This window comes from Lethenteron reissneri, chromosome 54 (genome assembly GCF_015708825.2).
Source record: "Lethenteron reissneri isolate LAM-NWPU_2019-01 chromosome 54, ASM1570882v1, whole genome shotgun sequence".
In the NCBI taxonomy this organism is placed as follows: Eukaryota; Metazoa; Chordata; class Hyperoartia; order Petromyzontiformes; family Petromyzontidae; genus Lethenteron; species Lethenteron reissneri.
In genome coordinates, this window is record NC_083832.1 from 3,353,877 (window position 1) to 3,495,103 (window position 141,227).

Sequence of the window (141,227 nt, forward strand, 5' to 3'; positions counted from 1 at the left end):
TGCGTCGCGCGCGAGGCGGTGGAGGGGGTGGGGTGAAGGGGAGGGCGACGGGGGAGGGGAGGCCGACGAGGGGGGAGGGCGATGGGGGGGGGCGGTGCTAATAACACGGGCGACACGCCCCCCCTTTGAGGTGGAGGGGGTGGGGTGAAGGGGAGGGCTAAGGGGGGTGGGGCGACGCGGGGGGAGGCCGACGAGAGGGGGGGCGGTGCTAATAGCACGGGCGACACGCCCCCTTTGAGTTATTCCTCAGCAGCGATTGGCTGGAGAGCGTCTCGTGACAGGACCCGGCGGTGGCGGGGGAGGGTGAAGCGCGCGGGGTCCTCGCTGCTGATTGGGCTGCGCAGTGGTGGCGGGGAGGGGGGTAAGCGCGCGGGGTGGGGTCCTCGCTGCTGATTGGGCTGCGCGGTGTAGGCGGGAGGGAAGCGCGCGGGGTGGGGTCCTCGCTGCTGATTGGTCTGCGCGGTGGTGGCGGGGGGGGGGGTAAGCGCGCGGGGTGGGGTCCTCGCTGCTGATTGGTCTGCACGGAGGCGGCGGGGGGTGGGGGAAGCGCGCGGGGCGGGGTCCTCGCTGCTGATTGGGCTGCACGGAGGCGGCGGGGGGTGGGGGAAGCGCGCGGGGCGGGGTCCTCGCTGCTGATTGGGCTGCACGGAGGCGGCGGGGGGTGGGGGAAGCGCGCGGGGTCCTCGCTGCTGATTGGGCTGCGCGGTGGTGGCGGGGGGGGTAAGCGCGATGGGGGTGGGGTCCTCGCTGCTGATTGGGCTGCGCGGTGGTGGCGGGGAAGCGCGCGGGGCCTTCGCCCGCGACCTTTGCGCGGCCGCGTCGAGGCGAGCCGAGGGGGTGGGGGGAGGGGGAGGGGGTGGGGGGTCACGCGCACGCGCGCGCGCGCCACACACGCACGGAAGACAGAGAGACACCGCAAACTCGCTTCAGGTAAAACATTAAAATGAATTTCTCCGCACAAGTTCTTTCGATTTATTCCCGCCCCGCCATAAAAAAAAATGTTTGTTACCGCCACCTCCTATGCACGAATTTGATGGCCTCGAATGGTTTTTTTTGTTACGTTGTTTTAAACTGCCCGACGCGCACCGTTGTAAAACCGCGAATGTTAAGTGAAATGTACAATGACTACGAACGTTGTTAGTTTGCCTGTCTCTGTCGTAAGCCTCGGCCGTTTTTTGTCGAGTCCGTTGAGCTTAAAACTCGGTGTCAACTGCTCTCGATCTCTCGTTGTTTGTCTATTGCACGCGATAGGAGCGAGCGAGTCGATTGTGATGCTCGCTGCTGCTGCGCCCGCAGCTTATATAACCCGGCTCGCTCATTCATTCATTCATTATCGACAGCAGAGGGGGCCCGAAGCATCGTGGGAGAGATCACACAGCCCCCCCCCCCTCGGCTGTCTCCCACCTGCAGTGCGAACGACTCGCCAGGCAAAGACCGTGGTCTCTCCACTGCTGGGTGAAGGAAATTGCACCGTCAGTCGTCGTCAGCTTTGGTTTATCCTCTATTAGATGAAGGACTACCCTCCCATAATTGTCAGTCACGGTCTATCAAGTTTCTGGATTAAAATATGCTCATCATCATCATCAGCCATGGGCTGTCCACTGCTGGTTGAAGGTCTCCCCATCTTCATCATCATCAGCCATGGGCTGTCCATTGCTGGATGAAGATCTGCCCATCATCATCATCAGCCATGGGCTGTCCACTGCTGGTTGAATTGTCTCCCCATCATCATCATCAGCCATGGGCTGTCTATTGCTTGATTAAGGTCTGCTCATCATCATCATCAGCCGTGGGCTGTTCACTGCTGGATGAAGATCTGCCCATCATCATCATCAGCCATGGGATGTCCACTGCTGGTTCCATGGGATATCCACTGCTGGTTGAAGGACCGCCCATCATCAGCCATGAGCTGTCCACTGCTGGTTGAAGGACTGCCCATCATCACCAGCCATGGGATGTCCACTGCTGGATGAAGGTCTGCCCATCATCATCATCAGCCATGGGCTGTCCACTGCTGGATGAAGGACTGCCCATCATCATCATCAGCCATGGGATGTCCACTGCTGGATGAAGGTCTGCCCATCATCATCATCAGCCATGGGCTGTCCACTGCTGGATGAAGGACTGCCCATCATCATCAGCCATGGGATGTCCACTGCTGGATGAATGTCTGCCCATCATTGTCGGTGACAAGTGGCTGGATGGTTCTGAGCGCTGAGACATGAGTTTCGAACCCAGGCCGGCCCATTTGTGATTAGACTGAGCTCACAAATGTACCGATGGACTTCGACCCGGTCAATAATGACTGCATGAAAAAAAAAACATTAAATCTGGTTGTCGCTTAATGAGGCCGAATTCCAGCTCTTTGAGAATTTAAAAATATCTCGGTTTGACAGGCATGCGATGAACACCTGTGTGGCAGGGCAGGTGCGAAAGTACTGTGTAGTGCCTCCTGCTGTGGAGAGATCACAGCTGATGAGTAAATGAGCTTCCCTGTGTGGAGATGATGTATGAGAAGCATGCGATGTTTGCGCTGCAGAAAACACTGACGGTGTTGAGGAATTCCCCCAGTGAATATTGCTCTCCGATTATTTAAATCATCGACGACTCTACCAATTACCAGTTCGATTTCTCGACCCCAACCCTAATTGGATAATGCAAAAAGAATTGGGGGGGGGGCGGGCGGGCGGAATCTAACCTCTGTCCCCTCGTGTGCCGCTGGATGGGAGGTGATAAGCGGAGCTTGATGATGTCATCAGGATCATGTGTGTGGCCTGTAGGGAGTTGCCCGCCTTTGGGAGGCAGAGTGTCGGAGCGGCCGATAATATTTAGAGGGTCCCACGTAATCAACCACGAGTATTAATTACCGTTTTTAGCTGATTAATCGACTCCGGTGACCAATGTTGACTCGTAACGTTTCTGTTTGTCTCAGTATGTCCACAAACACGATCGCGCTGGTGCTGGTGGTAGGCGGCACAATATCGGTGCCGGTGATCACCCTGGCGCTCGCCTGGTTCCTGTGCCCCACCGTCTACATCCATGCCTTCAACTGGTGCGTGCCGAACCCTCCTGGCGGCACAAGCGCCACGGGGACACCCCCACACATTCACGGTTACTGTCACCCTCTTTCTCTCAGGGGAGACCCCTCCAAACAAACACAAACTGCTCCAGTCTTACACCCAACTCAACGTCAGTCTCACATGTACACGCATCTGCATTGAACATCACTCAACCCCAACTTAGCCCTGGCACCTAGCCTGGCACAAGTGCTGTGGTCACATCAACGGCACTTATTGGGGAAATGCAGCTGTTTTTATTTTGTGTGGGGAGTGGTAGTATAGTGGTTAGCGTGCTGCGCTATGAACCCAGCGACCTCAGTTTGATTCCCACTCACAGTCAACATGGGTGATAAATATCTGAACCGGTCCTGTCCCTCCCTCGGGTCTACTTAGCCTCAAACGTGTACATGGTGCAGTGTGTAAACATCAGAATTGGAGAAATAGAGGCGGACGGGCGTGGTAGATGTGACCACACCACCCCTTTGTGTCCCGTGCCAGCCTTTATAGGTGCTCACTAACTGTGCTTGCCTCAACTTTTGTTAAAGGCTACATGGGGGGACCTTTGTTTTTGTGTTTGTTTGCACCAAGGTTCTGGAGGCAGAGGCTGGGCCTGCGTGTGAAGCACGTCACTGTCGCTGGCTACACCTTCTGCTACATGGAGCGCGGCGGTGCCAAGAGCAACGCGGGCCCGGCCATCCTGCTGCTGCATGGCTTCTCTGCGCACAAGGACATGTGGCTGCCGATGCTGCGGGTGCGCACGTTTGTTCTCAAGTAATGGCTAATACACCTGCTGTATTAATCATCGCTGGCTGCGGGATTTCAACCGCGAACCTCTGCAACAAGCGGTGAACGCGCTGCCGCTGGGCCGTGTCATGTTCACCACTCCGTGCCGCATGAAGAGACACGTCTCGTCGCGACAATCTGGAATCCTGTATCAACTCTAGTGGGGAACCGGTAGTGTAGCAGTTAGTGCGCTGCGCTACGAATCCAATTCCTGCTCACGGTCAACACCAGTGACGATTATCTAAACCGGTCCTGGGACTCCCCTAAGTCTACTCAGCCTCAAATGAGTACCTGGTGCAGTGTGTGAACATAGCCACTAGGGAGACAAAGGTGGCCAGGCGTTGTCCTGGCCACTCACCACCTCGTGTATCGTGCCGGTCTTTATAGGCCCACACCTCCGATTAGCACGGTTGGCTATGTACAGTGCGAAATAAGTTTAAGATACACACACCCATCAACGAGACCACATCTCCCCAATACCCGGATCCCTCCGCTGGTTCCAACTCCAATCATAACCACAAGATCGCAATCTCCGTCATCAAGGTCCTCCATGGAGTTGCCCTGGGCCTACGTCCCCCCTTTCAATTTTTACTTGAAGGGGGGATTCTGAGGCGTTGACATCGCGTCGGGGTGGTGACACAGCCCAGGGGTCGAGCATTCACCGCTTGATGCAGAGGTTCACGGTTTGAATGCAGCGGCTGCCCTGGTTATTGCTGTGGGTGTCATAACCCTAATAATATCACGACGCACCGGCTACTTCTCAGTCGACGTTAAAGGTTACCTGGCATCATTCGCGAGAGCAGGCCAATGTGTTCCGGCATCAGGGTTCAAATTTGCCAAATTCAAAATGATACTACAAATTCGTCAATTGGGATTCTACATCACAATGGTAGACCATTACTGGCAGACTTATGCCCCAGGTCACTCTTGCAAATGAGACCATCCTGGTGCGAGAGTTCTCACCTGGTTAAACAATATAACCTTGAACGCTCTGTCTTTGTTGCTGCCGCTGTAGCCTGGACCTTCTTACCACTAACCATTCGTGCTGCCAGCTGCCTGCCCTGGTTCAAGTCCGAATTCAAGACATCCTTCCTTCTCTTCTCCCTGTGTTTCCCCTCTTGTCAGTTCCTGGACCTAGAGTGCCGCGTGGTGAGCGTGGACATGCCGGGGCATGAGGGGACCAGCCGTATCGCCGGGGAAGACTACAGTATCCAGGGGCAGGTGGCACGCATCCACCAGGTAACCTTGGATACAGTTGCAAGGGACGGAGGGCAAAGGAGATACCACATCGGGCCAAGAAGCACGTCCATTTGTTGTGTGGTGTGTGTAAAATGCTTGTGTGTGTACTGTGTGTAAGGTGTGTGTGCATGCTTGTGGGGAGCAGTAGTGTAGTGGTTACCGTGCTAAGAACCTGATTCCCGCTCACGGCCAACACGTGTTATGATTATCTGAACCAGTCCTGGGCCTCCCTTAGGTTGACTTAGCCTCAAATAAAAATGTGTAAACACATGCCACTAGGGAAAGGTGGCCGGGACGTGATGCTGGCCACCCATCCCCTCCTGTGCCATACTGACCTTCATAGGTGCTCACTAACTGTACTTGCTCCAACTGTCTGTTAAGGCTCTATGGGGGATCTTTATCTTTGTTTGTCTTTGTGCTTGTTTGGCTCTACCATAGTTTGTGGGTGCCGTGGGACTCGACTCAAGCCCGTATCACCTGGTGGGCACCTCCATGGGGGGCTGCATCGCAGGGGTCTATGCTGCCCATCACCCGAAGGAGCTGTGCGCCATCACCCTCATCTGCCCCGCAGGTGATTGTGTCACACACCAACACACCAACACACAACGCAGAGATCCCCTTGCAACTTTTAACTGCTTGCTGGAGCAAGTGTTGTTAGTGAGCACCCATAAGGCCGACACGGCAAATGAGTGGGTGGCTGGGCATCAAGCCCGGGTTGGCAGTTGTGTAGCGTAGTGCGCTGACCATCGCACTTACGCTGCTCCGAATCATAACAACACAACTCATATAAATTAGAATATTTTCGTTAGTTTGTTTGTAAAACCCGAAATGTATCCTCTTTACGCTTAGTCCCGTGGTACCCTTACATCGCCGCTCCCCCCCCCACCCACCTGCTCATTCTACTTCGTCAGTCCTCCCCCCCCCACACCCCCCTGCCACCCTCCTCTTGTGGTCGCGGTGCAGGCCTACAGTACCCGTGCGATACGCCCTTCATCCGCGAGCTGCGCGCCCTGGAGGGCACGGACATGCGCAACGCCCGCATCAGCCTCATCCCGGAGACGCCAAGCGAGATGCGCGGCATGCTCGACCTGTGCGCCTACACGCCCATCCACCTGCACAAGCAGGTTGGTGCGACTGCTCACGCGCACTCACAGCCCCGTTGTCGAGCCACTGCTGGGTGAACGCCTCCCCGTACCGTCGCCGTTCCAGCTCCTGCACGTGAGCCAAATTCGTCACTCCCTCTCCGTGGCTGGACGAGCTCTCGCGGGTGTCCTGTCGTTGGGATGCCGCTCCGTCGTTTGTCGAGACTGCCGGCTATCTACACTCCTTACCGTGTGTGACGCGTCCTCCCTGAGCCCACTTTTCCGAATGCGCAGAATGATGATGTCTCAAGCTTGCGCGTGTTTCCTAATCCACGTGTTCCTCCTTCCGTCCCTCAGTGTAATGTCAAGTGTTCACCTCTCCATGCTTCATTATGCACTTTTTAGCTTTTGTTAGATTTTCTGTGTCAATGTCAATGTTCTGATCTATATTTCAGAGCAGGTAACATATACACAAGTATTATGTTATTACCATAATGTGTTGTTATTTATAATCTTGTGTACGTGTGACGTATTAAATTTTTGACATTTGCTTCTGTAGATCCTGAAAGCCCTGGTGAATTTGCGGTGCCAGAACAACGACTTTTACAGAGAGCGTGAGAGACGCAGCACTGCACTGCTCATGTTACAAGCACCGCACATCATTCTTATTTAGCCATTCTCACCAGTATGAACCCTGCAAAACGATGACGGCCACAACACTACCACAAGCTCCCCCATACGTGACCACGCCACCTGCCAACACAGCTCACCACACCGCTGGTGACTGCCTCACCAGGCTCATCGTGGGTAGGCGAGAAATTGGGTGAATGGGCGAGGGTTTGGGTGGGTGGATGTAGGTGGAGGTTTGGGCGGCTGGGCAGTTTGGTGAGTGGGTGGGTGGTTGTATCTGCAGTTCACCAACTCTTAGACAAAGCAATGAAATGGCTAAATCACTTGGAAGAGGTGAACCTCTAATCGTTGCTCTCTTAGGCCGTACAAAAAAAAAGGAAGTTTGAGTGGTCCGGTTGAACTGACGTGGTTTGGCACTGGCTGTGCGTGTTTCTCTGTGTAGTGTTTGTGGCGATCACCAGTGAGTCATCTCGTCATGCCCTGCAGGAGGCCCTGCCACTCATCACAACCCCCACGCAGGTCATATGGGGCCAGGAGGACAAGGTACGCATGTGCGCGTATGAGCCGAAAGATATTGCTCACTTAGACGTGTGTGTACGCATGCGTGTCTCTCTGTGCGCTGATTGTCAGCCATGCAGTGATTCACCATCCACACGTGCCAGCCGTTAGATGGTGCACAGGATGCTGGGTCATGATTAGATTCAAGTGTTCAGGTTCGTTTTGTATAACCCAGTGAGAATTCAAGAGACAAGGATAGAGTCTCTTCAGAGTGATATGGGTCATCAAACTGAGAAAAGCAAAAACATAAAAACCTGGCACAAAAATGAGGCATAAACATAAAGCGCACCTGCAGGTGGTGGACGTGTCTGGCGCCACCGTGATGGAGGCCGTGCTGCCGTCGTGCCGCGTGGACCTACTCGAACTCTGCGGCCACTCGGTGGTGATGGAGCGGCCCCGCAAGGCTTCGAGCCTCCTCGCCGCGTTCCGCCACAGCCTTGACTTCGACGGCCCGAACGGCGGCGGTGGCGGCGGCGGCGGCGGTGCATACTTGGAGCCCCGTGCCGGCAAGCGCGACTGAGCGCCCACTCGCACCGCCACCTTTCACACCTGACCAACCCATGGCATTTACGAGGCCACGAAGTTTACGAGGCGGCGTGTATCGATCCATCAGTCAGTAGTCGATTCTTACAGAGGGTGGCCCGGTGGCTCAGAGACACTCAGCCGCCACCGGTGAAATCCTGAGTTCGAATTGAGGATTTTGCTGCCCAACCACTGTGAATAAACCAGGTTCTCAAGCGTAAAGAGCTAATGGTCTCAGCACAACACTTACTCAGATACCAGGAATTGCACGCACACACGCATGCAAAAAAAATAATGGGAAAAAAGTTGGTTCCCCACTTGATTTGAATAAATGTCACCTTGTGAGAATTACAAGTATCAGTTTAACTGTCATGTGGGAAGCATTACTTTCTGTGGCAGTGGCAGGGTAAGTGCTGCAGAGGTAACTCTTTGTCATCCTCTTCTGCGGCCCGTTCTCTGGATTCTTTGTCACACTCCCTGACATTGATACCTTTTGGGATTAATCGGGGATAGGAGATTTTTTAAATTCAATCTTACAAAGTTGACGCGTGCATTAAAGCGTTTATCTGACTCAATTGTTTAATGTATACGCGTCGCGTGTAATTGGTTCACGTGACCTCTGTAACCACTAGAGGTGCTGCTCGCAGCACAGAAACAACCGGGAGTCCTTGAATCGAATCGCGGTATTCAATCGTCGCGATTGTGTGGAATCTGGATTGGCTGGAACCGTTAAACGTCCGTTGTTTACCATAAATCTGTGGCTCAAACTTACCCACGTGGGCCTGGTCAGCTGACCCATTACACGTCAGCTACAGCGACATCGAGGGATGATTTTTTTTTATATTGGAGGGTCACTTTCAAGGCAGTTGGGAACATAGCCAGTTTAGAGGCAGTTGGCGGTGCCAGGATTGCACTTTGAGAAGTGGGATTGTGTCCTGGGTCGCATAATTTTCTTAAACACTGGAAGCAATAAGCACTAATGTAGGTTATTGCACTTACTCATTGCAATATATTGGTTGAGTGGACGAAATGTAATGTACTGCGATAAAGCATACGCAGCTTAGGAGAAACCTAGCGAAACAACGCATAGGGTAATATATTAATTTTCAAGATTGCGATATTATTTAAATTTGTGAATCGCGTGTGTGAGGATAGATGTTGTTTAATTCTGTTGTATGTGTTCCTCATTCTGTCTCCGTATAATTCCAAGCATGCACCTCTCCATGCTTCTTTTTGCACCTTTCAACTGGATTTCAGGAACAAACGCAAGTTAGAGACATCGTAATGACCGTTAAGAAACAAAATAGTCGGTGGGCTGGGGTCAGAACACGTTTCTAGAAAGGACGATGGCCAAGCCTGATGACAGTGGCAGCTTAGGGACGGAGCACGTATGAGAATACGTCTACCGCAGAGAAGGAGTGGTGAAAGCTCGTGCGTGGGTCGACTCCGTGGATTGTTGCATCGCATGTCTTTGAGAGATGTACGATGATGTGTGTAATCGGTTACCATGAAACCTGCAGCCACTAGAGGCGCTACAATTCGCCGAAATATTAAAGAGATTTCTCGAAACGAATTTCGTCCAGGGACGTGTGGTCAGGGGAGGCAGAGCCTCACCTATCATACTCCAATGAAAATAGCTGTTATGAAAAGTAAAAAAAAAGAATAAAATAAATATGAAGATTTTCCCACTGATCTGTGTTATAAATATAATTTCTCTATGATTCCAACCATTTTTATAGTCAAAATCGCCAAATTTGCAGAGCTCCGCTGCAAATACAGGAAGAGACGAGAGATGAGGCAGCGACGAGCTCAGCCTCCCCTCTGATTGTGCAACTGGATGGAGCGTGGGAAATAAGCGTGTGCCTGTTACTATCTCAGTATGTCACCAATGTAATGTTTGTAGACCCCTTCATTTAATGTCCTCGCCATCCATACTCCCGGTAACTTATTTCACGTATGTGTATAAAGATATTTAAGCTCGCTGGTCTCGTCATGAAACTGCAATGAAAAAGCACCAGGGGAGGCAGCTATCACATCTGCCTCCCCTGTTAGGCCACGCCCCCTTCAGTGTGTGAATCTGGATCTGACACGAGCCATTCCCTCACCAGACATTAACCTCACTGCACGTCACTGATTTCGTGCAGTGATTGGAGCGCATTGGCTGAGAAAATACTTGCTGACGCCAACACGGTGGCATGTGGCGTACAGTGTTGAGTCAGCATTTCTATTTTCGTTCCAAGTCTGGTCAACGGCAATCTACAGATGATTTCAGAGTCATTCAGTCGGGGCTACGAAAGCAGTCTAAACAGTTGCTCCCAAAGTATGAGGGGCGCTCAATTATTTCCTCCCAGTATCAGCTCAGCCAATCGGTGAACACGGTCAATGTTTTTAAATTCTACACGTTTCTAGCCAATTTCCATTTTCACCTCCTTCAGTGCACTGAATAATAATGAACATGTATAAAGCGCCCGTAAGCAATCGTTCTCTGGGCGCTGCAGTCTCTAACTGTATTGGTGTCTTTGTAACACGGAAGTACACTGAGCTAGATAAAAAAAAAATCTTAATAACGTTACAAAATTAGCTTTTGTGTTTTCACTCAAACTCGTTAATTTTGTATCGTCTCAGTCGTAGGCTAAACAAAAAAAGACCCCCTTGAATATCTCTGTCACTAATTTTGTTGAAAGAGATTAACACTGGCGGTGTTACTCGGCAACCACCCACGGGGACCCACGCTTTGCTCTGTGTAATTTATACTGCAAATACTGTTGACGTGTATCAAGGTTACTGCAATAATAAAGTCACATAATCTCAAGCTTTGTCTCTTTGAGTTGATGCAATAGTTTTACCACTTCACATTGGATATTCAAATTGTTTTTACCGTGCAACATTCTCAATTGATTTACGAGTGAGATTGCCTCGCCGCGCGTAAGCAAAGTGCCAATGTGTGTCGTGCACCCTCCTCCACCCGACACAGCCAAACAAACGCGCCCATTTACGCGTGAACACAGCAGTGTCCCCGCGACTAAACATGCACTGGAATTGATTACCACTTACTGACTTTTTTCAACCGGTTAGCCGGTTATTAGTTTGCCGGTTATCGTTCAAACCTTAAATGAACAGTTTGAAAAAAAATGAACACATTCGTCAATAACACTGACCTTAAACGAAAACAATACATATAACAGGCGACGTTTCGGGCAATGGCCCTTCATCGCGCCGAGTTAATAAGACATACCTGTCAAACCCTTATCAGTGCCTACCTTATTACAGACCAATTCAGACCTTATTGGTCACCCCGTGCTCTAAATCTCAACGTTCATCCGACAAAGTCCCATTACAAGGGAGAAACAATGTTTTTTGCCCGTATTGAAGCGTCTGTACGCCGTATGGACTTGAAAACTAATTTCCCTGTGCAGAAATAAGGGTAAACCGTATGGGCTGACAGCTATGATAAGGTATTCTTTTGCGGCTCTCCGATTTTGCATTAACAGGTTAAATTTCTCACACCAACACAGCCACCTCCGCGCGCTGACCTCGACGTGGCGGCAGGTCTGGAATCTCCCATTAACATGCTAATCTCTCACATTAACATGCTAATCTCTCACATTAACATGCTAATCTCTCACATTAACATGCTAATCTCTCACATTAACATGCTAATCTCTCACATTAACATGCTAATCTCTCACATTAACATGCTAATCTCTCACATTAACATGCTAATCTCTCACATTAACATGCTAATTTCTGACATTAACATTACTAGCCCCGCCCACTTCGTTTATGACCCTTGGGCTACACCCATTTTAAACCTTTAAAAACAGTCTGCCTCAGCAGCTATCCTACTCTTTTTTCCTCCTGATGACGGTCGCTTGTATTGTGATCGAAACGTCGTAGTGTATTTCTTTCTTAATTTTAACCTATGAATTCCTGCAGTCACGAAAGCTTTAGGTCAAGATTTAGCAATGTTAAGGGTTGGAGATCCCACTTAACAACATTCATATCAAGTTCAAGTTCATTTATTAGGTATAGCCCTGTGAGCCATTCGGCTCGTGAATCAGGTGCAACCGCAACAAACAAAAAACAAAAACATGAACAAAAAACATCTTAAAGTGAATATGTGACTAAGTGCAAACAGAAAATCCAAGAAAAGACAGCAAAATATTGCAGAAAAAAACACCGTACACTAACGCTGTGTGCAAAAATCCCAGTGGGATTCAAGTCAAACAACAACAACAACCATAAGACAACTTAGATTAAGGCCATCAGTCTAACTCTGTACTACAACAAACAAAAATGGCTAAACCAATACACTTTTCGAAATCACCAAAATAAAGCCATGAAAGCAATGAAAAATCAATCATAGGAACTGTGACGGAATTTTCACAATAAATGGCATAAACATGTACTACCAAAACCTTGCAGACATAGCTGGCTGCATGAGCCACTCCACAACAGCAGGAGCATCAATAGGAGTACTGTATTATGATTTTTCAATGCACCTTTAAGATCAGCACACTAAATCAAAACACAGGTCATACTTTGTATTGATCATCCGGAGCGAAACATTTGATTTTAGGCCACTGAATAGCAGTGGCAGCTAGGGGTGTACAACTCCTCTCGAGCAGTTTTGAGTGAAGATCTCATAGGTAGTGACTTAAGTTGCAATTTATCGTGACTATCTTTAACATAATTTATTCAAAAGTGTAGTTTGGACCCCGCCTTTATATTGCACGAGCCCATCCAACATTCTGATTAACATAAATACGTTTTTAAGGCGCTCCAACCCGGCAAAGCCGCATATAAAAATTAACATAATTTATTCAGATATGTAAACGTATCAAGCCACGAGTTCAACATATGTAATTAACATAATATATTCAATGTTTTCCCTTGGCCTCGCCTGCATAAATTAGCATATATTAGCATATATTAGCATAGCTAATGAACAATAACAACTCGTGGCGTGACCATGGCAACGCGGCCTGCGCGGCGCTCTAGGGAAAGCGGCCTCCTTTGAGGTTCTTTTTTAAAGGGAACGAGGGAGGGAGCGAGTGGGATTACATTTATTAGAGCCATCGTAACAAAGACAACAACAACTTAACAAAGTTAAACACAAACTACGATTCGTCATAAAGACGAAGGGGGGAGAGGCGCTGCTGATCTGCAATGGCGAGCGACACGACCGGCTCGTGGGTGAGAGACGCACGCCGCGTATTGCACTGTAACTAACAATGACAATACTAACAGTAGTAGCAGTGATGTTAGTGTGTGCGTGTACATGTTTATTAATTCTCCTTTGCCGGGTTAGGGCCTTGGCACGCCGTGCTGGTGGTGGTAGGGGGGGTATTCGACCATACTTCCCCACGCTGGTCACTGTGAAGGCGTGGAGGCATCAAGGCAGAGAGGACAGCGATGGAAAAATTTCGATTTAAAGCTTCTTTCGTGACTGCAGCAGGGATTCATCTTCTTGGTTCTTTCGGTAAAGTCACGTAGAAGGGAAGTAATAAAATAATAAAAATAAGACATAATAAAATAATATGCAGGGATTCATCTTCTTGGTTCTTTCGGTAAAGTCACGTAGAAGGGAAGTAATAAAATAATAAAAATAAGACATAATAAAATAATATGCAGGGATTCATCTTCTTGGTTCTTTCGGTAAAGTCACGTAGAAGGGAAGTAATAAAATAATAAAAATAAAACATAATAAAATAATACGCAGGGATTCATCTTCTTGGTTCTTTCGGTAAAGTCACGTAGAAGGGAAGTAATAAAATAATAAAAATAAAACATAATAAAATAATATGCAGGGATTCATCTTCTTGGTTCTTTCGGTAAAGTCACGTAGAAGGGAAGTAATAAAATAATAAAAATAAAACATAATAAAATAATATGCAGGGATTCATATTCTTGGTTCTTTCGGTAAAGTCACGTAGAAGGGAAGTAATAAAATAATAAAAATAAAACATAATAAAATAATATGCAGGGATTCATCTTCTTGGTTCTTTCGGTAAAGTCACGTAGAAGGGAAGTAATAAAATAATAAAAATAAAACATAATAAAATAATATGCAGGGATTCATCTTCTTGGTTCTTTCGGTAAAGTCACGTAGAAGGGAAGTAATAAAATAATAAAAATAAAACATAATAAAATAATATGCAGGGATTCATCTTTTTGGTTCTTTCGGTAAAGTCACGTAGAAGGGAAGTAATAAAATAATACGAATAAAACATAATAAAATAATATGCAGGGATTCATCTTCTTGGTTCTTTCGGTAAAGTCACGTAGAAGGGAAATAATACAATAATAAAAATAAAACATAATAAAACAGTCAACACCCTAATTTTATTATGTTTTATTTTTATTATTTTATTACTTCCCTTCTACGTGACTTTACCGAAAGAACCAAGAAGAAAAAAGCGATGGAAAACTTAATTTGGAGCTTTCGTGACTGCAGGAATTACTCTTTGGTTTTTTCGGTAAAGTCACGTGTAAAGAGACGTTTCGATTGCAACACAAGCAATCGTCATCGGATATAAATGAAATAGAAACACAAATCTAGTATACTGTACTTATAAATGGAATGTAATACCACAGAGAGTCGGATAACATAGCAGTCAACACCCTACCCGGTTGATTACGTTCTTCCTGAGAATGCAAAATTTGAGAGAGAGAGAGATAAAACACAGAACCAGAGACATATAGACAGACATATAAGCAGACAGATATCAATGGACAGCAATGGACTTGTTCTACTGCCTACACCTTAGCCATGGAGCAGCCTACGACACTTGCTTATGCACCGTGGCCCATTCGAGCAATATACAGGCTCACTTCTGCTTAGCTTGACACAACGCGGGGTGCATTCCAGACCATGAAGTCATTAACCGCGGTCGTGGTTAATTATAATAATGACTTGGCAATGATAACGTCAATTATTTACCCGGCGAAGCCTCACTGGATCTCAACTATTCCGCCACGGTGCTGCAACAATCGTGTTGGGCCTGTCCACTGCTGGATGAGGGCCTCCCCACGCAAGTTGCGGGTCGTGGGGCGGGTTAGTTGACCATACTTCACCACGCTGGCCATTGCTGGTAGATGACAGGACGGCGAGTGGATGGAATCCATCTGTGCGGAACTGTGGGCACGCTCTCAATACACGAGGGGTCTCTATTGGTGGGGTGGAGTGGTGGCGCAGTGGTTAGCGCGCTGCGTAATGAATTAACGATGGCGAGTGATGTATTAATAGGTCCTGGGCCTGCCACTTTTCCAACCCGCGCATGACCACCGTGGTGAAGTATGTTCAAACAACCCCCAAGACCCACATGGACACGACTCGTCGACCCTCATCCAGCAGTGGCTTGCATCCGTGCACACGAATATGCTGGGCTCTTTACAGCCAATATTGAGATTCATAATTGATATTCGGGTTGGGCCACGTCATCTTAATACCGTATTCCAAATGTACCACTTTAGCCATGTGCGTTAAGGTCACGCTGCAGGATGACCTCTTCCCCGAGCTACGTTATTGTCTGAGGCTGTATATATGGTTTACAGTATTTACACACGCCAGTGACAGGATTATTATTTTTACGGCACTTGTTTTATCCTGTTTGCTGTAAGTTCTGCCGTGAGTTTTACGTGTAGATAATTGTCTTCGCTCCTTGTTACTATCTCAGTATGTCACCAATGTAATGTTTGTAGACCCCTTCATTTCATGTCCTCGCCTTCCATACTCCATGTAACTTATTTCACGTATGTGTATAAAGATATTTAGGCTCGCTGGTCTCATCATGAAACTGCAATGAAAAAGCACCAGGAGAGGCAGCTATCACATCTGCCTCACCTTGCGGCCATTGCCGACGGTCTCGGACTGCGGTCGCCGTCGTAAAAGAGCTGTTCGTCTCGATGGCCCTTACAAGCTAAAATAACAAAAGTGTCCCAGTGGAGAGCAAATGACCTGGCCGCACTGTTTTGTCAAGCACACCCCCCCCCCCCCTCCGTGCCCGCGTCTTTCGTCCAGTTCCCAACCGGATTCCATGGACACTTCAGGAGCCGCTCCCGCAACGACATGGATCAGACGTTCCGGCTTGCTGCCCGGCCCACGCCGCCTTTGGCGTTCGCGCGCCGCCTGCAACATCCACGGGTGAGCCCCGCGCCGCGGGCGACCTGGCCGCGCCTGTTGCCGCCAGCTTCTTTGAAACCGAGAGCCACCGAAATGAAACTGAAGGTCAACTCGATCAGGGGTCAGCAACCTTCGGCTCCGAAGCCGCATGCGAATCTATTTTGGCTTTCCTCCTTGCATGTAGTCGATAAATAAAACGTTAATCTTAAAACATAATTTTACATAAAGATAATGTATTAAATATGGTAGAGAATGGGTCGCTATTAAACGTCTGTAAACTGCATTGTTGAAGAATAAAGGGGGGGGGGGACTGATAGACGCAGTTTATTCCATCACATATTTTATTATAATTATTAAAGGCATAATGTGTTTGTCACCTGCTGTATACCTGCTGCTGTGTTTATTAAGCACAAGTAGCTCTCTCTGCGTGTGATGCGGCTCTCGAACTATTTTGGTAAAAGACAAAAAAAATGGTTTTTCATTGCCAATCCCTGCACTCGATTTCGCTTGCTGGACAGTCAGTCACCTCCTTGTCACTCTGCTAGCGCTACCACCATTGTTAATGTTCCTGTGAACTACACTCGTTCATGTCTCCACCATATGTCGATGACTCGGTTTACCAGACTGTCTTGTCTTATGCAGTGTTCAACCAACACAGAATCCTAAACGCAGCACCCGAAAAACCACCATGGAATCGCTCCTACATCTGCATCATCCTCATCTCAGAAAGTTGCTAGATTTGCCACTCGTTACTTTGACAACATTTTGTTGCTCGGGGAACCTAAAAGGTCACTTGGTCGAACGACAAAAACTCCAAACTGGCAACACGACTGTGGCTTGGAAAGCGTTGTGCCTGGGACTGTGTTTTTGATGAGATTGCGTTGTGAATTCTATTATATTTTGTATTTATGAAGCACCTTTTACCAACGCGTTAATGCTTGCCGACTACATAATTAGATTGCGTTGTGGCTGGGAATTGCGTTTCTCCTCCCTTACAGAATGGGGCACACACACACCCCTTCTCCTGCCACGACAACCGCCACGCCGGCCTCGGCAGCGTGGGATACTTTCAGACGGTAAGCGGGCACAGCTGGCATGAGTGCGCATGGCATGGTGCGGCACGGTGTAGTGGGGTGGCAGAGATGCACGGCCAATGTAACCATCTTGCGCCTGTCCTTCGAACACAACACTGCTGATACAACTGGCATTCATGACTAAGCGATGGCGACATCACCATGGAATCATGTGCCAGGCTAGGTGCTCGTTGATGGTACGTTGATGACAATCCCAGGTGTCATCGGTTAATGGACCGAGTTGACTGGCAGACGCACGACCTGTGCTCGCACATTCCAATCTGGAGCCTCTTCCATGTGTGATGGCCAATTTTAACACGATGCACATACTGTATGCCTGCCCCCTCACCCCACCACTCTCCACGTGAGCTCAGGGTCTGGGCCGCAAGCGCGTGAGGACTCCGCTGGCTCTGAGCGCCGGCGTGTACAACGGCGAGTTGGTGGCATGGACGGGCAGCGCGGGGCGCGAGGAGCGACCCCTTGCCTCGACCTACCGCCTGGATTTCCCGGGGGCACGGCCCCCACGCCCGGCCTCACTGCCCCCTGCCTTCACCTCGTCGTCATCGCCGTTTCTGCTGCTGCCCCAGCTTATCGCGCCCAGGGCGGCCCTCACCAGTGCGCGGGGCAGCTCATGGCCTGACGATGGCGGCGGCGGTGCCAGCTCCGGCTCCACCACTTACAGGCGAGTGGAGAGAAATCCTCGGAAGCTCCGCGTCCACCCACACTGGGGGTTCTGGTTTCAGTGCATCAAGAAACTCAATATTGACCTCAGGGATATACACACACAAGCAAAGAGCCATCTGGTGACCTGAGTTTGTTTCCCAGCAACAGCTAACATCAGTGGCGAGTAATATCTAAACCCATCTGGGCCTCTGCTAGGTTAAATGAGTGCCTCGTGTGGTGTGTAAACATTAGCACTGGGAGACAAAGATGGTTGCGAATGGTGCTGGTCAAACCATCCCCTTGTAACAAGTCTGAAGACTACACAGGGTCCGCAGTGCTCCGTGTATCAGCCTGAATAGGCACTCGCTAACTGCACAACAGTGTAATGCTGAACAGGAGGTGTTTTTTCTTATTGGTTCTTTCGGTAAAGTCACGTAGAATTGAAATAATAAAATAATAAAAATAAAATAAAACATAATAAAATAATTCTCACGACGTTTCGGCCACAACGCAAGTATCCGTCCTCAGGTGGAGAACAGGTCTGTCGAGGAGACAGAGTCTGAAAGAACCAAGAAGATGAATTCCTGCAGTCACGAAAGCTTTAAATCGAAATTTAAGGAGGTGTTTTGTTTGCGCAGGGCTGCCCACGGCCGGCCAATCGACCGCACGCAGCTCGCGCTACACAACGCTATGCCTCCCGGAGAACCGTGGGGCCCGCTACACCACCACGGCCGGCCTGGCACACGTGGCGCATCCGCCGCACCATCCCCACGCCCGCTTGGCGTGGCCGACTGCCTGGTGTGGTCGGATGAGACACGGCACCACCAGGTCCAGCACAGGCTGCCAGCAACAACGACAACAGTGGCGGTGGCGGCTACGCCCCGGCCCTCTCAGGGATCAGAGGCTGCGGGGCCTGTAACGAAGTATCGGCCCACCGATTAAAATTGATTCCCAACCTCGCGAGAGGAAGTGTGGCACGCCCAGGGTGGCAACAGAGAAGGCAGTATTAATTGTCGGGGAGTCACTGGAGTTTGCGATGAGTCGGAAGTGAATTTAATCAAACGTGTAGCACCTCAAATTTGCACAAATGTAAAATCTACAGCACTCGCACTGTGATCGCCTTTATTATATTTTTATTAATGTAAAATAAAGATTAGAATTAGTGTACGAGTGCAGCTATTTCGTGCCAAAGTTTTCCCAAGAAATTACAGGCTGCTGGATGATAAAAAAACTTGATTTGTTACAGCTTACAGCAGATTGCATATTTTATTGATTAGTTCACAAAACGTTACAAAAGCTTTAAGACATTTACTATGATTGTATTCATTTTTTGGTTTCAACAATCAATAAAAATTGAAATGATAATCAAGTGGAACTGCAAGCTGAGTGCATTAAGATGAGCAGCAGAGGGTGTGTGCAACTCCCACCCACCTCTCACCACACCTCGTGCACCCAACCCGCTACCCCGCAAAGTAGGCACGTAACGATTCGTCAGTTCAAGTCGATTTATATATACGACGCGATACATGGTTCGCGCTGTGCGTGAGAATCGATTGCTTGCAATGCACAAATGTTTCCCTTTATAGTCAACGTTCATAATGAAGGAGATGTAAAAAACGACACAGTATGGACAGTACGATTGAGACAAATTTCAGGCAGCACAAATCAGCACAGATGAGACGGCAGATGGGACAAGCGATAGTGGTAAACTATAAACAATGAGCCACAAGAAAATACAACGGAGATGGACATGTTGTCACTGTACAAACGAGACATTACAAACAATACAGCATAAGTTTAATACGTAGCTTTTCGCGACCAGTATTATTCAGACAGTAGTGGCAGTACTAATGAGAGGCAGTTCAAATAAGACCAGTACTGACAAACAGCACACACCGTGAAAATGAGACCAAAAGGAATAGATTCTGCAATTCAATCAAAACACCCCTCCATGTCAGTTCATTAAATCACTGCACAACAATTAGCACAAAAGCATTTTGATTGGGCTCACATTCACCCACTGCGCCTCTGCTGGTAAGTGCAATCACCGTCCCTTTTTCCAGTGGTTGAATTTTTTTCGTGGGGTCTGGGCTTGGTTGGCAGCCGTGAGGCCCGAGGGTTGGACGCCCTGGCCTACCCCGAGGCCTACCCCGAGGCCTACCCCGAGGCCTACCCCGAGGCCTACCCCGAGGCCTACCCCGAGGCCTACCCCGAGGCCTTGGAGGCGTCCGTCAGGTCGGCCAGCATCTTCTCACACATGTAGAGGGCGCGGGGTACGTGGAAGCAACCTGGGGCACATGTGCACAGCGAAGATAGACCAAGAACAGAGGTCAAGGTCAAAACGTCATCGCAGACAATGCTGTCCATGCCACTACACGTCACAGTTTCCTTCTCTCTTGATACATCTGAAGGGTATTGTCAGGTCGCCAGCCAAACTTCAAGGACAGCCCTAAAAAAAAACTCCCATGGGACACCATTCACAGAGCGCAGCTCAGAGGTCGCAATCAGGTACCCGATACCCGTACCCTACCCGATATCCGGCTACCCGTACCCGGCCGGGTATCGGGTAGGGTACGGGTACCCGTTTGCGACCCTGGTGCGGCCGGGTACGGGTACGGGTAAGGAATCAAAACCCGTTTGCGACCTCTGGCGCAGCTGCCATTTGCCAGAATGCAGTGGCAAAGTCACCGCAGAACTTGCGTGAAGCTAAGTGCTCTCTGAGAATGTACTGAAATGCCTCCTATTATCCACTCTTCCTAATACCCACACTCAAAATCATTGCGCTGATTTACCTATTATCTGCACAACGGTACTTCCCATCTTGCGTGCTCATCTGGCAGGGTGTGAAACAACGCTTCACGATGTAACAAGAATAAGCACAACTGGTCTACACAGGAGAGCCACACCACCGAGTCATAGGACTCTTTTTCGCGAGGCTTCTGCATTGTTTTTATTTCAAGTTGTTTTCAGCCAATTATTGACTGATGTGTTCACGGTGGTAGTGGCGACTAATAATTTGGAGATTATGGACACAACAGGGCTTCATTTCTCACTCTATATGTGTCCAGCTGCTGCTAGGCTTGGCTTGGAATAGAGATGATCGGCGGAAAGCACTGGACGTCTTTGAAAAAGAGCTTCATAGCTCATCGGATTCCTCCAGTCTAAATAAAGATGCTGATTCTGAGTCCAAGGTACACCTATCCATAATGATGGCGGTGGTGTTCACACAGTAGCTCATCAAAAGATAAAGAGACCTGTATAGCCGTAACAGACTGTTGGGGAAAGTGCTGTTAGCGATCACCTTTGAAGGCCGGCACGGCACACGAGGGGGTGGGTGGCCAGCACCACGGCCAACACCAGTGATAATCGTCACTGGTGTTGGCCGTGAGCGGGAATCTAACTCGGGTCGCTGGGTTCGTAGCACGGCGCGCTAACTACTACACTGCCGCTCCCCACTAGCCCATTACACACACGCGCGCGTGTACACGTCTGACGGCTGACCACGTGACCGCGCTACCTTTGAAGGGGCCGCCCTTGAACGTGTGCGTGACGCTGCCTTGGCGGTCCAGGTACCCGTACCATTCTCCGTGATCGGCATCCGAGAACTATGGACGAAGACGAGAGAAACACGGCCAACATCACCGTCATCATCAGCCATGGTCTATCCACCGCGGGATGAAGGCCGTCGCCATCGCTCACAGTCCTGCCGTGGAACAATCCATCTCGCTCCCGCACATCAGCACAAGTGTCATCGCTCCCAGGATGGTGGTGTTGGTCGTGTTGGTAGTAGAGGTGGTGATGGTGGTGGTGAAAGTGATGGTGTTGTTCTTGGTAGTGGAGGTGGTGGTGGCGTTATTGTTTGTGTTAATCGTGGAGGTGGCGATGACGACGAAGTTGGTGGTGTTGGTCATCTTGATGGTGGAAGTGATGATGTTGTTGTTGGTCATGTTGGTGGTGGACGTGTCGGTGGAGTTGGTGGTGAAGCTGGTGGGAGCTCCATGGCGGTACGCACATTAGAGACGGAGTAGTCCAAGACGCGGGTAAAGGAGTCGAGGTGGCGGGCCTCGCGGGTCTCGCGGAATGCCATGAGGAAGGCGATGAGCGCCTCACAGTGTGGCCACCACAGCTTCATGGACCATTCCAACTGCACACGCCCCGCAGGAGGGACACACACAATCGCAAGTATACACACAATCAGATACACGTCCACAATATCACACACACGACCAAGTCCACGCGCACGTGGACACATGCACAAGTGTACATCTGCACCCGCAGGGTGCATAGATGTGCCAGTGGTCGAGATGAGCGACGGAGCGGCAGTGCCCAAGAGCACATCCACTGCGGAGACGGAGCAACGCGTGCTGTTACGTCGCGGCACCACGAGGGATGGACACGGCTCGGGAAGGCTTCACCGCAGCAGTGGATAGATCATGGCTGATCAGGGGTGGATCTAGAAACTTCCCAAAGGGGGGCAGTCCCAAGATGTAATACTTTTAAATAGGGCCGAACATTAAAAAACAGGCCGCGTATTTTCTCGAGTAAATGTCAATAAAAAACGTGGGTTCTCAAGGTCTTGGGGGGGGGGGGCATCGCACAAATCGCTCCCTCCCCCAGGATCTGCCAATGTGGCTGACGATGATGATGACGACAATCATGACGACGATCAAAACGATGACGACGACGATGACGACGATGACAACGATAACGACGATGATGACGAGAATGCAGTGTGTGTGTGTGGCCATGGCTGCCCGTGCCTGTGTGGGGGGCAGCCCGTCGGCATCCAGGAAGTAGAGGAGCCCCCCGTGCTGGGGGTCCCAGCCGGCACTGAAGGGGGCATCCACGAAGCTGGCGAGCGCCGTGCGTGCCAGTGCCGCGTCTCCAAGGCGCGACGCGCGCTGCAGCAAGAACCAGCCGGCCTCGATGGCGTGGCCTGGGACCCCCCGAGAGCAGCCACCACCACCACAACAGTGTCAGCAGTGGCCACACGAATTGCACACAAAAGTGCTTGCTACTAATGAACCACAATAAATTTCGATTTAAAGCTTTCGTGACTGCAGGGATTCATCTTCTTGGTTCTTTTGGTAAAGTCACGTAGAAAGGAAATAATACATAATAAAAATTCCAAGAACACAGGATGAGATGTTACTATCCTTTGTGCAAGCACTTCCAAGAGTTCATGAACAGTGAGCCTGGTGAAATTTGGAGAGCGCATCGTCAGTAGTGTACCTTTGGTTCCTAGGGTGTTTCGGCCTTTCACACTATACACCCTCCCCAAAGGCGGCCAGCGACAGGGTGATCAATCCTACGCTTGCGTCCCATTCCCAATTAGTCATAGGAGTTGCCTTGTTGTTGATAGCCAACATATAATAATTATTTTATTATGCGTACATTTTATTATTTCCCTTCTAATAATAAAATAAAACATAATAAAATAATATAAAAAATATTTTATTATGTTTTATTTGTATTATTTTATTATTTCCCTTCTACGTGACTTTACCGAAAGAACCAAGAAGATGAACCACAGCACCTTGCTGATCTCGTCAAGGAGCATAAACCATCACGCGAACTGCGGCCATCCTCGCAGCAGTGGCTTTGGCTGACCACTGAACAAAGACGGTCACCGCATCGCATGCTTTCAGATGCGCTTCTGTAGCGGTCTGGAACACTCTTCCTTCTGATATTAGGAAGTCACTGGAGCTATGCAATTTTAAATCTCGATTGAAAACTAATTTATTTGGAACTGCTTTTTGTGCTTAGTTTGTTGTCCTTCCCCTGCACCTCCGATTAGTCTGGTTGGCTACGTACAGTGCGAAAAAAGTTCAACATACATACAACACAACCAACACGACTATTAGCACAAGCACAGACAGCAACAACTCCACCACCACAACCATAACCTCTATCAGCACCATTACCAGGACCACGGACAATCTCACCACAACGAGGACCAGTATTAATTCTAGATTTGAAGCTTTCGTGACTGCAAGGATTCATACTCTTAGGTTTTTTCGGTAAAGTCACGTAGGTAAAAATAAAAAATAATAGAAATAATAATATTATTTCTATTCTTTTTATTATTGATTTATTTATTATTATTATATAAAGATTAATATTACATCAAAGCTTATTATTTATTTATTATTTTTCCCTACGTGACTTTACCGAAAAAACCTAAGAGTAGGACCAGTATTGGCACAAACAGCAGCACCACCAGCAACTCTGTCGCCACCACAGCACAACTAGAACCAGCAGCCGTAGAACAGCCAGCACCACTATCAGCATGACGATAGCATCATCAACAATAGCACAGACAGCATCACCACCGCCAGCAGCACTATCAGTAGGACTAGCATCACCAATACAACCAGCATCACCAATACAACCAGCATCACCAATACAACCAGCATCACCAATACAACCAGCATCACCAATACAACCAGCATCACCAATACAACCAGCATCACCACAGACAGCAGCAGCAGTGCTATCGGTATGGGCAGCACCGCTCTGTTGGTTACCCGGGTTCTGTAGGCGCCCGGCGCTGCCCGGGAGCTCCTCACCATCGGGAGTGACCGTCTCCAGCACGACGGAGCCGCCCCTCTGTCACACACGCACACACGGGTACAGACACACAGGGATACACACGCACACACACGGATACATACACGCACACATGCACACATATCCTCACACGGCGATCCACGGACTCACACAGCGACCCGCAGAGTCACGGCGTGTTCCACTCTTTGTTGCTGTGTTTGGCTGATTCTCTATGTTCCCGCTTGTGGAGGAGGTGAGGGCACCGTGGCTACTATGCTTGTAGCGGGGATGGAGGGGGATGGGTGGCAGCGAGCCCCGAGATGGCCGAGTGGCGATGGTGGCGATGGTGGCGATGGTGGCGGTGATGGTGGCGGTGATGGTGGCGGTGATGGTGGCGATGGTGGTAACCGCGAAAAGAGGGGTTTAACCGGGCCAATGTTTGCGGTCTCCCACACTGCCCGGCGTGAGATCGGCTCTCCCGTCCATCGCTCGTGTGAGGAGCGCAAGCAGACGCTCGCACCTGCAGGTGTTTGAGGATCCGGTCGACGCACCAGCGGCCCAGCTCCGCATTGCCATCGCCCCCGCCCGCCGCCCCCTCCCCCTCCTCGCTGGCCTCCTCCATCTGCTCCAGCAGGCACAGCAACATCATGGGCACGGCGAGCGAGCTGTCGGGTGTCGCGCCGGAGAGCTGCGGACGCCCGAGGCCGGAGGGGTCCTCGCGCACCCAGCGCACGATCTGTGACATCATCTCCTTGGCGGCCACCTGAGATGGAAATGCATGCACGGGCACGCACATGACACACGCACACACGTACACACGTACGTGCAAGGAGAGGCACGGGCACATGCGTAGACATGCACACGTGTGCACGCAAACAAACTCCCGCACAACGACGTCCCATGCAGCTTTTAACCGGCTATCAATAATAATGCAATTTGTAATGGGCACATTATTTCACCAATGACTGCGACTCTAAAGCAAGCAGAGTTAGCGAGCACCTTATTAAGGCTGGCATGGCATATGATGGAGTGGGTGGCCAGCAGTATCATTTAAGGCTGAGTCGACCTCGTGGTTCAAACATTCGTCACTGATGTTGGCCGTGAGCGCGAATCGAATTCGGCTCGACGGTTTCATAGCGCGGCTTGCGAACCGCTAAACCCCGCGCCGTCCCCCCTAATTCCGTGACCCCCCCTGGTGCGCCCCCCATCACCCGTGGACCCCTCTTCCCCGCCGCCCACCGTGCCCCCCCCCCACCCCCCCATAGCCCACGCACCGTGTACTTGGCGTCGCCGGTAGCACGGCCCAGCTCGCTCATGGCCAGCACATAGAAGCACTCGCTGAAGATGGTCCTCTGAACCTTGACGGGACGGCCGTCACGTGTCAGCACAAAGGCGCACTTGGGCGAGTCTGCGGAGACCCGCGCATGGCACAGCAGGAACTCCCCCCCTGGCGGAGCACAGTAGCACGGTCCGACAGGCACCGCCGCATAGGGGGGGCAGGTGGGGGGGGGGGGGACACAGGGATGGGGTGCACAGTGGTACAGTCCAAGCTCTACAGGTGATCTGGTTAGGACGAGGCTGGTGGTTGGAGGCGTGGTAAGCAGCAGAGCATGCTTGGTGTGGTGTGAGGAACACAAGTAAGCAGTGTATGGGGCACCGTGCGGCGAACACGATAGGCACTGTGTGAGCATTGTTGTTGGAGATGTGGTGAGTTGCGAATGGTGACCGGCGAGTGTTGAGCGACGAGCGGTAAGCAGCGAGTGGTGAGTGGTAAGCCGCGAGCGGCGAGTGGTGAGCGGTGAGTAGCGAGCGCCAAGTGATGAGCTGGGTGCGGACCTTTTTTGGCCGCCTCAAGGATCTGTGGCGTGCGGAACCTGGGCAGCTCGCGATACAGACGGCAGTACATCCACACCTATACACGCAGCACACACACACACGCAGCACACACGCACAAGGCACACACGGCGGTGCTTGCGAGTTGGTGAATCATCATCGTGAGCCTCCAACACTCAGTAGGTCGAGTCGTGGCGCCCACACTCGTCGGGTGCCTGGTGAGACGCCAGGCAACGTGTGCAACCTACGCCGACTTGCGACGGTCCCCCATCTCCAACGATGCTTCCCCACGGTGTGGTCAAGTACGGTGAGGAGATGCGGTACAGTGCCCCACGTGGATTACAAAACATGGCACGTATTGTCTCTGGTGTTGTTGTATTCACAACGTGCCTTATTTTTTGTCACAGACAATTAATTATTAAAGAAAATCTACTAGTGAAAATCAGATTTCAGGTTTTTGGGGGGGGGAGCGATCACCTCCATCGCCCACCTTTGGATCCACCGCTGTACAGGTGAGACACTGGGGGCTGAGGTGAGGGATTTAGAGATGAGGGCTGAGGGGAGACGGCTGAAGGTAGCGCCACTCACCTGCCGTCCCTGCAGCCACACATACTTGAGCTCATCGTAGACGGCACCGTCGCGGCCCAGGCACGTGAAGAAGCCTCTGATCGCAAGCCGCGAGGTGGGGAGTGGGTGGGGGGGTGGGGGACCACAGTGCGGGCCGTCTCATCAGCAGCAGCAACAACAACAATGGTGATGATAAACAATGGTCATGATGAGGAAGCTGCGGTGAGATTTGGGGTGGGGAGATTGGGAAGGTCCCGTCAGTAGCAATGACGATAATTTGATTACATAGCTAAAAACGATGGCAATGACGACTACGATGATTGTGATGATAATATGTAAAGACAATGATGATGAAAATTAAGATTATCGTGCAGCGTTGATATCAATGATGACGCTGATGATAGTAATGCTGAGAATGATGGTAATAATGACAATGATGATGCGTTTGTGGATTATGATCACAATGACTATGATGATACAATGATGCTGCTGCTGATTATTATGACAATACTGACAGGAAAGTTATCATAGGTGACAATGATAACGACGACTGCGGAGCCTTTTTCATCCCCGAGGTGTGTGGTCTGAGGTCAGGGGGTCAAGAGGTCAGGCTAGGAAGTATGGACGTGGGTGCCACCCCCCTCTGCGCCGTACCCATGCTCCTGGTCATGCGAGTGCCGCAGCCAGAACGCCATGACGTGGTCGAGCTCGGTCCGAACCCGGGTCAGCAACTCAGGCAGCCGCTTGGTCGCCATCACCCTGGGTAGCGTGACACGCGCTGGTGGGGGGGGGGGGATAACGATGATTCAGCTGCTTGTGAACCTCGTGGAATCGCTCCCTTTAGGTGTTGTCCTTCCATACTCTTTGGTTCTTTCGGAAAAAGTCACGTAGGTATAAAATAAATTTAATTTAATTACGACGTTTTGGGCGCAACACAAGCGTCCGTCATCAGGTGGGACAACCACAGCAAGAAACAATTGCTGAAGTGGGCAAAAGGGCTGCTGTAACAAGAGGCTATATAGGTAAGAGAGGGGGGAGGAGCAAGGGGGGAGAGATAGAGAGGGGGGGGGGGTCCTTCTCCCGCATCTCAGATGAGCACAGTTGGCTACGTACACTACGAAAGGAGTTCAACATACAGACTGTAAATACGACCGTTCGTAACGAACGAGGCAGTATAAACCAGACATGGCGTAAAAAAGGTAGACATAACACGAGCCTGACAATAAAAACGTGTAAAAAGCATGCGGTCTCTATGCATCGTGCCAAAACCATCAGCAGTTCCTGAAGTTGTGTGTTTCAGAGGCCGAGTGGCGTGCATGGTTTCTGGGCCCGCACTATAACTCTGTTGCGATGGTGGGTGCCCTCTCGCCGTTTACAGATTTCAATACCAGCGACACGTAGCGGGTGGCAGGGTTGGTGGTGTGGTGGTGACACTCGTGCCTCACAGCAAGGAGGGTCTGGGTTTCATTCCCGACTCGGTGCCTTTCTACGTGGAGTTTGTACGCCATCTCTCTCTCTCGCTCTCCGTTCTACATGGGTTTCCTCCGGGTTCTCCGGTTTCCTTCCACAGCTAAATACACGACACACACAGAGTGTAACCGGTATGATACATCCCAATGCGGAGCATATTTCCTGCAAATCACTGAATTCGGATCACACACAGCAGCCACATTGCCCCCCCCCCCTGGCTACTGCGAAAAAACTTGACAGGATCCTCCTGAAAAAGTTTTGAGATTAGGTGAGGCTTTCTTGGGATAACAAGTATAATAATATAAACGGTCCCAACAAGGTGATCAAAACAAACGGACCGCACACACGAAGCTACTACACGCATGACGAACAAAACGAGGACGTGCCAGCTGAGACGGGCAAAACACAAACGAGGCTGAGAGCAGGGAGTGGGCACCGGTCACCCCGAGCCCCTTCACACGGAGTCCAACTCATGTCGCACCGAGTCCGGGGAGCCGAATGCAGACCCGACGCTCGCTGCAAAGCGTGGGACGCGACGGCCTCCCCTGTGTGCACCCCCCCAACCCCCCCCCCCCCCAGGCCAAACAACCCCGACAAGTCCACAGGGAATACAGAAACACGTGTGTCATTATACAAGCAACCCAGCACACGTGCCAATAACACTGCGTGGCACCTGAGAGAAAAATATATGATGGGCGACGTTTCATGGTAAAACACAATAAAGTGCCATTTCCCAAAACTTCGCATATCATATATGATTTTAAGGGCACGCAGTGTTATTAACGAACGTGTTGAGTTTTATTGTCCCTTATGCACCACTAGCAACACAAGAGCGTCACCAAATAATGTACACTACGATAGAATAAAAGCACGGTGGTGGAGTGGTGGCGCAGTGGTTAGCGCACTGCGCTTCGAACCTAACGAATTTTAAAATTAGAATTCCCGACCCCGGCGAACATCAGCGGCGAGTGACATCTGAACAGCGCCCCGAGTTCTAAGCAAACGAACACACTTGAAACAAAACCAGCATGGACCAACGTGGTGAAGTATGGTCGATAAACCCCCCTCCCCCCCGCCCCCATGACCAATACGGCGTGCTTGGGGCTTTTCTCATCCATCCAGCAGTAGAGTGGAGTGGCACAGCGGCTGCGTACATTCATCCTGGCTGCAAAGTTTGGTCGTACATGTTATATATATTGTTTATTGTAAAATTTTAATCACAGTTCCTATTACTGTTGTTACATTGTTTTTATAGCGTTATTTTGATTTCGAAAACATATGGGTAATCTAAGTTGTATTCTGGTTGTTATTGTTTGACTTGCATCACACTGGGATTTTTGCACACAGCGTTTTTTTTGGAAGATTTGCTGGTTTATTCCAGGATGTTTCTGTTCTGCGTCGTCGCTTTAAGATGTTCTTCGTTCATATTTTGTTTGTTGCGGTTGCACCCGACTCAAGAGCCGCATGGCTCACAGGACTATACCTAATAAATTAAATTTAAAATCCTCTAAGTGCAGGCTGAATTAACAGGTGGTTTGAGCTGAGCACAGATGTTCGCGTTAACCATTAACTGGAGAAGCGCTGAAGCTAAATGCAGCAGCTGCGTCAGGATTATTACCACGCGCTATTAACCTCGCCAGCCCAGTTCAAATCCCAGGCACGGCTAACATCAGTGGCGAACATCTCAACTGGCCCTGCGTCTCTCCACCACCAACCACAGCCCCCCCCCCCCATCCTATTTACCAACCCGCACTGACCAGCGTGGTGAAGTATGGTCAAACAACCCCCCCCCCACCCCCGGGAGACTCCTCCTCGCACTGCCCCACTGTGGCATCAATCCCTCCCACCGTCTCTCTCTCTCTCTTCTCTCCCAAGCGCTCTTACAAAAGTGATTACCTCGCTCAATTCAACGCACCTTGTCAACTCTTTGGGGCCGTCCATAAATGACGTCACGCGATTTTGGACGATTTTTGACCCCCCCCCCTCAAATATGACGTCACAAAGCTCTGCCCCCCCCCCCCAAAAACACATGCTTCAAATCGCTTTAAACTATTGTCATTGTAGTGCGTATTTAATGTGGCGCTGCACTCTGATGCTCTAGGAGAAAACATTAATTAAAAAGTCTATTTAATTAAGTGGAACGTGTCGTCTATATTTATTTAAAGTTGCGCATTTTGATGTGACGTCACATTTCTCAACCCCCCCCCCCCTCGTCACACATCGTCACAAATGTCTGACCCCCCGCCCCCCTAGGTGCGTGACGTCATTTATGGACGGCCCCTCATCCAGATACTCTAAACGCATTTTTATTATAAATGCGGTGAAAGAAAAGCCGGGTGACCTGGAGAAAAATCCACAACGTGGAGAATGAGAGAGAACACGCAAACTCAAAATAACACATTCCTCCTGCGGAGGGAGCTGGTAGGAACGTTGGGTTGCTCGGTCAATGGCCAGGGTCAACGACGGCGTGGTGTATTCCGCAAATATGCCCGACTGTGAGGGCGGGCACAAGCCGGCGTGAGTAGGTTAAACGTTGAGTTTTATAAGGGCACCACGGGGTGACCAGCCCCTCCCCACCCAGCCCCATCCCTCCCACCCCCCACCCAGCCCCACCCTCCCCACCCAGCCCCTCCCTCCCCTCCCCTCTCCACCCAGCCGCACCCCTCCAATTTTTGGATGCACGACGGACGGACACAATAATCCCCTGTGGGCTGGTGTAACCAGGAGATTCCTACCAGTATAAAGTACATATTACATACAGTACGCATGAATTATACACACACACATAAACTATATATACATAAAGACAAAGATCCCCCTATAGCCTTCAACTGTCGGAGCAAGTGTTTGTTAGCGAGAACCTATTAAGGCCGGAAAGGAACGGCACAGGACGAGGGGGCGGTGTGACCAGGACCACGACCCGGCCGCCTTCGTCTCCCCCGTGATGATGTTTACACTCGCAGAATCAACAACAACAACAACAGCCGCCGTTCACCACTAAGTGGCGGTGACGTCAGGATATGTATAAATGTTGAACTTCTTTCGCACCGTACGTCGCCAACCGTGATAATCGGAGGTGGGAGGAGGAAGACACGAAACGAAAACACAAAAAATCCGTTCGAAAGAAACGAGTTTTCAATCTAGGTGTACAAGTGGATGTGCACTTTGAGGCCACGTGAAAATTCGCATGGGCTCACCGACTTAGAATGGCTGGTAGATGCCACCAATTGTGCTCCGACAGTGTTAACTTTCTGCGTTTTATCCGCCCGGCGATCTGCTCGTTGTTGTGAGCATCGCTCCTCTTCCCTCTTTTATTGCTGGAGGTCGCGACATTCACGAGCCCCGTCCGCAGACTCTCTGAGATAGGGCCACCCACTAAAACAAACTATAAACAATTATTATTTTACACAATACAAGTTTTTTTCTTCTTTGAGATTTGTATTTTACCAGGTAAGGCCCACTGGGCCATATAGATATTTTTCAAAAGCGACCTGGCCACAGACGATATTTCAACAAAGTGGCTTATGGTGTGAAAATATATAGCAGCCAAATACTCTAAACGCACGATTCTAACTAAAAGTGGATGAAAAACCCGGAGGAACCGGAGAAAAATCTACGCGACCACGGGGAGAACACGCAAACTCCAAATACACAGCAACAGGCGTCAGGGTCGTGAACGAACCCACGACCTCCTGTGTACCAGGCGAGGTATTTAACGTCTCCTAGCCACCGTAGCCCCCCACTCACTCACTGTGTGTGCGTCTCCTGTCGGCACCACGACCACCACCAGCAGCAGCAGCAACGCCCCGACCGTTCCTCTGTTGCACGTGGGACCCGATCAGCTGATCTACCCCGGTCACGTGACACCCCCCCCCCCTCTGAGCCCCTCCCCTCCCCCGCGAGACCCACGTGACTCCTCATCGCACGTGACTCCTCGTCGCACGTGACTCGAGAGGGAAAAAAACAACAGTTTGTGACGTCACGGCGCGGAGAGTTCTCATTGGCTGACGGAAACGATTTTAATTCTCTAGCACGGTTACGCAGCCGTTTTGAATTGCGTAGTCCCGATAAACCGAGGGGCTGTGCTGTGTCAATAATCTTTATTTAGACCGGATGGAGGAATCCGATGAGCTATGAAGTTCTTTTTTTTACGGATGTCCGGTAGGGGCGTGTCAGCAACTTACAACAAACAATAGCAGAGCTGTCAACCTATACGGTTTATCCGTATTCTTGTACAGGGAAATTGATGTACTTACAAAAAAATAAGCAGACTACCTGCTGGATCTTCCTCTCTGTTTCAAAGAACAAATGTGACCTAACGGTCTACGCTCATTTACCAGCTTCACATTCCCTATTGCCGTACAAATACTGGAGGAAGAGCCTTTGCTATTGATGCCCCCAGGGTCTGGAATGCTATTGCCAATAAACTGCAACTTGAGTCACTACCTATGAGATCTTCACTCAAAACTGCTCTATAGGAGTTGTACACCCCTAGCTGCCACTGTAATTCAGTGGCCTGAAATAAAATGTTTCGCTCCGGATGACCGCTGCAAAGTATGATCTGTGTTTTGATTTCATGTGCTGATCTTAAAGGTGCATTGAAAAATTATGATACTCCTACTGATGCTCCTGCTGTTGTGGAGTGACTCATGCAGCCAGCTATGGCTGCAGGGTTTGGTAATACATGTTGTTTATGTCGTTTATTGTGAAAATTCCGTCAGTTCCTATGATCACTGTTACATTGCTTTTATGGCTTTATTTTGGTGATTTCGAAAAGTTTTTTGGTTTGGCCATGTTTGTTGCAGTACGGAGTTCGACTGATGGCCTTAATCTAAGTTGTCTTGTGGTTGTTGTTGTTTGACTTGCATCCCACTGGGATTTTTGTACACAGCGTTGGTGTACGGTGCTTTTTTCTGCAATTATTTTGCTGTCTTTTCTTGGTTTTTCTGCTTGCACTCAGTCACATAGTCACTTTAAGATGTTTTCTTGTTCATGATTTTGTTTTTGGTTTGTTGCGGTTGCACCCGATTAAAGAGCCGAATGGCTCACAGGGCTATACCTAATACATGAACTTGAACTTGAATTTTAAGGTCAATACGGAGTACAGCCGTTTCAATATAGGCACCATTGTTTCGTCTATTTGTGTTTCTCCCTTGTGATGGGACTTTGCAGGATGAACGTTGAGATTTATAAGGGCACGGGGTGAGCAATAAGGTCTCAATTGGTCTGTAATAAGGTAGGGCACTGATAAGAAGTTGACAGGTATGCAATAGGAGTGCAAAATAGAGAAAGGTATGCAAGTCATGGAAATAAATAAATAAAATGTTTTTTTTTTACTAATTGCTTAGGTACGCAAACTCCCGTTGATTTTTCAACAAACACATTCCTGCGGAGGGAGCTGGTAGGAACGTTGGGTTGCTCGGTCAATGGCCAGGGTGAACTACGGCGTGGTGTATTCCGCAAATATGCCCGACTGTGAGGGCGGGCACAAGCCGGCGTGAGTAGGTTAAACGTTGAGTTTTATAAGGGAATTACGGGGTGACTAGCCCTTCCCCACCCACCCACCCCCCACCCAGCACCACCCCACCCTCCCCTCTCCACCCAGCCCCACCCCTCCCATTTTTTGATGCACGACGGACGGACACAATAATCCCCTGTGGGCTGGTGTAACCTGGAGGTTCCTACCAGTATAAATGCAAGCTTTGGCAAGGCAGCAAAACAACAAGTCCCAGACCGAACCAAGACAACACACAGTTCCTCAATAAAATTGCACTACTGAACTGTTCTCTTTTTATTTTACCATGTAAGGCCCACTGAGCGATAAAAAGCTCTTTGTCAGAAGAGTACTGGCCACAAATGATAGCTCAACGAAGTGGCTTACGTGGAAATGTATAGCCGCCAAATACTGTACTCTAAACGCATGTTGTACCCTAAACCAACTTAAACATTTCTGCAAGACAGAAAACAACAATAAGGCGCTATGATCCGTAATTAGGTTATTTTGGGTAAGATCGTTTTGTGTGTTTTTAAACGCTTTTTATTAACTCACTGTCTGTTGTATCCTCAAATCTTCTAACTCAATTTTCACCCACTTCCCAATGTGGTATCGACTGCAAACTTGGTATACTTATGTCATACTGATGACAATACTATATTCTATCATAAAAAATTAAATATATTTTTAAACCATCTTTTTTTATATATTCTTGGTTCTTTCGGTAAAGTCACGTAGAAGGGTAATAATAAAATAATACAAACATAAAACAATAAAAATTCTCACGACGTTTCGACTACAACACAAGCAATCATCATCAGGTGTGAAATCCACAGCAAGAAAATGTATATGTTGTGTTTCGGCTTGGGTCTAATTGTCCACGGTCAACTGACGTTGGCTTAATTAGCCACGATCCCTTACGTTATGGGAAGCTTTGGGGCCACTTCCTGGAGTCGTGGAGTTCTTCCATTGCTAGTACGGTACATTTCAATAAAGTGTGCTTTTAAAAAGTTTTTTTTTAAATATTACTTATTTTACTATAGCCTTCCACCACATCACAGAGCCAATCCAAGCAAGTCACGGCATGAGCAAATATGCCCCAATTTACGACCCCTGCTGGACGAGGGCCATCCAGCGCCCCGTGGGTCGTGGGGGATGTCTCCCTCCACTTGGTTGCAGGTGGGGAGCAGGTTGGATATTGCTGCGCTGACCACTACCGGCCTCCACAATAGATTTGCCACGTTCCACTGTCGATCAAACCAACACGGGACTCAGTCAGCACGATCAAAAGTGCAGTTTGCGAAATAAGCGTCAGCACAATACCGGTTTTTTAAAAAGTAAATTATAATTTAATTGTATTTATATTATTTTTATTTAAAGCTTTCGTGGCTGCAGGGATTCATATTCTTGTTTCTTTCGGTAAAGTCACGTAGAAAATTTATATTATTTTATATTTTTATTATTTCCCTTCGACGTGACTTTACCGAAAGAACCAACAAGATGTATTTATATTACTTTTATGCTGAGTGCTGCTGCTGCTGTGTCCTGTACAGCGCTTTGAGATCCTGTATGACAAGCGCTATACACATGTAGTTATTATTAGTATTAAATAGGCACCACTAGAGTGGGGAATCAACAGTGAACAAGTGGCCGTCGTGAACCAACCCGGGCCCCGCCCTGGGAACGTGGAATCCGACACAAGCGATCACGGGGCGCGGACGTGACCGGCACTTGACACTCATTTGCATATCACGTGGCCGGGGGAGGGCGGGGCCTCAACGACCCGGACCGTGGGAAACCGCTAAATCCGACCAATGAGCGAGCAACGCGACTACGCACGTCACTTCCTGCTCTCGGGTGAGAGGGGTGGGGGCCGTGGGGGATGGACAGAGAGGGGGGGGCTAAAGCGACGGGGCTCTCTCATCGATTCGCCGAGAACAATGCCACGTGACGCAGCGGCACGTGACACGTGACTCCGCTTCCCCCCCCCTCCCCCGCTCACGAGGGACCGGAGCTGCGGTTGCCGGGGCAACGGAGCCCCCCCCCACCCCCCCCACCTCATCACAGCCACCATCACCAACCACCATCATCACCATCGGCAACCTCATTAAGGTGTCGCCTAGCAACGCGAGGCCTCTTTTAAGCAGGGGGAAATCGCGCAACGAGTCGAGGTCCTCCTCCCCTCCCTTCCCACTGCCTCGTCTCGTCTCGCCTGGGCCTCCAGCGCGCTCGGCACCCCCGCGGCACCGGGACTCGACTAGCGCCGTGGCCCGGGCGAGGTCCCCGGGGTCCCCGGGGTTGAGGTGTCTCCTCCTGGGAAGGGGTCTCAGCTGGTCGTGGTTCTCGGGGTAGGGGCTGTCAGGGCCAGGGGGTCTTAGGGGAGAGGTCATTTGAGCGCCTCGGCGGCGGTCCCCGGGGTCGGGATCCCGACGAGTCGGGGTGGGGTGGGGGGGTGTTCTGTGGAAGGGGTTCGAAGGTTCGGACTTTTAGGGGTAGGGTCTCAGGTTTGGGGGGGTCCCAGCGGGTAGAGATTTCTTGGACTAATTAATTCAGGGGATAGGGGGTCTCATTGGTGGTGGGGGGCCCCAGGCTCAGGTGCATCCTGCTCCGCTCCCCGGCGATGTCTCTGCTGGAGAAGCGCGCGCCCAGCAAGGTGCTGGTGGACGACACGGCCCCGCTCGCCTGCTTCATCGAGGCGGCGCACAACGTGCACACGCACACGGTGAGGAAGCACACTCACCCCACTCACTCACCCCCCACACTCACCCCCCACACTCACCCCACACACTCACCCCACACACTCACCCCACACACCCCACACACTCACCCCACACACTCACCCCACACACTCACCCCGCACTCACCCCGCATACTCACCCCGCACACTCACCCCGCACACTCACCCCACACTCCCCTGCACACTCACCCCGCACTCACCCCGCACACTCACCCCACACTCACCCCACCTTCACCTCACCCCACCCTCACCCCACACTCACCCCGCACACTCACCCCACACTCACCCCGTACACTCACCCCACCTTCACCTCACCCCACCCTCACCCCACACTCACCCCGCATACTCACCCCGCACACTCACCCCGCACACCCCACACTCCCCTGCACACTCACCCCGCACTCACCCCGCACTCACCCCGCACACTCACCCCACACTCACCCCGTACACTGACCCCACCTTCACCTCACCCCACCCCACCCTCACCCCGCACACTCACCCCACACTCACCCCGTACACTCACCCCACCTTCACCTCACCCCACCCCACCCTCACCCCGCACACTCACACCACACCCACCCCACACTTACCCCCCACACTCACCCTTCAGCCACCGTGGCCAGGTGGCCCAGCGGTAGCGCTCCAAATCGGAAGGTTGTGAGTTCAAAGCCTGGTTGTGGGGTAATTGATCCCATTCCTGCTTCTGGGTTCAATACAAATAAATACCACGTTGTGCGGAAGTCAACAGTGGGTTTAATGTGGATAGACTCGCCCCACCATAGGAATGTGGAGTTTCCATCACTGGCTCAGGGCTTTAAAGGTGATGAGCACCGCCTCGAGTCCTCGGCCTTCCCCAGTCACCTTCGATCCATCCTCCAGTTACCCCACAAGTTTTAACGCATTCGAGTCACCCCCCTCCCCCCTAGTCACCCTGAAGCCCCCGCCAGGTCACTCCCCCACTCGTCTTCGGTTTACCCTCCTCTCGTCACTTCACGACCCGAACTATGTGGGGAGGCCCTCATTCAGCAGTGCATTTGACAACAGTGGCTGTGCGTGTGATTGTTATGAAGGGGGGCGGGCAGAGTGAAGCTGGGCTCTCTCGGGGCTCGTGGTGAGGTTGCTTTGGGCCGTCTCCGTGTTCGCACCGTCACACGCCACCGTTTGCCCCCCCCCACCCTCCACCTCGTGTGTGCGTGTTGCAGGAATACGTCGTGCGAGTGCAACGGGGACCCAATCCCGAAAACAGCTGGCAGGTACAGAGAACCATCGTCATCATCATCGTCGTCACCATCACCACCATCGGCATCGCTGTGCGTGTTTGTGTAGAGGAAAAGGCAGCCGGGCGTGGTGTGGGCCACTCATCATGTGCCGCCGTGCCACGCTTTATAGGTGGTCGCTAACAGCACTGGGCCCAACAGTCTGTTATGGTGTAACACGTAGGCTTTCGCGACCGATATTCATCATAAAGGTTTTTGGGTGAGATCGCATAAGTATAAATGTGTTGCAAACCCTCCACCACCCGACACAGGCCAATTGGTAAACGAAACTTTTACGTGACAAATCGCCCGATGATGCTGGATGTCATTACTAGCGAAACGTCGTAATCAAATTGTAAATGTTGTGGATTTACTCTCCAACACAGCTGGTGGGCTGCAGTAGTAACTAATTGGCGGTTTGTTTACGGGACACATCCCTTACTAATTGTCTGTGTCAGGTGGTGGAGGGTTACGACGCATTTATACTTACGTGATCTAACCCAAAAATCTTTATTATGAGTCTATTATGGCTTTACGTTGGATCGCTTTCTTTGTCTGTGTATCCCTCACCAGGTCAAAAAGAGATATAGCGACTTTGACGCTCTCAACACGAGCCTTCAGGTGAGATGTAAACATGTGCCACAACAACCACAACCACTGCCATCACGATGACCACTACCAACACTCACTGCCACTACCATCACTACCACCACCACTACTACCAACCACATTTACCATAATACCAATCAACACCAATACCTGCCATTCGCCACTAAGTGATGGTGACATCATCACGGCGCCTGTGCCAGGCCAGGTGCACTTTGAGGCCACGTGAGGTGTCGAAGGCTCGCTGACAGGAGGTCTCGGGACAGACCCAGGTGCCATGGGGTTGGCTGACTGAGATGACTGGTAGATGCACCAGCTATACCCCCCACTGTGCCAACAGCTGCATTTTAGCTGCCCGGCGCTCCGCTCTGCCAAGCACCACGGCAGAAACGCCAAAATAAGCTTGTGTGAGAATAATCAACAATACAACCTCCGTCAGAGGAAATGCATTGTTTTTTTTATTAATATAAAACCTGTACAGGCTCCCTCCCACCCTGCAGACAAGTTTTTAGCTCCGTCTCTCCAACAGGTTATGTAGGCTGCATATGGAAACTTTGTGTGCTAGATTCTCGCTCACAGCATTTGCCCCAACAGTGCGTCAAAGGCTACATGGGGGGGATCTTTGTCTTGGTGTCTGTGTATCCCTCGCCAGGTCATAAAGAGCACATAATAATCAGATGCTGCGGTCTGTAGTGATACTATCGTGGCGGTGGCTCGTGCGCTCCAGGTGTCGGGCGTACCGCTGGCTCTGCCCCCTAAGAGGCTGCTGGGGAAGCTGGAGCGGGAGTTTGTGGCTGAGCGTCAGCGCGGGCTGCAGCTCTACCTGGACGCACTCACGGCGCACCCTGTGCTGGCCACATGCACCGCCGTCCGCCTCTTTCTCGACCCCGACTCCTATCCGGCAAACTACACCGGTGTGTGGCAGGCGAGAGAGAGCCCACCGGCGCGACCACACCGCAACTGTAGTGACAAATACGCTACTGCAATGGCAGCATCAACACACTACTGCAACTACTGCACTACAGCCGCAGTATCATGTCGAGGACTCCACCAGGCCGGCTGTTTCATCTCTTCCACACTGTGTGCAACCACCACTCTGCAGGTCACAACATCTCGCTCACTCACTCACCCACTCACCAAACTGCAGGTAACCTCACTTATCTTCTGCTTCTTCCCTCACACTTCTCCACTCTGGAATTCTTTCCCATCGTCTATTTTCCCAAGCTTTTATAATAAGTAACCTTGCTCAATTCGGAAATGTGTGAACCCTTATCTATCACAACTTTGATAGTGCTGCTGTTTCTGCCCGCTTGACGGTTTGTGCCTTTTTGAGCCTGTGCTCGGTAGCTGTGTAAACTAAAAACCACGCCACACCACATAGCAGCCACAACTACAGTAACACCCGGGGAAATACACATACCACACGAACAGTGACAAACATACCACAGCAACAACCACAACATAGCATTACCGGAACAACCACACAACAACCGGGGAGCGACAAACACTATCCCGCTGCAATTGCTACAGCCACACAACAACCGCGCATAATAGTAACAATCACTGCAACAACCGCTATTGTGTGTTGTTGCACGTGACACGTTCACTTTCGTACGTGTGTCTCCTCTCCCGCCCATTCCCGCCGGTGCCCAGAGCTCGCGCTGCAGCAAGTGTCCATGTTCTTCCGCTCAGAGCCGCGATGGGAGGTGGTGGAGCCACTACGTGACATGGGTAGGGGTGTGCATGTGTGAGGGTGAATGTATGGGGATGTGTTAGATTCCCGCTCATGGTCAACACCAGTGACAATTATTTGCACTGGTCCTGGGCCTCCTCTAGGTCGACTCGGCCTCAAATGAGTGTGGTACTGTGTGTAAACATTGCCACTAGGGAGACAGGCCGTACAAAGTGCTGGTTACCCACCTCGTGTGCTGTGCCAGTCTTCATAGGAACTCACGAACAGCACTTGCTCCTAAGTTCTGTTAAGGCTATATGGGGGGTCTTTGTAAGGGATCAGCACTATATCACCACTGCGAGAGTGTGCTGCACGTACGTACGCACATGTCCACACGCACCATGGTTAGCGTGCCCGCTCGTTGAGAAATAACGGTGCTGGATGTGACATCATGGTGCCCGCAGGGTGGAGGATAAGGAAACGCTACTTCCTCATCAAACCCAAGGAGGAGCCCAAGACCAGGCAGCTTCTGAGCTGGGTGAGCATCCACCCTTACCTGCTCGCCCATCTACCAACCCACCCGCTCACTCGTACAGGCACCAACCCACCCGTTCGCCCACTTCACTCGCCCACCCATGCCCAATGCCATCAACAAGCTCACTAACTCGATAAACCACCCGCTCACCCAACCACTTGCCCGCTCACCTACCCACTCCCTCGCCCAATCAATGACCTGCGAACCCATTCACCCGCTCAGTCCCTCATCCGCTCACCCAACCACCGACTCACCTTTTGTCATTATCTTTGTCCATCCCATTCTGGACCAGGCTGACTTCGGACCGGATCAGTTCCTGTCCACCAAGGACCTGCAGGCAGCCATGAAGCTCCTGCCCAACATTTCTGTAAGAGGCGTGAGACAACACACACACATACACATGTAACACACACAACACACATGTACCACATTACATACAAACACGTAACACACACATGTAACACACAACACACACACTACACATGTAACTCAAGCGTACATAAACACACACGACACACATGTAACACATACGTAAACATACATGGCACACGTACAGTAGGATATGAACCATCTCAAGCATACCACACTGTCTACAACACGTGTGTTACACGTTCTGTGCCGAACATACCATACATGTACCGCAGCACGCATAATTCGTCGTGGGTACCACTCTGTGCATACCATACCATACGTACCATACTATGCACGCCACATCGTGCGTACAACACGGTGTATATTGAGACTATCACATCGTCCGTACCGCACAGTGAATGTCACGGCATTCCTACTGAATTCGGTGTACTTCACAGTGCGTAACACTGCACATATCACACTGTCCGTACCACACCGTGCCTACCGCATCGTGTGTACTAGACCTTGCGTACCAAACCCTGTGTTACCACCCCGTTTCTCCCTTCCTCAGCACCCATACGTGGCGCCGACTGCCTTTGCGGAGGCGAGCGAGTCGTCGGGGTTAGTGGTGCGCACCATAAATGACAAGGGCACGCTCAAGGACCTCATCCACAAGGTGCGTAGGGGGCTGGGGGGCTGGGGAGAGAACTGGGGGGGTGTGGGGTTGCGACTGTGCGGGGTCGTTGTGCGTGCCGCTCGATTATGCCGTACCACATGTGCAGTTGAATTTATTTTGAAAGCTGTGGTAAGGGGGGTGGTTAAACCATCCACTGAATTGGAGGTGTTATGTTCACGGTGTTGTCTCTATGGTGTTAATGTTAGTGCCATTTTAATGGTGTGTCGAGTGTCCCCGTGTGTCTTCGTGTCCATGTCCTCGTGTCACCATGTCCCCTTGTCCGTGTCTCCCCGTGCCTCCCCGTGCCTCCCCGTGTATCCTCATGCATCTCCCTGTGTCCCCGTGTATCCTCATGCGTCTCTGTGTGTCTGTACATCTGCAGACGAAGCCACGTGACCACTTCCTGCACAAGTACTGTAGCCCGCGGAGGAGTGCGCCGCTTGATATCGCTCACGTGCGCCTCTACGGACGCCAAATCCTCGAGGTGATGGGGACCGGGTGGCTAGAGTTACACTATGTCCTTGTATGTGCACGTATAAGTCCGTGTGTGTATTCCTGTGTGTATATGTGTAGTGAGTCCTGAGTCGCAGACGTTATTCTTTAGAGGCAACACATTTATTATAACACGTATATACAAAGGGGTAACTGCCCCTTCACCAGATACAGCCTAGGGTGGTGACCACCCAGCTAACTACACCATACGGAGGAGTTACAGCTACGAAGGTTCGGACCCTCACTTGGGTCCCGGCCACGTGTTGATGCCTTGTAGGACGTGGAGCTTCCAGCTTGTAGGACGAAGCGACCCCGGTCCCTCTCAGGGACCCACCTTATATCCTCCCGGGTCGGGGCTGGCTCCGCCCAGGCCCCACCCGCCTTCTCGAGCGTTCTAGCTCCCTCTTGATCCCTCTCGAGAGCTCTCCCCGGACACGTGATCACCCCCTAGCCCCCCCCCCATTTGGGGCCCTCTCTGTGGACACTCCGGATCACATGTCTACAGGGTCAACTAGAGTGCCATGGCACGGGGCAACCCTGCCCCTGGGCTGACACTCTCCCGCTCCCCCTTGTGGGAGCCCGCACTACTCGCTATGCGCGGTGCCCGCGCTATCCCAGCGCTCACCAAGCCCCGCAAGGGCTGGAACTACACCGATCTACGGGGTGTACGCGATGACGATGCATCGCACGCCATGCTATAGTGAAGCCGGCATCACACAGCAACCCACCCAGTGCTGTCCGCAACGTAGGAACATCGCACGCCATGCTATAGTGAAGCCGGCATCACACAGCAACCCACCCGGTGCTGTCTGCAACGTAGGAACATCGCACGCTGCGACCCTCCCGGGCCGGCACCATACAGTAGATCGTGTAAATATAAATGTGTAGTTAAACCCGCCACCACCCGACACAGCCAATTCGTATGTTTTTGTCAATTGGTTACTAGTTCAGCACTCCGGCGTGTTGGAAAGTATACCCACAACATTTACAATTTGAGTATTACATTTCGCCGGTAATTACAACCAGGCTCATCAGGCGACAGCCGGAGTTCGATTCCCACTCACGGCCACCAACACCAGTGACGATTATTTGTTATCTTAACCGATCCTGGGTCTCCCCTAGGTCGACTCAGCTTCAAATGAGTACCTGGTGTGGTGTGTAAACATTGCCATTGGGGAGACAAAGGCGGCCGGGTGTGGTGCTGGCCACCCACCCCCTCGTATGCCGTGCCGGGCTTCATAGGAATTTGCTAACAGCACTTGCCCCAACAGTCTGTTAAGGTTATACAGGGGATCGTTGTGTTTATGGTGGGAAGTGGTGGCACATTGGTTGACTCGCTGTGCGACGAACCCAGCGAACTGAGTTTGATTCCTGTGCACGGTTACGAATATGTTATCCGGTCCTAGGCCTTAACCAGTGCTGTGTGTAAACATCAGCACTTGGAAGACAAGGTGGCTGCCAGACCTGACACTGATCAAACCATCTCCTCATGCGCGGTGCCAGCCTGCACACGGGCTCTCTTTAGAGCACTTGGCCTCGCAGCCTATAAAGGCTACATCGGGATGTTTGTCTCTGCATGTGCGCATACAGGCACTGCGGTTCCTGCAGGAGCGCGGGTTCCCGTACGGACACGTGCACGCGGGGAACGTGAGCGTGGAGGGGGAGGCGTGCCGTCTGCTCGACCTGGAGAACACGCTGCTCGGGCTGCCCAGTGCCATTCGCGGGATCACAGCACAGTACCGCAAGATCAACGTGACTATGCTCGCACACTCGCAGAGCACACGCATACAATGCAGAGTACACGCCGACAATGTACACACAGCACTCCAAGATCAACGTGACAATCCTTGCACACTCGCAAAGTACACACCTATAACGCCATTGCTGGAGGGCGACTGCCTCCAACTATCCACTAACGTCCTTCCTCCACACACATACATATACACATCCATAATAGAGGTTGTTTGGGTTAGATCGCGTAAATATATAAATGTGTCGTTAAAACCCGCCACCACCTGACACAGTTAACTAGTAAGGGTTGTCACGTAAACAGAAGGTGCCAATTCGTCACTAGTACAGCACACCAGTGTGTTGGAGAGCCAAGCCACAAAATTTACAATCCGACAACCCTTACTAGTTGGCTGTTTCGGGTGGTGGCTGTTTTTAACGACACATTTATATATTTATGCGATCTAACCCAAAAAAACCTCATGGATGATATTGGTCGCGAAAGCCGACATGTTAAACATATACACATGTACGTATGTTGAACTTCTTTCGTACCGTACGTACCCAACCACGCTGATCAGCGAGTACACACACGCAACGTGCGCCATGTGCTGCGTGTGCGATTGGGGTGCAGACGCTGGACGCGGTGGACGTTTTCTCGTTCGGACTGCTGCTGCACGAGATGGCGTACGGGGCGCCGCCCTCTGCCATCCCCATCGACGCCCCCTCACTCGGCCCCTCGTCATCGCCCTACATCGGTAACGACGCGCAAACTCGCACCGGCTTCCCACCTCGCTTACGTTCGGTCCCATCGCTGCATGGCACAGTGCCCCGGGGGATGGCATGTAATGTCTGCTCCGTACGTCCATCTTCTGTGTTTCCAGCGACGGTGCTGGAGTCAATCCTTTCGGCTGACGCGCTCCGCTCAGGGTTGCCCACGCTGCAGCAGCTGCTCGCTACACCGTAAGAACACACGCACACACAGATAATAATCCCCCCCCCCCCCCCGTAGCCTTTAACAGACTGTTGGGGCAAGTGCTGTTAGCGAGGACCAATGAAGGCCGGCATGGCACACGAGCCGGTGAGTGGCCAACACCGCAGCCAGCCACCCCAATGCCTACTGAATCAAGTATAATTTACGGTACTTTGGACAATCCACTACCTTATTGGTGATTGTTTCACCATACTTTACCACACTGGTCCGTGTTGGTTGATGAAGCAAGGCTCCGGACCGGTTCAGATGTCATTCGCCACTCAGCGGAGCGAAGATGCCGTCGTGTGTTGCCGCCTTGCGCACGGTGAATGCGAGACTCTCTTTGTGTGCCCCGCAGGCTCTTCCGGGATGTGACGCTGCCCAACGGCGGAGAGAAACCACAGTTTAAGGTGACCTAGCACGGGTTTTATACACACGTATCCACTCACACGAGCTCTCACTCACGCCTGGTGAATGGTCACGTGTGCGAGGGCACGCACGCGTTACTTGGTGTACGAGTGGGGCACCCCCTCAGACCCAGTTAATTACACTCGTACCCCTGTGTGTTTACACCTGTGCGCTCCTGTTTTACCTGGGCCCGCCAGATCCCCAGCCGACTGCGAGAGGCGTTGAAGGTGGCACGGGAGGCAGTGGAGAATCGGCTCCATGAAGACCAGCGCACGGTATGGACCTCCCCCCATCACCACTACCACCACGTGTGTGGCTCTAACTGTACACCTGTGTATGTGTGATGATCGTCATCAAAATCGCGTAGATTACCAAGGACCATGTTGCACCAGTGCCCACATTCTGCCGAGGCGTAGATGGTTTGTGCGTGCGTACACGTGTGTGCACGTGCGTACACGTGTGTGCACGTGCGTACACGTGTGTGCGCGTGCGTACACGTGTGTGCGTGCGTACATGTGTGTGCACGTGCATGCAGTTCTGCCTTGTCACGGTTAGCACACTCCACTACGAACCCAGTGACGCAAGTTAAATTCTCACTCACAGCCAACACCAGTGATGATTATCTGAATCGGTCCTGGGCCTCCCGTAGAAAATAATTACCTGGTGCAGTGCGTAAACATCTCCACTCAGGAGACGAAGGCGGCCGGGCGTGGTATTGGCCACACCACCCCCTCGTGTGACATTCCAGCCTTCATAGGTGACACTCGTAACAGCACTTGACCCAACAGTCCTGTAAATACTCAGCGGGAGATGTTTGTCTTTGCAGTTACATCAGTTCCGAAAGCTGTCGCGCGCGCAGTCTTACCACGGCTCCGAGGAGGAGAAGAAGAAACGGAAAATGCTTGCTCGCAAGGTGAAGGCCGGGGAGCCACACGCACCGTTGGGCTCAAGTGCTGTTAGTGAGCACCTATTAAGGCAGAAACTATAAAGACAAATCCTCATCACTATTAACCTCTGAACTCCAATCTCTGGCCCCATTCCCTGCCCCCTGCTTCAGAGAGCAAAGGTAATGTTTCGTGTGCCCCCCACCCCACCTCCCTTCTTTGTTTTGCTGTGAATTTTTGGGGGGCTGTTAATACTCGTTGCACTAACCCTCATCGGAGTCCTGGTCAGTGATAAACCAATGGCTAATCGAGACGCAACTTTGACCGTGTCCATCACCTGACCTCACCGACAGCGCCGTCCCTCACCTGCATCCGCTATCCTCCCCCACCATAGAAATCGCGGCAGCTCACGACGGACGAAACGGAGGAGCCCCCCACAAACGGCACCTCCACAGGTACGCCCCCCCACCTCCCCACCGCCATTGACACCCCCGTACCGGGGGGGGGGGGGGGCCCCCGAACGAGATGAAGGGGAACAAAGGTAACGAAACGAGTGCGGCCCTGGTCCTGGCTTTCATTTGGGAATGTGCCAAGCCCCGCCCGTAGTCCCCACCGTTACGGGGAGCCGAGTATCGTTGTTTACTCTGCACGACTTGTATTGTATCGCGATGAACGAAGCGATTAAGACCCAGTCGCAGGTTTGCTGTTTTACATTAATCCAGTCGCAACTTTGATCATGTATACCACCCCCCATCCAGGTTCCTGTACGAGTTCGCCCCCCACCACTCCGTCCACGCCAACTCCCACGGGTATGGTCACGCACGGGGTCACGCACGGGGTCACGCACGGGGTCACGCACGGGGTCATGCACGGGGTCGCGCACGGGGTCACGGTGTTATGCACGGTGACATCGAGTAACATAGAGACAAACGGGGCCACACAGAGACACGTGGAGAGACAAAAGGAGACTTTTATACACACGGGATACACTTGGCAACACGTGCTGTGTGCGGTACGAGTTGTGCAATCTGCGGCATGTGAAGTGTTGTGCGGTGTGAATGATGCGAGTGCGTGCGCAAGTACGGCGAGTATATACTGTGTGTGTGCGAGGTATGTTTGTGCCCTGGGTGAGTGTGAAGTTTGTCCCGAGTGTGCTGTGTGCGTGATGCCAGTATTCTGTGTGTGGCGTGAGAGCACGGTGTTCTAAGTATGGTGCGCGAAGTGCCGTTCTGGGCTGACTGTGGGCGGTAACTCTGTTTTCCCCCCCCTCTATCTCTGTCCACGCTGCAGACTCGCAGCCTTGACCGCGTGCCACGTAAGCAATCGATTACAAATAACCCCCCCATTAGCGCCGGGCCCTCGCACCACACAGCTGCAACACGAGCAGCAGAATCAACAGACGTGGCTCTAACACTTACTGCAGGCTCGTGGATGCTGCAGTTGCTATGACAGCGGTTCCCGTGGTAACCGTTGCCTGGATAACAGGGCGTCTGTGGTCGCTTCCAGGGGAAGCTTTCCTGGTGTCGCTACTGCTACCGCACTAACCCCGGCCGCTCGCTCGCTCCTCTCCCTCCTACGTCCACCTCCTCGCACGCTCGCTGCTCTCTTTGTCCTCGAGGCTGCGGAGCGTCGGCCCCGGTTTTGGAGGACTGTACGTGGAGGCTGCCTGTGACTCGCTACGTCTTTGCGTTTAGGGATCGGGGCGCCGCCAGCACCGCCACTGCCGCCGCCGCCGCCGCCAGGCCCCGCACCACCTGCCCCGCCCGCGCTGTCGGGCCTCCCCGCCCCCTCACTGAGCCCCCCTGGGGCTGGGAGGGACGTGGGACGAGGGGCCCTGCTGGGTTCCATCCGCAGTTTCAGCAAGGGTGGCCTCAAGTCGGTGTCGATCAGCGATCGCAACTCGGCCAAAGTGTGACGTCGAACACAAACCGAGCACCGCTCGCTCGTCTACACTGCACCAAGGCATACTCGCGACACTACCATCACCACGGCACTCACCACTTATACAATATACAGCACACACACTGCACACGATGCAGCCACCCCTTAAACTCGCTACACGAGATACGCACTCATTATATGCAACACACACCTCCCCCCACTCACTAACCTCACTGTACTGTTCACAGCACGTTGTGCCATAATCCTGCCGCACGCGCCTGCCTTTGCAATGCGACACCACGATCCCACAGTGCCCCACTAATTCACCCGCCTTGCAGCACCGTACCACCACCACCACCAGCTGCTGCCGCCGCAACCGCCGTCAACACTTTTCCTCGGCGGCAGCCGGTGCCCCGGTGGTCCCGGGCGGTAGCTGGCGCCGTGAGCAGATCGACTGCGCGGGTGGCCACGCCAGGCCCGATGCTGGTGGTCCAGCAGGCCTGCCCATGTAAATTACTGTGATGAAGACGACTGTGATGATGATGATGATTAATAAAGAAGTCTACGGTGCCCGTGGCTCAGCGAGCGTGGACGCGGCGACGCGGCGACGCTGGCGGTAACGGCAGCAAGAGGCACACAGCGATCGCGGGACATGGTCGTTTAATACAAGCGCGGGGGTCACACCGAGGTCGAACCCTACAGGAGAACACCGCCCCGACCCGAGGGTACACACGGGGTGAGGGGGAAGAGGGGGCAGTCACACCACACCCAGGTGCTCACGCCCAACCAGCAGCGGAACATGGAGCTCATCATGGGCGGGGGGCAGTGGGGCAGGGGGAGGAGGGGGCACAGGATCAAAGTGGGGGGTTAAAGTGGGAGGGGGGTGGGTGTTTGAGAGGGGGGCACAGTAGAAGCTGCCCGCCCCCGCCACCCCCACAGTGCGCTCCATGTTCTACATTCAAGTCAAAGTACAGGGGACAAGGGTTTGGAGCGAGCGGAAGGGGGGACCCAAGGGAACCCGGGGTTGAGTGGGGGCCTCGGGGAACACCAAGGTGGAGTGTGGGGGGGGAACCCGGCAAACTTAGAGATTGTGCGTTCCCGTGCGGCAAGAGTGCTGGCGTTAGCTCAAAGCCGGTGCCGCGTTGCGCTCGCTTTTGCTTCTGCTGCAGCTGCTGCCCACGGTCTGGGCCTACTGCTGCCCTGTGGCCTGTGTGCGCGCCTCCCCCAGGTTGAGCACGCGCCGCACCGTGGCCACGATGTCCTTGACCTGCGCGTTGGCCGCCTCCTCGAGGTTGCGCGCGTACGGCATGGGCACGTCCACTCCGGTGACGCGAGCCACCGGTGCATCCAGGTGATTGAACGCAGGGCCTGCGGAAGGTGGGGGGGTGGGAAGGTGATGGAGGACAATTGGAGATACGGATGGAGATAAAGAGGAGATGCAGATAGAGAAACGAGGGGTGATGGGGGACGCATAAGACAAGGGAGAAACGAGGTTGACATGGAAAAAGGAGACGTGCGGCAGATGTAGACATGGGGGAGACGTGGGGACAGGGTGGGACAATGGGAATGCGGGGACAGTGGGAAGGGGGGGGAAAGTCGAGGGTCACGTGACCAGCCGAATCGAAATTCGATGCCGCGGCCGAGCATGGGCGAAGGGTCAAAGGTTGGAGCGCAAGGCCACGGGTGGCCAAGAGGCAAGGTCAAGGGCAAGAGGTGGAGCGGGAGAGGTGGCTGACCCTCCATGATGCGAGCGCAGATCTCGGATCCGACTCCGCTCTGAGGCCAGCCGCCCTCCACTGTCACCAGGTGGTTGGTCTTCATGACGCTCTTCTCAATCGCCTCCTCATCCAGTGGCCGGACTGTGCGGAGGTTTATCACCTGTGGGGGGGCACGGTGGGGAGGGGGCAGGTGGGAAATTTGTCAGAATTCCCCAAGGAGTTACGCGTTGTGCGTGTGCTCAAGCTGGCGTGCTTGTAGAGGTCTGTGTGCGTGCATGCTGAGTGAGGCTGGTGTGCGTGTCTGTGTGGAGGCCGGTGTATGTTGTGCGCGTCTGGGTTGAGGCCAGGTTGTCTGTGTTGAGGCTGACTCCTCACCTCGCACTCGATGCCCTCCTTGGCGAGGGCGGTGGCCGCCTCCAGAGAGTGACCAACGGTGCGCGAAAACGACACGATGGTTATGTGCTTCCCTGTGCGGGACAACCACGCGGACAACAACGGCACACCACAACCAAATGCATCACACAACTGCACACGCCGTCATACAACCACACACATCCACGCAGCGTTACACAACCACACAGCATCGCACATCCACAGTGTCATAACAACACACGTCACCACAACCATACGGAGCACGCCGCAGACAGCAGTGTCACGCCACAACCACGCAACGTCATACCACAACTACACAGTTTTGTGCCACGGCCATGCACACCACCACACTCCAATCAAAAGTTACACTGTGACAAGGCACACGAACACAGTGACACCCACACCACCACACAACCGCCTGATATACCGGGACACCACACGATCACGGCGTCATGGCCAGACACGCCATCACGTCACACCTCCACAGACCTGATGGGGCCAAGGTCAAGGTAAGGGTCAATGTAGGGTCACGTCCTCACCGGGCCGCTCAATCTTGGCCTTGCCGATGGGGATGACGAAGTCCTTGGACTGCGCCTCCTGGGACATCTCAAAGGCGACTCCATAGAGCAGCTCGTTCTCCAGGAACACCACTGCACGCACGCACACGGACACGCGCACACAGGGAACAACGCACACACACGGACACGCGCAGCAAACACCACGCACGCATTCAGTACTCAATCGGCAACAGCAGCGTGGCACTCACACTGCAGTAGACTGGTAAGAGCAGGGAATTCGCATAGCCGGCACTGCCCGGGAGAATGCACCGAGGCCGGCAGGGCCTGGACGCAGGTCGCAATCGGGTACCCGTACCCTACCCGATACCCGGCTACCCGTACCCGGCTGGGTACGGGTATGGGTACCCGTTTGCGACCCTGGTGCGGCCGGGTAAGGAATGAAAACCCGTTTGCGACCTCTGACGCCGAGGTGGGGACTTTTAGTGCTGGTTTCTTTGAACGACAAATGTTGGCCAATAACGCTTTGATTAATGTGCCGAGTAGCAAAGCAACTTGATATTAGTCTGGATAATGCCTGCGAGAGCTATTGCGCTGATCCTTTACGGAGAGGCAGGCGGACAGAGTTAATGCAAAAGCTCGAGGTTGGGAAGCGGTAAAAATAGAGACCCCCCCCACCCCACCCCTCCGTGTAATCTTATAGACTGAGGGGGCAATTCCTGTAAGCGGACGCCCGGTCCTTATTCAGGGCTGAGTTGTACAACCCGTGCAAGCCATAACTTCTCCCTGTGCACCTGCTGTAATAACAATGTAAACCAAGTGGCCGGCATAGCACACGAGGGGGTGGTGTGGCCGGCATGGCACACGAGGGGGTGGTGTGGCCAGCACCACACCTGGCCACAATTGTTTCCCCATTTCTGATGTTTACACGCTGCACCAGGTACTCATTTAAAGCTGAGTCAATGTAGGGAAGGCCCAGGACCGGTTAAGATATTCTTCACCGTTGTTTACGGGGTTTGTAGCGGAGTGCAGTACTGACCACTGAACACTACCACACCAAACGTAGCCAACAGTGCTCATCGGATGTGCGGGGGAAGGTAAAAAAAACGAAAGACAAAGATCAGTTCTACTGAAAACTCATTTCTTTAGAAGTGCTTTTTGTGTTTAGTTCCTCCGCACCTCCGATTAGCACGGTTGGCTACGTACGGTGCAAAATAAATCAAACATACATACACGCAGACACAACGGACGACACAAGCGCACGCACACAGACGTGCGCGCTTGCCACACCGCAGGACCTGGGTTCTCATCGCGGATGGCCGCCTTGAGGAGGCCCTTGGCATCCTCAGAGCTCCAGGGGGAGACGACCTTGAGGCCGGGGCAGTGGCTGTACCAGGCGGCGAAGCACTGCGAGTGCTGCGCTGCCACGCCCATCGCCGCGCCGTTGGGCCCGCGGAACACAATGGGCACCGACACCGCACCCGCCGACATGTAACATGTCTTGGCCGCCGAGTTTATGACCTGCGGACATGCGGGAGGCGGCGCGTGGGGGGACACGTGGACAGACACGCGGAGGCACATGCAGAAAGATGGGGACACGCAAGGATGCGCGGGGACACGCGGGGACATGTTATTTTAATCTAACCTGGATAAACCATTTACCATTGATGAAAAGTTAAAACCTCCCTAAGCCAGGCTCAACGCAGTTGACAGCCAGAGAGCTTACCAGAAAATAAAACACAAAAGCACTTTGTTTATTATAGAAGAGAAACATTGACCGCGCGGTACTCTAGCTGCACGCAGTGGCATGCGGCGTTCGGCAGTCAACCCGCATGCATCAGCCTATCTCCTGGTCTGCTCGAGATGATACGGTACTCTATCGTTCTGAATAAATAAAACAATACTAGTTTGAACCCAAATATGAATCCATAGAGTCTAGAGCAGTGGTTCTTAACCTGGGTTCGATCGAACCCCAGGGGTTCGGTGAGTCAGTCTCAGGGGTTCGGCAGAGATTAAGACACACACCCGACTCATATGATTGTGCACCAGTAAAAAATATACCTATGTTTTTAATTTGAAAAAATAATTTTATTTTTACAATTAAGAAGGGTTCGGTGAATGCACATATGAACTGGTGGGGTTCGGTACCTCCAAAAAGGTTAAGAACCACTGGTCTAGAGGCTACTGAGAGCCTGTGTCTTGTAGCCCCGCATCCCCAGCCCAGAGAGGAGCTCGACTTCACAGCACAGGAGCCTCTGTGTGTGGCGCTCAGAGCCTCTAGGCCATAGAGCGGAGCCCCTCCACAAGGAGCCGAGTGCGTGGAGCTGCTCGCACGCACGCACACGCACCTGGTCGATGGCTTGCATGGAGAAGTTGAAGGTCATGAACTCGCAAATGGGGCGCAGACCAGCCTGTACAAAACATACACACAGTGGCACAACTGTACTCACATACTGGTACACACATACACATGTAAACACAAACACTAAGAAACACACGCGCATGTGGACACGCTCGTACACACACTTGCCCACACATGTACACACACTCGTACGGACACTACGAGCTCCTACAGACACACACGTACACACAAGCAACACGTACATACGCACCCCCACACGCAGGTCATGCACACACGGAGTCACCAACAGGGACACACGACGGGAAATTGGAGAGGAGAGAGGGAGGGAGCAAAGGAGCGGAGGGGGTAGAGGGTGGAGGAGGGAGGGAGGAGGGAGGGAGGAGGGAGGGAGGAGGGAGGAGGAGGGAGGGAGGAGGGAGGGAGGAGGGAGGGAGGAGGAGGCGTCTCTCTCACCATGGCGGCCCCCACGGCAATGCCGGCGAATCCCATCTCAGTGATGGGCGTGTCGATGATTCTCTTCTCCCCAAACTTCTTCAGCAGCCCTCGGCTCACCTACTCACAGCCGAGTGGCCACCGCAGCAACGACACGGAGACCACGGGCTCAGCAATGATGATGATGCCTGTCGTGACAGCGGTGTCAATGCAGAACGATGATGAAGACGATGATTACGATGCGATGAGAGTGATGTTGCCGATTCATCATTGATTTTTGGCTTAGGCCACGTAATGGTCTGACCAAATTTCTGCCATAAGACCCTCCACCACCTGGTACGCAGGGAAACAAATTAAACTGTCACATGGACAAGTGTTTCATATTCTGACTTCCAGGATCGTTCCACACTTCTTGAATCTTGATTCTAGATTTGAAGCTTTCGTGACTGCAAGGATTCATACTCTTAGTTCTTTCGGTAAAGTCACGTTCCATTCATTGGCTACCACATTCTGATAAGCCCCTCCCCCCTCCCCCCTTAACTGGTACTTAAGAGCTTACACCTTGAATCCCTCCCTCACTTGATGCAGCAAATCTGGCTGTGACGGTCCCACCTGATGACGGAGACTTGTGTTGCCTCCGAAACGTCGTGATTTTTATTTTTTATTTTTATTAATTTTTATTTCATTTTTTTACCTACGTGACTTTACCGAAAGAACTAAGAGTATGAATTATTGAATCTTGCCCTGATGATGATTGATGCAGTTCCAAATGAAACGTCACAGATCTAATGGCTGCGAAATCTGGTTGTGAGAATTGTTCTCCAACTTTCCAGTGAGTGAGCTGAATCAATAACTGGTGCAACTATTAAACGTCTGTACACTGCGTGACAATGTAACGATCGGCTGTTTCGGGTGGTGGAGGGTCTTTCGACACAAATTATGACCAAATCATCGCGTGGTAGAAGCTAAAAATGTATTATGAATCATATTTGCTGTGCAAACCTATTATGTGTTCAATAATTATACTCGTTCAAGTTGATTTGTTTAATCAGTTGAGAACCCAAGAGACCATGATAGAGTCTTATTTTCAAGAGTGACCTGGGAAACTGGCCATTAGTCCAGTGATGTTGATGATGTCAGTCAATAGAGTTCATGACGATGTTGATGATGTTGAGTGGTGACATTCACACTGGCTGTGAGATGATGATTTTAACGATGATGATTCTGACAGTGGTGACACTGAGACGGTCAGTGAGACGAGAGATGATGTGAGCTCCGCACCTTGTAGGCTCCGTCGTACTGCCCCACCTCCTCGCCCAGCAGCATCACTCGCTCATCCCGCTCCATCTCCTCCTCCATCGCCTGGTTCAGCGCATCCCGCACCGTCATCTAGAACACACGCAGCGGGGAGGGGGGGACAACTTCAACCTTGACCTCCAACCCTGACCTTCTCTCTGACCTCAAACCCTGACCTCAACCCTGACCTCAACCCTGACCTCCACCCTGACCCACGGAAGAGAAAGTCGTGTGACGATGCAATTCATATCGCTTCTCAGGTTCGCAGCGCATGCCAAAATCTTGCAATCGCAATTCGCTTGCGCGTGGCGTCAGAGTACATAAGGCGATTTACATGACACCCACAGTCTCTGTAACTAAACGATCACGGGACAGCACTATTGGAATTTCCACGTTACTATGACGAGACCACTTAACTCATCAATACGTCATCAAAGTGACGTCAAAGTAAATTGAAAATGTTTCCTCTCCGCGTGTCGCCCTGCTGTCCAGCGAGACTCTCAAGCCAAGAAAAATCCTTTGCAGTTAATCTGAAGCGCATCATTACTGCCCTCCCATTGCATCACACTTTGCAGGTCATCACGGGGATCATTTTACCATCCTCCACGCTGATCCGTGTAGTTTTCTGCAGGCGGGAGGCAGAGGCATTAGGAATGCAGTCCACTGTCTGCAGCTGCAAACAACGTAGCCCCGCAGTGATGTTATGTGCTATTAAGGACCATTTCCCGAAACGTCGAACCATTAATTTTATTTAAAGCCCACAGTGTTCGTGAATAATGTGTTGAGTTGCATGCTAAATAGGGCCCATGTCACAATTGAACGACTGACTGTGTGGCTGGCTGACTGGGTGACTGACTGGGTGACTGACTGGGTGACTGACTGGGTGGCTGACTGGGTGACTGACTGGGTGACTGACTGGCTGGTTGGCTGGGTGACTGACTGTGTGGTTGGCTGGGTGACTGGCTTGGTGGGTGACTGGCTGACTGGCTGGCTGACTGGGTGATTGGTGACTGACTGGCTGGCTGACTGGGTGACTGGCTTGGTGGGTGGCTGGCTGGTTGGCTGGGTTGATGGGTGACTGGCTGACTGGGTGACTTGGTGGGTGGCTAGCTTGGTGGGTGACTGGGTGGGTGGCTGGCTTGGTGGGTGGCTGACTGGGTGGGTGGCTGGGTGACTGACTGGGTGGCAGGCTGGGTGGCTGACTGGGTGGCTGGCTGGGTGACTGGCTTGGTGAGTGGCTGACTGACTGGCTGACTGTGTGGCTGGCTGACTGACTGGCTGACTGGGTGGCTGACTGGCTGGCTGACTGGCTGGCTGGCTGACTGACTGACTGACTGCGTGTGAAGCGGACTGCGGCACCTGCACGGCGGCTGCCCGGGTGGCGTGGAAACCTCGAGCGAGGGGCGAGGGGGCGCCCCTCCGCGCCGAGATGCCCAGAGCGCGAAGGCCCCGCGTCGCAGTCTTCACCGCTGCCGCCATCGCCTCTTGCTGCTGCTGCTGCTGGTGGTGGTGGTGACCTCCAACGCGGTGGGGGACGACGGGGGGGTGGGGAGGGTGCGGCCAGCATCGCTGTCTCCCATTGGCCGAGCCGCCAAGTGAGGGCGTCGCTGATTGGCTCGGGCCGGCGCGAGGGCGTGGAATCGGAGACGTCGATTCTGTTACCGAAGAGGTAATGTAGCCGGCCCCTTTCGATTCCTCCGATTCCGGTGCATTTCGATTTCAGAAATGTCGATTCTAACACCTTTGCATTCACGTGATTTCCGATATTTAAATTTCGATTCCTCGAGTTGTGTGGTGAGTTGTGTGTTAGTTGTGTGTTGAGTTGTGTGTGAGTTGTGTGTTGAGTTGTGTGTTGAGTTGTGTGTAAGTTGTGTGTTAATTGTGTGTTGAGTTGTGTGTTAGTTGTGTGTTGAGTTGTGTGTTAGTTGTGTGTTGAGTTGTGTGTTAGTTGTGTGTTGAGTTGTGTGTTAGTTGTGTGTTGAGTTGTGTGTAAGTTGTGTGTTAGTTGTGTGTTGAGTTGTGTGTAAGTTGTGTGTTGAGTTGTGTGTTAGTTGTGTGTTAGTTGTGTGTTGAGTTGTGTGTAAGTTGTGTGTTAGTTGTGTGTTGAGTTGTGTGTTAGTTGTGTGTTGAGTTGTGTGTTGAGTTGTGTGTAAGTTGTGTGTTAGTTGTGTGTTGAGTTGTGTGTTAGTTGTGTGTTGAGTTGTGTGTTAGTTGTGTGTTGAGTTGTGTGTTAGTTGTGTGTTGAGTTGTGTGTAAGTTGTGTGTTAGTTGTGTGTTGAGTTGTGTGTAAGTTGTGTGTTGAGTTGTGTGTTAGTTGTGTGTTGAGTTGTGTGTTAGTTGTGTGTAAGTTGTGTGTTAGTTGTGTGTTGAGTTGTGTGTTAGTTGTGTGTTAGTTGTGTGTTGAGTTGTGTGTAAGTTGTGTGTTGAGTTGTGTGTTAGTTGTGTGTTAGTTGTGTGTTGAGTTGTGTGTAAGTTGTGTGTAAGTTGTGTGTTGAGTTGTGCACCACAGCCACCAAACCCAGCAGCGGCTTGACTAAAAACATTCGTTTAAGGTTTCCAGATTTTATTTAAATTCCATCGATTATTTTAAAGATTCCTGCATATTTAGAATCCTAGATTTGAAGCTTTCGTGACTGCAAGGATTCATACTCTTAGGTTCTTTCGGTAAAGTCACGTAGGTAAAAAATAACAATAAAATAAAATAATTGAAAATAACTAAATTCATTTATTCTTATTTTTAAATAATAATAATAAATGAAAATAACTAAATTCATTTATTCTTATTTAATTTTATTGTTATTATTTTTTACCTACGTGACTTCACCGAAGGAACCTAAGAGTATATTCAGAATCCTCGGTCGTAAGATTGATTCACACTCGTCAATAACATGCCGTGTGTGTGTGTCGCCTTAAGAGGCAAAAAACATGTTATAGGCGACGTTTCGGGCAATAGACCTCCTTCATCCCCCGATTCCTGTATTGATATGATGGGGGTGGGACGCGTTAAAACATATACGGATAATCGGCGTTAAGAGTTTAAGAATACTTAGTTTTAGCTTCATAAAGTGTTTTATGTAAGAGTATATTAGGGGCCGTCCATAAATGACGTCACGCACCTAGGGGGGGGTCAGACATTTGTGACGATGTGTGACGAGGGGGGGGGGGGGTGAGAAACGTGACGTCACATAAAAATGCGCAACTTTAAATGCATATAGACTATACGTTCTACTTAATTAAATAGACTTTTTAATAAATGTTTTCTCCTACAACATCAGAGTGCAGCGCCACATTAAATACGCACTACAATGACAATAGTTTAAAGCGATTTGAAGCATGTTTTATTTTTTTTGGGGGGGGGGGGGGCAGAGCTTTGTGACGTCATATTTGAGGGGGGGGGGTCTGACTTTTTGTGACGCCGTGTGACCAGGGGGGGGGGGGGGGGTCAAAAATCGTCCGAAATCGCGTGACGTCATTTATGGACGGCCCCTTATGTCAGATGGACGGCTGACAGCTTGAAGGCGCTCAAGGTTGCGACAGATTGGCGTGATGACGTCACAGGGCCTTGGCCGTGCGTGATGACGCAGGCGGTCGACGCGCTTTGCGTTGTGACGTCACACGCATTTGCCGCAAAATTCAAACTCACTTGGATGCCAAAGTTCAAGTTCATCTTCTTGGTTCTTTCGGTAAAGTCACGTAGAAGGGAAATAATAAAATAATAAAAATGTAACATAATAAAATAATTCTCACGACGTTTCGGGCACAACGCAAGCAGCCGTCCTCAGGTGAAGACCAGGTCTGTCGGGGAGACAGCGTCTGAAATATCCAGAGGACGCTGTCTCCCCGACAGACCTGGTCTTCACCTGAAGACGGCTGCTTGCGTTGTGGCCGAAACGTCGTGAGAATTATTTTATTATTTCCCTTCTACGTGACTTTACCGAAAGAACCAAGAAGATGAATCCTTGCAGTCACGAAAGCTTTAAATCGAAAAAGTTCAAGTTACTTTGATGGAACCGGGTGAGAACCCAGGACAAAAGATTCGGTGCTTCTGGGAATTGGTGCGCTATGAAGAAAGACCATTGGCCCAACCGTCGCATATGAAATGTTTCCTGTTATTGCCGCAATGTGCTGGAGAAATGTGTTGAGTGTGGAGGGGTCGGGTGGTGGAGGGCTTCACGGGTTAAAGGCGCTGATCCAGCACCGGTGAGATTCTGGATTCCAATCCAGATTCCAGCCGTCCACTGATTAAACGGGCTCGATTCTAGCGTCAAGTCAAAGTGATTTTGCACTCAGTTGGCCATTCTGTTAATAACCCTGAGCCAGCGACGGCAATTCCACATTCCTTTGGCGGGGGCGAAAATATCCAGAGGACAACCACCATTGACTTCCCCGCAAAGTAGTATGGTACTCACTCTATGAACCCTGGAGGTGGGGATGATTGGCTGGGTCAACTCCCCCCACTCAGCTAGGATTTGAACTCGTGACCTTCAAAGGGGCCGTCGATAAATGACACCACGTGATTTTGGACGATGTTTGACCCCCCCCCCCCCCCCACTTCGTCACACGGCGTCACAAAAAGTCAGACCCCCCCCCTCAAATATGACGTCACAAAGCTCTGCTCCCCCCCCCCCAAAAAAAAAAACTAAAACATGCTGCAAATCGCTTTAAACTATTGTCATTCTAACGCGTATTTAATGCGGCGCTGCACTTTGATGTTGTTGGAGAAAACATTTATTACAAAGTCTATTTAATTAAGTAGAACGTGTTGTTTATATTTATTTAAAGTTGCGCATTTTTATGTGACGTCACATTTCTCAACCCCCCCCCCCCCCATCGTCACACATCGTCACAAATGTCTGACCCCCCCCCCAGGTGCGTGACGTCATTTATGGACGGCCCCAAAGTTCTGCGAGGCGATCGCTCTTCCACTGAGCCACGTGGCCGGGCGACTGCTCATAATGTAAATATTGGGACACACACACACACCCTCCAATATTCAAATATGCTCAAAATGTCCCAATATATTGCTATCAAATAGATTTATGTTTATATGATTGTGGTTATGGTTGTATTTTTTTTCGATTTAAAGCTTTCGTGACTGCAGGGGTTCATCTTCTTGGTTCTTTCGGTAAAGTCACGTAGAAGGGAGATAATAAAATAATAAAAATAAAACATAATAGAATTCTCACGACGTTTCAGCCACAACACAAGCAGCTGTCCTCAGGTGAAGACAGAGCTGTCTGAAAGACATTGGAGCGCTGTCTCCCTTGTCCTCAATTGTTTCTTGTTAATGTTTTTGTTTGTTGCGGTTGCACCCGATTCAAGAGCCGAATGGCTCACAGGGCTATACCGAATAAATGAAACTGAAAACTGAAACTGCAGTGCCACGATCTGTCTCACTCCTGCACTCGAAGCCAATTCCATCGCTCCGTCTCCTCGGTCAGCCACCCTCCCTCTCCTTTGCTATCCAGTCTCCAGTCTCATCCATAGGCCAGTAGACAAACGCCCATTCGCAGGCCAGGTGCAGTCACCGTGTGCCGCACATGGGAAAGGGGCCGTCCATAAATGACGTCACGCACCTAGGGGGGTCAGACATTTGTGACGATGTGTGACGAGGGGGGGGGGGGGGGTTTGAGAAATGTGACGTCACATCATAAATACAGTGTGAAAGAGGATGACTCCGTCAAACGCAACTCGCCACCGTGACCATGATTGTGAAGCGGAGTTGTGAGACCCGAGGTGGCAGGTTCCAGATTCGAGTCCAGGCACCGAGGGCTGGTGGTCCTCCCTCGCCCACACACACGCAACAAGCACTCTCGCCACAAGCGCAGTTTTATAACTTTTTATTATTTTTACAGATTTTTTTTTAACGTAACTCCTACCTACTTTTTTTCGTTTTTTTTTACCAAACCACAAGTTGCACGAGTTGAGAAGATCAAAGTCGGCAAGAAAATGAAAATCAAGAGGTGGGAGAAAGGTGGGAGATGGGGTGAGGTGAGGCAAGAATTGGGGGGGGGGGGGATTAGTGGGAGATAATGGGAGGTCGACATGGTGAGGTGGTGGGACGCAGGGTTAAGGAGACACGGTGGGGATGAGAGAGATGGGGTGAGGTGAGAGAGCGGTTGAGGAATGAATAGGGTGGTGAGGAGGTGGGAGACAGGGTGAGGTGGTGAGAGACAGGGTAAGGATGCAGGATACACGGCAAGGAGACGGGGTGAGGTAACAGGGCGAGGATGAGGGACACGGAGAGGGATGAGACGGCAAGAATGCGGTGAGGTTACAGAACCTAGCGGCAGAAGTCCTCCTTCTCGCCCGCACACTCGCACTCACTGCACTCGAACATAACTCGGCGAGGAGCTCTCTCCCCAATATCGATCCCGCATGCACCGCGAACATTGGCTCTGCCGCCCAACTCCTTTATGCTGCACGCTCGCCAACGCAAAAAAACTCGCAACTACGCTCCCCTCTCGGCAAACGCATTTTCCCATTCTTCGCATCGCAGGGGGCAGTGACATGTCTGGATCGCGCACTCGTGCCCTCGCTTCAATGACCCGGAGTACAGAGAGAAACGGAGAGCACTGGCAACAGACAAGAGAATGCTCGAGACACCAGGAGGTAGCTCGCAAGCACAGAGGGACAGAGAATCGGCGAGACTCGTAGGGACGGAAGCCACGGGGACACAGGACCAAGGTTTCCGTGCGTGCGCGCGCATGTCCGCTGGGCTGGGAAGAACCAGGGTAGAAACAGCAGACATGGAGAGGGAGGGGAGGGAGGGAAGGAGGGGAGGCAGGCAGGGAAGGTCAGGTGCCTCTAAAACTTTGGTTAAAAAAAGAAAACCACACGAAAAACAAGAAAAAGGAAAAAAAGTATGAGGAAAAAAAAACGGTGCAACACAGTAGAACCGAGGCAAGCGCAGCAAGTCTGCAACAGCCATTGCACGATCTCCAAAGCTTTTTGTTTTTAAACGCAAGACGAACCCAGCTGATGACTCACGGGTAAAGGGCTGCCTCGCCCGGCTGTACAACGACAGGCAGATGACAACTCTGTCTGTCCGTCTACCTGTCTGTGTATCTTACCTGTCTACCTGTCTGTCCGTCTCTACCTGCCCTACCCGCCTGTCTGCCGACCTGCCGACCCGTCTACACGTGCAGGCGGCAGGGAGAGAGAGTGCGCGAGAGGGCAGTTGGCAGGAGCCGACAAGAGCCTAACAGATTTGCGATCAATGATATAATGACGACGATGATAATGATGATGATAACGATAATAGTAGGAGTTTGTAAGAGTATAATATTAATAACACAGTAATGGTAATAATAATGTTGATGATGATAAACAACCAAAACGAAAAACTGGTGGTTTTATTTTTTCCTTTTTCTAAAAAAACAAAATAATGAAAGCGCGTCGGTAACAATAACGTTAACGTGTTAAATATATCTTGGGGTGTGGGGTGGGGGGGGCCTGGACAGGGTGGGGGGCAGCAGTGGGAGGGATCAGAGTGTGTACAGCAGGGTCAGGGAAAAGTGGGTGTGTGTACACGTGAGCACGTGTGTCTATGCGCCTGTACGAATGCCTGAATGTGTGTGCATGTGTGAGCATAAATATGCCCGTAAGCATCTGTGCCTGTATGCATGGCTGCGCACACGTCTGTGCGCGCGTTTGCACACTTGTGTCCGTGTGCATTTGCACACATGCGCGCACGTACTTGCCCGTGTGTGCCTACATACATTTACATGTGCCTGTGTGTCCATGTGTATGTGACCCTGTATGTGACTCTGTATGTGTTTGCTGTGTTAGTGTTGTTTGTCCATGTTGTGCATTTGCGTTGTGTTTGTCTATGTGCGTGCGTTTGTGTTCATGCGAGCCGTATAGTCCTATGTGAGCACGTAGCATTAAGCTGAAGCTAAATGGCGCAATTTTATTACACAAAACTTGGTTGCTGTTCAACTGTTGCACAACATCTCACATTCAACACTGAAACTTTTCGTTGCTTCTCTTGTGCAACAAGGTTGCGTGCTATCCAGCCATTAAACACAACCGGAGCCCACCCTTGTGTGTAGTGGAGGCCTAGGCATGACGCCCGTCCTCCCCTATCACCTGGGCGAATTGGCCCAGGAAGCCCAGTACAGGATTTCGGCAAGGAAAGGTGCCTGCGTGGCCTACGAATAAAATAACCTATCCAGGCATTTCGGAAATGTAAATAATATGAAAATTATAAAATATTAATAAAAATAGTACTGGTAAGTGTATTCATTATCTTACTAAATACAGATTAATGTAGTTTTCTTATCAAACTCTGCACATGCATTAAAAATGCATTAAAAATCCGCCATGTTGGAAATAGCCAGCAGGTCACAATGACGACCGCGTGACCCGCGTCTATCCAATCAAATCGCTTATTTCTCGTGCAGTGGCGGCAACTGTCACGGGCTGCTGCAACAAAGTTGCTCTGAGTTGCAGCGTAGATTGCGACTTTATTTACACAGCGTTAGAGCCTCTGTTAACACCGCGCAACAGCAGCTTGCTACAAACTGCGCCGTTTAGCTCCGGCTGCTAGTGACCGATGGGCGAGTGTGCGCGCACTATGAGTGCGGGCGCACCGAGTGCGTTATGCGCGTGCTGTATGAGAATGTTAAGAGCGCTGCGCCGGTGTTAGCAGCTCTGCGTGGGTGTGTTACCATCACTGGGCGCGTGTGTTACGCGATACCGTGCCAAGCGAGAGCCCTAAATGTATGTACTATACTGTATCAGATAAGTGTGCCACGTTCCGTGCCAGTGCTATACTGGTATGGTGTCACTACCGTGGCCATTGTGGTGTCAATGCAGTCTTCGTGTAGCATCAGCATAGTTGCAGTGTTGGCATCAGCATGCTGCCAGTGTGGTATCACTGCAGTGCCTGTGCAGTGCTAATTGAAGATCGGTGTACTTCAGGGTTGTGTCAGTGCGGTGCTAGTGCCGTGTCAATGCCTTGTTGGTGAAGTGTGGAGTCGGCACTAATATCGGTGCGAAATTAGTGCAAGTGCCAGTGTTTTGTCGATGTCGCGTTAGTGTCGTGCCAGTGCGGTGCCAGTGCGGTGCCAGTGCGGCTATAGCTCCATGTCTTGCGTCTCATCCTCGGAGAAGTCGGACATGGAGCTCTCGGACGACGAGTCGGCCGCCGCTCCCTCCTGCTCCCGAAGCGCTTCCTCTGTCGCGTACTTCTGGATGTACTCTGTGAAGGCAGCAACGGGGAAGCGTTGGGATTCGGCATCGGCCCCAACCACAACGACGTGCAGGGTGGCGCAAGGAAACAAGGGGCAGCGCAGAGAAGCACGTGAACGGACAGTGGCCTGGCAACATGTTGGGAAACAGCACAGGGAAGCATAGGGACAGCAGTGCACCTCGGATCTTCTGCTTGTACTCCTCGGGCTTGTGCAGGTACATGGCGGCAGCGTCGCCATTGAGCGGGTCGATCGGGTTGGGGTAGGCGAGCAGCTGTGGCAGGAACGACTCAAAGATATTCGACAGGTCTGCGGGGTCACGGGTCAATGGAATGAGAAGGGCAAAGAGGTCAGAAGGCGATTCGGGTCACAGAACGATGGCGGGGGCGGGTGGCAAAGAGAGCCGAGACGATAGGTCCATGAGATCAACTCATCGACAAACGACTATTATATTCTTAGGTTTTTTCGGTAAAGTCACGTAGGTAAAAAGTACAAATTAAAATTAATAAAAGTAAAATAAAAAATAAACAAAATAAAAATCACGACGTTTCGGAGGCAACACAAGCTTCCGTGACTTTACCGAAAAAAACCTAAGAATATGAATCCTTGCAGTCACGAAAGCTTCAAATCTAGAAAAAAACGACTATTACTCGGGGCCATCCTACAGCGACTGAGCGTGGCGATAAGACAAGACACGCAATGTTACCAGTGAAGACGCTTGTAGTGGTGGATACAGGTGGCTTGTGGGCCTTTTCAGAGTGGTAGGCCTCATGTGGCCGCAAGCCGTGTGAAAATGAAGCCTTGGGGCCATACCCCGCCCAAGGGGCGCAGGTTCCCCCAACCCCCTTCTAAGGTCATGTGTGAGGTCACGTGAGGTCATGGGTCACAAACACGGGGTGACTATAATGAGCTGGTGGGGGGGGGGGAGGGGGGTATGGGAAGACCCTTACCGTACAGCGCCGTCCACGTCTGGTTGATCACGTCCAGACACACGGTCCCTGAGCTGTGCGACACAAACGAGACACATGACATGGTGGAGACGCTGCAGCAGACACGAGATGGGGTGGGAGATGTAGAAAGTGGGGGGGGGGAAGATAGAGAGGAAGAGAGATGTAGAGAGAGGGGGGGGGGGGAGATGGGGAGGGAGAGAGATAGAGAGGTAGAGGGATGGGGGGGGCAAGTAGGGTGAGAGATAGATGGAGAGGGAGGGGAGCTGCGGTGCGCTGTGGGTGGTAACGCACGCTTCGTCGATGTTCGGGTGGAAAATCTTGTTCATAAATCCTGTGAGCGAGAGGGGAGGGAAAGAAACTGTTACGAGTGCAAGGAACACGTACACGATATACGTGTGTGTGAGGAGGCTTGTCAAGTGCGCTACTGGGCAGTTAGAGGGTGCAGGAGCAACCCTCACAATAACAAGTGGAGCGCCAGGCAGCTAAAACGCAGTTAAGTTAATCGGTAGCACCTGGGTCTGTCCTGTAACCTCCTGCACCTAGTCTGGCACATCAGTCAACCCACAACACCTGGATCTGTCCCGTGACCTGCCAGCAGCGAGCCTTCCACACTTCACGCGATAGCCTCAAAGTGCATGTAGCCTGGCACAGGCGCTGTGGTGATGTCACCACCACTTGTTGGCGAAGGACAGCTGTTGTTGTTGTAGTGTCTGTGCGTGTGTCTGTGCGTGTGTCTGTGCGTGTGTCTGTGCGTGTGTCTGTGCGTGTGTCTGTGCGTGTGTCTGTGCGTGTGTCTGTGCGTGTGTCTGTGCGTGTGTCTGTGCGTGTGTCTGTGCGTGTGTCTGTGCGTGTGTCTGTGCGTGTGTCTGTGCGTGTGTCTGTGCGTGTGTCTGTGCGTGTGTCTGTGCGTGTGTCTGTGCGTTGCCGTGCCTATGGAGGGAGACTTGAAGGGATATTTCTCCGGCAGGTCGACCCGCACCTTCCACACCCCATTCTCATACGGCGCTGGGCGAGACGGGAGGAGGAGGGGAGAGAGAGGAAAGGGTGAGCCACGATAACAATCGCACAATACTCACCACGACCCTCACCACCTGTGGCGATGCCTGTGGTGTTGTCTGGTGTGGTTGCTGTGGTGTCTCAAGTGTGGTGCTTTTGTGTTGTATGCAATGAACGTGTGATAATAGTGGTGTGATGTATGTGGGGTTGGGTGGCAATGGCTGTACCGTGTATGTGCCATGTTGTCTTTGGAGTTAAGCAGTGCATATTTATGTTTTGTGTGTCATGCCTATGTCCGTTTGTGGTGTGTGTGTGTGTGGTGCGCAGTGTGTGGTGTGCAATGTATCGGTTATCGCGCTGCGCTATTCAAGTTTCATTTATTAGGTATAGCCCTGTGAGCCATGCGGCTCTTAAGTCGGGTGCAACCGCAACAAACAAAATATGAACACAGAACATCTAAAAGCGACGACGCGTAACAGAAACATCCTGGAATAAACCAGAAAATATTAAAAAAACCGTATTAACACGCTGTGTGCAAAAATTCCAATGTGGTGCAAGTCAACAATAACAACCATAAGACAATTTAGATTAACCATTATGTTTTCGAATCACCATTATTAAACCCGGCGACCCGAGTTTGATTATTAAACCCGGCGACCCGAGTTTGATTCCCGTTCACGGCTAACACCAATCACGATTATCCGAATCGGTTCTGGGCCTCCCCGAGGTCGACTCAGCCTAAAATGAGTACCTGGTGTGATGTGCAAACATCACCACTGAGGAGACAAAGGCGGTCGGGTGTGGTGTTGGCCACCCACCCCCTCGTGTGCAGCGACGGCCTTCACAAGTGCTCACCAACAGCCCTTGCCCCAACAGTCTGTGCAGGTTATACGGGGGATCTGTGTCTTTGGTGTGCAGTGTGGCATGCGGTGATCACTTACTGCCGGCCGGTCCATAGAACTTCACCACGAACTCGTTGAGTCCTCCCAGGATGGTGACCTCGTGTTTGCTCTCAATGCTGTGATGGGTTTCATGGTCAAGGGTCATCAGGTCACACGAGAGCAATGGTTCAGAGTTCACTGGAGGCCCAATGTCATAAGGATGCAGGGTTTGCGAGTCACAGGTCAAAGGTTACACTTGTTGGGGTCACAGGATAAAAGCTCAAAGGGCAACACCACATAGCACGTGTACTGTACACACTGTGCCAGTGAAGCCAGGCACACTGTACACACTGTACCCGATAAGTCCCCCCCCCATTCAACCCCCCCCCCCCCACACTCCCTGCCCCCCAGGGCTCCACGCTCCGCGTTTTGCTGACAAAGCAAATTTGAGCGAGACAGAGGGAGGGCTGTGTCGCCTAACCTCACTCGGTCGCACCGTGTGTCTGTGCTGTGTGTGTGCGGTGTCTGTATGTGTGTGTGATGTTTGTGGTGTGGTGCCTGTGTGTTTGGTGACAGTTGTGGGTGGTGTGTGATATCGTGTCTCTATGTGGCAACCGATATATGCGGTATATGTTGCTGTGTAATGTGTGGTGAACGCTGCGGTGTGTGTGGTGCGGTGTGTCTAACTATGGCATTATCTGTGGTGCGGTTGTCTGTGTCGGTTGTAGTGTGGGGTGTGTGGTGTGGGGTCTGCGGTGCCCGCCACGTGTTGGTGTATATGATTTCTGTGGTGCGGTACAGTGTTTGGGGTGTGGTGTCTATGTGATGTGAATGGGGCAGTGTGAGTCGTGTGGGGGTGCTGCCGTGTGGTGTGGTATGTGTGTGGTCTCTGTATGTATAACTTCTTTCGCACCGTACGTAGCCAACCGTGTCGTCTTTCTGGGTCACCGTGGTTTCTCTTATAATGCAGTGTGTGGAGCGGTATATGTGTGTATTGTGGTATCTGCAGTGCAGTGTCTGTCGTGTGGTATAGTGTGGTGTGTGTAGTTTCCCTAGGTCCCCATGGTGTCTCTGTATTTGTCTGTGTGCGGTGTGGTATCTGTGCGACTGTTGTGGTGTCTGTGTGTGGAATCCGTGTGTTTGGTGTGGTATCGGCGTGTGTGTGTCTGTCTGTCTCGTGTCCCCATATCCTCCGCACTCTGTTAAGAGTTTGCCGCTTGAGCCAAGAAGCCAAGGGGCCTGGTCCTGTCCCGTGAACCTAACACCCAGCTTTGGCTCGGCACTTAAAATGACTGCGTGTGCATGGTTTGGGTAATGTTGTTCTGTGTGATATAACTGCATACGTTGTTATGTGAATGTATGTGTGTTGTTACACATTATGTTGTATATTTGGTTGTTGCTTGTAAAGCTGTCTGTGTCTATGTCTGTTTGATTGTCTGGTATTTGCGTTGCTATGTTGTTGTCTATGGGGTTCTTGTCCTGGTGGGTTATGTATTGTTGTTGTGTTGGTGCCGAGTTTCTTGTGATGCTGCCTATGTGGTTGTTGTGGCTATCGATGGGGATTTATGTCCGTGTCGTTTTAGCCGTCGCCCATGGTGGTTTCTGTCCTTATTGCGAATGTGGTTGTGGTCATACAGAGGGCACGACAGCCATGACTCTGTACAACTCGGCGAGACATTCGTGTTGATACTGATGTGGTTGTGTGGCCATCTGTGCGGTTGTCCCTCTGGTTGTCAACTGTTTGTCTGTTCCCTGTATTGGTGTCTCTGTTGTTGCCTTGCTATTGACCGTGTCTGTGTATGTTGCTGTCTTAGTTGCGTTATCAGATTGTTGTTTACGCCATTCTCTCGTTGGTTGTTAGTGCCCTGTTGTGTGGTCTTGTTGTTCCCGCATGTTCGTGTGGTCTGTGTTGCTGTTGTTGTTTGTGCTATTGTTGTTTGTGCTATTGTCCATATTCTGTTCTGTATTGCCCGTGTTCTCGATGTTGTTGTACATGTTACTGTTGTTGTTGTTGTTTGATACTGCCATTGTTGTTCAAGTTGTCTGTGTTGTTGCCGTCTCTGTTCCGCTGTTCTGTGTAGTTGGTGCTCGTGTTGTTGTCGGGGTGATCGAGTCTGTTATCACCGTGTTCTTACGGTCGTCTCTAGACAATCTGTTCTTTTCTGTTATGTTATATTGTTGTGTTGCTACATGTTGTTGTTCCAGTTGCTACCGTGGGTGCGATTGCAAGCGGCGTTGTTCGTGTGATGGTTGTTGTTGTTCATTTTGATGCCACAGCTACACCCACTACGATGGTGATGATGACGACGATGGTCTAAATGTGATATCACCAAATGATTGATGTCCACCGCATGGTGATGATGATGATTGACGATGGCCGTGTCGTGGCAGTGTGATGCCGTGATGGTGATGTTGCGATGGTAATGTTGATGGTATAATGCTGCTGGTGGTGATGTGTTTTTATCGCCCCGTTGGTGATGATGATGATGATGACCAACAGGCACGATCGTGCGATGGTGAAGTGATGACGGTGATGGCGAAACAGTAACGATAGTGTTTAAGGCCGGTAGCTTGAGGATGATGTTGATGATAAACGTTAAAATGGTGAAGCCGTAACGATGGCAGTGATGTGATAAGTAATGGTGATATCTGTAGGTCCCGTGGTGTGATGAAGGTCGACACAAGAGTGATGGTGATGTCGAGACCCTGCCGATGATGGTATTGACACTCGGAGAGAGTGGCGATATTGTGAAAGTGATGTTTGTGCAAGTCCGATGGTTTGACGGTGATCACGATGATGGTTGGTGACAGTTATTGACGGTTTCGATGGTGCTGATGGAAGTGTTTGACACAACGTGATGGTAGTGTTGAGATGCTGCTGTTATTGACACTCGGTGATGGTGAAGCGATGGTAACGTGATGGTCAAGTGATGGCACGCAAAGCCCGAACACCATTACTTACTTGACAATTTAACAAGCCCGAATCTCATTACGTAATCCCTAACCAAAAATGTTCCCCCTCCCTCCCACCCCCCCCACACACAAACATATTTACATCTCACACCATACTTGACCCTCAATGTACACGCGTCCACGTCGTTATAAACACACACGAGTAACCAGCAAACGCGTCGGAACCTGTGGGCCCGGAAGGGCGAGGCATCGCAACCCCCGACCCGGCCGAGTCCGGCCGGGCTGTCAGCGGCCAAGTGACCTAGGAAAGACGGGAAAAGCCTGCGGAGCCAGGCCTCGGCCCGGGAAATAATATTTGTAATTCTCTGGGCGCCATGACAGACTCAGACATAGTTCTAGAGACAAAGACGGACGCGGATAATACTACAGTACAGTCTACATAGCATGTCAAGATACATTTAGTTAGCGAGCACCTATTAAAGCCGGTTTCGGGTGGTGTATGTGTACATCACCACAACCGGCCGCCTTTGTCTCCCCAGTGTCGTTGCTGTTATTTACACAATACATGTTATGTACTGTGTATGAAGGATGAGTCGACCTAAGGGAGGCCCAGGACGGACGAGGTTATCGCTCAGCACTTTATCGATGGCAGGGAATCGAACTCGGCTCACCGAGGTCGTAGGGCAGTCAGCCATTTATATCCACACACACGAGACACTTGTACATAAATAGAAACACAAGACACGCACTTATACACACACACACAAATACACACACGCAGACACAAACCCACTTACACACATACACAAAGGCACACAATCACAAAGTCACACGTACACAACAAATACCAAGGTGCGCTGTACATTCTGTGTAGAAGTCATACACACGAAGGCACACACCGACGCACATACTGGCAACTGAAAACACACAAAACCACTCACAGACACAAACATACACAACCGATAAGAAACACACAAATATAAAACCACACAGGCACACACACACAACCACTCACACAAATACACAACCACAAATACACGGGCACACACAACTTACACAGACACACATACTACCTCGCACACACAAAGACAATCACACACACACAGGCACACACAAACACACAGGCAGTCTCCCTGGTTCGCATGCCATCACTGGGGATGGATACAGCTTCACCACATCTGTGTCCATCCGTCTCTTGCCGGGACTCGGCGACGACATCGCGGGACGCGTTAATCCGAGCGGACGAGACGAGAGCGAGGAGGAGGAGGAGGGGAGCGAGAACAGGGCAGTGAAGCAGAGAGAGAGAGAGACAAAGACGCGCGGGGGAAAGTGAAGTGAGAGGCGACACAAAAGGTGAGAGAGCGAACCGAGGGAAGATCTTGCTGCCCAACAACAACCTAGACGCGGTGACGTCAGGCGCCGATCAGCTGGCGGTGACGTCACCTCGCACGCACACGGCGAATTAAACCCACAGGCCACGCCCCCTCAAACCACGCCCACGATTACCACGTCTACGTTCACGTCCCCACAGGCCACGCCCACATAGCCACAGGCCACGCCCACGTAGCCACAGGCCACGCCTACGTAGCCACAGGCCACGCCCACGTAGCCACAAGCCACGCCCACGTAGCCACAGGCCACGCCCATGTAGCCACAGACCAAGCCAACGTCGCCACATGCCACGTCCCCACAAACCACGCCCACGTAGCCACAGGCCACGCCCACGTAGCACAAACCACGCCCACGTAGCCACAGGCCACGCCCACGTATACACAGGCCACGCCCACGTAAACACAGGCCACGCCCACGTAGCCACAGACCAAGCCAACGTAGCCACAGGCCACGCCATTCAATGAAAATCTAATTCGACAGTATTTTATTAACAAAAAAAGATTCAGGTACACACCGCAGAGGATATGAAAGGGGGTTGGCACCAGCACAAAGACATCACGGATCACAGCGCAATGGACACCTGCCTAAACCCGCTTGTTTCAATAAACTCTGAACTCTCCCAAAGCTCGATTTAAAGCTTTGGTGACTGCATGGATTCATCTTCTTGGTTCTTTCGGTAAAGTCACGTAGAATGGAAATAATAAAATAATAAAAATAAAACATAATAAAATAATTCTCACGACGTTTCGGCCACAACGCAAGCAGCCGTCCTCAGGTGGAGAACAGGTCTGTCGAGAAGACAGTCTGAATGACACACAGCCTGGGGTGTGTGTCATTCAGACTCTGTCTTCTCGACAGAGCCTGGGGTGTGTGTCATTCAGACTCTGTCTTCTCGACAGAGCCTGGGGTGTGTGTCATTCAGACTCTGTCTTCTCGACAGAGCCTGGGGTGTGTGTCATTCAGACTCTGTCTTCTCGACAGACCTGTTCTCCACCTGAGGACGGCTGCTTGCGTTGTGGCCGAAACGTCGTGAGAATTATTTTATTATGTTTTATTTTCATTATTTTATTATTTCCATGCTACGTGACTTTACCGAAAGAACCAAGAAGATGTCTCCCAAAGCTCTGATATTCCTGTCGGGGACAAAAAATGAAGGGAGGCGTGCCTAAATGCCCAAACCACGCCCCCTTTGTTTAAACCCCGCCCACACCGCGAGTAGACCACGCCCCCTTTGTTTAAACCCCGCCCACACCGCGAGTAGACCACGCCCTCTTTGTTTAAACCCCGCCCACACAGCGAGTAGACCACGCCCCCTTTGTTTAAACCCCGCCCACACAGCGAGTAGACCACGCCCCCTACACGTGTACCGTGATTGGCTCCACCCCCCTTGCGATTCCCATTAAATGTCACGCGACACGCGCAGCGGTCAGTCAGCGGATCTATTATTTGATTCTTTTCCGTGCAGTGTAATCTATTGGAGCGTCTGGCGTGGTTGAAGTTGTAGGTGAACATTCCCCCTCCCTACCCCTCCCGCCTCGGAAGACCGACACCGGCGTGGCGAGGAGGCCAATTTCAAGTTCATTTATTAGGTAGAGCCCTGTGAGCCGTTCGGCTCTTGAATCGGGTGCAACCGAAACGAACAAAAAACTAAAACATGAACAAGAAAACATCTTAAAGTGAATATGTGACTATGTGCAAACTGAAAATCCAGCAGTGGTTTGACACAGGGTTGTAACCACATCCACTAAGGGTTCAGTACCACACAATAATCATCAGCGTCGGATAATATAAGCAGAATTAAATTAGGAGACCATTCGCCTTTTGTACATATATGTCTCTCCCACATAAAAAAAAAACAATGTGGAGGCGTGTGTCTGATGGGATGGGTAAAAACAAAACTTGTAATTTTCATAATTTCAGCAGCATTGGTTCAACCAAGCAACCCTGAACCTCTGCTGATGAGACACGTTGTGTGAAAATCAGTCCCAGAGTTAACTTTTATTCAAGCAATGCTGCTGGAATTATGCACTCCAAGAAGGTCGTATGGCTGACGGGCTGTGTTAAAATAAGTAATATTTAAAAATACTTTTTTTTTAAACACGCTTTAATGAAATGTACCCTACTAGTAATGGAAGAACTCCACGACTCCAGGAAGTGACCCCGAAGCTTGCCATAACGTAAGGGACCGTGGTGGTTTACAGCCAACGTCAGTTGAGCGTGGACAATTAGACCCAAGCCGATACATAACATATAAAAAAGAATGTTACATTTGTATTTATTTTTTTAATGATAGAATATAGTATTGTCATCAGTATGACATAAGTATAGCAAGTTTGCAGTCGATACCACATTGGAAAGTGGGTTAAAATTGAGTTACAAGATTTGAGGATACGACAACAACAACAACGACAACAACAGACAGAGTGAGTTAAATAAAAGCGTGTAAATAAAAAAAATACATTGTTTAGTTACATCCAGCCTTGGAAGCTGTATTCGTTGTACACAGTCAACACCACTAGAGGGTGCCATTCAAACACCGAGTGATTTCACATACAGAAGTCACCCTCCACCGCGTTCTTCTCGGCACCTATGGGTTAACAGGTAAATGGGGGGTATAGGGCCTTCTCGCCCACTCACTGGAGAATACCTATAGTGTACGTGGTCGTCTGTACATGTACAGCAGGCGTTGTACACGTGTTTTCGAGTAGACATGTACAAACTTGATTTGGAGCTTTCGTGACTGCAGGACTTGCTCTTTAGTTCTTTCGGTAAAGTCACGGAGAAAGGAAATAATACATTAAATAATTGCATACGACGTTTCGATTGCAACACAAGCAATCATCATCAGGTACAAATGAAAGAGAAACCTAACCTAGTAAACTTAGACATATAATGCAATACAACACACAATACAACACAACTACAAGGGTGTATTGTGTTGACTGTTATGTTAGCCGACTCTCTGTGTTGTATTGCGTTATATGATAAGTTTATTTTTCGATTTAAAGCTTTCGTGACTGCAGGGATTCATCTTCTTGGTTCTTTCGTGACTTTACCGAAAGAACCAAGAAGATGATAAGTTTACTAGGTTTGTTTTCTCTTTCATTTGTACCTGATGATGATTGCTTTTGTTGCAATAAAAACGTCGTATGCTATTATTTAATTTATTATTTTCTCTTTCTACCAAAGAGTAGACATGTGTGGTGGTCAAGGTTGACACCAAGGTTGACACAGGTCACACAGGTCACACAAGAGGTACGTACCGGTCTGGACCGGTCCGGATCGACAGGGACGAGAGGTGGTTGGAACCGCTCTGAGGGGAGGGGGCTGGCGAGAGCCAGGGCCCCGAGACACCCCCGCCCCTCAGAGAGAGGGGATATATAAGACGGCTCCCGGAGAGCGGAGGGGTCGATCTCACGAGAAGCTGAAGGAGGTGCGGCCGGAGATCCTGGACCCCCAAGCCTCGAGGATGCCGCCCCGCTGGAACTGAGTGGGCTGAGTAGCTGTAGGCTAGGGAAGGAGTAGCTGAGTAGCTGTAGGCTAGGGAAGGAGAGAAATGAGAATAGAGCCGGAGGCTGTACCTCCCTAGGTTGTGTGGTGGGACTGTTCCCCCAGTGAGTCCTGAGGACTAGTGTTATCGGAATAAAAGCGTGTGGCCTCTACGAAGTCTCGGTCTCATTCAAGAATACTACAACTGGTGTTAGAAGCGGCCAAAGAACCTCGCCGACATGGAGACAAGACAGAAAGCGCTCACTCATTCAAGAATACTACACATGTACATCCACGTATTTTACAGTGTGGGCGAGAAGTCCTTAATATCCCTGTCACATAGGCTACTGCGGACTAATACGGGGTAATGGGGGTAGAGGGACATTTTGGCCCACCATGTAAAATATTTGTGTGCACGAGAATGTTTAAAGCGTGTGTACACCCAGAACCCCATTACGGGTTTAGACACAATACTAATCAGCGTCAGAGAATATAAGTAACGTTACATATCAGTAAACCACTACGGGTTTAGGGGCCATCCATAAATGACGTCACGCGATTTTTGACGATTTTTGACCCCCCCCCCCCTCGTCACACGGCGTCACAAAAAGTCACACCCCCCTCAAATATGACGTCACAAAGCTCTGCCCCCCCCCAAAATAAAACATGCTTCAAATCGCTTTAAACTATTGTCATTGTAGTGCGTATTTAATGTGGCGCTGCACTCTGATGTTGTAGGAGAAAACATTTACTAAAAAGTATTTAATTAAATAGAACGTGTTGTCTGTATTTATTTAAAGTTGCGCATTTTGATGTGACGTCACATTTCTCAAACCCCCCCCTCTCGTCACACATCGTCACAAATGTCTGACCCCCCCCCTCTCAGGTACGTGACGTCATTTATGGACGGCCCCCTGGTTGGGGGGTGTCATGGACTGCGATGTTTATTTTAGGCTGAGTCAACCTACAGGGAGCACAAACACGAAAGCAAAATTACACAAATGATCTTCTTGGTTCTTTCGGTAAAGTCACGTAGTAGGGAAGTAATAAAATAATAAAAATGAAACATATTATTTTATTACTTCCCTACTACGTGACTTTACCGAAAGAACCAAGAATATGAATCCCTGCAGTCACGAAAGCTTTAAATACACAAATGATGTTGAAACAGATACGAGCACATGTAACTCGGGGAAGGTTGTAATACCGTAAAATCATCATCGGCTATGATCAATTCACGACTGGATGAAAGCCTCCCTCCCAATACCATGCTGGTCATGTGGGTTTGTATGACCACACTTCACCACGTTGGTCACTCGGTGCGGAGGGAACCCAGCATAGCAGTTCAGATATCACTCGCCAATGATGTTAGGGGCCGTCCATAAATGACGTCACGCGATTTTGGACGATTTTTGACCCTCCCCCCCATCGTCACACGGCGTCACAAAAAGTCAGACCCCCCCCTCAAATATGACGTCACAAAGCTCTGCCCCCCCCTCCCAAAACCATATTTCCATTTTGAAAATAAAACATGCTTCAAATCGCTTTAAACTATTGTCATTGTAGTGCGTATTTAATGTGGCGCTCCACTCTGATGTTGTAGGAGTGTTGTTATAACAATTCTATTTTTATTTAAAGTTGCGCATTTTGATGTGACGTCACATTTCTCAACCCCCCCCCCTTCGTCACAAATGTCTGACCCCTCCCCCCTAGGTGCGTGACGTCATTTATGGACGGCCCCTTAGCCGAACTCGCCTCGCCGAACTGCCGCAACGCCACTCCCTCCCTTTGATGACGTCACCCATGTGAATGTGACGGCAAATGCTATTTACGCTGATATCCCTCTAAGCATGCAGCTGTGGATCGACCAATGCTGCTGAAGATGATGGCAGCGTGGCCACGACCTTAGCAGGGACCGGCTGAGCGGTGATTCGTCACGCTCAATGGCCGTGTGACGTCAGCAAACACGTGTTGTCCATCATGGCCGCACGTCGGGTCTGCACGCGAGGTCGATGAAATGAGTGCGAGGAGAAGGAGCGATGGAAATGAGCTCGCGTGCAAGGATGTGCTCGGTGGATCGTTACGTGGTAGGTTTGTGAGAGATGGTGAAGGCTCGCGGAGGCCTTTATCTAGCAGTAGATTGATCTGAAACAACTGTCCTACCTCAAAGGGTCCTCCTCTACCGGAGCAGATAGTATTCCCGTCTTTGCTCTACTAACTGTTGGTCATCTAATATACAAACCTATAGCCCATATTTTCAACCTGTCCATCAAAGAAGCATCAGTTCCTCTAGAATGGAAACATTCCTATGTTCGTCCACTTCACAAAGGGGGCCCTAAAGATGATCCAAATAACTACCGACCTATCTCAATTTTGTCCCCGTTGATGAAAATTTTTGAAAAATTATTGACCTACCAAATTAGCAGTTTCCTGTCCGCCAACAATCTATTACATCTAAAACAATCTGGGTTCCGAAAAAAATACAGCACCACATCTGCTGCATTAGACTCTCTGAATCACATTTACAGTAGCCTTGATAATAAGCAGTACTGCGCCTGTCTTTTTCTTGACTTGTCCAAAGCTTTTGATACAGTAGACCACAACATCCTGCTTAGTAAAATAAGTTGCCTCGGTTTTTCCGAAAACACAGTAAAATGGTTAAAAAATTACCTCTTTTCTCGCACCCAAACTGTATTCACAGATGGTTGGAGGTCAAACAGTGTTAAGATAACAAAAGGGGTTCCACAGGGTTCCATTCTCGGCCCCCTCTTGTTCTCTCTTTATGTAAATGACTTGGGCACTGAACTGGATTATTCCAGGGTAAATCTTTTTGCAGATGACACGGTACTAATTACTGCTGGCCGCTCTCCGGATGACGTGATTGCTAAGCTCCAGAGTGATTTCAACAAACTACAACATCAGCTAGTTGCTCTTAAACTAGTCCTAAATCCTGCCAAAACCAAGGTGCTATGCTTCTCACCAGGACTAAAGCGGGAAGTTATTTTTCCCCAATTACATACCTTAAATAATGATCAAATAGAGCAAGTCAAGATCTATAAGTATCTTGGGGTCATCCTGGATTCAAAACTGAATTTTGAAGATCACATTGATTATATTGGGAAAAAGACAAAAATTAAAATTGGTTTTCTATATCGACACAAGCACTGCTTCCCTCCTATGTTCCGTTTGGAATTGATTAAAGCTACCGTACTGCCTCTACTTGATTACTGTGACATTGTGTATAAATCAGCCCCAAGTACTGTACTGAAGAAGCTTGACTCAATGTATCACTCGGCCTTAAGATTTGCATTGAACTGCCCATATAGGACTCACCACTGTGATCTCTACATTGGGTCAAACTTAACATCTCTGAATGTTCGACGGCTTGTGCACCAGATCTTATTTATTCATGATGTACTTGCAAAAAAATCTGCAGATTACCTGCTGGATCTCGTCTCTGTTTCAAATAACAAATTTGACCTAAGGTCTACACTCATTTACCAGCTTAATATTCCCTATTGCCGTACATATACTGGAGGAAGGGCCTTTGCTATTGATGCCCCCAGGGTCTGGAATGCTGTTGCAAATAAATTGAAACTTGAGTCACTACCTATGAGATCTTCACTCAAAACTGCTTTAGAGGAGTTGTACACCCCTAGCTGCCAGTGCTATTCAGTGACCTAAAATAAAATGTTTCGCTCCGGATGATCGCTACAAAGTATGACCTGTGTTTTGATTTAGTGTGCTGATCTTAAAGGTGCATTGAAAAATTACAATACTCCGATTGATGCTCCTGCTGTTGTGGAGTGACTCATGCAGCCAGCTATGGCTGCAGGGTTTTGGTAGTACATGTTGTTTATGCCATTTATTGTGAAAATTCCGTCAGTTCCTATGATTGCTTTTTCATTGCCTTCATGGCTTTATTTTGGTGATTTCGAAAAGTGTATTGGTTTAGCCATGTTTGTGTTGTTGTAGTACAGAGTTAGACTGATGGCCTTAATCTAAGTTGTCTTGTGGTTGTTGTTGTTGTTTGACTTGCATCCCACTGGCATTTTTGCACACAGCGTTGGTGTACGGTGTTTTTTCTGCAATATTTTTGCTGTCTTTTCTTGGATTTTCTGTTTGCACTTAGTCACATATTCACTTTAAGATGTTTTTTTTGTTCATGTTTTTGTTTTTTGTTTGTTGCGGTTGCACCCGATTCAAGAGCTGAATGGCTCACAGGGCTATACCTAATAAATGAACTTGAACTTGAACTTGACCATGGCAGTCCGCGGATGCGACGTCACGATTGGTCAATGATGATTAAATGACGCTAAATCAGCAGCAGACAATTCTTTTCCTGCCCAAATCTGTTACTCCACATTAACACAGATATGTTGTTCTACACATGCAGTCAACCAAACGGCCTTCTTTCTGCAAGTGCGACATTTAATCAGCATTGGTTTAGCAAAAAGCAAAAACTCGGAACCGGTTCCGACGTTCAGTATCTCGTCAGCTATTGAGATGGCCTAAAGTAGATCATTAACTGGCAGATAACGTGAACAAATGCAGTCCAATGTATGGGTTCGAATTATGGGGCTATTAATAAGGGTCATTGCCCGACATGTCGTCTATAAGATTTGTTTTTATACTGGTAGGAACCTCTGATTACACCAGCCCACAGGGGATTATTGTGTCCGTCCGTCGTGCAGGGAGGGGCTGTGTGGGGAGGGTGGGGAGGGTGGGGAGGGGCTGGGTGGAGAGGGTGGGGTCGGGCTGGGTAGGGAGGGTGGGGCTGGGTGGGGAGGGGCTGGTCACCCCGCGGTGCCCTTATAAAACTCAACGTTTAACCTTCTCACGCCGGCTTGTGCCCGCCCTCACAGTCGGGCATATTTGCGGAATACACCACGCCGCCGTTGACCCTGGCCATTGACCGAGCAACCCAACGTTCCTACCAGCTCCCTCCACAGGAATGTGTTTCTTTTAAGGCCCTCCTCAAGCACGTTTTCGCCCTTGTCTGTGACAGGCGATGGCTGCACCTCGCTTAACTCAACTCGCGTGGCTCTCGTGCATAGGTGTTCGCTAACAGCACTTGCCCCAACAGTCTGTTAAGCCTATACGGGGGATCTTTGTCTTTGTACATGATTTGGTCACAATGCTGCTGCGTTGTCTTTGGTACACCAGCACAATTAATAGCAAACAAAAGCAATGACACATTCGTCACTAAGGCGCCGTCCATAAATGACGTCACGCACCGAGGGGGGGGGGCGGTTTGAGAAATGTGACGTCACATCAAAATGCGCAACTTTAAATAAATATAGACAACACGTTCTACTTAATTAAATAGACTTTTTAATAAATGATTTCTCCTATAACATCAGAGTGCAGCGCCACATTAAATACGCACTTTACAATGACAATAGTTGAAAGCGATTTGAAGCATGTTTTACTTTTTTGGGGGGGGGGCAGAGCTTTGTGACGTCATATTTGAGGGGGGGGTCTGACTTTTTGTGACGCTGTGTAACGAAGGGGGGGGGGGAGTCAAAAATCGTACAAAATCGCGTGACGTCATTTATGGACGGCCCCTATTTAAATATAACAGGCGACGTTTCGGGCAACGGCCCTTGTGTGTCTATAGGTCATGAACTTGGAACTTTGCCCCGCACGATACATCGTTTAGCTCCGCCCTTCTGCGCAAGCTCCGCTGGCCCCGCCCCTCCCCCTCATCCCCCGAGGCCCCGCCCATCCACACAGGCCACGCCCCTCCCTCTCATCCCCCTAAGGCCCCGCCTATCCCGACAGGCCACGCCCCCTCTCATCTCCCTGAGGCCCCGCCCATCCCTACAGGCCACGCCCCTACCTCTCATCCCCCTAAGGCCCCGCCCATCCCCACAGGCCACGCCCCCTCTCATCCCCCTGAGGCCCCGCCCATCCCCACAGGCCACGCCCCTCCCTCTCATCCCCCGAGGCCCCGCCCATCCCCACAGGCCACGCCTCTCCCTCATCCCCCTGAGGCCCCGCCCATCTCAACAGGCCACGCCCCCTCTCATCCCCGAGGCCACGCCCATCCCCACAGGCCACGCCCCTCCTAAGCCCCGCCCCCTCCTTCCTCCACAGCCCCCCCCACCCGTCTCCTCCACCGAGGCGCAGCGATGGCGGACAACAGCGTGGAGAAGGAGGCTCCCGCCAGCGCGCAGGCCAAGAGCGAAGTGAAGGTTCGCAAGGTGAGCGGCGAGGGGCAGCGACGGTGGAGAGGGTGGAGAGGGAGGGGGCTCGCACGAGGGATGATAGTGTTGTCGTCGTGGTGGTGATGGTGGTGGTGGTGATGGTGGTTGGTGGTGGTGGTATTCGTATCCCTACCGGTGTCGCGCTTTTGTCCTGACTGCAGGAGTCAAATGTGTGTCAGTGTATGCGTTGTGTGTGTGCGTTGTGTGTGTATCGGTGTGTGTGTCGGTGTGTGTGTCAGTGTGTGTCAATGTGTGTGTCGGTGTGTGCGCGTTGTGTGTCGGTGTGTGTTTGTCGGTGTGTGTGTCGTGTGTGTCAGTGTGTGCGCGTTGTGTGTGTCAGTGTGTGTGCGTTGTGTGTGTATCGGTGTGTGTGTCGGTGTGTGTGTCAGTGTGTGTCAATGTGTGTGTCGGTGTGTGCGCGTTGTGTGTCGGTGTGTGTTTGTCGGTGTGCGCGTTGTGTGTGTCAGTGTGTGCGCGTTGTCAGTGTATGCGCGTTGTGTGCCTGTTGTGTGTGTGTTGTGTGTGTCGTTGTGTGTGTCGGTGTTTGCTCGTTGTGTGTGTCGGTGTGCGCGCGTTGTGTGTTGGTGTGTACGTCTTGTGTGTGTATCGGTGTGTGTGTGTCGGCGTGTGTGTCGGTGTGTGTGTCGGTATGTGTGCTTATGACCGGCTCCAGTCTATCAGCAGAGGTCTCACTCCGAATCAGTCGAGCGGCAATATCTTTTCATCGGTTGCGTAACGCTGTGTGGAAGCTACCTGGTCTGTCGCTCCGCACGAAGCTTCAGGTCTTCTCGGCCACGGTCATTCCCTCCCTTCTCTACGCTTGCGAGACGTGGACCCCCCTGGTGGAGCATCTTCGCCGGTTGGAAACATTTAGGCTGGCCTGCCTACGATCCATCCTGGGTTTAACCAGGCTGGATTGTGTGAGGAGCTCACAAATCCTTGAAAGATCTGGGCAAAGTCCCATCGGTGAGCACCTCCGGCAGGCAAGGCTGCGTTGGCTGGGTCATGTAGCCCGCATGCCCAGCCACCGCATGCCTAAACAGCTTTTGTTCGGCCGGATCGAGGGGGCTAGACGGGCGCGGCACGGGCTGGAGAAGAGATGGAGTGATGTGGTACAGGAGGACGTGGAGCTGAGTGGACTTGCCGATGACTGGTACCAGCGGTGTCAAGATCGGCCTCAGTGGAGGAGGCTCGTGAAGGACGCTACTGGGCAGTTGGAGGCAGTCGCCCTCCAACAACAACGGAGGGCGGAGGAGCGACGCTCACAACAACGAGCGGAGCGCCGGGTGGCTAAAGCACAGCAAGTTGGCACAGTAGGGGGCACAGGTGGTGCATCAGCCAGTCATCTCGGTCATCTCGGTCAGTCGACCAGTGGCACCTGGGTCTGCCCCGTGACCTCCTGCCAGCGGGCTTTCGACACTTCACGTGGCCTCAAGGTGCACTTGGCCTGGCACAAGCATCGTGGTGACGTCACCGCCACTTAGTGGCGAATGGCGGTTGTTGTTGTTGTTGTGTATCAGTGTGTGTGTCAGTGTGTGTCGGTGTGTGCACGTTGTGTGTGTCGCGGCGTGTATGAATGTGCGCCCGCTGGGGGCGATTGTCTGAACCAATCCTGGGCCTCCACTAGGTAGACTCGGCCTTAAATGAGTACCTGGTGCGGTGTGTCAACGTCAGCATTGGGGGAGACAAAGGCGGCCGGACGTGGTGTTGGACACCCACTCCCTCGTGTGCCGTGCCGGCCTTGCGTGTGTGTGGGAGAGTGCTGTATTAGTGTAGGTGCGTATGTGAGTTCGGTGCACCTTGCACCTCAAGGTACACCTAGCCTGGCACAAGCGCTGTAGTGACGTCACCATCACTGAGTGGTGAATGGGCGTTGTGTGTGTGTGTGTGTGGCGAGGTGTGTGCGAGATAGTCAAGGTTCGTGCGTACGTACGTGCGAGTGTGTGTGCGTGTTGGAGGGTTATCAGTGTGGGTGAGTGGGGGCGTGCGTGTGTGTGTGAGGCTGTACGGGGGAGCTTTGTGTGTGTGTGTAATACATTTTTAATTAAAGATTTCGTGACTGCAGGGATTCATATTATTGGTTCTTTCGTGACTTTACCGAAAGGACCAAGAATGTGTGTGTGTGTAATAGTTAATGTGTGTGTGTGTGTGTGCAGGTGCGTGTGGGGAGCGGTGGATGTAGCGGTTAGCGCGCTGCCCTACGAACCCGGCATCCCGGGTTCGATTCCCGCTCACGGCCAACACCCAGTGACGATTATCTGAACCGGTCCTTGGCCTCCCCTAGGTAGACTCAGCCTCAAATGAGTAACGTGGTGCGATGTGTAAACATCGCCACTGGGAAGACAAAGGCGGTCCGAGCGTGGTGTTGGCCACCCACCCCCTCGTGTGATGGAGTTGTGTGTGTGTGTATGCAATGTGGACATGAGAGTGTCTGAGGTGTGTGTGCGTGTCTGAGGAGCGTGTGTTTGTGCAGGGTGTGTGTGCACGGGTGTATTTGTCAAAGTGTGTTTCTTCCACGTGAGGAGCGGTGGCATAATGATTAGTGCACTGCCAAATATTGATTCCAGGTCATTGCCAATGTCATTCTTGGCTTCCTGTAGGTCGACTCGGCCTTAAAGGAGTATCTGCAGCAGTGTTTATCATGCGCCATGCTGCCCGTAATGTGTGCTTACTAACATCAATTGCCCACACTTTGTGTCGGCGGCACATGGGGAATTTGTCAGTGAAACTAAACTGAACATTTTTATTTTATTTTACTCAGTAAGGCCCACTGAGCTCGGCAGCTCTTTTTCAGAAGCGACCTGGTCAAAAATGATAACTCAACGAAGTGGCTTATCATGTGGAAATTTAAAACAGCCAACTACTCTAAACACATGCTTCTAATGTGGAGGGAAAAACCGGAGGAGCCGGTGAAAAATCCACCAAACTCCAAATATACACGCATCAAGGTCGGGACCGAAACCACAACCTGCGCATACCAGGCGTGGGAGTAAAAAATTCGCCACTGCGACGCCCCGGTGTGTGCCTGGGTTATTGTGAGCGGTTGTGTATGTATGTTTCATGTTGTGTGTGTGCGTGTTTGACTGTGTCTGACTGTGTGGAGCGGTCCGCCGGGTGGCTAGAACACAGAAAAATGGCACAGTAGGGGGCACAGGTGGTGCATCGGCCAGTCGTCTCAGTCAGTCGACCCATGGCACCTGGGCCTGTCCCATGACCTTCCAGCGGGCGTTCGACACTTCACGTGGCCTTAAAGTGCACATAGCCTGGCACAAGCGTCGTGGTGACGTCTCCGCAACTTTGTGGTGAATGGCAGCTGTTGTAGCGATTAGCGCGCTGCACTACGAACCCAGTGACCTGAATTAGATTCCGCTAACAGCCCAATATCAGTGACGATTATTTTAACCAATCCTGGGCCTCCTCTCGGTCGACTCAGCCTCAAATGAGTACCTGATGTGGTTTGTAAACATCAGCATAAGGGAGACAAAGGCGGCCGGGCTTGGTTATGGCCACCCACCCTCCCGTGCGCAGTGCTGGCATTCATAAGGTGCCTGCTAACAGCACTTGCCCCAACAGGCTGTTCAAGGCTAGATTTGGGGGGGGGGTGGGTGGGTCTTTATTTTTTTGGAGTGGCACAGGAATGAAACTTGACGTCCCTGTGGGAGATAGTGAGATGGGGGCCCCAGTGCTTGCTCAGATTGGTGATGTGTGAATCACGCGCTCTCGCTCCCTGTGATAACAATCCAACAAACAGAGGGACGAGGTCGGCAGTTTTGTCAAACAGCACGCTTATCCAGACCTCGCAACGCTAGCCATGCACACTGCCTTAGTAATGGAGGTTTTGTTTGGGTTTGATCGCGTAAATATAAATGTGTCGTTAACCCCGTTACCACCCGAAGCAGCAAATTAGTAAGGTTTGTCACGTAAACTAAACATGCCGATTAGTTACTAGTTCAGCACACCGGAGTGGTGGCGAGTAAACCCACAACATTTAGAATTCAAGTACGACGTTTCACCGGTAATTACAACTAGCCTCATCAGGCGACAGCCATAGTTGTGGAGAATCCTAACGTTTCGGTCTTAAATAGAGGGATAAATGTGATGTCATCACTTGTGAAGACCAGGGGTGGGGGGATAATATCTCTTCATATAAATGACAATGGATATCTATTATTGGTTGGGTTATTAACAGTTAATCAACATAATGTACATCATTTATGTACATTATGTAGGTCCATTATGTATGTACATTCTGACGTTTTTGGGCCCCAAAAACTCAATACCTGCTCACAGTTAATCACCATCGATGCATGGTGACCTGTATAGGCATGCAGTTGAACAGTGTATTACTTGATAATACGCTTCCAAGCAGCACTACGTCTGTCGCTATCAGAACGGTAAAAAAGTATTTCTGTCGATTTTAATAGACTCTCTAATTAGTCTTGGCCGGTAGTAACAAGTTTCGCACATAACCTCAACATTTTCAAAATCAATTGAGTGTCCTTGTTGGCACGCATGTTCTGGACCTGCCGACAGTTGTGTTTAGGAGTATTTAATATATTTGTGGTGTCTGACCAACATATAATTTGCCAAAGGATCATTAGATCCACTACAAACCTTCTGTTGATGGCTTCGGTAATACATATTTATGTTAACACGAATGCCTTCGTGTTATCACTGCCTCATAACAGTTTAGTTGAAGTTAAGTTAGCAGACAGTATTAATCGCGAGGCTGACGTTGCAGGCAACGGTGCCTTGTTGAGGGGCACAAAGAGAGGATAGGGGCTGGGCTGGCTAGAGCTGGGCTGGCTGTCTGATTACTTAGTAGATATTAGATCTGGAAGAACCCAGATGAGCTGTGAAGCTGGTTTTTTTATATACAAAGATGTCTAGTCCCAAGTTGGAGTTAGCAGAAAATGACAGAGGAAGTTGCATCGAGGGATACATAAAACAATCGCATGTAAACTCACTCCTACATGAACTCACTTGAACGTGAACTCAATCATACGTAAACAACAGAGTTACTGAGAAAAGCGAATAGCGATGTGTAAAATGATACACAGAGGATGAATTACTTGAATAATTATCAATGACTCTGCCGTGCGTGATCCCAATTGAGTGATTTGCTGCGTAATTGTTTTACTTTGGGATGTATGACCAATATCGGTTACACTGGGATATTAATGCTATGGATGAAAACTGGAGTAACCCCAGGAAATCTATGCAGAGCAGTGGGAGAACGTACAAACTCCACTCATTCACACACGTGACTTCCACTCATTCACCCACTCACACTCTGCAGACCAGTGGGAGAATGTACAAACTCCACTCATTCACACACGCTGACTCCCACTCATTCACTCACTCACACTCTGCAGACCAGTAGGAGAATGTACAAACTGCACTCATTCACACACGTGACTTCCACTCATTCACCCACTCACACTCTGCAGACCAGTGGGAGAATGTACAAACTCCACTCATTCACACACGTTGACTTCCACTCATTCACCCACTCACACTCTGCAGACCAGTGGGAGAATGTACAAACTCCACTCATTCACACACGTTGACTTCCACTCATTCACCCACTCACACTCTGCAGACCAGTGGGAGAATGTATAAACTCCACTCATTCACCCACTCACACCGTGCAGACCAGTAGGAGAACGTACCAACTGCACTCATTCACACACGTGACTTCCACTCATTCACCCACTCACACTGTGCAGACCAGTGGGAGAATGTACAAACTGCACTCATTCACACACGTTGACTTCCACTCATTCACCCACTCACACTCTGCAGACCAGTGGGAGAATGTACAAACTCCACTCATTCACACACGTTGACTTCCACTCATTCACCCACTCACACTCTGCAGACCAGTGGGAGAATGTACAAACTCCACTCATTCACACACGTTGACTTCCACTCATTCACCCACTCACACTCTGCAGACCAGTGGGAGAATGTACAAACTCCACTCATTCACCCACTCACACTCTGCAGACCAGTGGGAGAATGTATAAACTCCACTCATTTACCCACTCACACTGTGCAGACCAGTAGGAGAACGTACCAACTGCACTCATTCACACACGTGACTTCCACTCATTCACCCACTCACACTGTGCAGACCAGTAGGAGAACGTACAAACTGCACTCATTCAGACACGTGACTTCCACTCATTCACCCACTCACACTCTGCAGACCAGTAGGAGAACGTACCAACTGCACTCATTCACACACGTGACTTCCACTCACTCGCTCACCCACACTCTGCAGACCAGTGGAAGAACGTACAAACTCCACTCATTCACCCACTCACACTGTGCAGACCAGTAGGAGAACGTACCAACTGCACTCATTCACACACGCTGACTCCCACTCACTCGCTCACCCACACTCCAGACCAAGGGGAGAACGAACAAACACGACACAAAGAGAGGCACCTGAATTGGGAATTGAAGCCAGGAAATTCTTGCTGTGAGGCGTGAGCGTCACCACCGCGCCGCCACCCTGCCGCCCCTTTGACTTTGTTGGGTTGTTTTGATAAGCCGTGCCTAGCATGGAAAGTTTTACATTTGGCAACTCTATTTGAATGTTCCACCCATAAAGCAAATTACCTGGAATGTGCCCGGTCTTGTCACTTCTCAGAAGTTAAGCGGGGAGAAGGCCGGTTAGCCCGTGGATGGGTGACCGGAATGCATGCACAGGTTGCCATAGGCCACCAGGGGCCTGTGCTATTTAGTGGGCAGCAGAGGGCAGTGCAGAAAAAAAACCATTGCTGTCTGGTACTTGCTTTGCTCCCATGTCTATGCTCCCCAAATTCGCCAAGCCACACAAATCAGCGTGGTGAAGTATGGTCAAATCAACCACCACCACACCGCGCACTTCACGGGGATGCCCTCGAGCAGCAGTGGATTGACAAAAGGGCTGCGCGTGATGCCAGTCAGCCCATGTCCCTGCATCTGGAGTTTGCCAGGAGGGAGTGCTGTTTTTACGTGGAATCCATATTTAGTAATTTTTCGGTCTAAAACTTGGGACTGTAACGCCGGCACACAATGGCATCCTACTAGTTTCGAATTCACGGGGATCTGTAACGTCCACTTTGACGCAGACGGCACGCAGCATTTGTACGATTGATGCTGTTACACACCGCGGTTACAACCAGGACAGACCTACCGAATTTCAACCGCAAACCTCTGCCATGAGCAGTGAGTGCGCCACTGCTGAACCACTTCGTGTTCACCGAGCGCTGCGCTTTGTGAAGAGGCGCATCTCGCCGCGGCGATCAGAGTCCAGAATCCTGCAGCCCGACTCCAGCCATTTATACTCTTAGTTTATTCGGTAAAGTCACGTAGGTAAAAAATGAAATTAAAATTGATAAAAATAAAATAATAATAAATCACGACGTTTCGGAGGCAACACAAGTCTCCGTCATCAGGTGGGACCGTCACAGCCAGATTTTCTGTATCAAGTGAATCTGGCTGTGACGGTCCCACCTGATGACGGAGACTTGTGTTGCCTCCGAAACGTCGTGATTTATTATTATTTTATTTTTTATTAATTTTAATTTCATTTTTTACCTACGTGACTTTACCGAAAGAACTAAGAGTATGAATCCTTGCAGTCACTAAAGCTTCAAATCTAAAATCCAGCCATTTAGTTTGCTACCAACGATCCTCGAGCCTCAGGCACGTGAGCGAACTCGCTCTATCCTTTGGCTCTTTTAGAAGCTATTAATCCCGTTCCTAACCGATCCCCCGAGTGTCACTTCCATTATTTTTACGTCCGCTCCCGTTCCGTGAAGCCTTAGGAAGACCCGATACAATGTCACTCTCCAGTTCCTCTTGCATATGGCCTATGAAGAACAACTATTGGAGATTCACCTGTCAGTGACTTAGCCTTTCTGTTGATTTGTCTGAGAGTTGCTGAATTGCAGATACACCCATTCACCCACCCAAGTTCTCCACTTCGAGGGAGTTCGAGAAAGCCCCTCTGCATGGCATTTTGCCTGCCCTTCCACGCTGAGCAGATGTTTGGGAAGAGGTGTCGGAGTACCCGCACTTTACCTAACCACACGTGATCAGCCGATTGACTCGGATTGTTTGTATGTTGAAAGGTGGGACAACTGTCATCCTTGACGGTGACCGTGGCTTGGGTAAATGTCAGGGAGAGGGAGAGAGAGAGGCTGGAGATGGCATAGGTGAGCTGTGCGGTTCCGCTCGCTTTGTCCTCCGCCGCTCACTCAAGCCCCATTGATGTTGCGTAACCCCTGGCGCACGCCGACATCAGTGGCAGGGTTCCTGTGGGGTACACCACAAACCCAGCTGACATTTGGGGTCCTTCTCAGTGTTAAATGGACCCGCCTGCGACTTTGCACTGGGCATGACGGAAGGTAACAGTACAGTGCGTGGGGGGGGTGCCAGACCCGCAGTGCGCACCTTGGCAAGGTTTCCGAAGTCTGTGCGTGCGCATACGCTCCATACGGTGGAGTGGTGGTGCAGCGGTTGGCGCACTGCGCTCCGATCCCGGCAACGCAAATTCAATTTCCGCCCACGGCCACTAACGTGGGTGAAGAATATCTAAACCGGTCCTGGGACTACCCTAGGTCGATTTTAGTGCTGGCCACCCCATTCTCTTGTGTGCTGTGCTGTCCTTCAAAGGTTCCCGCTAACAGTGTTTAACCACTTTGACAGACGGTCTACAGGGAGCTCTTTGTCTTTGTAGGTGTGGGTGTGTGCGGTTTGTGGGGGAGTGTGTGTGTGTGTGTGGATGCGTACGTATGTGTTGTTTAATCTCCACGACCCCCACACCCGGTTCCCATGCCGACCACCCTCTCTCCTCAGAACAGAATGTGCTGCTTCCCCCACTCACAGGAATAAATAATCCGAGACATTGCCACGGTCATCACCCAGAACCGCCACCACCACCCAGAACCGCCACCACCATCCACCACCACCGTGCACCCTCCACCATCACCAACCACCACCACCCAGTACCGACACCACCACCACCCTGCACCCTCCACCATCACCAACCACCACCACCCAGTACCGACACCACCACCACCCACCATCACCGCCAACCACCATCACCGCCACCATCACTGCCACCACCAATACAAACACCATCATCACCGGGCCAGCACCACCAACCACACTTTCAAATGCACTTCTGTGGCCGTCTGGAACGGTTTTCCTTCCGATATTAGGAAGCAACTGGAGCTATGGACTTTTAAATCATCTAGATTGAAAACACATTTCTTTAGTACTCCTTTTTGTTTTTAGTTTGTTGTCCTTCCCCCGCACCTCCGATAAGCGTGTTTGGCTACATATGGTGCAAAAGAAGTTCAACATACATACACCACCCAGCACTACTCGGCACCACCCAGCACCACCTAGCACTGCCACCACCACTCACTCCCGCCACCACCACCAACCACCCACCACCTAACTCCACCACCTGCCACTACCCGGCACCCACATCCACCCTCTATCAACAACATCGCTACCACCACCAGGCCAATGATGATGGCCGTGAGACCAGTTGTTTGGCCTGGGTTGCCTTCAGCGGGGGCAAGAGGGGGGCTGACCCTGAATGACCTATGAAATCACCCTCGCCCCCCAACCCCCCCTCCAATCTCTCATGGCTCACACAGCAAATCCAGTTTGCTGACCAGCAGCTGGAGTTCCAGCGTCGTCCCGTCAAGACTGGACGACGCTCGCTCTCTCGCTCCATCTCGCAGTCCTCCACCGACAGCTACAGCTCGGGTACGACGTTCAAAGGGTGGGGAGTGGTGGGGGGTCACTGAGGGATAGAGACCAGGATTTGGGGGATCAGGCTGGTGAGGTGGGGCGTGCGCGTGTATGAGTGTGTGTGTGGGGAGCGGTAGTGTAGCGGTTAGCGCTCTGCATTGCGAGCTCGGCGATCCAAGTTCAATATCCAAACTGGTACTGGGCCTTTCCTAGCTCAACTCATCCTTCAATGAGTACCTCTTGAGATACATAAACATCAGTACTGGGAGGGAGACAAAAGGCGGCCAGGCGTGGTGCTGGCCACTCTACCCCATTATGTGCTGTGCTGGCCTAAATAGGTGCTACTCACTAACAAGACTTGCCCCAACAGCCTGTGAAGGCTATATGGGGGATCTTCGTCTTTGTGTATGTACAAGTGTGTGTGTGTGTGTGTGTAGGGGTTTTACCATCAGCACCACCAAAACTAAGCACCTGCCTGGGTATTTTATCCTATCAAACACTCCGCCCCCTCAGCTCCCGATTGGTGATGGAGCAGTTGTGGAGAGAGTGGAGTTTCCCATACCTGGGCAGTGTGCTTATGACCAGCTCCTGTTTGACAGCAGAGGTCTCACTCCGAATCAGTCGGGCGACATTATATTTTTATCGGCTGCGTAAACCTGTGCGGAAGCTACCTGGTCTGTCGCTCCGCGCGAAGCTTCGGGTCTTCTTAGCCACATTCATGCCCTCCCTTCTCTTGGCTTGTGAAACGTGGATCCCTCTGGTGGAACATCTGCACCGGTTAGAAACATTCATGCTGGGCCTGTCTACGATCCATCCCGCATTTAACCAGGCTGGATTGAGTGAGGAGCTCACAAATCCTTTAAAGATCTGGGCACATTCCCATCATTGAGCTCCTCCGGCAGGCTGGGTCATGTAACCCGCATTTCCCATCCACCGCATGCCCAAGCAGCTTCTGTTTGGCCGCATATAGGGAGCTAAATGGGCACGACATGGGCTTAGGGAGAGATGGACTGATGTGGTATGGGAGGATGTGGAGCTGAGTGGACTTGCTGAAGACTGGTACCAGTGGTGTCAAGATCGGCCTCTGTCGAGGAGGCTCATGAAGGACACTACTGGGCAGATGGAAGCAGTCGTCCTCCAACAACAACTCAGGGCAGAGGAGCGACACTCACAACAACGAGCGGAGCGCCAATCGTCTAATATGTAGCAAGTTGGCACAGTAGGGGATACAGCTGGTGCATCTACCAGTCATCTCAGTCAGCTAACCCATGTCACCTGGGTCTGTCCCGTGATCTCCTGTCAGTGAGCCTTCGACACTTCACGTGGCCTCAAAGTGCGCCTCGCACAGGCGCCTTGGCGACATCATCGTCCGTTAGTGATGAATGGCGTGTGTTGGTGTGTGTGCATAGAGGCTGACGAGGTGACACGAGTGCGCGTGTGTATTGTAGCAGCGTCGTACTCGGAGAGCTCTGACGATGAGGTGTCTCCGCGGGAGAAGAATCAACTCAACTCGCGGGGAGGAAGTGACTTCTGCGTCAAGAACGTGAAGCAGGCGGAGTTCGGGCGGCGCGAGATCGAGATCGCGGAGCAGGGTGCGGAGACGCGACCACGCCAACATCACCGCCACCCAGCACCGCACCCAGCACCACCGCCATCACCATCCACTCATTAGCACCACCATCACCACACAGCAGCACCGCCGTCACACAGAACCCAGCAGCCACCTCCACAACCACAACTATCGCCACCGCCTCCACCTAGCATCACCTCCTGGCTGCTGCTGATGGTGATGATAAGACTGCAAACCAGTTGACGACAATGATTGCACGACGTGGGGACGATGACGTGGGGACGTGGGGAACCACAACACACGACTGTTGAACCCATGATCATGAACCCAAGATCATGAACCCAAGATCATGAACCCATGACCCATGAACCCAGAATCGTGATTGCACAACCCCAGACCTGATTAATCTTAACTCGCAACCGGCACCCTCGTCTTTGTGGGGGGGACCGGTGGGACAGTGATTAGTGCACTGCTCTACGAACCCGGTGACCCGAGGTTCCTGCTCACACCCAATATCAGTGGTGGACATCGGAACCGTTCCTGTGCCTCACCTTAGCATATGGCCTTAAATGTAGTAAACATCAGCATTGGGGAGACAATGGGGGCAAGGTGTGGTGCTGGTCATCTCACACTTGTATGTACCGTGCTGTCCTTCATAGGTGCTCGCAAAAATAACTTGGCCCAACACACGAGTATGGCTTTAGGGGGGATATTTGTCTTTGTGTATGCATGCTTGTGTATACGTGTGTATACGTGTGTATATGTGTGTATCTGTGTGTAGAGATGCCGGCGCTGATGGCGCTGCGGAAGCGTGCGCAGGGAGACAAGCCGCTTGCAGGCGCCCGCGTCGTTGGCTGCACTCACATCACCGCCCAGTCCGCAGTATGGGCACACACACATGGGCACACATGCATGGGTACACGTACGCTCGGGCACATACAAGTGGGTACACACACGGGCACAACAACAACCGCTATTCGCTACTAAGTAGCGGAGACTGCACCATGGTGCTTGTGCCAGGCTATGTGCACGTTAAGGCCACGGGCACACACGTACACAAACAGGTACACACACACAGTTACACACACACAGGTACACGTGGGCACGACTTTGATTCCCGACCATGGCTCACATCAGTGGTGAATATATGAACCTGTCCTAAGCCTCCTGTAGGTCTACTCGGCCTGAAATGATAACCTGGTGCAGGAGGTATAGCCACCCACCCCCTTGTGTGTTATGCTGGCGTTCATAGGTGCTCACTAACAGCACTTGCTCCATCAGTCTATGTAGGCTATATTTGTGGAGCTTTTCAGGGGCAGGGGGGGGATATCGGTGGTTGTGTGTGCGTATTTGAGTGTGTGTTGAAGAGCGTGTGGGACAGTGCCCCCGTGTCTCCACGTCCCCGTGTCTCCACGTCCCCGTCTCTCCACGTCCCCGTGTCTCCACGTCCCCGTGTCTCCACGTCCCCGTCTCTCCACGTCCCCGTGTCTCCACGTCCCCGTCTCTCCACGTCCCCGTGTCTCCACGTCCCCGTGTCTCCACGTCCCCGTGTCTCCACGTCCCCGTGTCTCCACGTCCCCGTCTCTCCACGTCCCCGTGTCTCCACGTCCCCGTGTCTCCACGTCCCCGTCTCTCCACGTCCCCGTGTCTCCACGTCCCCGTGTCTCCACGTCCCCGTGTCTCCACGTCCCCGTGTCTCCACGTCCCCGTCTCTCCACGTCCCCGTGTCTCCACGTCCCCGTGTCTCCACGTCCCCGTGTCTCCACGTCCCCGTGTCTCCACGTCCCCGTGTCTCCACGTCCCCGTCTCTCCACGTCCCCGTGTCTCCACGTCCCCGTGTCTCCACGTCCCCGTGTCTCCACGTCCCCGTCTCTCCACGTCCCCCGTGTCTCCACGTCCCGTGTCTCCACGTCCCCGTGTCTCCACGTCCCCGTGTCTCCACGTCCCCGTGTCTCCACGTCCCCGTCTCTCCACGTCCCCGTGTCTCCACGTCCCCGTCTCTCCACGTCCCCGTGTCTCCACGTCCCCGTGTCTCCACGTCCCCGTGTCTCCACGTCCCCGTCTCTCCACGTCCCCGTGTCTCCACGTCCCCGTCTCTCCACGTCCCCGTGTCTCCACGTCCCCGTCTCTCCACGTCCCCGTGTCTCCACGTCCCCGTGTCTCCACGTCCCCGTCTCTCCACGTCCCCGTGTCTCCACGTCCCCGTGTCTCCACGTCCCCGTGTCTCCACGTCCCCGTCTCTCCACGTCCCGTCTCTCCACGTCCCCGTGTCTCACGTCCCGTCTCCACGTCCCCGTTCTCACGTCCCGTGTCCACGTCCCGTATCTCCAACGTCCCCGTTCTCCAGTCCCCGTATCTCACGTCCCCGTGTCTCCACGTCCCGTGTCTCCACGTCCCCGTGTCTCCACGTGTCTCCACGTCCCCGTGTCTCCAACGTCCCGTGGTATCCAGTCCCCGTCTCTCCACGTCCCCGTCGCTCCACGTCCACGGTTCCACGTCCCGTGTCTCCAGTCCCGTGTCTCACGTCCCGTGTCTCCATCCCGTGTCTCCAACGTCCCGTCTCCCGTCCCCGTGTCTCCACGTCCCCGTCTATCCACGTCCGTGTCTCCACGTCCCCGCTCCACGTCCCCGTCTCTCACGTCCGTGTCTCACGTCCCCGTGTCTCCACGTCCCCGTGTCTCCAAGTCCCGTCTTCCACGTCCCGTGCTCCACGTCCCCGTCTCTCCACGTCCCCGTCTCTCCACGTCCCCGTGTCTCCACGTCCCCGTGTCTCCACGTCCCCGTGTCTCCACGTCCCCGTGTCTCCACGTCCCCGTGTCCTCCACGTCCCCGTGTCTCCACGTCCCCGTGTCTCCACGTCCCCGTCTCTCCACGTCCCCGTGTCTCCACGTCCCCGGTCTCTCCACGTCCCCGTGTCTCCACGTCCCCGTGTCTCCACGTCCCCGTCTCTCCACGTCCCCGTGTCTCCACGTCCCCGTGTCTCCACGTCCCCGTCGTCTCCACGTCCCCGTCTCTCCACGTCCCGTGTCTCCACGTCCCCGTGTCCTCCACGTCCCCGTGCTCCACGTCCCCGTTCTCCACGTCCCCGTGTCTCCACGTCCCCGTGTCTCCACGTCCCCGTGTCTCCACGTCCCTGTGTCTCCACGTCCCCGTTTCTCCACGTCCCCGTGTCTCCACGTCCCGTCTCCACGTCCCGTGTCTCCACGTCCCCGTGTCCTCCACGTCCCCGTGTCTCCACGTCCCCGTGCTCTCCACGGCCCGTCTCTCCACGTCCCCGTGTCTCCACGTCCCCGTCTCTCCACGTCCCGTGCTCTCCACGTCCCCGTGCTCTCCACGTCCCCGTGTCTCCACGTCCCCGGCTCTCCACGTCCCCGTGTCTCCACGTCCCCGTGTCTCCACGTCCCCGTGTCTCCACGTCCCCGTTCTCTCCACGTCCCCGTGTCTCCACGTCCCCGTGTCTCACGTCCCCGGTCTCCACGTCCCCGGGTCTCCACGTTCCCCGTCTCTCCACGTCCCAGTGTCCTCCACGTCCCCGTGTCTCCACTTCCCCGTGCTCTCCACCGGCCCAGTGTCTCTCCACGTCCCCGGTCTCCCACGTCCCCGTGTCTCCAGTCCCCGTGTCTCCTGTCTCCACGTCCCCGGTCTCTCCACGTCCCCGTGTCTCCACGTCCCGTGTCTCCACGTCCCCGTGTCTCCACGTCCCCGTCTCTCCACGTCCCCGTGTCTCCACGTCCCCGTGTCTCCACGTCCCCGTGTCTCCACGTCCCCGTGTCTCCACGTCCCCGTGTCTCCACGTCCCCGTGTCTCCACGTCCCCGTGTCTCCACGTCCCCGTCTCTCCACGTCCCCGTGTCTCCACGTCCCCGTGTCTCCACGTCCCCGTGTCTCCACGTCCCCGTGTCTCCACGTCCCCGGTCTCTCACGTCCCCGTGTCTCCACGTCCCGTGTCTCCACGTCCCCGTGTCTCCACGTCCCCGTGTCTCCACGTCCCCGTCTCTCCACGTCCCCGTGTCTCCACGTCCCCGTGTCTCCACGTCCCCGTGTCTCCACGTCCCCGTGTCTCCACGTCCCCGTGTCTCCACGTCCCCGTGTCTCCACGTCCCCGTGTCTCCACGTCCCCGTCGTCTCCACGTCCCCGTGTCTCCACGTCCCCGGTCTCCACGTCCCCGTGTCTCCACGCCCGTCTCTCCACGTCCCCGTTCTCCACCCCGTCTCTCACGTCCCCGTGTCTCCACGTCCCCGTGTCTCACGTCCCGTCTCTCCACGTCCCGTGTCTCCACGTCCCCGTGTCCCACGTCCCGTGTCTCCACGTCCCCGTGTCTCCACGTCCCCGTCTCTCCACGTCCCCGTGTCTCCACGTCCCCGTGTCTCCACGTCCCCGTGTCTCCACGTCCCCGTGTCTCCACGTCCCCGTGTCTCCACGTCCCCGTGTCTCCACGTCCCCGTGTCTCCACGTCCCCGTCTCTCCACGTCCCCGTGTCTCCACGTCCCCGTGTCTCCACGTCCCCGTGTCTCCACGTCCCGTGTCTCCACGTCCCCGTGTCTCCACGTCCCCGTGTCTCCACGTCCCCGTGTCTCCACGTCCCCGTGTCTCCACGTCCCCGTGTCTCCACGTCCCGTGTCTCCACTTTCCCACGACCCTGTGTCCCCACGTCACTCGCGTCTCCACGGTCCCATGACGCCGTGTCGCTCACGTCTCCGCGTCCCCTGTAACCCCATGTCTCCACGTACGCGGCTCTCCGTGTCCCCGTTACTCTGTGTGTGTGCGTCCCGTGACCCCGTGTCGTCACCTTGTCCCTGCGTCCCCGTGTGCAGGTGCTGATCGAGACTCTGACGGCGTTGGGGGCTCAGTGCCGCTGGGCCGCGTGCAACATCTACTCCACGCAGAACGAGGTGGCCGCAGCGCTTGCAGAGGCCGGTGAGTGTGGGGGTGGGGGAGTAGAATGAGGGTGGTGGGGGGGGGTAGTTATAGTTGGGGGCGGTGGGCTTGTTTACACAGTCACACGATCGCACGCACGCCCACTTATTCGGTACACACACTCACAGAGCGGTCACTGTGCACACTCGCACATCACTCACACTTCTCGCGCCGCACACTGTGGCTGCGCGACTGCTCCCGTCATCTGCAACTCTCTCCCGCTGCACGAGCGAAACATTAACTCTCCTTCTAGCTGTAACTAGTATTAGCTAAACATACCATTGCGAAATAAATTACCCAGCAAATCACTCCATCGGGATCGCATACGGCAGCATCAATGTCGCCCCCCCTACTGCGACAGCTTTGCAGGATGTCCTAGACTCAGTGTAGCCTTCCTGGGTAAACAATCGGAATCATAATAACATTAATTAATAAATGGCGTGTGCGCTACACAACGGCGCTGTTTGTGCTGTGTGTGGGGAGTGATAGTGTAGCGGTTAGCACGCTGCGCTATGAACCCGGCAATCTGTGTTCAATTCCCACTCACGGCCAACACCAGTGACGATTCTTTGAACTGGTCCTAGGCTTCCCCTAGGTCAACTCAGCCTCAAATGAGTACCTGGTGTGGTGTGTAAACATTACCGCTAGGAAGACAAAGGGGGCCCGGCGTGGTGCTGGCCACCTACCCCCTTGTGTGCCGTGCCGACCTTCATAGGTGTTCGCTAATATTACTTGGCCCAACAGTCCGTTAAGGTTATACGGGGGATCTTTCTGTTCCTGTGTGCTATGTGAGCGCAGGGTTCCCGGTGTTTGCATGGAAGGGTGAGTCTGAGGACGACTTCTGGTGGTGCATCAACCGCTGCCTCACCCGCGAGGGCTGGCAACCCAACATGGTGCCGTGCACGCTCACACACTCACTCACCCACTAGATCACTCGCTTATTCACACACGCTCACTTGCTGACACACTCACTCACTCATACACTCACTCGCTCACGCACTAGCTCGCTCGCTCATACACACACTCACCCACTAGATCACTCACTCGCTTATTCACACACTCACTTGCTCACACACTCACTTGCTCATACACTCACTCACTAAATCACTCACTCGCTCATTCACACACGCTCACATGCTGACACACTCACTTACTCATACACTCACTCGCTCATGCACTCGCTCGCTCGCTCATACACACTCACCCACTAAATCACTCACTCGCTTATTCACACACTCACTTGCTCACACACTCACTCGCTCATACACTCACTCGCTCACGCACTAGCTCGCTCGCTCATACACACACTCACTCACCCACTAAATCACTCACTCGATCATTCACACACTCACTTGCTCACACACTCACTTGCTCACGCACTCACTTGCTCACACACTAGCTCGCTCGCTCATACACACACTCACTCACCCACTAAATCACTCACTCGATCATTCACACACTAACTTGCTCACACACTCACTCGCTCATACACTCACTCGCTCACGCACTAGCTCGCTCGCTCATACACACACTCACTCACCCACTAAATCACTCACTCGATCATTCACACACTCACTCGCTCACGCACTCACTTGCTCACACACTCACTCGCTCACACACTCACTCGCTCATACACTCACTCGCTCATACACTCACTAACCCACTAAATCACTCACTCGCTCATTCACACACTCACTTGCTCACACACTCACTTGCTCACACACTCACTTGCTCACACACTCACTCGCTCATACACTCACTCGCTCGCTCATACACACACTCACTTCTGAAACACTTGTAGTGGGTCCAACTGAGTCGCAGACGTCGTTCCTTTTAGAGGCAACACTTTTACTTGTAACACCGTAACACCGTAACACAAAGGTGTAACGGCCCCTTTACCAGACTACAGTGAGTTACTGCTCCGAAGGGTCGATCTCTCACTCAGGTCTCCGACCCCGTGGTAGGACGGAGAGCTTCAGCTTGAGACGTAGAGCTTCCCGCTTGTAGGTGTTGAGCTTCGAGTTTGTAGAATGCAGCGACCCTGGTCCCTCTCAGGGACCCGCCTTATATCCTTCTCCGGTGGGGGCCGCTCTGCCCTCGGCCCCGCCCGCCTTCCCGAACATTCTCGTTCCCTCTCGATCCTCCTCAAGAGCTCTCTCCGGACACGTGATCACCCACTAGCCCCCCCCCCCCCACCTGGGGCCTCCTGTGTGGACATTCCGGATCACGTGTCTACGGGGTCAACCAGAGTGCCATGGCCCGGGGCAACCCTGCCCCTGGGCTGACACTCACCCCCTCCCCCTCGGGGGAGCCCCCACCACACGTTGTGCGTGGTGCCCGCACTCTCCCAGTGCTCACCAAGCCCCGCTAGGGCTGGTGTTACACACAGCCACCCACACGGTGCTGTCCACACTAGGGCTGTGTCACACACAGCCACACACACGTTGTTGTCCCCTCTAGGGCTGTGTCACACACAGCCACCCACACGGTGCTGTCCACACTAGGGCTGGTGTCACACACAGCCACCCACACGGTGCTGTCCACGCTAGGGCTGTGTCACACACAGCCACCCACACAGTGCTGTCCACACTAGGGCTGGTGTCACACACAGCCACCCACACGGTGCTGTCCACGCTAGGGCTGGTGTCACACACAGCCACCCACACGGTGCTGTCCACGCTAGGGCTGGTGTTACACACAGCCACCCACACGGTGCTGTCCACGCTAGGGCTGGTGTCACACACAGCCACCCACACGGTGCTGTCCACGCTAGGGCTGGTGTTACACACAGCCACCCACACGGTGCTGTCCACGCTAGGGATGGTGTCACACACAGCCACCCACACGGTGCTGTCCACGCTAGGGCTGGTGTCACACACAGCCACCCACACGGTGCTGTCCACGCTAGGGCTGGTGTTACACACAGCCACCCACACGGTGCTGTCCACGCTAGGGCTGGTGTCACACACAGCCACCCACACGGTGTTGTCCACACTAGGGCTGTGTCACACACAGCCACCCACACGGTGCTGTCCACACTAGGGCTGGTGTTACACACAGCCACCCACACGGTGTTGTCCACACTAGGGCTGTGTCACACACAGCCACCCACACGGTGCTGTCCACACTAGGGCTGTGTCACACACAGCCACCCACACGGTGCTGTCCACACTAGGGCTGGTGTCACACACAGCCACCCACACGGTGTTGTCCACACTAGGGCTGTGTCACACACAGCCACCCACACGGTGCTGTCCACACTAGGGCTGTGTCACACACAGCCACCCACACGGTGCTGTCCACACTAGGGCTGGTGTCACACACAGCCACCCACACGGTGTTGTCCACACTAGGGCTGTGTCACACACAGCCACCCACACGGTGCTGTCCACACTAGGGCTGTGTCACACACAGCCACCCACACGGTGCTGTCCACACTAGGGCTGGTGTCACACACAGCCACCCACACGGTGTTGTCCACACTAGGGCTGTGTCACACACAGCCACCCACACGGTGCTGTCCACACTAGGGCTGTGTCACACACAGCCACCCACACGGTGCTGTCCACACTAGGGCTGTGTCACACACAGCCACCCACACGGTGTTGTCCACACTAGGGCTGTGTCACACACAGCCACCCACACGGTGTTGTCCACACTAGGGCTGTGTCACACACAGCCACCCACACGGTGCTGTCCACACTAGGGCTGTGTCACACACAGCCACCCACACGGTGCTGTCCCCGCTAGGGCTGGTGTTACACACAGCCACCCACACGGTGCAGTCCATGATGGAGAAACATCGAATGGCACGACCCTTTCAGGCCGGTACCATCCAGTGACATCCCCGATGTCACTACTACACACTTGTAATGAGCGACTTCCACGACACGTCGTGTAGAGGGTACTTCTTCTTTATGATTCACACTGGGCACAACACAGCCCAACACTTGTTCTTCCTCACACTGAGTATAACTCTAGGTATTAACACCTCTACTGGCTACACACACAGCCGATCACTCGGTGTGGTCCCATCGCCCTCACTCGGCTACGCCGCTGGCTGGCGGCGTGACGATGACGGCGATGGAAACCACGCAGGAGATCTTCCACGTGGCCGGACGACGGAGAGAGATGACGGCGAGCAACGACGCATCCGGGACCCAAGACCCCGCACACGAGCCCCGAGCCCCGGGTCCGCTCGCCCTTGTATCCCCCCAGGCGTGGCTAGGCCCCGCCTCCAGCCACGCCCTCTCGTGGAACCTTCGAGCAGGTTCTCGAAGTATCTCGGCTAACCCCAACTGTTACCTTGGCCCCAGATACACCTCATTCTCTGATTGGTTGGTACTTAACCGTGCCCATACCCGTGATTCCCTTTCCGGCCAGCAGGTGTCACCCTGTCATTAGCACACTCACATGATCTCTCTCCTACACATATGCACACTGTTGCATATTTTCACTCACACTGGAAATTACTTGCTCTGACATCGTGGTTGATGCCTTCCCCGACCCCTCGTGCGCCCATTCCCCCAGATCCTGGATGATGGGGGGGATCTCACGCACTGGATGTACAAGAAGTACCCGGACACGTTCAAGAAGGTGAAGGGCATCGTGGAGGAGAGCGTCACGGGCGTGCACCGGTACGCCTCGCACGCCCACGCACGCCCATGCACGCCCACACACCCACGCACGCCCACACACCTACGCGTGTGTGTGTGTGCGCGGCTGTGCGTGCGCAGGCTGTACCAGCTTTCCAAGGGCGGGAAGCTGTGCGTTCCGGCCATGAACGTCAACGACTCGGTGACCAAGCAGAAGTTTGACAACCTCTACAGCTGCCGCGAGTCCATCCTGGACGGGTAGGCCCAAGCGCACCTGCCTAGCACCACATGCACCGATGAACACTTAAGACTCGCGGAGATGCACAGGGTTACACATGAACACCTGTAGACTCTACCCCTTGGTTCTTTTGGTAAAGTCACGTAGAAATAAAATAAATAATTGAATATGACGTTTCGATTGCAACACAAGCAACCGTCATCAAGTATGAATGAATGAATGAGAAAACAAACCTAGTTAACTTAGAAATGTAATGCAATGCAACACAGAGAGTCGGCTAACACAGCAGTTAATACTTTACCTGGTTGATTACGTTCTTCCAAAGATTGATCAATTTGAAGTTAAGTGTGAGTTGTGTGGAAATCCTCCCCGTAGAGGTGGTTCAATCTTGATTTGAAGCGTTCGTGACTGTAGGAATTACTTTTTGGTTCTTTCAGTAAAGTCACGTAGAAATAAAATAAAATAAATAATAGAATACGACCCATAGACTCACACAAAGACTCACAGGTTTGCACAAAGACCCATAGACTCACAGAGAGACCCACAGACTCACACAGAGACACACAGACTCACACAGGGACTCGCAGAGAGACCCACAGACTCACAGAGAGACCCACAGACTCACACAGAGACACACAGACTCACACAGAGACACATATACTCACACAGAGACACACAGACTCACACAGGGACTCGCAGAGAGACCCACAGACTCGCAGAGAAACCCACAGACTCACAGAGAGACACACAGACTCACACAGAGACACATACTCACACAGAGACACACAGACTCACACAGGGACTCGCAGAGAGACTCACAGACTCACAGAGAGACTCACAGACTCACAGAGAGACCCACAGACTCACAGAGGGACTCGCAGAGAAACCCACAGACTCACAGAGAGACCTACAGACTCACAGAGAGACCCACAGACTCATACAGAGACACACAGACTCACACAGGGACTCGCAGAGAAACCCACAGACTCACAGACTCACAGAGTAACTCACAGACTCATAGAGAGACCCACAGACTCACAGAGAGACCCACAGACTCGCCCGTCATACCCACAGTGTGAGCTGTGAGCTCCGTGTGCCCTTGTTGCCCCCAGGCTCAAGAGAACGACGGACATCATGTTTGGAGGAAAGCAGGTGGTGGTGTGTGGCTACGGGGAGGTGAGCGGAGTCGCGTGTCACCTTGTGAGACGAATCACCAAATTGCGCAACAAGCACAGCCCTTTGTATTAGAGCAGCGGTCGGGAACCTGTGGCTCGCGAGCCATATATGGCTCTTCCAGTGACGGCATATGGCTCCCAGACAATTTTGAGTTGAAAAAAAAATCAGTTTGGAACTGATTTTAAAATACTTGTGATATTGTTTAATACTACCGTGTCGTTTTAAAGTAAACAGAAATTAGTTTTGAAGATAAATTTCACGGGTCACGCCTGCACGAAGCTCAACGTCACCAACGTATGAACCAGACTACAAGGCCATCAGCAAAACCACGCAGCACCAGAAGTCGCATTAAAAGTAAGACATATTTAATTTATTATACGTTAAAAATTACTATATGGCTCTCAATGAAATATATTTAGAAATATTTGGCTTTTATGGCTCTCCCAGTCAAAAAGGTTCCCGACCCCTGTATTAGAGAATGGCCCATGGAAGCGGATATCACAGAGCTACCTCTGAGAGTCCTTCAATTGACCTCTGGCCCATATAGCAAGGGGCACTATTTCTCCATCTGCCCTACCACAGATAGCCATGTTCATATCATGACTCTTAAACTGATATTTTAATTCTCAAAGCTGAAATGAATGTGGTGTCGTGATGACCTGGTTGAGGCCGTCAACTCACTACACTTTAGAACCCGGTTCAAACCCAGGCTGTGGCTGAAACGCAGATGGAACTTTCGTTCTCCGCGGTGCCGACATAGCATCTCTGACCTCTGAGCCCCACTCGGTGGCCTCCCAAAGAATCCTGGGAAATAATCTCCTAAGAAACAAAACGAAACGAGAATGCTTTATCCATCCAGAGAGGCGGCGGATCAGCGCAAGAGCCAGGCGAGTGGCTTACGGTCGAGAGGTTTGCGAGGTTACATCCTGGGTAAGACAAGAGCACGGTGCAGTTCTTAAGGAAATTCTCAACGTTTTGCATAATGTACATAGGCCGCCAAGTGGCTCTGTATACGATGAGTTTTTATTATCGTTTAGAAATCTGATTTCTGCTTAGGGGTTGACTCATCATCCTTCCCGGGGTTGATAAAACGAGCACTTTGTGGAGAGGTCAACAATGGGTTGGCCTTTTGGGTAGACTCGCCCCTGCCATAGGAATGAGGAATTTCCACCATTGGCTCATGGCTGCGAACAGAAGAAAAGCACTGCATCAATGCTCATTTGAGCAGGAATCACTTGGGTTTGATTTGGACACTCGGCGTGTGTGTAGGTTTCTCAGTGCGTGCGTGTTTGTTTTCACATTTGCATGTCGCTTTGTTGCGTGTGTGCATGTGTGTGCATGTGTATGGGGGAGCAATATGGTAATGCTTGGCACTGGGCTATGAACCTGTGTGACCCAAGTTTGATTCGTGCCCACGGTCAACACGAGTGGCGAATATCCGAACCGGTCCTGGGCCTCTCCTAGGTCGACTCGACATTAAATGAGTACCCGGTTTGTTGCGTAAACATCAGCAGTGGGGAGACAAAGGCGGTCAGGCGTGGTGGTGGCCACCCACCCCCTCATGTGCCGTGCCAGCCTTCTTAGGTGCTCGCTAACAGCACTTGCCCCAACAGTCTGTTAAGGCTATACGGGGGGGTGGGATCTTTGTTTTTGTTGTCTTTGTGTAGGTGGGTAAAGGGTGCTGCGCCGCCCTGAAGGGCATGGGCGCCGTGGTCTATGTCACCGAGGTCGACCCGATTTGCGCCCTCCAAGCCTGGTGCATTTACACACTCGCACACTGGCTCGCACTCACTGACACGCAGTCGCTGACACAGTCGCTGACACACTCGCTTGCACACACTCGCTTACACACCTGCACACTCGGAAACTATTTTTTTCACTCAAATATTCGCGCGTACACACACCGGCACACAGGCGCACACGCACACACGCACTCACCACGTGCCGTCCCTCTCTTGCAGCATGGACGGCTTCCGGGTGGTGAAGCTGAGTGAGGTGATCCGACAGGTGGACATCGTCATCACCTGCACGGGTAACGCGCTCTCTCCTACGCTCGCTCACGCTCGCTCGCTCAGACTGTCGTACACTTGCCCACACACGCTCGTACACACTCGCTCACACTCGCCCACAATTGCTCACACAGTCACCTACAACATTTACAATCGCATTCTCTATGAAGTGGGGGTGATGTCACCACAGCACTTGGGTGGGGGGCCGGGGGCAGGTGGGGGGGCATCGGGGCACAGGGGGGTGGGGGCTATGTGAGTGATTGTTAACATCGCCGGCGCCGCAGGGAACAAGAACGTGGTGACACGCGAACACCTGGACCGGCTGAAGAACGGCTGCATCGTGTGCAACATGGGCCACTCCAACACGGAGATCGACGTGGTGAGCACACTTGGTTGCTCACTCGCTCGTTCGTTCACTCGCTCGGTCACACTCTCTTGTTCACGCTTGCTGGTGTGTGTTGAATCATCGTGTGTCCCCTCCCCCCCCGTCTCCTCCCGCCCCACCCCCCCAGGCGAGTCTGCGCACGCCGGACCTCACGTGGGAGCGGGTGCGCTCGCAGGTCGACCACATCATCTGGCCCGACGGGAAGCGCATCCTGCTGCTGGCCGAGGTGCGTCACTAAACGTAGCAACCACCGTTCCCCGCTAAGTGGCGGTGACCTCACTACTGCGCTTGTGCCAGGCTCGGTGCACTTTGAGGCCATCGCGTGAATTGTCGGAAGGCCCGCTGCTGGCAGGAGGTCACGGGACACTCAGGTGCCATGGATTGACTGACTGAGATGGCTCGCAGGTGCACCAACTGTGTGCTCCCCCCACCGTGCCAACTTGCTGCACTTCAGCTGCCCGGCGGTCTTCTTGTCGTTGTGATCATCAGACACTGCACTCGGGCACCGCACAGGAACACCGCTGTCACCACACACACTCGCATACACACCGAGAACCGACCAACACCACCAGCCACACCACAACATCAAACCATACAGCCACACACAGCAATCGCACCATGCCACGCCGTACCACATGCACAGGCACTTGCTCGACTGTGTTTGTTGTGTGGAGGATGCTGGGTGGTGTGGGGGATGCTGGGTAACGTATTCCTGTCGCTCTCAGGGTCGCCTGCTTAATCTCAGCTGCTCCAGCGTCCCGTCCTTCGTGTTGTCCATCACCGCCACCACGCAGGTACGCTTTCAATGTCCGTTAACGTGCCATTCAGTTTAATTTATTAGGTTTAGCCCTGTGAGCCATTCGGCTCTTGAATCGGGTGCAACCGCAACAAAAAATTTAAACATGAACAAGAAAACATCTTAAAGTGACTATGTGACTGAATGCAAACAGAAAATCCAGGAAAAGACAGCAAAATATTGCAGAAAAAGCACCGTACACCAACGCTGTGTGCAAAAATCCCAGTGGGATGCAAGAGAAACAACAACAACAACCACAAGACAACTTAGATTAAGGCCATCAGTCTAACTCCGTACTACAACAAACAAACATGCCCAAACCAAAAAACTTTTCGAAATCACCAAATTAAAGCCATAAAAGCAATGTAACAGTGATCATAGGAACTGTGACCGAATTTTCACAATAAACGACATGAACAACATGTACCACCAAACCCTTCAGCCATAGCTGGCTGCATGAGTCACTCCACAACAGCAGGAGCATTATTGACCCTCTCCTCCTGACCATCAGATCATAGGTCAATTCCGCGGCCTTGTACATTAACTCCGGCGATAGACTTGAGTCGGCTGTTGAACGGTGACCTCTCAACCCGTGCTAAATCCTTCTTTTTCTCCACACCGACCCCCCCCTGCTTCTCCCACCCCTTCACTGCTGTCACCACCCCGGCAGGCGCTGGCACTGATTGAGCTGTACAACGCCCCGGAGGGACGCTACAAGCAGGACGTCTACCTGCTGCCCAAGAAAATGGGTAATGTGCGCCAGCGACGTCCGCTTGCTTCCACTCGCTTACTTGCTCAGCCGGTCACTCAACTGCTCACCAACTCGCTCACCTGTCACTTGGTCACTTGCCGAACTGCTTCCCCACCCGCCTGCTTACCCGCCCAGTTTCTCGCTCGCCCACTCATTGGCTCACTTGCGAAACTGCTCACCCTCACCTGCTCGTACATTAACCTGATCTCACCCACTTATTTACACACGATCCTACTTGCCCAGCTGCACACATGTCGCATGTGTGTCACTGTACAGTCGTGTGTGTAAATGGATGCGTGCATGGATGCACACGATCCTACTTGCTCAGCTGTACACATGTCGCATGTGTGTCACTGTACAGTCGTGTGTGTAAATAGATGCGTGCATCTCCATGCATTTCAAATTATTGCATGCGCGTATGTGTGTACACAGATGAGCGGTGGCACAGCAGTTAGTGTGCTGCACTATGAATCTGGTGCCGGGAGACCCAAGTTCGATTCCCGCTCATGGCCGACACCAGACAATTATCAAAACCAGTCCTGGGCCTCGCCTAGATTGGCTCAGCTTCAAATGAGTACCTGGTGCGATGTGTAAACATCACTACTGGGGAAACAAAGGCAGCTGGGCATGGTGCCGGCCACCGACACCCTCGTGTGCCGTGCCGACCTTCATAGGCGCTACTCACGAACAGCGGTTGCCCCAATGGTTTCGTTGAGGCTACATGGGGGATCTTTGTCTTTGTGCACAGATGAGTACGTAGCGAGTCTGCACCTGCCGACGTTCGACGCGCACCTGACAGAGCTGACGGACGAGCAGGCCAAGTACCTGGGCATCAACAAGAACGGACCCTTCAAGCCCAACTACTACAGGCACGTGCCACTCACACCCATACAGTCAGCCAGGAGGCGGCGGTGGTGATAGCCACGCTGCTGCACGTGGCCGCCTGCAATCCAGTGCTTCGGAGACAGCAGCCTCCACATGTGCTAATCGCACCTCCAATTAGCAACGTTGGCTAGGAACAGTGCGAAAGAATATGATAATTGGTTTTTTACCCTTCTATCTGGCAACAAAACTGACACCTTTTTACAAGGAGTCATGTTTGCATAGATCACAATACCTGCAGTCATAATGCAAAAAAAAACACAACTCTGATAATGTATGCACTGTTCTTGAAGTTGATTGGTCCACACCCGAGACAGCTTTCCTTAGAGCCTAGTCTCACATGGGTTGGACCAGATGACGCCAAAAGGCGCAATCAACTTCAAGGACAGTGCATACATTATCAGAGTTATGTTTTTTGTTTGCATTAGGACTGCAGGTATTCTGGTCTATGCAAACATGACTCCTTGTAAAAAAGGTGTCAGTTTTGTTGCCAGATAGAAGGCTAAAAAACAATTATCATATTTTTTACTGGCAAATGAGGTTCCAATGGTGAGTGCGAAAGAAGTTCAACATGCATACAGCGAGGGTTTGTGGATCTCATTGATGTCGCCAAACTCCGTTCCTGTGAGCGTTAACGAGGAGCTATACCCTGGCTTGCCAGGAGAATGCTGTACAGCAAAGTGGGGACCAATCCCCATCTGTTCCAGCTTTACGGTATCTAATGCTGCTCCCTCGCACGTGTGGGGTTTCTCTAGGTTTCTAGTCACGTGTAAAACACCATAATCGGCTGAAAACATCTTTATACAACTTTGTGTTTTGCAGATTGTGCAGCTGCTATATAAACGCATTATAATTACACATGGGTCCCCCGTGTAGCCTCAAACAGGCTGTTGGTCAAGTGCTGTTAGCGAGCATCAATGAAGGCCAACATGGCGCACGAGGGGGTGGTGTGGTCAGCATCACGCCCGGTCATCTTTGCCACTCCAGTCCTGATGTTTATACACGGCACCAGTTAATCATTTTAAGCTGAGTCGACCTAGAGAAGGGCCCGGACCGGTGAAAGTATTCGTCACAGATGTCAGTCGAATGTGGGTTACCAAGTTCGTAGAGCAGTGCACTCAGCCCCTCGCCAACACTCTCCATATACATATACAAACACACACACACCCGGGTTTCACTTTGGGTCCCTCATCAGTTACAGGAAGCGTTAAGAGTTGGGCAGCGACTGAGGGCGGCTGTGGTTAGGGCAACCACGCAGTCACATGTCGTCTGTGTGACGCGCATAACCAACCCAGTGCCAAGTCGGCGTGCCAAGTCACCCACAGCCGCATTCCAGTCAGTCGAGTCTGATCCGGGACCACGGGGCTAAGCCAGGAGGCCCGTGTGCGAGTGTAAGTGATTTGTCGCGGCGGTGTAAGGCGGTCTAATCCGAGTGCCAGGCTTCCTGCCACCACTACTGAGTAGCGACGAGTTGCCTGCCAATGACCCTGCCACTGGTCTTCCTCGTCGTTGCTGCTGCTGTTGTTGCTCGTGTGTGTGTGTGCGCGCGCGCTACTCTCCATGGACGCACTCCGTCGCGCTGATTCCTTTTTGGGGCGGTGACGCGGCCCAGCAGCAGTGCCCCTTGTTGCAGAGCTTCTCGGTTCCAATCCGAAAGGCTGGCCTGGTCAATACTGCGGTGTGCGTGCATGTTAGTCGTAAATTAATGTGCGCCGCCGTTCGGTTTGCTTGCCGTGGACGTTGGAGATCCGGTGACGTTCAAAATGAGAAGAACGTTGCATTCCAGCGTCACGGATCAAATTTGCTGAATTGGCAAAGTATTACTCCTTAACCTAATTACTTAGGTCAGACCACACGGCATCATCGCCCACTACTGGCACACTGTACCCTGCCTTTTTGTGACAGCCTTGCGCTGTATGAAGGGCACGCATACCACATTCACAAATGGTTCTTGTCTAGAAAACTGTGCAAACCCTTGAATTATTCAAATGCTCCTTGCGGCTTTTGCCCCTTTTGGCTTTTGGTTGGCCGCCCCCGTGGCCTTGCGTGACGGCGAGGTGGGGATGACAGATATGGGAGGCCTTCATCCAGTAGATCATTGCTGCTGCTGCTAATGGATGATGATTGCTAACACCAGGCTGCTGGTGTGCGTGCGTGCGTATGTGCGCGTCCATGCATGTGTATGCGTGTGCGTGCGTGTGTTTAGGTACTAGCCCCTGGCCGGGCCAGCTGGCGGGGCGCTGGGAGGATGAGCACCACCTGACCAAGCTCTCATCCCCTCCCCGTGCCCACCGTACGTAGCCCGGCAGCCGGGCAGTGGTAATCTCGGAAACGAAATCGGCGTCTTTCATTTTAGTCGACGGTGACTGCGAATGTCGCCCCAGCCAGCGAGCGGAACGCGCGACGCGACGGAATTAGCGAGCCTGAGCGAAGACGCAGACCGAGATAATTTAGTGGAGCTATTAGAGACGGCAGTCCACTGAGGAAGACCAAGAGATGCTAATTTGCTGTAAACAAAGATTTACCGAGTTCACTGATTGCCCGAGCTGACAGTAGTGAGGGGGTAGGAATCGCGCGCCCCTCACTCGGACATTGAACAATTCGGAGCGTGTGACCAAATGTGTGACTGCTTTAGTCACTCAACCAATAGGACGACTAAATGAAACTCACGGACTCTGAAGACTTTATGAAACTCCATGTGGGTCTCTGGGTCTCTGCGTAAGTCTATGGGTCGCTTGTGTGAGTATGAGTCCAAATAGTCCATAGACTCACTCAAGAGGCCCATAAACCAGTGGACTACATTTTTGACTGCTTTGTTGATCACATGCAGAGGACGACTCGGTGAAATCCGCAGACTGAGGCTCGATTGAAACTCCACAGATTGCCGTTGACCAGACCTAAGACTAAAATAAAAACCGCTGACGTGTTTAGCACTGCCGGTGTTGATCACTGTACTCCTCGTAGCATTTCAGTCGTGATGGGTGTAGTAAATGAGGTAGAAAATAATTTCGATGTTCGATACAAATCTCAACGTCTTCATTTTTTGTCTTGGCTTTTTTTTTGTCTCTTGTGGGCTTGGGAGGCGAGGAAAAAAAGCTATTAAGTGCACACACAGGTGTACACAGAATGAATATGTAACACGCACACTCGCACACGCATGCACGCATGCACGCATGCCCCCCGGCCCCCCAACCCCATTTCCGCAAATCATATCTACAGCAGCAATGGCCCCAGCATTAACAACGACTACGATGATGGCGATAACGACATATCAGAGCTGGGCGGGTGGGTGGGGCGGAGACGTCGTGTGGCCGTAAGTCGGCGTGGCGGGGAGCTCGCGATGAAACGCTTGAGCCTGCGCCGGTGCTCTCTATCCTATCAGTATGGCGCCCATGACCTCGTGAACCCATCGATGCTCGCCTAACGCAAACCTTGAATTAGGATGTTTGTGGACAATGGGCGGTGCCACTGTAACACCCGTGTCCCTAACCTCGTGACCCTGCCGGTGACCTCGCGCAGGAGGACGCAGAGCATGCTGGGTGATGCCAAACACTGCTACTTGTTGTCAAGGACACTGCTGCAGACCGTCGATTGATTTTATTTGTTGATGCGGGTAGGAAATATTCATCTTTAAGCTATTTAACGACAATCACCCGTGCAGGATCTCATTGACATGAAGTTATAGTAAATAAATTAATGCATTGCAGACACTAAGTAGGAAACACATTCGAGGAAAACAACATTCAAGTCGTGCACCATTTAAGTAACAATGGCAGCAGGTAACACAGAAATATAGGAACGACTCTCACGGGGTTTGCTTACCACACGTGGAAGAAACAGGAGATCTTAAATCAAGTAAGGAATTTGAAAAGGCAAGGGAAGGGGGAGGGATTTATGCCAAAACCATGAAGCGAGCTCCTCCTAAAAGTGAGTGCCGGCAACTCGTGATATTTGGTGCAGCGGTTCCTTATAAGTATGGTTATGTAATTGGTCCAAAGCTTTATCGCAGCCATTTTTAAATACATTTCTCCAACTTGTAACAGAATTGTAAATAAGCCATTCAGATGTTTTGCAGAGGAGTGCTACGCTTCATGTGAGATGAACAATCCGTAAAAGCGGATACCACGGAGCTACCTCTGAGATCACATCACGTGACCTCTAACCTATACAGTGGAGGGCAGCGACCCCTCCACTCGTTATGAATGTGGGAGTGAGGTTCGTCGCATGGCAGGCAAACTGATATTTTACAATTCATGGAGCTGGTATTCTAACCAAATTTATCACAGAAACAAATTTATCTTGACGGTTTATTTGTTCAGTCATTGGTGACTGCCCTGAGACCATCAATTCGCTCACACTTGAGAACCCGGTTTGATCACAGGCAGTGGCTGAATCACGGATTGGAACCAAGGATCACAGCAGGGCCGGTGCAGTGCTCTTGACATTTGAAGCACCCAACCACCTCTCATTTTTGCCATGCACCATCCATCACGGCGTGCCCGTTAATATCACAATTGCACGTGTACGCCTGTGATCCGGATCTTTAGCGGGGAGGGGTGGTGGATCGCAAAGAGATTGTGAAACTCCCAAATTTGCTGGTCCGCAAGGAGGTGATGATACTAGAGGTGGCAGGACAGCAAGTGAGTGTTTGAATCCGTCTGTGCGGACCTTTTAAGTGTTACCGCCTCGTGTGCATGCGGTGGGTTTTGTCCGTGTTCTCAAGCTTCATTCCACATGAAGAAAAACTGCTTTCATCTTCTTGGTTCTTTCGGTAAAGTTACGTAGAAGGGAAATGATAAAATAATAAAAATAAAACAAATTAAAAATCGAAAAATAAAAACTGCTTTAAAATTAATTTGCCAAACGTCACAAAATGCAGGACCTTCTTGAAAAACGAGACTCGGCGAGGCTTTCCTGAGTAAATTAAAGATATTTCTCTGATATGTTTTCGGGTTGTACCATGTGTTGTTCGGCACAATGTCCGATGCTTTCCTCCATGTGCTGGAAGCTTCTTCAGGAACAATTCAAGTGTTCCACATAACACGGTACAACCCCAAAAAGGCACCCGAGAGCCATCCTCTTCGCCTTAGTAACATCAATAGTATCGACCCATTACCCACGCACCTTGGGTTCTCAAATCAATCATGATTTGGTGGCAGCAGTGTGTTTCTCCACGGTTATTGCAGCAGGTTCCCACCACGTCCTTAATGTTGCGAGGGTCATTTGTGTAGGCTAGGTCGGACTGGGCCGATGTGGTCCTGACCTGGTCTGGGTTGGTCAATGAGACACGCGGGAGCGCACGTGCATGGCCGCGGTAGTCAAATGTAGTTTTAATCGTAACAATATGATACAGTAATAAAGATGATGACGTAATAAGAATCATGCTTTTTCATTACGGAGCTTTGATAAATGTGATCTCTTTTTTTCTCAAGGTAAATTCTTCGTGCTGTATGTCCGATGAGATTGAATAAAAACGCTATTTAACGCGCCAAGTGACAGACTCCCGTCATTTCCTCGAATCCTGTTTTCGTCGGCCGTCGGCCAGTACGAGAAACCCTCGTGGCGATTTGTATGTCTGGCAAGCTACGATTGGCGTACGACGTGGCAGCCTGGACCCCCGCTCCCGCGTGGCCTCTCCGTTCCAGTTCTGACCACGTGTTGTTCGTCTCCACCCCTATTTTATACCGGGTCACGTGGTACCTTTCCACCAATCCTGGTTAACCTCTATGGAATCTTCCAGACTCCATCGTAGGCTCCCGAGACCATGCCCCTGACAGACCATGCCCCTGACAGGTCTCCCCATTGGCTGTGGCTAAAGCCGGCAAAACCAATCCTCTACTTACAGATGTCACCTTCCCATTACGTCAGGGCCACGCCCCTAGGCTTCCCCCCCATTGGCTATGGGCCAGGACCGGCAGAGCCAATCATCGTAACGAGTTGTGATCCGTTAGCGACCCGGATATATCCTCACATTATAAAAACACATCGCAGGTCAAAGTAAGTATGGAGTCCGAGTGAGATCGTAAACTCTCACCCGCATACCTATAAGGTTTACCTGTATTCTTCTACAGGAGTTTTCAGGTTCATACGGTGTACAGCCGTTTAAATACGGGCTAAAATTGTTTGTTTTAGTTTCTCCCTTGTGATGGGACTTTGTCGGATGAACGTTGAGATTTATGAGGGCATGGGGTGACCAATAAGGTCTGAATTGGTCCGTAATAAGGTAGGCACCCGTGTATTGCACTGGCTATTGCCCAGGGTTGCGTATTTTCAAAGTAAAATATTTCTCCTGGATGGGTGTCCAGGGCATCATTTGCCACGAACATTTTATTGAAATAAGCTGCAGACAAATCTCGCACATCTGTCCCTCCACTCGTCAACCATACGGCATTCTGGAAAGCATATAACTAAAGTTGCATTGGTTCAGCACAAGCAAAACTCTGGACGAGGTTCGATATTCAGTGTCTTGCCAGCTGTCTGGCTTGCCGTGACCCTACTGGTGAACTGACATGTTTATAGGCAATGTCCCCTCGATAAATGGGTACTAGCTCGACGCAAATGTTTTTTTTTACAAAAATGATAGCATTGTAGAGAAAGTCACGGCAAATAACGCACGCCTCGCACTTATTGATCCCTGATATACACATAAAACACGTTTTACACATCACATGAGCATGTTGTCTGCTTACTCATTTGATCACAAACTTGCCTTTTGCCCGTCCAAGGACGGGTGTATTGCAGTAAATCTGAAACTTGCAAGCGAAAAGCAGACTGCGACGTGATATTCATTGCATGAATGCGTGTGCAATGTGTAAGGGCCCGGTGACACAGACCTATTTCATTTTAAGGTTATAATCCCTTTTTCATCACGACGTCCTTTTTACTTTGATGTCTCAATAGCATTACGGAGATCGCGTAATGTGAGGGTTCTGCCTTTGTAGTGAGGGTTGTAAGTTGACGCCGAGGAGGGGGGAGGAAGCGCCTCGGCCCCGCATGTGGAGTGACGTCACCCGCTAATTATTATTGAGGGGGGTGTCCATTTGGAGGACGTAACCTGTTCATGATTATTAATGAGGGGGGTTGGTCGACGTGGAGTAACGTCACGAGCGTTGCACACAGACATTCTTGGCTCATATCTTGACTTTCGTGACTGCAGGAATTCATATTCTTTGGGTCTTTTGGTAAAGTCACGTAGATAGGTTGAAATAAAATAACAAAAATACTCCGACATTTCGATCACAACAACATTGTCATCAGGAGGAGAAAAGAGGAAAGCTGCTGAGGCAGACTGTTTTAAAGGTTTAGAATGGGTGTAGCCCAAGGGTCATAAAAGAAGTGGGATGGGGCTAGTGATGGTAATGTGATAAATTAGCATGTTCATGTAAGATCAGAGGGTGACCTCCACAACAAGGGCGCGAAAGTGGCTATGTTAATGTGAGAGATGAGCATGTTAATGTAAGGTCTGAGAGCGGCGTCCAAGACAACGGCGTGAAAACATCACAGCCAGTTATGATTTAAACTGGTTAATAACGTCCTTCCAATGATTGCTCAGTTTGTACCCATCTTCTCGGTTGAAATTGTGTCTGTGTCTATCTGGATGGCTTCATGAACGAGTCTTTGTTGATAGCCAGTAGGTTTGCAAAGTACCTTCGTCTTGGAGAAATACATTTCGTGTGAGCCCACCGTATTGAAACAATGATCAGCCACGGCCAATGTATTGGTTCTACCGTGTTTCAGATCGGCCTTATGTTCATGAACACGGTCCGAGACATGTCGCTTGGTTTCTCCAATGTAACTACTGCCGCAGACACAGCTTAGTTTGTAGACACCGGGGTACTGCATGTCAGGGATCACATCCTTCATTAATGGGATCACGAATTTTATGTACTGTGTTAAATCGAACCTGGATCTTGTGTTTGCTCATGATTTTGGAAATCTTTTTGGTGACCCCTGCTATGTCTGGCATGTCTGCCTCATCAAAACGCTACACCACACAACTCAATGTATACTATGGGAAACTCATTTGCCAGTCAAAATATGATAATTGGTTCTTTACCCTTCTATCTGGCAACAAAACTGACACCTTTTTACAAGGGGTCATGTTTGCATAGACCGCAATACCTGCAGTCATAATACAAACAAAAGAACATAACTCTGATAATGTGCACTGTCCTTGAAGTTGATTGGTCCACACCCGAGACAGCTTTCCTTAGAGCCTAGTCTCATATGGGTTGGACCAGATGACGCCAAAAGGCGCACAACTCAAGGACAATGCACCCTCAGAGTATGAGAGCTCGGGGCAAGCATCTACACTATGGGAAACTCATTTGCCAGTAAAAATATGATAATTGGTTCTTTACCCTTCTATCTGGCAACAAAACTGACACCTTTTTACAAGGGGTCATGTTTGCATAGACCGCAATACCTGCAGTCATAATACAAACAAAAGAACATAACTCTGATAATGTGCACTGTCCTTGAAGTTGATTGGTCCACACCCGAGACAGCTTTCCTTAGAGCCTAGTCTCATATGGGTTGGACCAGATGACGCCAAAAGGCGCACAACTCAAGGACAATGCACCATCAGAGTATGAGAGCTCGGGGCAAGCATCTACACTATGGGAAACTCATTTGCCAGTAAAAATATGATAATTGGTTCTTTACCCTTCTATCTGGCAACAAAACTGACACCTTTTTACAAGGGGTCATGTTTGCATAGACCGCAATACCTGCAGTCATAATACAAACAAAAGAACATAACTCTGATAATGTGCACTGTCCTTGAAGTTGATTGGTCCACACCCGAGACAGCTTTCCTTAGAGCCTAGTCTCATATGGGTTGGACCAGATGACGCCAAAAGGCGCACAACTCAAGGACAATGCACCATCAGAGTATGAGAGCTCGGGGCAAGCATCTACACTATGGGAAACTCATTTGCCAGTAAAAATATGATAATTGGTTCTTTACCCTTCTATCTGGCAACAAAACTGACACCTTTTTACAAGGGGTCATGTTTGCATAGACCGCAATACCTGCAGTCATAATACAAACAAAAGAACATAACTCTGATAATGTGCACTGTCCTTGAAGTTGATTGGTCCACACCCGAGACAGCTTTCCTTAGAGCCTAGTCTCATATGGGTTGGACCAGATGACGCCAAAAGGCGCACAACTCAAGGACAATGCACCATCAGAGTATGAGAGCTCGGGGCAAGCATCTACACTATGGGAAACTCATTTGCCAGTAAAAATATGATAATTGGTTCTTTACCCTTCTATCTGGCAACAAAACTGACACCTTTTTACAAGGGGTCATGTTTGCATAGACCGCAATACCTGCAGTCATAATACAAACAAAAGAACATAACTCTGATAATGTGCACTGTCCTTGAAGTTGATTGGTCCACACCCGAGACAGCTTTCCTTAGAGCCTAGTCTCATATGGGTTGGACCAGATGACGCCAAAAGGCGCACAACTCAAGGACAATGCACCATCAGAGTATGAGAGCTCGGGGCAAGCATCTACACTATGGGAAACTCATTTGCCAGTAAAAATATGATAATTGGTTCTTTACCCTTCTATCTGGCAACAAAACTGACACCTTTTTACAAGGGGTCATGTTTGCATAGACCGCAATACCTGCAGTCATAATACAAACAAAAGAACATAACTCTGATAATGTGCAAGGACAGTGCACATTATCAGAGTTATGTTCTTTTGTTTGTATTATGACTGCAGGTATTGCGGTCTATGCAAACATGACCCCTTGTAAAAAGGTGTCAGTTTTGTTGCCAGATAGAAGGGTAAAGAACCAATTATCATATTTTTACTGGCAAATGAGTTTCCCATAGTGTAGATGCTTGCCCCGAGCTCTCATACTCTGATGGTGCATTGTCCTTGAGTTGTGCGCCTTTTGGCGTCATCTGGTCCAACCCATATGAGACTAGGCTCTAAGGAAAGCTGTCTCGGGTGTGGACCAATCAACTTCAAGGACAGTGCACATTATCAGAGTTATGTTCTTTTGTTTGTATTATGACTGCAGGTATTGCGGTCTATGCAAACATGACCCCTTGTAAAAAGGTGTCAGTTTTGTTGCCAGATAGAAGGGTAAAGAACCAATTATCATATTTTTACTGGCAAATGAGTTTCCCATAGTGTAGATGCTTGCCCCGAGCTCTCATACTCTGATGGTGCATTGTCCTTGAGTTGTGCGTCTTTTGGCGTCATCTGGTCCAACCCATATGAGACTAGGCTCTAAGGAAAGCTGTCTCGGGTGTGGACCAATCAACTTCAAGGACAGTGCACATTATCAGAGTTATGTTCTTTTGTTTGTATTATGACTGCAGGTATTGCAGTCTATGCAAACATGACCCCTTGTAAAAAGGTGTCAGTTTTGTTGCCAGATAGAAGGGTAAAGAACCAATTATCATATTTTTACTGGCAAATGAGTTTCCCATAGTGTAGATGCTTGCCCCGAGCTCTCATACTCTGATGGTGCATTGTCCTTGAGTTGTGCGCCTTTTGGCGTCATCTGGTCCAACCCATATGAGACTAGGCTCTAAGGAAAGCTGTCTCGGGTGTGGACCAATCAACTTCAAGGACAGTGCACATTATCAGAGTTATGTTCTTTTGTTTGTATTATGACTGCAGGTATTGCGGTCTATGCAAACATGACCCCTTGTAAAAAGGTGTCAGTTTTGTTGCCAGATAGAAGGGTAAAGAACCAATTATCATATTTTTACTGGCAAATGAGTTTCCCATAGTGTAGATGCTTGCCCCGAGCTCTCATACTCTGATGGTGCATTGTCCTTGAGTTGTGCGCCTTTTGGCGTCATCTGGTCCAACCCATATGAGACTAGGCTCTAAGGAAAGCTGTCTCGGGTGTGGACCAATCAACTTCAAGGACAGTGCACATTATCAGAGTTATGTTCTTTTGTTTGTATTATGACTGCAGGTATTGCGGTCTATGCAAACATGACCCCTTGTAAAAAGGTGTCAGTTTTGTTGCCAGATAGACGGGTAAAGAACCAATTATCATATTTTTACTGGCAAATGAGTTTCCCATAGTGTAGATGCTTGCCCCGAGCTCTCATACTCTGATGGTGCATTGTCCTTGAGTTGTGCGCCTTTTGGCGTCATCTGGTCCAACCCATATGAGACTAGGCTCTAAGGAAAGCTGTCTCGGGTGTGGACCAATCAACTTCAAGGACAGTGCACATTATCAGAGTTATGTTCTTTTGTTTGTATTATGACTGCAGGTATTGCGGTCTATGCAAACATGACCCCTTGTAAAAAGGTGTCAGTTTTGTTGCCAGATAGAAGGGTAAAGAACCAATTATCATATTTTTACTGGCAAATGAGTTTCCCATAGTGTAGATGCTTGCCCCGAGCTCTCATACTCTGAGGGTGCATTGTCCTTGAGTTGTGCGCCTTTTGGCGTCATCTGGTCCAACCCATATGAGACTAGGCTCTAAGGAAAGCTGTCTCGGGTGTGGACCAATCAACTTCAAGGACAGTGCACATTATCAGAGTTATGTTCTTTTGTTTGTATTATGACTGCAGGTATTGCGGTCTATGCAAACATGACCCCTTGTAAAAAGGTGTCAGTTTTGTTGCCAGATAGAAGGGTAAAGAACCAATTATCATATTTTTACTGGCAAATGAGTTTCCCATAGTGTAGATGCTTGCCCCGAGCTCTCATACTCTGATGGTGCATTGTCCTTGAGTTGTGCGCCTTTTGGCGTCATCTGGTCCAACCCATATGAGACTAGGCTCTAAGGAAAGCTGTCTCGGGTGTGGACCAATCAACTTCAAGGACAGTGCACATTATCAGAGTTATGTTCTTTTGTTTGTATTATGACTGCAGGTATTGCGGTCTATGCAAACATGACCCCTTGTAAAAAGGTGTCAGTTTTGTTGCCAGATAGAAGGGTAAAGAACCAATTATCATATTTTTACTGGCAAATGAGTTTCCCATAGTGTAGATGCTTGCCCCGAGCTCTCATACTCTGATGGTGCATTGTCCTTGAGTTGTGCGCCTTTTGGCGTCATCTGGTCCAACCCATATGAGACTAGGCTCTAAGGAAAGCTGTCTCGGGTGTGGACCAATCAACTTCAAGGACAGTGCACATTATCAGAGTTATGTTCTTTTGTTTGTATTATGACTGCAGGTATTGCAGTCTATGCAAACATGACCCCTTGTAAAAAGGTGTCAGTTTTGTTGCCAGATAGAAGGGTAAAGAACCAATTATCATATTTTTACTGGCAAATGAGTTTCCCATAGTGTAGATGCTTGCCCCGAGCTCTCATACTCTGATGGTGCATTGTCCTTGAGTTGTGCGCCTTTTGGCGTCATCTGGTCCAACCCATATGAGACTAGGCTCTAAGGAAAGCTGTCTCGGGTGTGGACCAATCAACTTCAAGGACAGTGCACATTATCAGAGTTATGTTCTTTTGTTTGTATTATGACTGCAGGTATTGCGGTCTATGCAAACATGACCCCTTGTAAAAAGGTGTCAGTTTTGTTGCCAGATAGAAGGGTAAAGAACCAATTATCATATTTTTACTGGCAAATGAGTTTCCCATAGTGTAGATGCTTGCCCCGAGCTCTCATACTCTGATGGTGCATTGTCCTTGAGTTGTGCGTCTTTTGGCGTCATCTGGTCCAACCCATATGAGACTAGGCTCTAAGGAAAGCTGTCTCGGGTGTGGACCAATCAACTTCAAGGACAGTGCACATTATCAGAGTTATGTTCTTTTGTTTGTATTATGACTGCAGGTATTGCGGTCTATGCAAACATGACCCCTTGTAAAAAGGTGTCAGTTTTGTTGCCAGATAGAAGGGTAAAGAACCAATTATCATATTTTTACTGGCAAATGAGTTTCCCATAGTGTAGATGCTTGCCCCGAGCTCTCATACTCTGATGGTGCATTGTCCTTGAGTTGTGCGCCTTTTGGCGTCATCTGGTCCAACCCATATGAGACTAGGCTCTAAGGAAAGCTGTCTCGGGTGTGGACCAATCAACTTCAAGGACAGTGCACATTATCAGAGTTATGTTCTTTTGTTTGTATTATGACTGCAGGTATTGCGGTCTATGCAAACATGACCCCTTGTAAAAAGGTGTCAGTTTTGTTGCCAGATAGAAGGGTAAAGAACCAATTATCATATTTTTACTGGCAAATGAGTTTCCCATAGTGTAGATGCTTGCCCCGAGCTCTCATACTCTGATGGTGCATTGTCCTTGAGTTGTGCGCCTTTTGGCGTCATCTGGTCCAACCCATATGAGACTAGGCTCTAAGGAAAGCTGTCTCGGGTGTGGACCAATCAACTTCAAGGACAGTGCACATTATCAGAGTTATGTTCTTTTGTTTGTATTATGACTGCAGGTATTGCGGTCTATGCAAACATGACCCCTTGTAAAAAGGTGTCAGTTTTGTTGCCAGATAGAAGGGTAAAGAACCAATTATCATATTTTTACTGGCAAATGAGTTTCCCATAGTGTAGATGCTTGCCCCGAGCTCTCATACTCTGATGGTGCATTGTCCTTGAGTTGTGCGCCTTTTGGCGTCGTCTGGTCCAACCCATATGAGACTAGGATCTAAGGAAAGCTGTCTCAGGTGTGGACCAATCAACTTCAAGGACAGTGCACATTATCAGAGTTATGTTCTTTTGTTTGTATTATGACTGCAGGTATTGCGGTCTATGCAAACATGACCCCTTGTAAAAAGGTGTCAGTTTTGTTGCCAGATAGAAGGGTAAAGAACCAATTATCATATTTTTACTGGCAAATGAGTTTCCCATAGTGTAGATGCTTGCCCCGAGCTCTCATACTCTGATGGTGCATTGTCCTTGAGTTGTGCGCCTTTTGGCGTCATCTGGTCCAACCCATATGAGACTAGGCTCTAAGGAAAGCTGTCTCGGGTGTGGACCAATCAACTTCAAGGACAGTGCACATTATCAGAGTTATGTTCTTTTGTTTGTATTATGACTGCAGGTATTGCGGTCTATGCAAACATGACCCCTTGTAAAAAGGTGTCAGTTTTGTTGCCAGATAGAAGGGTAAAGAACCAATTATCAACTCAATGTATCTCCGACCATGAACACCTGACGAGTGAACTCAAACACGTACACCAGGCTTTCAAGGCGAATGGATATTCTGACTACACATTGTCTACTCCTACATAGGCCTCGGCAAGGTAAGGTAATTTACTCTTTTTACCGGGGAAAATGGTAAAGGGTAAAGGTGTCGACATGCCAAGGGGTAAGGTAAAGGGTAGGGTAAAGGTAGCTCGGAAGAATTACCCGGTAGGGTAAAGGTAGCTCGGAAGAATTACCCGGTAGGGTAAAGGTAGCTCGGAAGAATTACCCGGTAGGGTAAAGGTAGCTCGGAAGAATTACCCGGTAGGGTAAAGGTAGCTCGGAAGAATTACCCGGTAGGGTAAAGGTAGCTCGGAAGAATTACCCGGTAGGGTAAAGGTAGCTCGGAAGAATTACCCGGTAGGGTAAAGGTAGCTCGGAAGAATTACCCGGTAGGGTAAAGGTAGCTCGAAAGAATTACCCGGTAGGGTAAAGGTAGCTCGAAAGAATTACCCGGTAGGGTAAAGGTAGCTCGAAAGAATTACCCGGTAGGGTAAAGGTAGCTCGAAAGAATTACCCGGTAGGGTAAAGGTAGCTCGAAGAATTACCCGGTAGGGTAAAGGTAGCTCGAAAGAATTACCCGGTAGGGTAAAGGTAGCTCGAAAGAATTACCCGGTAGGGTAAAGGTAGCTCGAAAGAATTACCCGGTAGGGTAAAGGTAGCTCGAAAGAATTACCCGGTAGGGTAAAGGTAGCTCGAAAGAATTACCCGGTAGGGTAAAGGTAGCGCGAAGTATTACCCGGTAAATACGGTGCCTTGTTTACCGCTAAAAGCTCCGTGGCGCAGTCCGTGGCCTCCATTTAATAAGTAATATTAAACAAAAAACTTTTTAAAAAACACGCTTTTATTAAATGTACGAGTAATGGCAGAACTCCACGACTCCAGGAAGTGGCCCAAAACTTGCCACAACGTAAGGGGCCGTGGCCAATTATAGCTAACGTCGGTTGAGCGTGAACAATTAGACCCAAGCCGAAACATAACATGTAAAACATGTTGAAAAATATATATATTTTTTTATGATAGAATATAGTATTGTCATCAGTATGACATAAGTATACCAAGTTTGCAGTCGATACCACATTAGGAAGTGGGTAAAAATTGAGTTACAAGATTTGAGGATACAACGACAACAACAACAACGACAACAATGACAACAACAATGACAACAATAACAACAAGCGTGTAGAATTGGAATCATCGAGAGTATTCTATGATTAAAGCGCTCTACCTAGCATTACCGTTATAAACCTTGTTCATGTGTAGTTCCTTAGTAATTACCCTGTAATCGGGTAATTCGTATGGGGTAAGGGTAAAAGGTAGGGTAAAGGTAGGCTCGTTGTTTTTACCTTTTAACTTTTACCTTACCTTGCCGAGGCCTACTCCTACATTAGCACTGGTTGACCTACGTCACACATCCCTCCTCCCAATACCCCCATTGTCTACTCCTACATTGTCACTGGCTGACTGGATGCCCCACCCATGCTGTTTGCGCCGTGCACCCCTTACTCCTCCCAGCTCTCGTTGCCCGCCCACTCAATTTGGAAACCCTCATAAGCAGTTGCGTTTGGAGGCTTTCCCCCTCTTTTCTCTCCGCCTGATGAAGACAGCTTGTGTTGCGATGGAAACGTCGTGGGTTTTTTGCTTTTATTATTTTAAATGTATTTTTATTTAAAATGTAAATTTGTATATTTTTTATTTAATTTTTATTTTCTATCTATGTGACTTTACCGAAAGAACCAAGAAAATGTTAAATATTTATTTGCATTGCAAGTACAACAAATCACTAAACACAATTAAAATGCTAAGTATAATCACAACGTTGGGAGAACTGACTTAGTGAATTGACTCCTGAGTGATTCTACGAAATAACGATCTCGTGGGCAGCGTTTGGCCCACATTCTGCTGTTTGTGCAGGGCCTTCAAAAGTGTTCGCTGGAAGGAAGATTGGATGTGTGGTGGGGCCTTTCTGTAGGCCCGGGCATTGACATCATGTTGTAGGCAATCATGTTAGAGGTCCCATCCTGGTCCTGGACGTTCTTGTCCTTGAAGCAGCCGGAGGCCAGGAGGAGGACGTAAACGATAATTATGGAAATCACCATGATTACTGCTCCAGAGATCTGTAACCACACAGACACACAAAAATATCCCTGGTGAAGTCCACACAGGCTGCTGGGGAACATTTGTTAGTAAACACCGATGAAGGTCAGCACGGCGCACGAGGGTGGCCAGCACCACATCCGACTGCCTTTGTCTCTCAAGTGGTAGTGTTTACACACCGGGACAGATACTCATTTTAGGTTGAGTCGACCTAGGGGAGGACCAGGACCGGTTCTGATATTCGAACTAGTCACCCGGTTCACAGTGCAGCGCTAATTGCTGCACTACTGCTCACCATATCTACAAAGATAACGATCCACCGTATAGCCTTAACAAACTGTTGGGGTAAGTGCTGTTGGTGTGCATCTATGAAGGCCAGCACGGTACACGAGGGTGTGGGTGGTCAGCACTACGCCTGGCCGCCTTTGTCTCCCCAGTCTTGATGTTTCCACACCGCACCAAATACTTCGAGGCCAATCTTGGTACAATTGGTCCCAATCATCAGCAAGCCCAATCAGCTCCACGTGCTGCGATACCACATCAGACAATTTATTTTATAGCATGTGTAGTGGGTACAGATGGAGACTCAGGCTTTCTATTGGAGGCAACCCTTTTATTAACTTTACACCACACTACTAACACAAAGGGGTAACTGCCCCTTTACCAGATAACCTATGTTGGTGGTCCACCAGGCTAGCTACTCTAACACTCTGCGCTAGCTACAACAGACCGGACCCCAACTCGGGTCCAGGTCGATGGGTTGGAGACTCCTCTTCCGGCGTAGAATGTAGCCTTCTTCATGAAGACAACAACAGCAGCAGATCCCACTGACAGACTCGCTTTTATCCCCCGTGGCGGGGCTCGCTCCGCCCCCGAACTATCGAGAAGAGTCCCTACTGGAAACGTGGTCCCCCCAGCCCTCCTTTTGGGGGTCCTCGGGTAGACGCTCCCAGTCACGTGTCCTCCGGGTTCAACCAGAGTGCCGTGGCCCCGTGGAACCCTGTTCCCGAAACCGGCACCCCCCTTGCACCCTATCCTCCAGGGCTGGCATTGCACCCAGCGCAGGGTGCCACTGGTGGCTGGCAGTCCGTGCTCATCGAACTCCGCTAAGGCCAGTTCTGGATCCACCTTCGGTGTTGTCCGTGATGACAGCAATGTGTGGCGTGTCGTGGCCAGGTTGGCCACGCATACAGCGACATCCAGCGATGTCATCCAGCGATGTCGCTGTGCCCGTTCACTCCCCTCTATCCCACCAAACAGAAGCTGCTTGAGCATGCGATGGCTGGGCTCTATGACCCAGCCAATGCAGCCTCACCTTGATGGAGCAATTTACTATGTCCAGATGTTTCAAGGATCTGTGAGCTGCTGACACAATTCAGTCCGGTTAAATCTAGGTTTGATCATAAAGGGGTCCATGGTTTACAAGTATAGAGAAGGGATCGCATGACCATGGTTGATCTTCATATTAAACGATATAATAGGTAGCTTCCACGCAGTATGATGCAGCTCGACCGATTCGAAGTGAAACCTCTGCTACCAAACAGGAGATGGTCATACGTATGTAATGACGACTTGGACGCACTTATCTTGAGATGGTTATTTTATTAAGGCATCACGTGCTCACACTCGAACAGGCAGAGACCCGACTGCAACAGCCTCAAGTCTCCCGCGCATCTCCCTTATACATGGTCCGAGGCCACACCCTCATTCCCGAACCTTCTCGCTGGTTCTAGAAGCTCACTGTACCAGCAGACTCCACCGTCCTCTTCCGTCACCTGGCCACGCTCATATTCTCGATCATTCCCGTAGCCACCAGTCCATTCGTACTGCAAGCTGACTCCCCTGTCATTACCTCTGGTGGCCACTAATCCATTCGCACTGTAGGCTTACTCCCCTGTCATTCCCTCCCGTGACCACTAGTCCATTCGTACTGCAGGCTGACTTTACTGTCATTACACGTACACAGTCCGGTATGGGAACGCCCCCACTATCTCCACAACTGCTCCATTACTATACTCTTTGGTTTTTTCGGTAAAGTCACGTAGGTGACAAGAAAATAAAAATAAATTAAATCACGACGTTTCGGAGGCAACACAAGCTTCCGTCTTCAGGCGGAACTGTCACAGCTAAATTACCGTATCAAGTGAAGAGAGCTCTTAGAGACACGAGACTATATACAGGTGAAGGGGGGGGGTTAAGTTAAGCCGCCTTTTGTTATGCTGCAGGGGGTTAGGGGAGGGAGTGAGCGCCGTGTGTAGGCGATGGTAATTGGTTGAAAAAGGGGAGACATAAACAGGAGGCAGTATTTAAGCTGACAAACTGGTTTCCTTGCAGTGTACTGCAGTAAACTATAAGGCTGCTAAAGTTTAACTTAGGTTAAACTTAGGTTAAAACTTAGGTTAACTTAGGTTAAACTTGGTAAAAAATTGGGCTAATCAAGCAGGGAATAGAAAACAGCTGGAAGAAATGGAAATAGCTGTACAATTATAAGGCAGCACAACAAAAGGCGGCTTAACCCCCCCCCCCCACACGGCCCATCCTGCCCCCCCCCCCCGACTTAACCTGTATATATAGTCTCGTGTCTCTTAGAGCTCTCTTTACTTGATACAGTCATTTTGCTGTGACGGTTCCACCTGAAGACGGAAGCTTGTGTTGCCTCCGAAACGTCGTGATTTAATTTATTTCTATTTTCTTTTTTACCTACGTAACTTTACCGAATAAACCAAAGAGTATGGACCTTTGCAGTCACGAAAACTTCAAATCTAGAATGCTCCTTTACTCATGGGGATTTACAGGCAAGCAGTGTCTGATGGCACAATATTCCCAGACAGATAATTTGTTGTGGTAGGGCTGATGGCAAGGCCCCAACTCTAAGTGGCACGCTACAGGTTCAGCAACAGAGACTCCAACTCCTTAGAGTGAACAGCATTTATGATATCAGCATTCAATATTAGCCTCCCATTATATTGTACCAGATGGAAATTCTTACTACACACCAATGGAAAGCTTCTCGAACTAAGTGGTCAAAATGTTAAATTGTGTAGGGGCCAGAGGACATCCATATGGCGCCATAAGGTGAACAGGAAATGACACCGACTCCATGCTATGCAGCTTTACCCTGACCTGCCCACCATGATGAAGTTCCTGAATGATTGTGAGCAGAGAGTCGGCGACCTCAAAAGCACGAAAAATAGCCCAGAGCCCTGGCCTATTGATGGTACCAAAGGCCTTGACCAGGTCAATAGAGTAAAGATGTAGTGTAGGTCAGGCCTGGCTGTGACCTAATTATGCTAGTTGTAATGACTGGCGAAACGTAGGACTCAAATTGTAAATGTTGTGGATTTACTCTTCAACACACCGGTGTGCTGTACTAGTGTAATGGTTCGATAGAGGCGCACACACTGAACTTGGGAGGCAACACTGTTTATTGTCAACACAACGGGTAACTCTTAACATAGTGTGGTGACCACCGACCTATCCTCGCTAACACAAACTGTCACTCGCTAACACTGACACTGATACGGATAGCGTGGCCAAGCTGGCTGGCCACGCTGACTTGAGGCTTAAACTCTTCTTCTTCACGAGGCGTCTTCATGAGGCATCTTCATCCCGGACTCGAGCAGCCCCGAACCCAGTGCGGAGGCCACTTATATGCGCCTCGGCGTGTCCGGGTCACACCAAGGCCACGCCCACCTTCGAGAACTCTCGAGAAGGCTCTTCCTCTGTCCACGTGGCCCCGAAGGTGCCCCCGGGGCCCCCGGCCCCCACCTTGATCCGGTCACGTGTCCAGCCGGGTTCATCCAGAGTGACGGGCCTCACACAACCCCCACGGTACTGACCCACAGCCTCCAGACCCCCGAACCGGCCATAACGTCATTCTCACATCCCGACGTGATGACGTCATGTGTGTGTGTGTGTGTGTATGTGGTCTTCTTGGCCACGGTCATTCCCTCCCTTCTCTACGCTTGCGAAACGTGGACCCCCCTAATGTAGCATCTTCGCCGGTTAGAAACAGTTAGGCTGGCCTGCCTACGATCCATCCTGGGTTTAACCAGGCTGGATTATGTGAGGCGCTCACAAATCCTTGAAAGATCTGGGCAAAGTCTCATCGGTGAGCTCCTCTGGCGGGCAAGGCTGCGTTTGGCTGGGTCATGTAGCCCACATGCCCAGCCACCGCATGCCTAAACAGCTTTTGTTCGGCCGGATAAAGAGGGCTAAACGGGCGCGGCACGGGCTAGAGAAGAGATGGAGTGATGTGGTACAGGAGGACGTGGAGCTGAGTGGAGTTGCCGATGACTGGTACCAGCGGTGTCAAAATCGGCCTCTGTGGAGGAGGCTCGTGAAGGACGCTACTGGGCAGTTGGAGGCAGTCGCCCTCCAACAACAACGGAGGGCGGAGGAGCGACGCTCACAACAACGAGCGGAGCGCCGGGTGGATAAAACACAGCAAGTTGGCACAGTAGGGGGCACAGGTGGGTGCATCAGCCAGTCATCTCACTCAGTCGACCCGTGGCACCTGGGTCTGCCCCGTGACCTCCTGCCAACGGGCGTTCGACACTTCACGTGGCCTCAAGGTGCACATGGCCTAGGCACAAGCGTCGTGGTGACGTCACCGCCACTTAGTGGCGAATGGCAGTTGTTGTTGTGTGGACCCGCGTGGTCGTGACGCTGCCCCGCGTAGTGACGTCACGCGTATGTGTGTGTCAGCCCACACGCTATACAGTCCCTCCAGAAAAACGCGATTATGCGATCGCAAGATTCCACGCAAAATCAGCCAAAGTCCGCATATTTATGCGGACTTTGGCAGATTTCCGCGCGCAAAATATGCGGGCTTGCATGATTTCAAAATCCCCGCATTTTCGTTGCAAAAAGTCGCATTTGAGAGGGATGAGATGGTGGAGGGGGAGGAGATGGACACTGAGGGAGAGGGGATGGAGGATGAGGATGGTAAATGATTGGCCAGTGTTAAAGGCTACGTAGTTAGTTTTATTCAGGAGTTTATGCAACTTTACAGTTGTAAGATTGCACTTTATTGTTAGTAGTATGTAAATTTACATTACTGTAAGACTGTACTGTTACTGTATTGCTTACGTTACTGTGCACTGAAAACACTTATTTTAACAGAAGATGTCTGTTTTGTATAGCTACCTCTGTAAAACAGGAAGCACACATTTTATTTTTTAATATTTTATTTATTCATTCTTACAGAAGTTGTAGCATATTCATTTTGTAAAGCTACAGAACTTGTTCGACTCAATGTTTTGTAAGTTTGAGCCATCTGTTTGTTAAGGTCTGAAATAAAACAAGATGAGAACTTAAATATTCCCAGCACTTTCTGTGATGTAGTATGCTTGCTTATCATAGGAAGTAATAAGAAATGACTCTTTACATTAAAGTAGTAGCCTAGTGAATAGGGTGTTGGGGGAATCACTTTTTTTTCTCTTTTTCATCAAACCGCAGTTTTTGCAAGTTCCCGCAATTTTATCGCATAAAATTGCATAAATATCCCGCATATTCCATCGCATTTTTTAAGAAAACGTGCCGCATAATCAACGATTTTTGCCCGCAACAATCACCAAAAAACTCCGCGTTTTTCTGGAGGGACTGGCTATAAGTCACTACACTCGTAACAAATTGACACGTTCTGTTTACGTGACAAACCTTACTAATTGGCTGTGTCGGGTGGTGCCGGGTTTAACGACGCATTTATATTCACGTGATCACAGGAACAGTAAGCAAGATAATAGCAACGGAAGAGTGATAAGGAGGCTACTGAACAACGTTGCGCGAGCGAGTGAATGGATCGAATGTGTCAGTGCTGGATCATCGATCTTGAAGCTTATCGAGAAAAAACTGGGAGAGGAAACTCACCGTGGAGACGGATGTGCAGTACTCTATGATCACGGGATCGGGCGTCGTCATGCAACGTTCATTGCTAATGCCGCCAGAAGTCATCATGCAGCACAGGATCTCCTGGTTGAACAGCGCCGTCACAGTCCACGTGAGGCTGGCGGCCGTCAAGAGGGAGACTCCCCTCATACTCGCCACCTTCAGCACAACAGTCACCCAATTAGCGTTCCCTTGACTACAGCACCTCCACCCAGCCCTAGTCCTTGACTACAGCACCTCCACCCAGCCCTAGCCCCTGACTACAGCACTTCCACCCAGCCCTAGTCCTTGACTACAGCACCTCCACCCAGCCCTAGCCCCTGACTACAGCACCTCCACCCAGCCCTAGTCCCTGACTACAGCACCTCCACCCAGCCCTAGCCCTTGACTACAGCACCTCCACCCAGCCCTAGTCCTTGACTACAGCACCTCCACCCAGCCCTAGTCCTTGACTACAGCACCTCCACCCAGCCCTAGCCCCTGACTACAGCACCTCCACCCAGCCCTAGTCCTTGACTACAGCACCTCCACCCAGCCCTAGTCCTTGACTACAGCACCTCCACCCAGCCCTAGTCCTTGACTACAGCACCTCCACCCAGCCCTAGCCCCTGACTACAGCACCTCCACCCAGCCCTAGTCCTTGACTACAGCACCTCCACCCAGCCCTAGTCCCTTGACTACAGCACCTCCACCCAGCCCTAGCCCCTGACTACAGCACCTCCACCCAGCCCTAGCCCCTGACTACAGCACCTCCACCCAGCCCTAGTCCCTGACTACAGCACCTCCACCCAGCCCTAGCCCCTGACTACAGCACCTCCACCCAGCCCTAGCCCCTGACTACAGCACCTCCACCCAGCCCTAGCCCCTGACTACAGCACCTCCACCCAGCCCTAGCCCCTGACTACAGCACCTCCACCCAGCCCTAGCCCCTGACTACAGCACCTCCACCCAGCCCTAGTCCCTGACTACAGCACCTCCACCCAGCCCTAGCCCCTGACTACAGCACCTCCACCCAGCCCTAGTCCCTGACTACAGCACTTCCACCCAGCCCTAGTCCCTGACTACAACACCTCCACCCAGCCCTAGCCCCTGACTACAGCACCTCCACCCAGCCCTAGTCCCTGACTACAGCACTTCCACCCAGCCCTAGTCCCTGACTACAACACCTCCACCCAGCCCTAGTCCCTGACTACAGCACCTCCACCCAGCCCTAGCCCCTGACTACAGCACCTCCACCCAGCCCTAGCCCCTGACTACAGCACCTCCACCCAGCCCTAGCCCCTGACTACAGCACCTCCACCCAGCCCTAGCCCCTGACTACAGCACCTCCACCCAGCCCTAGCCCCTGACTACAGCACCTCCACCCAGCCCTAGTCCCTGACTACAACACCTCCACCCAGCCCTAGTCCCTGACTACAGCACCTCCACCCAGCCCTAGCCCCTGACTACAACACCTCCACCCAGCCCTAGTCCCTGACTACAGCACCTCCACCCAGCCCTAGCCCCTGACTACAGCATCTCTACCCAGCCCTAGCCCCTCGTCTAAAGCACCTCCACACAGACACCCAGCCTCGTCACCTTTTCGTTCCTGTTCTGAGTGCGGCATAGGCGTCGCAGCAGAGCCGAGGACCAGAACGAGAAGGGCAGCGTGGGCCCCGTGAGTGCCACCGTGGTGAACACGACGCTGTACATGCAGGGACATTCCGTGACGCTTGTGAACAGCAGCTGCGCCGCCACCGTCGGTAGCACCGCTCCCAGCGCCATCACGAGCGGCACCAGAGTTGGATGTGTGACCGCACGGCCCCACACGCTGAGCTGCGAGGGCATTGAGGTGGTGGTGGTGGCCATCACGTCGTGGTTCGTGGCAACCGAAGTGGTGGTGAGGTCTTGCTGCTCTTGATGGTGGAGGAGCTGCTGGTGATGTATGAGGAAGGGGCGAAGTCGGTCGTAGAGGAGGTGGAGGTGAGAGAATGTATTAGCGGTTGTGGAGGAGGTAGTAAAATATATTGGATGTGGTGTTAGAGAATGAACAGGAGGAGGATGAGGTGGGGTCCAGCCAATGCTGATGACTGTATTGCTGCTGCTGATAATATTTTTTGCTGTGGATTTGATGCTGATTATACGGATGCTACTGCTGATGCTGCTATTGCTGATGCGTTTGCTGCTGGTGCAGCTGGTAGTGGAGCCCACAGAGGAAAGAGTTGGAGCCGGACACTTATGTTTGGCGGTTTCCCCTTGTATTCGGTGAGTGATTATTCAGTACATTCTCACGTTTAGTGTCGCGTGTGCGTCACGCTCTGTCAATCGCACGAATAACAAGCATCATAAATAAAATAAAATGGTTTCAGTTACACGTATGCCCCAGAGGACGTAGCACAGAATATGGGTGTGGTGAAATCAGCTCACGTGCAGGTACTCTGTGAATTATAACATCGCTGGTACAAGGGAGATGGTGGCTGATTGGGGAGGCGTTCATCCAGCAGTGCAAAGACTATGGCTGATGATGGTTTCTGCTGTAATAATCCAGCATCAGCAGTAGCATTCGTATAATCAGCTCCAATAAAATATAGATATTTCCCACCCTCTACAATGCTAATTTCAACCCTACAGGCAGAAAGAGTTGTCTTTGGAGGTCAGATGTGGGATTTGCGACAGCTGGAATTTTGGCAGAAGGAAGGAGGCAATGGCGAGGTGGTGAGGGCTGTAGTTTAATTGTGAAGCCACCTCCAAAGTATGGCTCTAAAACCAGGGCTGTATAAAGTTCTTAGTGGAGTTGTAAAGTTTTTAGTTAATCCAGACCGCGGTCCCTTGGTTTCAATGCTTTGTGAGATGGAATTTACGATTATATACGACCCAATAACATTACGAGGTCATGGTACCTTCTTAAAATTCCTCCATTAATTTAAAGATTCTATTTTCGTGATAATTTATGGCCCCGTTAGTCTCGCAAAGAACTACCATTTCTGAACTGCTGATCAGCAACTTCCTTGTTTCTAATTTCATGCTCCCATTGCTTGTTCGGATGTCTTCGATCATTTAGGAGTTGTGTTTTATGATTCATATTCTCATTCTTATGCCCGAAAACGATGAGGAAAAAAACGAGAAAATAAATAGAACACAATTTATAGGTAATTGAAGATGGTCAAAAACAGTATAAGGAACATTAAAGCAGCCAAAATTAAATTGATGAATTGGCCATTCAGAACGATAGCTCTTCCAAAAATAGAAAGATAACTAATGATATACATACAATCTCAAAATGATTGGAGGAATTATGTGCAGATATTTGTATATAAAAATATTCCACAAATCAAAATACTGCACGTAGCCCAGGAACAGACTTTCTCTCAGATACAATGGAACGAAAACATTCCAGACGTTACACTTTAAAAAGTCACCTCTGCGCTTCAAAGCACGAAACAAGGGAATGCTGCTGAACCAGGTGGTATAACTGGACATCACCAGAGGAGCGCTACCAACTGCTCAAACAACATTACCAGATGCGTTCACGAGATCTTTACACAGAAATCAAATACGTACATCGACCGAATGATGCCTCAATCGTGAGAAAGAGTGACACAACAGACTTGAAGAACTGCAGAGCCATTCGCCTCTTATCGCACGTGTGTGATTGATTAAACAAAGAGAGAACAGAACTCAACCAACGTTATGATAATTGTTTTTTTACCCTTCTATCTGGCAACAAAACTGATACCTTTTTTTACAAGGAGTCATGTTTGCATAGACCACAATACCTGCAGCCATAATGCAAACAAAAAAAGGTGTCAGTTTTGTTGCTAGATAGAAGGGTAAAAAACAATTATCAGATTTTTTACTGGCAAATGACGTTCCAATGGTGCAAATGCTTACCCCGAGCTCTCATACTCTGATGGTGCATTGTCTTTGAGTTGTGTGCCTTTTGGCGTCATCTGGTCCAACCTATGTGCGACTAGGCTCTAAGGAAAGCTGTCTCGGATGTGGACCAATCAACTTCAAGACAGTGCATATATTATCAGAGTTAGGTTTTTTGTTTGCATTATGGCTGCAGGTATTGTGGTCTATGAAAACATGACTCCTTGTAAAAAAGGTGTTAGTTTTGTTGCCAGATAGAAGGGAAAAAATACAATTATCATATTTTTTACTGGCAAATGAGGTTCCAATGGTGTCAACCAACATTATATCTTCGATATATCGTGGTATCGCAGTATTGCAGCTATTCTGAGATGCGTACGTTATAGAGCAACTTGGTATGAATTACTGTGGTTGAAAACAGCTGCAGCATTCAAGTTACAATTCATTAGTTTAACAAGGTGAGAACTCAAAAGACCGGGTGGTTTTACAGGGTCAGTAAAACGACAACAGCAATGAAATCAAAACAAAGTATAACGATGAAGAAAATAAAAATCATAGAAAAAAAAACACATGACAGAAAAAAGTCGCAAACAATCCATCAATATAAACAACATTTTTTCTGGCCACTAACGTTTGTTCTGACAATTCCTTTAAAAAATAAAATATATCGTCAACATTACAGAATCAATGAGGATTGACAGCCCGGCATCACATTGTGAATTAGACAATGGAATTTTAGGTGTTTGAGGCATCCACGGAAAGTCAGCACCATGCGAGTCTTTTTCACCGTATGTAGTGCTGTGGTCCGTCTGGGATTGTGGTCCTGAATGAACACATTGAATAGGCAAGGGGCTCAGTTGTGCGTGCATGCATTCAAGCAACTTGGCCAAATAAGCCTCCATGTGAGGGGAACTGCAGCCAGTGTCATCGGCACGAACCCCAGCAGTAGTTATTAATGTATAGCAGCCATAGAGTTGTTGGGTTCAAGGTTTGGGTCAGGGTCTAGCATCATATATCCACAAGTGTAAAACTTGTAGGAGAGGAGAATAGGGTGGTTGACTTGGTAAACGCTGACATGTCAAATCCTGTCAATTATAGCACGTGGGCTGCCATAACCTGGCTCTATGAGCCTCAGGTATTGAAATTTTATATTTGGTTATAATGCCTCGTATCTCTGTGCTGTTTGGTCTGTCTCATTTTGTATTGCCTAGATTGTATTGTCCGCCTCGTTTGTGCTGTCTAGTTTGTCAAGTCTTGTTTGTGGAGTGAATCACTCGGAGACACTAATTGTAGGAGGCACTCTATTTATTACAGCCTTCAGAGGCACAAGGGTTAACTACATTTATGGTCAGGACAGCTAACAGGCTGCCTAACTTACAACGCCGAGAAGGTGAAGGCGGTGACGAAGACTCCAACAGTTGGACGGTTCCACTCCAACAACAGCCCCAAAACTTCGCTCTGGGTCCCCCTTTTATCCACCTCGCGTGACCCCACTCTGCCTTCGGCCACACCCCCCTTCTAGAACTCACTAGAATGTTCCACTGCTTTACCACACATCCCCCTTATCTCCCTTCCCTCACGTCCGCTCTGCCCCCTTGCCTCACGTCCATTTTCCCCGGCTCATGACCTCCTGCTGGCAGACAGGGCAACTGCACCTGCTAATCCACCTCTGCCAGCAACCAGTGCTATGCGCCATAGTGACACATTCCATGTCACTACATCACCCCCCCCGTGAAAAAAAAACCAGCCGTCCTGGCTGACCTCCATACCTTGCGCAGCAGGATAACGAACACAACAAAACAACTGTCATCCCTCCCGTGAGTTGAACTTAACGAGAACAATAAATAACCTCAAAAGTAAAAATCGCGAATGCACAGCAATAACCCGGCCACTCGGGATATAACAACATCCAACACCCGTCAGCGTGCCGCAGCCCACGAGCACAGGAAGGACCTAAGTTCAACCGACAGCCACAGCCCGACTCGCGTCTGTGACTACCCACTAGACGGCATTGGAATAATTAGGACAACGGGAAGGGGTGGGTTATTTAAACCGAACAGTCTTGGAGCGGGTCCTCGTCGCCGGGCCACAGGCGGGACAAGAACAGGTTCTCTGGGGACCTCGGGGACGACTTGTAAATGGCCTAACGGGCACGGCCCCTCCCGGGAAGAAGATGAAGGGGAAGAAGGAACAGGTGGCGGTCGTTCCATCACCCCTGGCCCATCCATGGACGACGCCACTGGTGGTTCCATGGATGTCAGGCGTTGGGATTCTGTGGGTGGAAGAATAGAGTCTCGCTGAGGCGCAACCTCCGTGACCGTATGTCCGGGCTCATCGGATACATCAGACACCCGGCCTTCAGGTAGTGGGGATGAAACAACCCCGCAAGGTGGAAAATAGGGTTATAGCCGTGACGGGTGCACATACCAACACCTGCGGCCGACCTGGATTCGTACGCACTGCGGCCTCCTGACCTCAATCACTTCAACCGGGCCCTGCCATGGCTTATGCAATTTAGGGGACGTGCCCAAGGGCATCTGGAGGCAATGCAGCCATGCCTTGTCCCCAGGTTTCCATGGGTTTTCAGATCCCCGGAGCCCCACAAGTTTTTCATTTGCGGCCTGCCGTTTTTCCGAATTCCCCCGAAATGCCTCCCATGCTTCCGTCAATCACTTTCCGAATTTTTTTATTCCAAATGATTTAGCCTATTTTATTTTTAAGTTTAATCAGGATGTAGCTCGGGGGTGCAGAGGGGGGTGTCACCCCTCACCCCCGCTGTCTCCTGCCTCGCCACACAAAGGCAGCTGGGGAGGTCATAAAATGTAATTATTAAAAATCCCGGTGCAGGGGGGGCTAATGAGATTCTGTGGGAAATTCCAAATGGACTCCAAAAAAAGGCCAAAAAAGGACCCCCCCCCCCTTCCAGATAAATTATTGCAGAAAGTTGAAAAACTAGTAAAACACACTTAGGGGCATTTGAAAGCATCTGTATTCCACAGAAGGCTGGATGGCTGGAGGAAGAGAGGGAGGTGCCAGGCCTTGATGTGATCTATGAAATTACTTCAATAAATTAGAACAGACAGACACAGACACAAACAAGTACACCGGACAAACAGCTGAGAGCGAAATCAAAAGAAATGTCGGCCATTTGTGAGCAGGCGAGCCGAGGTGGGAGATTTTCGAATATAACGAAGGAGCCAAAACATGCAAGCCAGTTTTGCGAGTAGCAGAATCCGGTAATTGCCCCCGTAACAGGCAAATTGATAGGAAGCTCTGCATCGGCAGAAGCCACGCGTCACGGAGAGTTTTTCTTTTAATTCTTTTTGCTGTCGTTATTGAGAGAGGCTGTCAGCCAAGACTGGTACTTGCAGTATTACAATACAACGTGGGCAAGAGTGCTGTAGCATTACTATTCCCAGTGGCAAGGTCGCGGTGTACGGCCAACACTTACGATCATAGAGTGATAATTGTTCCGATTGTGCTCCGATCAAAGTCAAGCCTTCGAGGGAAAACTGGTACAACTACTATTTCGTGAGAGTGCTCCATTAAATCGCAACCCACAGGCGAAGGATAGTTGAGGGCTGGATCAAGAGCCTGACATGGAACAATATACCTTGATCCATAGCGTGTCCTCTAAGCAGCACGAGTCGTACAGACAACTGGGAGAGGACTCTCTTGGAAAAGGAGGGGGGACGGCTGGCGCTGTCTCTCCAAGCCGTCTCACAGTTTACAAGGGTCAAAGGGGGGTGACGAGCGGCATCAGCGGACGAGCTGCGAGCGGTGTCTGACGACGGGATCATCGCGCACATCGACGCAGACGGAGCTGGACTCATCGTCATCCTGCCAGCACGAGCATCGCCGACGGCATAAGCATCGTGCCGACTCAGCAACCACCCCAGCAGTGGACAGAACCTGTCCGCTCAGCCAAGAGAGGGAGTGTCGGTGCAGGCGGGAGATCCGTGTGTATGGCATGCCCACACCCCGACCCATCGCCCCCAGCTGGGAACCGAGGTATTTCGTGTACAAGGATCGCCTCACCTCGGAGCCCGCTAACTCAAAGCGTTAAGCAAGAATACAACACACCCACACACACATAACGCGCATATTGGGACAAATAAGATTGCTCCGCTCTAGGCCACGCCCCCTTCTAGATCCTACTAGAAGGTTCTGGGCCTTATGTCACGTGTCCCTCTCGCCACCCCTTGGCCCCCCTCGCTACCCTCTCTTGGTCACGTGCTGTTCTGCCTCACGGCAGGTGTTTTGCTCCATGCGTGAGTGGGGGTGTGAGTACACAGGAATTTCCTGTTTTGAGGGTGAGTTTGGTCACGTGAACAGGAAGTTACGATTTGACAGCCTTTCAACCACGAGGCTGGGGTTCCGCCATTACACAGAATTCAAGATGGCGGCACACATCGCGTCCCAGTGAAGCCAGCTGTAATTGTCCATTGTGGGACTTTAAGAAGCATTGTCTGTAAGTTCGTTTATGTTCTTATAATACTGGGAATGCTGTTATAATGTTAGAATGGCTGTTATAATGCTGTAAATGCCTTTATAATGCTGTTAAATTGTTATGATAAATACGAGGCCTAGTTAACAACGAAGCCTGCAACTTGTCTTATTGTGAATGTTACTTGTAATCGAATAGGTTGAGTCAAACTTGTACCCAAGTAACTATATTGCGATCTTGAGAGCAAGGATGACGAAATATCTCATCAACAATTTAGTGTTATGTGTAGTACTGTAAATCTGGGGTGCAGTGTGATGATTATACGATGTGCCTTTATTTAACACAGTAGCTTATTCTTTTGTATAGCTATTCAGTACTAATGTAGGTTCCTGGTCGATCCATGATCTATTGTTGAGTTCAGGTTATCTAAGGCAATGTTATGATGATGTAGTGTTCATTCATTGTATTGATATTACCAAGTATTAACATATGCTGTATTTGTGCTGTGTTTTTCCATCAGTTTTACCTCGTTCAATTAAATAAATTACGTTTTGAGTTGGATGTTCACCCTGGCTCTGAGGGTTTATTGGACGTGAGGTTACTACTCAGCTAGCAGTGCAACGCAGCGCACAGCGAGGCCGAGACACGTGCCCTTTCGGGTTCCCCCAGACCAGGGGTCGGGAACCTTTTTGACTGGGAGAGCCATAAAAGCCAAATATTTCTAAATATATTTCATTGAGAGCCATATAGTATTTTTAACGTATAATAAATTAAATATGTCTTACTTTTAATGCGACTTCTGGTCACGGGACCCGTGACCCGAGAAATTTTATCTTCAAAACGAATTTCCGTTTACTTTAAAATGACACAGTATTATTAAACAATATCACAAGTATTTTAAAATCAGTTCCAAACTGATTTTATTTTTTTATTATTATTTTTTTCAACTCAAAATTGTCTGGGAGCCATATGCCGTCACCGGAAGAGCCATATATGGCTCGCGAGCCATAGGTACCCGACCGCTGCCCCAGACTGTCATGTCCTGAAGTGCCCTCTCTCTGGCCGTCACCAGAAGCATACCCCCTAGGGCCCACTTCTATGCCATACACACCCTGGTGCCAGAGAGAGATGCTAACATGCACAGTAACATTCTTCTAATAGCTGGCGCTAGACGCCATAGTGACTCAATATACGTCACTACATCACCCCCCCCCCCCCCCCCCGCTTTATAAAACACAGCCGTCCAGGCTGATACTATACCGAAAAGCAATATGCCTCCCCCAAAAAAAACATTTTCATGAACCAACCACAACAACAACAACCGACGACCGCGTAATATGTACAACAACCAAGGAAGGCGCAAAAAAAACGCAATGCACAAGGACCGATCCAGCCTCCAGACAATATGTACAACCCTGCCCCTGTATGCGTGTCACCACCCGTGAGCACAAAAAGAGCCAGGATCAGCCAATGACCCATCCGGCTCGCGTGCGTGACCACCAACAGATAGAGCAGGAATAAATAGGACGCTGGACAAAAGACCCATTGCCCCTAGCTGGGAACCGAGGCATTTTAGGTACAAGGAACACCTCACCTCGAAGCCCGCTAACTCAAAGTGTGAAGCAAGAAGACAACACACCCACACACACATAATGCGCATATCGGGATGAATAAGATTGCTCCAAAATTAATCTTTGTGTTTCGAAAAGAGTGGCCATCCCAAGGTCATCGTGATAAGCATTGTTCAGTCTATTGAGTTACATGAATACGGTCGTTTAGAGGTATTTTAGTCATTCTTTTGAGTTAATTTCGTAACTTTACCAATTAATTCATTGTTGACACACTAAACAATTATAAGCATCTATGTTACAAATCTACACAATCACAAGAATACTATTGTGTTGAGATTTTTCTTTTGATCACAGAATCTTGCCCGCAAATTCATTGATGTCCCCTTAGCTAATTGATAAACATATGTGAGACAAACAGGCACACTGCCGCACATTATTGCTCCAGGACATTTCGTTAATTGCATATTCTTACCAATGAACTCATTGATAACACACTAGACATTTATAAGTATCCTATCGTCGTGTATGGTCGCGCTACTCTGAGGGATAGCCAATTGATATGCATCTGTTATCTAAACATACATTCGCACATATAATATTGTTGCGGGACATTTCTTAATTACATAATCTTACCAATGAATTCATTGATGTCTACTTTGCCTTGGGCACATGTTTCTTTATCACTGTTCGTATGAATATTGTCATCTTTTTTTGAGGACTTTTCCTATCGCCGTGTATGGTTGCTCTACTCTGAGAAATAAGCTGATTGTTCTGTTGCTCAGTTTTAACAAACGTAACCATTGAGAGTTAATTGTACGGACCAATGAGTAGGTCATCTCCAGGAGTACTGTGTTGACAATTCCGAGCATAAGTGTTCACATATTAGAGTGTATTTAGATATTAAAGTTGCTTAACACAGATGAGTCTGAGTGTTTTTTTCCTAAGTTCGTGCAAAATAATCTTAATTGTGTAATGCGGGCGTAAACGGCCTCGCGGATATGACGTCACGGGGGGAGGGGTTAGGTCACGTGAGAGAGAGGGGTAAGGTCTTAAGGGAGAGAACCGGAAGAGATGGGAGGAGAGTATGGGAATAGAGACAGGGTGAGGCCACGCAGGGCGGAGAGTGGAGAGTGGCGAGATCGTCACGCGGTGAGACTCAGCACCATCGGCCAGCGGTGACCGGGCACGGGAGGAATGGGGAGCAGCGGTGGAGCTGCAGTGAGAGCAGCCGAGGGACTGCACAAGGGAACCTGCAGCGGAGCTGCATCGGAGTGGAAAAAGGCTACGGGAGCGACGGCAGCTGTCGAGCTGCCAAGCGGGGAGGCTCTGAGCGAGGGCCGTGTGGGACAAGTTGTAAGAACCCGAATAAAGGACAACGGAGACAGACACAGTGAAAGAGTCCTTTATTACAATTGTAAGAAATGTATCCTGCGGTGAGATCTGAAATTTGAGACGTGACATAAACACACTAAAACATTATCAGTAAAGGTCAAAGCGAGAATCATTGTATTATCACGATTGGTAATACACCCCTAGACAACGAAGCCGAGCCTAATTTGCATAATTGCAACAATTATCATAATTTA

General features: G+C 50.8%; 8 protein-coding genes across 14 annotated transcripts; 4 read left to right on the plus strand and 4 right to left on the minus strand.

The window, feature by feature from the left end:
• Window positions 1-792: 792 nt before the first annotated feature.
• ABHD6 (abhydrolase domain containing 6, acylglycerol lipase) lies at window positions 793-10,685 on the plus strand. 2 transcript variants are annotated; one of them, XM_061573952.1, is made up of 10 exons: window positions 793-820; window positions 912-930; window positions 2,933-3,052; window positions 3,648-3,810; window positions 4,968-5,081; window positions 5,520-5,652; window positions 6,045-6,205; window positions 6,723-6,777; window positions 7,236-7,336; window positions 7,647-10,685. In XM_061573952.1, exons 3-10 carry the CDS (start codon window positions 2,934-2,936, stop codon window positions 7,869-7,871), a joined length of 1,071 nt encoding a protein of 356 aa, XP_061429936.1. In that variant the 5' UTR covers window positions 793-820; window positions 912-930; window position 2,933; the 3' UTR covers window positions 7,872-10,685. The 2 variants fall into 2 exon arrangements, with proteins under 2 accessions (XP_061429936.1, XP_061429937.1); XM_061573953.1 differs by lacking the exons at window positions 793-820; window positions 912-930 and adding an exon at window positions 1,302-1,455.
• A 2,152-nt stretch (window positions 10,686-12,837) lies between these two features.
• C54H3orf84 (chromosome 54 C3orf84 homolog) lies at window positions 12,838-19,103 on the plus strand. Its single transcript, XM_061573910.1, has 5 exons — window positions 12,838-13,069; window positions 15,897-16,019; window positions 16,997-17,074; window positions 17,446-17,753; window positions 18,373-19,103. Exons 1-5 carry the CDS (start codon window positions 13,043-13,045, stop codon window positions 18,674-18,676), a joined length of 840 nt encoding a protein of 279 aa, XP_061429894.1. The 5' UTR covers window positions 12,838-13,042; the 3' UTR covers window positions 18,677-19,103.
• Window positions 19,104-19,225: 122 nt separating this feature from the next.
• RENBP (renin binding protein) lies at window positions 19,226-32,016 on the minus strand. 3 transcript variants are annotated; one of them, XM_061573909.1, is made up of 12 exons: window positions 31,905-32,016; window positions 27,338-27,461; window positions 26,705-26,780; window positions 26,120-26,195; window positions 25,558-25,730; window positions 24,804-25,046; window positions 24,262-24,343; window positions 22,495-22,670; window positions 21,747-21,878; window positions 21,252-21,339; window positions 19,914-20,022; window positions 19,226-19,865 (listed from the first exon to the last, which is right to left on the minus strand). In XM_061573909.1, exons 2-11 carry the CDS (start codon window positions 27,436-27,438, stop codon window positions 19,940-19,942), a joined length of 1,230 nt encoding a protein of 409 aa, XP_061429893.1. In that variant the 5' UTR covers window positions 27,439-27,461; window positions 31,905-32,016; the 3' UTR covers window positions 19,226-19,865; window positions 19,914-19,939. The 3 variants fall into 3 exon arrangements, with proteins under 3 accessions (XP_061429893.1, XP_061429890.1, XP_061429892.1); XM_061573906.1 differs by having other exon boundaries at window positions 19,226-20,022; XM_061573908.1 differs by having other exon boundaries at window positions 19,226-20,022; window positions 31,901-31,977.
• A 3,679-nt stretch (window positions 32,017-35,695) lies between these two features.
• On the plus strand, window positions 35,696-48,416 carry PXK (PX domain containing serine/threonine kinase like). 2 transcript variants are annotated; one of them, XM_061574198.1, is made up of 19 exons: window positions 35,696-36,369; window positions 37,587-37,637; window positions 38,214-38,261; window positions 38,974-39,160; window positions 39,900-39,977; window positions 40,383-40,456; window positions 40,746-40,820; window positions 41,376-41,480; window positions 41,863-41,964; window positions 43,563-43,724; window positions 44,335-44,458; window positions 44,585-44,663; window positions 45,032-45,083; window positions 45,279-45,356; window positions 45,908-45,994; window positions 46,360-46,420; window positions 46,724-46,774; window positions 47,256-47,280; window positions 47,660-47,813. In XM_061574198.1, exons 1-18 carry the CDS (start codon window positions 36,268-36,270, stop codon window positions 47,267-47,269), a joined length of 1,530 nt encoding a protein of 509 aa, XP_061430182.1. In that variant the 5' UTR covers window positions 35,696-36,267; the 3' UTR covers window positions 47,270-47,280; window positions 47,660-47,813. The 2 variants fall into 2 exon arrangements, with proteins under 2 accessions (XP_061430182.1, XP_061430181.1); XM_061574197.1 differs by lacking the exon at window positions 47,256-47,280 and having other exon boundaries at window positions 47,660-48,416.
• Window positions 48,417-48,489: 73 nt separating this feature from the next.
• On the minus strand, window positions 48,490-58,208 carry PDHB (pyruvate dehydrogenase E1 subunit beta). The gene is made up of 10 exons (XM_061573994.1): window positions 58,185-58,208; window positions 55,901-56,110; window positions 54,527-54,634; window positions 53,267-53,365; window positions 52,800-52,862; window positions 51,750-51,972; window positions 50,476-50,586; window positions 49,940-50,031; window positions 49,583-49,724; window positions 48,490-49,214 (listed from the first exon to the last, which is right to left on the minus strand). Exons 1-10 carry the CDS (start codon window positions 58,206-58,208, stop codon window positions 49,036-49,038), a joined length of 1,251 nt encoding a protein of 416 aa, XP_061429978.1. The 3' UTR covers window positions 48,490-49,035.
• A 2,158-nt stretch (window positions 58,209-60,366) lies between these two features.
• UBE2H (ubiquitin conjugating enzyme E2 H) lies at window positions 60,367-70,945 on the minus strand. The gene is made up of 7 exons (XM_061574230.1): window positions 70,641-70,945; window positions 66,623-66,699; window positions 65,616-65,690; window positions 64,977-65,016; window positions 64,686-64,738; window positions 63,916-64,044; window positions 60,367-63,746 (listed from the first exon to the last, which is right to left on the minus strand). Exons 1-7 carry the CDS (start codon window positions 70,691-70,693, stop codon window positions 63,622-63,624), a joined length of 552 nt encoding a protein of 183 aa, XP_061430214.1. The 5' UTR covers window positions 70,694-70,945; the 3' UTR covers window positions 60,367-63,621.
• Window positions 70,946-80,436: 9,491 nt separating this feature from the next.
• On the plus strand, window positions 80,437-113,138 carry LOC133356564 (S-adenosylhomocysteine hydrolase-like protein 1). 2 transcript variants are annotated; one of them, XM_061574145.1, is made up of 17 exons: window positions 80,437-80,562; window positions 90,231-90,342; window positions 91,776-91,919; window positions 92,679-92,779; window positions 96,712-96,814; window positions 97,613-97,707; window positions 101,345-101,451; window positions 101,551-101,667; window positions 102,760-102,823; window positions 104,491-104,579; window positions 104,785-104,855; window positions 105,117-105,211; window positions 105,345-105,443; window positions 105,943-106,011; window positions 106,684-106,762; window positions 107,513-107,633; window positions 109,853-113,138. In XM_061574145.1, exons 1-17 carry the CDS (start codon window positions 80,491-80,493, stop codon window positions 109,857-109,859), a joined length of 1,545 nt encoding a protein of 514 aa, XP_061430129.1. In that variant the 5' UTR covers window positions 80,437-80,490; the 3' UTR covers window positions 109,860-113,138. The 2 variants fall into 2 exon arrangements, with proteins under 2 accessions (XP_061430129.1, XP_061430130.1); XM_061574146.1 differs by having other exon boundaries at window positions 91,779-91,919.
• Window positions 113,139-122,983: 9,845 nt separating this feature from the next.
• Window positions 122,984-131,931, minus strand: LOC133356401 (uncharacterized). 2 transcript variants are annotated; one of them, XM_061573912.1, is made up of 3 exons: window positions 131,350-131,931; window positions 129,754-129,855; window positions 122,984-123,902 (listed from the first exon to the last, which is right to left on the minus strand). In XM_061573912.1, exons 1-3 carry the CDS (start codon window positions 131,617-131,619, stop codon window positions 123,705-123,707), a joined length of 570 nt encoding a protein of 189 aa, XP_061429896.1. In that variant the 5' UTR covers window positions 131,620-131,931; the 3' UTR covers window positions 122,984-123,704. The 2 variants fall into 2 exon arrangements, with proteins under 2 accessions (XP_061429896.1, XP_061429895.1); XM_061573911.1 differs by having other exon boundaries at window positions 129,754-129,930; window positions 131,350-131,929.
• Window positions 131,932-141,227: the final 9,296 nt, after the last annotated feature.

Excerpts from the sequence above, each read along its gene's own strand:
- UBE2H (XM_061574230.1), bottom strand. The coding sequence starts at position 70,693 with ATGTCGTCGCCGAGTCCCGGCAAGAGACGGATGGACACAGATGTGGTG. Across the intron at positions 65,017-65,615 it reads CTTCAAGTCTCCCTCCATAG|GATTTATGAACAAGATTTTC; the intron begins GCACGGCAACGC and ends TCTCGCTCACAG. Across the intron at positions 63,747-63,915 it reads GTACAAGCAGAAGATCCGAG|AGTACATCCAGAAGTACGCG; the intron begins GTGCACTGCTGT and ends CTGCCTTCACAG.
- LOC133356564 (XM_061574145.1), top strand. The coding sequence starts at position 80,491 with ATGGCGGACAACAGCGTGGAGAAGGAGGCTCCCGCCAGCGCGCAGGCC. Across the intron at positions 92,780-96,711 it reads ACATCACCGCCCAGTCCGCA|GTGCTGATCGAGACTCTGAC; the intron begins GTATGGGCACAC and ends CCCCGTGTGCAG. Across the intron at positions 105,444-105,942 it reads GCATCCTGCTGCTGGCCGAG|GGTCGCCTGCTTAATCTCAG; the intron begins GTGCGTCACTAA and ends TGTCGCTCTCAG.
- PDHB (XM_061573994.1), bottom strand. The coding sequence starts at position 58,208 with ATGAACTTGAACTTTGGCATCCAA. Across the intron at positions 56,111-58,184 it reads ACTTGAACTTTGGCATCCAA|CGATGCTGGCCGCACCCTCC; the intron begins GTGAGTTTGAAT and ends AATGGGAGACAG. Across the intron at positions 50,587-51,749 it reads CATCCGCGATGAGAACCCAG|TGGTGTTCCTGGAGAACGAG; the intron begins GTCCTGCGGTGT and ends GCGTGCGTGCAG.
- C54H3orf84 (XM_061573910.1), top strand. The coding sequence starts at position 13,043 with ATGGCGAGCGACACGACCGGCTCGTGG. Across the intron at positions 13,070-15,896 it reads GCGACACGACCGGCTCGTGG|TTCCCAACCGGATTCCATGG; the intron begins GTGAGAGACGCA and ends TCTTTCGTCCAG. Across the intron at positions 17,754-18,372 it reads TCCGGCTCCACCACTTACAG|GGCTGCCCACGGCCGGCCAA; the intron begins GCGAGTGGAGAG and ends TTGTTTGCGCAG.
- ABHD6 (XM_061573952.1), top strand. The coding sequence starts at position 2,934 with ATGTCCACAAACACGATCGCGCTGGTGCTGGTGGTAGGCGGCACAATA. Across the intron at positions 5,653-6,044 it reads CACCCTCATCTGCCCCGCAG|GCCTACAGTACCCGTGCGAT; the intron begins GTGATTGTGTCA and ends GTCGCGGTGCAG. Across the intron at positions 7,337-7,646 it reads TATGGGGCCAGGAGGACAAG|GTGGTGGACGTGTCTGGCGC; the intron begins GTACGCATGTGC and ends GCGCACCTGCAG.
- PXK (XM_061574197.1), top strand. The coding sequence starts at position 36,268 with ATGTCTCTGCTGGAGAAGCGCGCGCCCAGCAAGGTGCTGGTGGACGAC. Across the intron at positions 38,262-38,973 it reads CTCTCAACACGAGCCTTCAG|GTGTCGGGCGTACCGCTGGC; the intron begins GTGAGATGTAAA and ends CGTGCGCTCCAG. Across the intron at positions 41,965-43,562 it reads ACGGACGCCAAATCCTCGAG|GCACTGCGGTTCCTGCAGGA; the intron begins GTGATGGGGACC and ends GTGCGCATACAG.
- LOC133356401 (XM_061573911.1), bottom strand. The coding sequence starts at position 131,619 with ATGGCCACCACCACCACCTCAATGCCCTCGCAGCTCAGCGTGTGGGGC. Across the intron at positions 129,931-131,349 it reads CTCAGAACAGGAACGAAAAG|GTGGCGAGTATGAGGGGAGT; the intron begins GTGACGAGGCTG and ends GTTGTGCTGAAG. Across the intron at positions 123,903-129,753 it reads ACTGCACATCCGTCTCCACG|ATCTCTGGAGCAGTAATCAT; the intron begins GTGAGTTTCCTC and ends GTGTGGTTACAG.
- RENBP (XM_061573909.1), bottom strand. The coding sequence starts at position 27,438 with ATGGCGACCAAGCGGCTGCCTGAGTTGCTGACCCGGGTTCGGACCGAG. Across the intron at positions 26,781-27,337 it reads TCGCATGACCAGGAGCATGG|AGGCTTCTTCACGTGCCTGG; the intron begins GTACGGCGCAGA and ends GCTTGCGATCAG. Across the intron at positions 25,047-25,557 it reads CCGGCGACGCCAAGTACACG|GTGGCCGCCAAGGAGATGAT; the intron begins GTGCGTGGGCTA and ends TTTCCATCTCAG.